General features: G+C 32.2%; 1 protein-coding gene across 1 annotated transcript; it reads right to left on the reverse strand.

Moving 5' to 3' along the window:
• Positions 1-24,815: 24,815 nt before the first annotated feature.
• On the reverse strand, positions 24,816-120,456 carry LOC135950271 (uncharacterized). The gene is made up of 4 exons (XM_065499813.1): positions 120,285-120,456; positions 85,023-85,493; positions 39,590-39,785; positions 24,816-25,054 (listed from the first exon to the last, which is right to left on the reverse strand). Exons 1-4 carry the CDS (start codon positions 120,376-120,378, stop codon positions 24,844-24,846), a joined length of 972 nt encoding a protein of 323 aa, XP_065355885.1. The 5' UTR covers positions 120,379-120,456; the 3' UTR covers positions 24,816-24,843.
• Between the last annotated feature and the right edge of the window lie 1,440 nt (positions 120,457-121,896).

The raw sequence follows: 121,896 nt of genomic DNA on the forward strand, positions 1-121,896 counted from the left end.
AAATATAAAAGACAGGGCTCGAATTCTCACGATTTTGTTTTATAATGCACTCACTGTAGATATTAGGTATTAGTTATCTACTTGGCGTCCCTCCCACATATTGCTATCAAGCAACGTTCGTCCATTTGGTGTACACGTTTGCCTTCTACCGGTATCACCCCTAATCCGACATTTCACTCCCAAATACCTGCCTTTGTTTTCTCACTCTCTATCTCTTCATTACAAAACAATATATTTCTTTAGTTCCAGTTATATATTCAAATTCATTCTTAAGATTATTCTTAAATAAGGCTTATATAGCAGTATATAAAACTAAATCAAGATAAATATGGCTATTAGGGTATATGATCATAAAATCTTTTCTTTTATTTCCTGATTTGAACCTGCCGACCTTCCAGTTGATTATATCCCTACTTTTGGGTCCACTATACTTAATTCAACTAAAAAATAGCGCTATTTTTGTTGTTGTTCATCGAGTGGCTAGTTAATCAACTAAAAACTTAGGGTCTTTGACAACCATTATGTCTATTAGGTCAAATCAAAAATTAAAAAAACAGTGTACTATTATATAAAAGAAATTAAATGGTATGTCAGGTTTACTAGCTATGAAATATTGTACTGAGATATTCCCTTTCAAAAAGTTACAAACATTTAAATGATTAATATACCTATTTAAAGTTCTCAACGTAGTAAATGATAATAAACATTCGAACTTTATTATTATTTGCGACTACTAGTAGTCATTCGGGAATTTATAAAATGGCCGGTTATTGCTTATAACCTATTGATTAAAGAGTGTAAAAAAAATGTAAATCTAAATGCTACTTTTCTATTTCTTGGTACTTATCTATTTTTGTTGTTTGTTTTGAATCGGTGAAACTGATGACTAGGATGTTGATATAGACAGATGTAAACTTGATGTGCTGTTGAAAAAATTATAGATGAAGCCGTTAAATTTGTTGATGATACCAAAAAATGTTGCTGGTGAATGTTGGTATAGCTGGTAAAAAGTCATGGCTGGTGAATGTTGTCATAGCTGGTAAAATGTTGTTGTTTTTGCTGGAAACTTGTTGTGGTTGATAAATTGTTCAGTCTGGTAAATCGTTCTGGCAGGTAAATTGTTGTTGTTAATGGAAACTTGTTCTGGCAGATAAATTGTTGTTGTTAATGGAAACTTGTCGTGGCATGTAAAAAGTTATTGTTGTTGGAAACTTGTTCTGGCAGATAACTTATTTTTGTTAAAATTTCGTTGTTACTGGGAACTTGTTCTGGCAGATAAAAATTCTGTTCCCTAGTAACATTATCTTGGCTACTGCTTCCACAATTGATAGCTGCTGCTACCACGTGAGTGTTTTTGCTAACTCAGCACAACATAACGTGGTGGTTAATGCTGTCACGAAAATGTTTTTGTTTTTTTTTTTCTTTTTAACCCAGCACTTCAAACAAACAAACAGCCCTGGTGGTTGTTGCTGCCACGAGTGTTTTCGTTAACACCGCACAACAGAACGTGGCGGTTAATGCTGCCACGAATGTTTTTGTTAACACAGCACTCCGCTCAACACAACGTGATGGTTCCTGCTGCCACGAATGTTTTTGTTAACACAACACTCCAGTGAACGCGGTAGTTGATGTTGCCACGAGGTGGTAGTTTGGTGCAGCTAATCCAGCCAACAAACAGACGTGGTTGTAGACGCTGACACGAGATGGTTGTTTGTGTCACAGCACCTGTCTTTTTATTTATCGTCTCTATTGTTAATTTATAAAAACCTCCCCAAGCTGTACTGGGTTTTTTTTTATGGTCGATGCCACGTTTGCACGCCACCACGTTGTGTTTAAAAAGGAACGGAAATCCTCCATTTTAATGTTATAAAAAAACTTCGCAGTGCCGCCAACATAGCGTCTGTCAAAAATTGCACAGTTGTAAATTGCATTCATTTTTGCATGGTTGCATTCGTTAAAATGCACTAATATTTCGCGTTGCCAAACTTTTATTACACCGTGAGAAAAATTTTCTCATCACATCAATTTTTATTAGTTTTTGTTTATATGTTTAACCATTACACACACCCTTTCGTCGGTGGTTTTGATTTTATCATATTCGCAAACGCTTTTGCGAATATGATAAAAGGAATTTTGACTATGTCTCTATTACGCCTTTAGGTCTTTTGCGTGAAAAACTCCTAGTGACTTTCCTTGTAGTGTTTCTAATTCGTATAGGCTATTTCCGACAACTCTGGCTATTCGACACTTTAAAAATTTTCGACATAACTTGGAAGCAATCTGTTTTGCGAAATCTGATTGTTGAAAATTCCGTCTGAACACCTCTTGTCCTACTACAAACTTGGTAGTCCTTACTCTCTGATTATATCGTTTCGCGTTACTTTCATAACTGCTGTGTAGGTTGTTTCTGATGTTTGCTCGTACTAATTCCAAAAACTCGTGTTTATTTTCGAACCTATTCTCAGGATCTTCCACTAAATTTAATTGTCGTGCCAATTTATACGTTGAAGCATGAGTGATCATGTTCGTGCCAAACAATGCAAAATACGGTGTCATGCCTATAGTCGAATGAACAGATGATCGTAGCGCACACTCTATCTCACATAAATGTGCATCCCATTCTTGGTGATTGTTTTCCAAATATGACCGAATTGCATTCAAGATGGATTGATTGACTCGCTCCGAAGCATTTGCTTGTGGCGCATAAACTCCTGTTTTTATATGATGAATTCCAAAGTTTTTCATTAGTGTGGCGAAGTCTCTCCCAATGAACTGCCTTCCATTATCTGAAATAAGTGTTTCTGGACAACCAAACTTACAAAATACTTCCTGCATGAGAAATTCAATGACCTTCTGAGATGTAGCTTTTGTCATAGCTTTAAGTAAAACAAATTTTGTGTAGTAATCAAGCACTATAAAGATGAATGTATTCCCCCTCTTTGATCTGGGATACGGTCCAAGAAAATCAATATATACACGTTGGAAAGGCCTAGTCGCATCGGTTTCCTTTCCCATCGGTGGTTTTAAAATTTGGTTTAATGGCTTAGTCTCCTTGCACGTGTCACATCTCTGAATGTATTCCCGAACTTGTATATTTAAATGAGGCCAATAAAAGTATTCTCTTATACGTCGAATTGTTTTATATATTCCTCCATGAGCCGTATTTGGTGGTTTGTGCGCATTATCTATGACACTTTCCGTAAGAGCAGCAGGAATCCACAATTTCCAAGCGTGATCTTCTTGTAACACATCTCCTTGATAAAAGTTCGTACGTTTGTACACAAAACCCTCCAGAACACGTATATCTGGTAAACAAGACTTCTCTGCTTCTACAGTTTTGATCAGTTCTAAATAATCGGGTGATTGAAATTCTTTTGACGACATATCCACTAAAGACCTAACATCCACGTCCAACACTTCAATAGCATATCTTGATAATGCGTCGGGTACTATGTTTTGTGCTCCCTTACGATGCTGAATCTCAAATGTATACGCTTGTAGTAGCAGACTCCACCTTGCTAATCTCCCGCTTAGGTCTTTTTGCGTCATCAGCCACTTGAGGCTGGAGTGATCCGTAATAACAATAAACTTCATCATCTCAATATAAGGTCGAAAACGTTTTATTGCAGACACCACCGCTAGGCATTCCCTTTCTGTGACTGAATAATTTTTCTGAGCAGACGAGAGTTTTTTTGAGAAATAAGCAATAGGATGCTCTCCGCTATCGTCGTCCTCTTGAAATAACACTGCGCCAATCCCTACGTCGGATGCGTCACACTGCACATAAAAAGTTTTTGAAAACTGAGGGTGAGTTAACACAGGGCTAGAGCTCAAGCACGATTTTAACGTATCAAATGCTACCTTTGCCTCTTCTGTAAATTCAAATTTATTCCCCTTTTTTAAGGTATCACAAATTGGTGCTGTAATGGTTGCATATTCTCCGATAAATCTTCGGTACCAACCAGTAGTACCCATGAAGCTTCTAACTTCCTTTTTAGTTGTTGGATATTTGAACCTTGAAATTGCTTTCACTTTTTCCGGATCTGGTCTTACTACGCCCTCACCTACGATATATCCTAGATATCTCAGCTCTCGACAACAGAATTTGGACTTGGCAACATTTATTGTTAAACCTGCCTTATTCAAGCATTCGGCAACTTTAATTAGAATATTCATGTGTTCGGCCAAGTTTGGAGATACCACTAGCAAGTCATCCAAGTAGATAAAAACACGCTCCCGCAGGCGCGCTGGAACAACTTTGTCCATTAACCTACATAACCTTTGGGCCGCGTTGCACAACCCAAAAGGCATGACAGTAAAATGGTACAAAGGCCTTCCAGGTACCGTAAAAGCTGTCTTTTCCCTACTGGTAACTGCTAACGGTATCTGCCAAAACGCGTCCTTAAGATCTATACTGGAAATGTAGTGGGTGTCCCCCAGACGGCTGAGAAGTCCCTCTATATGCGGAAGAGGATAGGCATCTTTCACTGTGACGTCATTAAGCCGACGTGCGTCCAAACAAATCCTAACTTTATCCCCTTTCTGCACCAAGGTAACTCTACTATTCCAAGGACTTTCACTCGGCTCAATGACGCCAAGTGATATCATTCTATCCAATTCCGCATACATGAGCTTCTGCACCGCTGGCGAAACTGGATAATGACGTTCCTTGAATGGCACTGCATCTCCTGTATCTATCACATGAACTTCTAAAGATGTTTTACCTAAACCTTTTTCTGTAAAACACGGAAATAATGCTATGACTTGATCCAATTTAGCCTTTTGAACTTCATTTAAGTCATGCATACGTGGATAAACACTTTCTTCTTCTTCATCTAAAACTATATTGTTTGTTGTTAAACCACAGATATCTAATCGTAACAGGTTAAAATCCTTCATAAACTGTACCCCAAGGTAAAGGTTATCCTTCAGCGTTGGCACCAAATAAAAATCAACATATTTCGAAATTCCATTAAAGGTAATTAAAACTCGTACGCGTCCAATTATAGCATTACGACGGCCGTCAGCAGTCCTAATTTCAGACAACATTGGGTGAACTATCAGTTTTCCTTTTTCGACCAGATCTAGGCAATTCTTTCCTAAGCATGATACTGTTGCTCCGCTATCTAGCATTCCCTGCACAGGTAGTCCATTGATATTGATGGTGGTATAAATTCTTGCATCAGAGCCTTCCCAAATTTTCGCTGCCGCTATCTCCAACCGAGTACGTTTTCTTCTCCTATACCGTTCTCTCGTCTTCAAAATTCTTTTGGATGGTTGCCCGAAAATTCTTCTTCTCACTTCTTGGTATTCTCTCATTCTAACATGCCATGGCTTCCTAATCAAAATCTCATTCGTTTCTTTCTCCACTGTTTTTGGTACATGTCTCTCCAGAATGGTAACCTTCCCTGGAACTAGGTTGTCTTCACAAGGTAACTTTCTCCTGGGCGAAATATCATTATGTGTTATTGTTACTAAATTTGTAGGTGTCGTGCATCTTGAATTTTCGAAATTTATTGGTTCATTGTCAGGTGTTGAGTCATCGTGTTCTTCGAACGAGCTTCTAACCCAACCCGAAGTTCGTTCGCGTTCCGGTTTCCCTGGCATGTCGGACATTTAGGTGTAACCGTGTTGTCGTGACCACATTTATAGCAAAATAACCTTCTCCTTTCGGACGGACAATCCATAAACATGTGACCATCATCTTTGCAATTCCAACATACTAGCTTTCGTTCTCTTGTAATTGCATTAATCTCCTCAGTCTCGTTTTCTGGTTCAAATGCTAATCCATTAACTTGTCTTTTTGTATACCGAGCCTGAAATAATTTGTGGTTGTTCAGTATATTTTCGGCCCTTCTCGCTTCTGTTCTGAAATGATCTAATCCAATCGGTCTTACTGCGAATAATAATTGTACCATCGATTGTTTTAAATTTCCTTTCATAATCTCCACTAGGTCCTGTTCCTTGATAGGGTTGGTCTGTTGATTCCTCAAATGTAAAACCACATTACAAAATTCATCAAATGTTTCATTGTCTAGCTGACGTCGATCTAAAATCTTCCGTTGTATGTCGAAATCACTCTCGAAGCGATGAAAATAAGCGACTAAAGATTTCTTAAACATTGACCAATCATTTACATTTGGATTCATCCTCCTGAAATCCCACAGCCAGTCATGAGCGGTTTTCTTCAAAAAATGGTGCATGTTTCTAATAACATCTGTCCACGGAACTCTAAAATATGCCTGTAGGGTCTCTACTCTAAACACAAAATCTTCGACGCTAGGTGTTCTTGAAGTACCATCGAATTCTAGTCCCCATTTTTCTATACCCCTTGAAGAGTCAACTGAATGATTCTGATATCGATTCTGAAAATTGTTAGGCTGGTAAGGCTGTTGATTCCATTGTGGCGTTTGATTATTGAACACTGGTGCTTGTTGTGGACCAAAAGAATGAGTAGCTTGAGGGTGTATGTGTGGATGTGTATACGGTGGCGGAATATTAAAATTGCTAGGCTGAATGCTTCGATCTGTAGCTGGAGTATTACTGTACGAGGGCATTTGTCGATCTGGAATTGTAAACGAAGTGTTGTTTTGTAAATTTGTCCGAGTTCTTGGGTCTGCAGAAGATAAAACTTGATGATTCAACGGAGGCGGAGGTACTGTGTAATTTCGGTATTGCTGGGATTCTGTTGCTTGGTGACTGGTGACATTAGTTGGAGGTTGTGTTGTATAGTTCTGCCCTTGTTGTGAAATGGTGTTAACCGTTTCCCAAATGATACCTGGAACTATTGCTTTTAACTTCTCTTCCAATGTTCGCATTAACTCCACATGTTTAAGTCCTTCTAGGGCTGTTACTTGTTCACGTTGAATGACACTTCTAGGTTGATGTTGAAACTCCTCCCTAACTTTTCTTGCGGTCTGACTAATATATTCCGGTGAGTTTATCGTAGTGTTTCCAGAAGACTCCCCGCTACTTCGCAATGTGTCCTCAAAACCAAGGAAATCTGTAGCTGTCGACGCATCTAGTGAAACAGTTGTAGTTCGAGTTTGTTCTAAAGCTGAAGTTCTTATTCCCGGAGTAGCTGGCACTAATGTTTGAGCTAAAGTGTTCGCTGTAGTCGTAGAAGCAGTATCAACTGTCGTTGTATCTGAACTTGTTGTAGGATTAATCGGAGGTGACATGACTATTCGGATATCTATTACCTACTACCTAATGTTTGAAAATCTACCCGTGGCAATGACTATCTGACTCGCGCAACTCCTCAAAAATTTTATCAAAATATAACCAGTTTCCTTTTTTTTTCGTCGCGTTACCCGTTGATACTCCAATAAGCTAAAGTAGTTACCTAATAGTCTATATTAGATCTCTACTAGAATATTGGAGTTCAATATTTTTCTTTCAACAATTCCAAGAAAATCAACTCGTATCGCCTACCCGAAAGTTTATAAAAAATATAAATTGAAATAATCAAAATTGGACTTACGTGTGAAACTTTAATGAAAAATATAATATAAAAATGAAAACAGCAAATGTTTACCAAAAATCAATACAATACATGTAGCCTGAATACAAAATCAACACTCTCAGATGTTTGTAAAATTTCAAACAGTAGAAAATTTTGATCAAGTATCCTAGCAATTAACTTCAGAAATATTAAAAAATAAAAAATATAAGAAAAATCTACTAAATCAAATCAACAATAAAATAAAATATAAATTTATGAAAAATGAAAAATGTTATTTCAACTCAACTTTAAAATAATCCACATATGAAACTGTGAATCAAATTGGCAAATCTAATGTATGTTAGTTGTGGTTGTAAACCAAAATGAAAATCTATAATACTGAAATGAATATGAAATTGAAACAAAAAATCAAATGTAAGAATACTTATCGTGTTATTACAGGCTTCTCACCCAATATGAACGATTATAATTATGATCCATTATAAAAGGTGGTATTTGGTAGTGAAATGTGGAAAATAAAAGTGCTAAGTTTACAAAATCAGTCGTATATCTATAATATATATATGTCTCGAATTTTTTTTTTTTCTTTAGAACCGTCAGTATGATAATTCTTATGTCGCATATGAAGTGAATCACAGTCATAGACCTACATAAAATTCCCATTATAAGCAAGTCAATCTTTTCTGTCGCGATAATGTTTTCAATTTCTAAAAAAAAACACCAGACTTACAGAAAGATATACTTAGGCGATTTAATCGTGACTAGTCGCTAACTTGTCAATAAATGATATCAACAGTGACTTACAAGCTGATTAAACCCGAGTTTACCGATCAAAATTTTATTTAAGTTCTCAAAAAAAATTTAAATATTCAAAAAAAATAATTATCTAGAGATTCAAAATTCGGGCCCCACGTTGGGCGCCATTAACTGTCCCGGTCCAACCTTAGGGTTGTCACCATATGACATATGCTACACTGGCAACTTGTCGTTTTGTGCGGCTATGACTCAGCGGGCTTGGGCGGGTGTTCGTTGCACATATACATATGGGTTATGGGCACTGTTAAGTTGTGCCAGTGCTACCGACAATACAAAAATATAAAAGACAGGGCTCGAATTCTCACGATTTTGTTTTATAATGCACTCACTGTAGATATTAGGTATTAGTTATCTACTTGGCGTCCCTCCCACATATTGCTATCAAGCAACGTTCGTCCATTTGGTGTACACGTTTGCCTTCTACCGGTATCACCCCTAATCCGACATTTCACTCCCAAATACCTGCCTTTGTTTTCTCACTCTCTATCTCTTCATTACAAAACAATATATTTCTTTAGTTCCAGTTATATATTCAAATTCATTCTTAAGATTATTCTTAAATAAGGCTTATATAGCAGTATATAAAACTAAATCAAGATAAATATGGCTATTAGGGTATATGATCATAAAATCTTTTCTTTTATTTCCTGATTTGAACCTGCCGACCTTCCAGTTGATTATATCCCTACTTTTGGGTCCACTATACTTAATTCAACTAAAAAATAGCGCTATTTTTGTTGTTGTTCATCGAGTGGCTAGTTAATCAACTAAAAACTTAGGGTCTTTGACAACCATTATGTCTATTAGGTCAAATCAAAAATTAAAAAAACAGTGTACTATTATATAAAAGAAATTAAATGGTATGTCAGGTTTACTAGCTATGAAATATTGTACTGAGATATTCCCTTTCAAAAAGTTACAAACATTTAAATGATTAATATACCTATTTAAAGTTCTCAACGTAGTAAATGATAATAAACATTCGAACTTTATTATTATTTGCGACTACTAGTAGTCATTCGGGAATTTATAAAATGGCCGGTTATTGCTTATAACCTATTGATTAAAGAGTGTAAAAAAAATGTAAATCTAAATGCTACTTTTCTATTTCTTGGTACTTATCTATTTTTGTTGTTTGTTTTGAATCGGTGAAACTGATGACTAGGATGTTGATATAGACAGATGTAAACTTGATGTGCTGTTGAAAAAATTATAGATGAAGCCGTTAAATTTGTTGATGATACCAAAAAATGTTGCTGGTGAATGTTGGTATAGCTGGTAAAAAGTCATGGCTGGTGAATGTTGTCATAGCTGGTAAAATGTTGTTGTTTTTGCTGGAAACTTGTTGTGGTTGATAAATTGTTCAGTCTGGTAAATCGTTCTGGCAGGTAAATTGTTGTTGTTAATGGAAACTTGTTCTGGCAGATAAATTGTTGTTGTTAATGGAAACTTGTCGTGGCATGTAAAAAGTTATTGTTGTTGGAAACTTGTTCTGGCAGATAACTTATTTTTGTTAAAATTTCGTTGTTACTGGGAACTTGTTCTGGCAGATAAAAATTCTGTTCCCTAGTAACATTATCTTGGCTACTGCTTCCACAATTGATAGCTGCTGCTACCACGTGAGTGTTTTTGCTAACTCAGCACAACATAACGTGGTGGTTAATGCTGTCACGAAAATGTTTTTGTTTTTTTTTTTCTTTTTAACCCAGCACTTCAAACAAACAAACAGCCCTGGTGGTTGTTGCTGCCACGAGTGTTTTCGTTAACACCGCACAACAGAACGTGGCGGTTAATGCTGCCACGAATGTTTTTGTTAACACAGCACTCCGCTCAACACAACGTGATGGTTCCTGCTGCCACGAATGTTTTTGTTAACACAACACTCCAGTGAACGCGGTAGTTGATGTTGCCACGAGGTGGTAGTTTGGTGCAGCTAATCCAGCCAACAAACAGACGTGGTTGTAGACGCTGACACGAGATGGTTGTTTGTGTCACAGCACCTGTCTTTTTATTTATCGTCTCTATTGTTAATTTATAAAAACCTCCCCAAGCTGTACTGGGTTTTTTTTTATGGTCGATGCCACGTTTGCACGCCACCACGTTGTGTTTAAAAAGGAACGGAAATCCTCCATTTTAATGTTATAAAAAAACTTCGCAGTGCCGCCAACATAGCGTCTGTCAAAAATTGCACAGTTGTAAATTGCATTCATTTTTGCATGGTTGCATTCGTTAAAATGCACTAATATTTCGCGTTGCCAAACTTTTATTACACCGTGAGAAAAATTTTCTCATCACATCAATTTTTATTAGTTTTTGTTTATATGTTTAACCATTACAAGAAGTTGATGTTTATGATGTTGCTGGATGTAATAAACTTCGAAATGTAAATGCTACCGTAATTGATGTTATATGATTGATTCTTAGTCAGTGTTTACAATTGCTACTATATTAGCGGTCAATTGCAGTAAATATACATTTTTATCAATCTGCATACTAAAAATATAGTTACTATTATAATTTTGTATAACTCTGCTAATATAAATTGCTGTTACTATTCATATATTACTATACAAATTGCAATGTTAGTTTGCAATTTCTAGTAGCAGATACAAACAGTTGTCAACTCGTTATTGTAGCACAACAACCAAAATATATTTTCGTGCTATATTGCGCGTCAGCATTCGTTTTTGTTTTGTTGTGCTAGCAATTTTCTCTGGCAGCAATTTACATTTCTTTGGTTGCTGTGCTATGGTTGAATTGATATTTCTTGTTTTTTGGCTATTTGGATGCTGCTAGTTATTTTATTGTCAAGTATGTAATACGAAATAACGATTATTCATTAGTGTAAATATTTTTGAATCTAACTGATATATTAACTTGCATTTTTTTTGTAAGACCAAAAATTAAAATATCTAAACAAGAAAAAAAAATGTTCGGAATAAATGTGGATCAAATTGTTCCTAATATGTATTTGCAATCCTATTAAAATTTTGATAAAAATTTTAGTTTTAGAAACTCAATAAATATGTAATAAAATCTTTATTTATTAGCAAAACACAATGAAATTTTCAACGTTTTTTAAATTTGTCAAATTATAAAGTGTAAAAAAACTTTTCAAAAGGTCAAAAGGAATCCCACAATTCCTAAAAATTTAAGCGAAAATTCCGAAAATGGTATTTTTTACAATTTTAACCATACATTTCCTTTGGGGCTGGGAAAATACTTTGGGGATAAATAGGAAACACATCAAGGTTTCTAAAGCTGCTTTCCGTTTTTTGATCCCAACTTTGGGATTTTAGAACATGTGGTCCAAAGTTGAAAAATAGTCAAAAAATAGGTCAAATTCCGAAGGACGAAAGGGCAACATGTTCAAAAAATAGGACATGTTTTTATACCAAAATGTTCTCTGTAGAGCTACCTTACAGAAAAACATAAAATTGTTATATGTTCTTAAAGAAATTTTTTTTTTAATAAAAAAGAGTTCAGTCACATTTTCATCCAAAAAACAGCAAAAATCTACTATTTTTTGAATTCTTAAATTGAAAATCGTTTATTTTTGGATATATAATCGATATTACTCTGAAATATTTTGTATATTACTGATAATTTAGTTGTCTAACTAACAAAAAAAATCGAGCCCGTTCGGCACAAAAGTACGACCTATATTTTTAAAAAAGCGGACCAAGGTATGGCAAAATTTTAAAATTTCAATTTTGAAATGCCTATAACTCGAAAAGTATAAGAGATAAATAGCACACGCAAGCATATTTTTCAAGACATAGGCGAGCGCTTTATAAACATATAAAACTCTTTGAAATCGAATGGGAAACAAAAAAATGGGACGTGTTTAAAAATTTTGCATGTCGAAGGTACCCTATTCTGAGCCCCCATAGCGCCGCCCCTGGGGCATTTGTAGGGCCCATTTCAATAATTTAAACTCGAATACTCCTTGGCTACGCCCGCGTCAAATTTTATCCTGATCAGATCAGCCATTTAGAAATGCCAGATTTATTTCAAAAAAATTTTGATTCTGCCCAACTGTACATTGGGTGTGTTTACTGATATGTTGTTCTGCACTTATCAAGAACAGCAACTGATAGCATCAATTGCAGAAATGTCAATTGTGCTATAGCACAACTACAGAAGTGTGTATTTTTGCTAGAAAAGTTTGCCAGCACAACAAAATAAAACGAATGGAGTGCAATATTAGCACGACAAAAAAACTGTGTGTGCTACTAAAGCACGAACATATATTTTGGTGGATATGCAATGGATTGTGTTTGCTACTAAAAATTGCAGAATAGCATTGCAATTTTAATAGTAATACGAACGAACAGCTTGGAAGACTGCGAGAGTAGTACCCATTCCCAAATCCGGTACGGTAAGATGTTTAGATGACCTTAGACCTATATCCATTCTTCCAGCTATGTCGAAAGTGGTGGAGCATTTAATTAAAAATCAGATTATGTCTTTTGTCGAGAGAAAAATTTTTGATTCGCAATATGCGTTTCGTCGGGGCTATAGCACCACATCGTTGTTGCTGAACTTGACGGATGATATTTGAACCTGTGAGAATGATAGAAAATTGTCACTTCTTGTCTCCCTTGACTTAACTAAAGCTTTTAATTCTATTTGCTATTCTACTTTAATAGTTAAGTTGAAAAATAAGTTTGAATTCTCTAAATCGGCCTGTAAGTTAGTTATGTCTTTTTTGGGTGGAAGACAACAATTTGTAGAGTTAAATGGAATTGGCTCTGAAAGTCTAATGCTTAGGTCTGGTGTCCCACAGGGATCAGTATTAGGTCCGTTGTTATTTGTGTTATATATTAATGATCTCCCTGATGTTTTGGACAGTAGTATGTGTAAGCCATTTTTCTTTGCTGATGACATTTTGCTATTATTTAGTACAGATCGAGAATTTGTAGATGTTTTGGAAAGTAATGTTAACTTCTGTCTTGGGAATGTTGCTAACTGGACTTCGGTTAATTCTCTTGCTATTAAACCCTCAAAGACAAAGGCTATGCTTTTTGGATCATCTAATCATTTTGTTTCTGATTTGAATATTCATATTTCTGATTATCGGATTGAGCTTGTATGCCAACATAAATGATTAGGTGTAATTGTTGATAGTCATCTTAATTTTGAGTCCCACATTGGGTCCATATATCGGAAAGTTAATTATATTCTACGTAGGTTGTATTCGATGAATATTTACTTGCCGTTGTGGGTAAAGATTAGGGTGGCTAAGGCATTATTGATGCCTCAAATTTTATATGGATTGGAGGTTGTATCGGGCACTATTTGTGTTAACCTACGGAAACTTGGTCGTGTTGTGAATTCAATTACAAGATTTGTGTATAATGTTCGTAGACGTGATCATATCTCCGAGTTTGTTACGAGATTTCTGGGTTGCCCATTTATTGAGTTTGTTAGGTATCGAAACATTTTTTTCTATTACAGGTTAATGAAGGATGGCATAATCCGACAGTTTTGTGATCGGTTTTGTTTTTCTCGTTCGACTAGGAATAAACAGATTCTGATCCCTAGAGTAAGATGTTCAACATTTGGCAGGTCGTTTGTCGTTAGGATTGCTCGTTGGTGGAACTGCCTACCGTATGAATTGAGAATTTTCTCCCAGTCCAATAACGCCTTAAACTCTTGAGACGCTTCTCTGTTACTTATATATGACTTGTTTCTAGATAAGAATACTTTTGCGTTAAATTTTAAATTTTTTAAACTTTGGAGTTGTTCTAATGATAACCGGATACTAAAATTATATTTCATTCGTGTATTTTTGTCATTTCTTAAATTTTTTTATTAAGGCTGGGGAGCCAAAAATTTATAATTTATAAAAGCAAACAAATAAAAATAGTTTTAAGCTTAATGTATAATTATATTAACTATACTCAGGATTGTAATATTATGTAATATGTTTTTTTGGCCTGGATGGCTTTTGTATTACAATATGGATTAATTAATAAATAATAGCATAATAAAAATAAAACAAAAGTTTAGTTGTGTGTATATATGTATGTAGATGTGTGTAATACACATAGAGTATATTCACCAATTCTATTTTGTTTCTTTGTAAATCTTATTCTCTAACAAAATAGAGAGAGTTGTTTATAATGAGTTCTCATATGAGCAACTCTATCATACGTAAACAGCACAAACACCCAACAACAACATTCTACATTGTAGAATGTTGTTGTTGGGTAGAATCTACAATGTGGAATGAAATGAGAATTACAAATCAAACACACGCGTGCATAATTTGTATGTATTTGAGTGCGTGTGGTTTTTTTGTTTTTGTTATTTTTTTTCAACATACAATTATGGTATACTTTGGTGAAGGGTATATTAGGGTGTCACAAAAAAATTTTTTTGTTGGGGCTCAAGCATAATTTGAAAGCTTATAGGGTATAGTATTTTTGAGATTTTTTTCGGAAGAGGTTTAGAGGTCGCTCAAGTCGAGTTTTTGCCAAAAATCGTGTTTGTCGGCCTTTTTTTGAGTTTTATTCATAACTTTGTCAAGACCCACGAATTTCATTACTTTTGAGGACACAGTTTAAAAGAAAAATGTCCATGCTTTATTTTTGTGTGCAAACATTTTTAGTTTTTGCAATGAATGAAACTTTTAAAATTTTTATGAAAATTAAAAAACTAACGTTGCAGTTTGAAAGATCAATTAATTCTTAATAATTTAGGGACAACAATTTTCTTTTAACAGTTTTCTTTTAAAATGTACCAACATTTTTAAGAGATTTGTGCTCGTTAAAATGATTTTCGGAATTGGGCTTTGTATGGGAGCTATGCCTAATTATGGACCGATCGTTATACAATTTGGTGACATGACTTTTGTATATATATATGAATAAAACACAAAAAAAGGCGGACAAACCCGATTTTTGGCAAAAACACGACTTGAGCGACCTCTAAACCACTTCCGAAAAATTAAAAGAAAAAATCTCAAAAATACTCTACCCTATAAGCTTTCAAATTATGCTTGAGCACCCATGAAAATAAGAAAAAAAACTTTTTTTGGGACACACTAGCTCTGATGCTTGTTTTATTTCATTAGTTTTGTTGTACTATTGTGTAGAGGCTTTTAATGCAGTTTTAATAGGAGGGTTTATTTTCTTTTAATTAGTCTACATTAGGGTAAACAATTTTAATTATAGGGAAGATTAATTTTTGTGTGACTTGTAAATTAGCAAGATGATTTTTTTCAAGAATTTGTGAGAGAAAATTTAGTTTTGAGTGTCATATTTTTTTTGTAAATTGTGTTGTTTGGTTTGTTTTCCTATCTTTGTGTGTGATGTTTTTTAATGTATTAATGTAAAACACCTCCTTGAGTGTTTTTTCAAATTAAATATGTTAATAGAGAAACAGTTTCTTCCCTCAGCTGATATAAAAAGCCATTCTTTAGAATATTTCTATCATTAATCTTGGTAATATAATAGAGAATACCTAATATCATCGTAAGTAGCTCCTTGTTTAAAAATTAATAAGTATAGTATACTAAATAATAAACAATTTTCAGATGTTTAAACAAATGATTAACATCGCATTATTTATTAAGCCAGAGTATACAAGAATTGATGACATTCCAATAGAACAGCCTTATAAAATCTTGAGTTTTGAATGGAAAGAAACTCAATATGGATCAAAAGTAGTTGCATACTTAGAAAACAATAATTGGTTCCCACGAAGAATTACCAAATATTTAAATAAAAAAGATCCATATTTAAACAAAATGGGCGATAAAAAGTGGACAATTATTTACAAAGGTCGTCAATCACCAAATGGTCCTGCAATATTTGAATTATACTATATATATAACTTTTTTACTAACTTTTTTAAAAAATTGTCAACTGATAGATTGACTGATTAAATAATTGTCAATACGCTTTTAGTTTAATTAAAAGGAAACATTTATTATTTAAACAAAACTTAAATTAATTATTCAATTCATTAAAATACTTCGCGTTTTACAATAGCTTGTTTCTACGTTGTCGACAAGCTTGCTACATGCCCCAATTATATATATCCGTTTCTTTTAAAAATTCAGAGACGCCAAACGACAGAGTTGTATATTTCATATTTGTCAGGGTTGTCTACCGGGGTAGTGGTTTCAGGGTTGACAGCTCGGCCAATCCTGATTATAAGTCGTCCTCGACTTCCTCCTCATCAATATCATCAAGCTCGGGAGATCCATCACACCATTTTCGCATCTTATCTGAGCTAAACACGGAACAAAATTTACGTGAACTTATTTGCAAACCAGGAATATCTTCAATAAGGTAGCGATCGTTCCCAAGGACTCGCGCCACCTGGTACGGACCCTTATATTTAGGTTCGAGTTTCCTTGATTCACCTGTTGCTGGAGGCTCATGTCGTATAAGAATTAAATCACCTTCGTCATAAATAGTAGGGCGGCTGTGTTTGCTATCAAATCTCCTTTTCCACCTTTCACGTTCACGCTCGATATTCTGTACAGCTAAATTTCGTTTTTCATGGATCGATGATGTCGATTCATTAGTTGTATCGTCCTGTATGGCAGCTAGTATCCGATTCTGTACTAAATCGATGGGCTTGTAATCGAAGATTAGTTCATTATCCAGAAGTTGCGTTCCTTTGCGAATTAATTGACCACTGCAATATGTGTAACGATTCATCCCATACCTTCGGATCTTCGATGGTGGTACGCAGAAATGATAAAACGGTTTGGTTGACTCGCTCAACCTGACCGTTGGCACGTGGAGTGCTGTTCTTATGTGCTGTATATTATTGCTTTCACAATAATCTTCAAAAGCCTTCGCCGTAAATGCAGTACCACGGTCGGATACAATACGGCGAGGTAAACCAAAATAACTGGAGAGTTCGTTCAATACAGTTATGACGGGTGTCGTCTTAGTGCTCCTAACTGCCTTCACAATAACAAACTTCGTAAACGCATCCGCTATTACCAAAATATGTGTGTAGCCTTTTTTACTCCTAATGAAAGGTCCCAAATGATCCACATGTATCTGGCGGAACGGAAGTGGATCCAATACACCGTAATGCATACTTCCCTCGGTCTTACCTCCCTTCACCTTGTTGTAGCAACACTCAGTGCATGCGGCTACATACTCTTGTAGATATTTCCTCATACGAGGAAACCAAAACGCTTGTTTAACCCTATCTAGAGTCTTGTCGAGACCATAATGTCCGATGTCATCATGTGAATGTTTGGCTATACGCCAACGCACGGCCTTGGGTACAACGAATCTGAGTCCGTCATCAGTCTTCCGATAAAGACGATTGTTCCGTAGGACAAAATCGGTTCTCAATTGTTTGTGTTGGTCGAATTTTATCTTACCCCTTAGGACGCCTATTATATGATTCAGTTTGTCATCCTTTAGCTGCAGTCTTCACTGTCGGCTTCCACGTTCATGACAAAGCCTGCTGGTTCAGGTTCGACTGCAGGTAAATCCGGTGATCTGCTTAAAGCATCAACATGTGTCATCCTAGAGCCCTCACGGTGTATAAATTCGCAATCGAATTCTAACAATTTCATTAGCCATCGGGACACTTTTGGCTGGAGTTCCTTGGTGGTTTTTACCCTTGTAATTGCAGCACAGTCAGTCACTACACGAAATGGTTTACCTAGTAGGTAAATGCGGAAACGCTCCAGGGTCTCTACCACGGCCAATACCTCTAGTTCATAACTGTGGTACTTCGCCTCGGTTTCGAAACAATGTCTGCTGAAATAAAATACTGGGTGCCACTTATCATTTCCACTCGACTGAAGGAGAACTCCTGCCAACCCTAAACTGCTAGCGTCCGTATGGACTTCATGCTTGGCCGTTATATCGTAAATGGCCAGTACAGGTTGTCCACAAAGTATTTCCACCAATACATTAAACGCTTGTTGTTGAGGTTCATCCCATATAAAATTCTTCCCTTCATTCTTTAATAGAACGGTAAGTGGTAGTTTTCAACAAATTTCCTGAAGAATCCTGTTAACCCCAGGAATCGGCGAACATCTGTAACGTTCGTTGGTATTCTAAAATTCCTAATGGCGCTTACTTTTTCGTTTCCAGGCGTAATACCCGATATGTTCACCTTGTGACCCAAATATGAGATCTCCTTGGCCAAAAACTTACACTTATCCCAGCGCAAGGTCAGTCCGCTGTCCTTCAGGATTCTCAAAAATCGATTAAGGCGTTCTAAGCCTTCATCCATTGTCTTACTGGGTATTATTACATCGTCCAGATATGCGAGTACCTCTCCTGGTTCCATTAATTCAACAATACGATTCATTACCGCTTGGAACACCGCAGTGGCATTTACAAGACCAAATGGCATACGGTTGTACTCATAATGGCCATCAGATGTGACAAAAGCCGTATATTCCCGAGACGTTTCCTCTATTTCAATTTGATGGTAGCCCATCCGCAAGTCAAGAGTTGTAAAAAACGGTTTCCAGCGAGTTGGGCGAAATGTTCCTCAATTATCGGCATAGGGTAAGGTATCTTAATGGTGACTTTGTTCAGTTGGCGGTAGTCAATACACAACCGGTGCTCCCCATTCTTCTTCTCCACCAGCACTACACCAGATGCATAGGGTGAATCGGACTTACGTATAATCTCGTTATCCAGAAGCTCTTTTATGATGGCTGACACAATGGGACGTTTTGCAAATGGGATTCTATACGGTTTCGAACATATCGGATCGACCTTATTTACCTCAATGTTCATTTTCACCAAATTGCATTTACCTAATTCGCCTATGTTCTCAGAAAAACAAGTTCCATTATTCTCCAGTATCGTCTGGAGTCGTTCACATTCATTAACCGTCAAATCTTCCGCAAAATCAATTTTCCTTATATTCTGCACCCAACACACATCACCTTCTATAATTGTACGTTTACCCTCTTGACACAAGAGATTACGACCAAAAAGCACATCCGTTGGTATCATTTCGTCCTCAACAATAAACAGCTCGTCCTCTGTATTCGTGTCATCAATTAATACGAGTGCGATCACCTTACCCACACAAATATATTCACCACCTGCAAACCCTTTCAATATAATTTCGCATTCAATGGTCTTACCGATTTTCTCTGAAAACGATTTTCTAATTAAACTGCGTTCACTGCCTGAATCAATAAACGCCAGGGTGTCAACACCGTTTATCTTGACGGCTTTACAAAGTTCAAGCGGCTTTGAAGTACTATCATCAATTTTGTTCACATCTGCTGTTCTTCGTTCCTTCGGCAAATTACATTCAGCTGTTCTATGAGAAGTGCGATTACAATTTCCACAACGATCCTTCTTCTGCGGCTCGGGACACTTTACCGAATAATGTCCATAGTTATGGCAATTGTAACATTTTATCTTACTCACCGGATTGTTGTTCTCGTTCCTGACCGATGTTGCACTGGGTGATACGGTGTTGTCGTTCCTTTTCGGTTTGTGTGCAACTACTGGTTGAGTTCTTATCTCGTTGTAATTACAATAACAAATAATGTCACCTAACAAATAATGAGCTGGTTACATGTTGCATATTCGTTGGAAATTTTCGCCTTTAAACCGTGGTCGTTAATTCCATTAACAATGTGTCGGATAATTGCCGTCTCGGGTAGACGACCCTTCTTTCCACAGGCTAACATTCTATAGAAATACTCCTGTGGTGTTTCCTGTGGATCACGCACCATTGTAGACATTTTGATATGTACGTCGGCTTCATTTTCCGTGTCGGGAAAATCTGAAAGAAATTTATTCACAAAATGTGACCAGGACACGAACACTTCCTGTAATGAGTCGACCCAATATCTCGCTGGTCCTTTCATTTTCTGCTGTACAGCAAATATTACTGACTGGTCATCCCAGCAATAAGCGGTTTTCAACATTTCAACACGTTTCACGAATTGTGACGAATTCACAGATTCATCTGTGATAGGGTTGAAATCGGGCAATAAGGAAATAATTTCCTTTACGTGGCCATAGGGATTGCCCGTATTAAAACCGGACTGCAAAACCGGTTGAGTAGGCGGAGGAATTTGTGGCATTACGTACGAGCCACTTGACGATGAATACGGTTGATAAACGAATGACATAGGTTGCGACGCTTGTGTGACGAATGCATTCACTACGGGTACTTGTTGGCCAAACGTGTCGGAGGGTGTGTCTTGATAAGTCGTAGGTGGCGATACCTGTTGTCCCAAATTCAATGGTGGCAAAATATTCTGAACGTAGGGAAAAGCGTTAGTATTCGACGAAACATTATTCGTTGTCATTACTGGACGGCGTCCTCCGGCAGTTGAGTATTGATGGCTATACACAGATCGAGGTGCTGCATAAATCGAGACGAATGGATACGAGTACGATGTGGTAGACGGAATCACTTGCACCCGAGAACAATCAGACGAAGATGTTGTCGGTACACCATGAAACGAAATATTATTCGACGTTGGTTGCGATGAGCTATACGGAATCGTGTGTACTTGAGGACAATCAGGCGAAGATGTCGTTGGTACCCCACGAAACAAATTAACAGATGACGTCTGCGACGAAGTATACGGAATCATGTGTACTTGAGGGCCATCAGACGAAGATGTCGTTGGTACACTATGAAACAAATTAGTTGTCGATTGAGGTGGAGATTCCTCAGGCGTCATAAACGTTTGTTGGGGCGAGGAAGCTTCTGTTGGATCAAAATCCGATGTTTTGTAACGATCAGTTTGCGTTCGCATACTCGAGATTAGTGCCTCTAGAACATGAAACTCCAATTTCACGGCACTTTGCCTGAAGTTGCTTCACAGTAAATGTGCGCAAGTTCTCCATCGTGTTTCCTTGGAATTCAGATCCCACTTCTAAATAATTGTCAACTGATAGATTGACTGATTAAATAATTGTCAATACGCTTTTAGTTTAATTAAAAGGAAACATTTATTATTTAAACAAAACTTAAATTAATTATTCAATTCATTAAAATACTTCGCGTTTTACAATAGCTTGTTTCTACGTTGTCGACAAGCTTGCTACATGCCCCAATTATATATATCCGTTTCTTTTAAAAATTCAGAGACGCCAAACGACAGAGTTGTATATTTCTTATTTGTCAGGGTTGTCTATCGGCGTAGTGGTTTCAGGGTTGACAAAATTAAATAAACACATTTTTTATATCCATTTAATTACTATAGTTTTATTTAAAATATATCTCTTAATATATAAAATCAAAATTCTATATCAAGAAGGAATTCATCCTCCTCCTCCATAAACTCCTTTTTTCCATATTATTTAAACTATTAACATTTACATATGTTTATGTATATTTTTTTTGTCGCGTGCATTATTAAAGTGTAATTTAAAACACCTTAATATTAAAAAATAAATAAATAATTTAACCTTGAACATATCTGAAAGCGATTCTTCAATGCATTTTCATAGAGTTGTGTTGTTGACCCTCATTGCGTTGTTTCTTCACTTATTCAATTCAATTTTCATTTCATATCTTTTGTTTGTTTAGCAATTCCAAATTATTTGAAAATAAAAAATTAAATGGATTTATAAAGAATTTTAAATTGTGGTGTAGCAAAATTTATTTTTCCCATATTATTTTTGAGTATTATTATTTAAATATATCGAGCCCTAACAGCGAAAATAACGTAAGCGCCAAAAATAAAATTTTATAGGAGATAGTTTTTTTTTTTTTTTTTGAGTTGTTCTTTGAAAATTGAAATGTAGTCGATTAATGGTATCATGCATGCGATAAATACATTTTTAAGTTAATTTTGTCAGCAACAAATTTGTTTTGGACCTTACGTTATTTTTACCGTCTCTATTACAGGCAGCTGAGACTAGATTGTGTCGCATACGATAAATGCTTTACAAAGAAAAAATATTGTCTTACTAATCATAGTAAAGATAGTAGGTGCTTAGGAAATAAGGCACATCTTCTTCATATGTTTCGTTTAAGGCGTCTTTAATATTTTGGGAATGTTTTAGGCCAATATATTCGTTATGCAAATATTCAGGAATACTATTATTATTGCAAAGAGCTTTTAGATCATTGAATTTATGTGACGAAATTTTTAATTCTGTGTTGTATAGATCAATGTTAATAGTCTTTTCCTCGCTATTGTCTAAATAGCCGTATTTAATTGTAATCACGGTTGTATCAAAAATTGCAGACCGCATCGGACTTAATTTTATTTTCTTTGAAAGAAGCAGATCAGAAAACATTTTCCAGTTTAAAAAATCAGAGTGCTTTAACGATAAACACTCATTACCGTAAGGGTTTGTTCTTGCACTTCAAATAACTGTGGGCCACTAACTAGGAGCTATCGCAATACAAACTTAAATCGCTCACAGTTTTCCGTTCATCTAAAATAAGGAGATATTTGTACATTGCAGTGCAAATTTCATTACAACATCGTTTGCCGTCTTTAAATTGTAATACTAGTATTTTCTTGAATAAAACAATGTAATATTTAAACCCTACACCACCATAGTGGGAGGGTATTATGCGTTTGTGCAGATGTTTGTAACGCCAAAAATCTAGCCTATATAAAATCTAAAGTATACCGATCGACTCAGTATCACGTTCTTAGGCGATTAAAAAAATTTGGTACATATAACTTTTTCGGAGCAAGGACGGAACCTATTGAAACTGGCTGTAATCGGTCCATTATTTCACCTAGCCCTTCCGAAATTGGACTTTATTGGTCACAAATGTTTAATTTATATGGATATGATCGGCCCATAATTAGTTATAGCTCCCATATAAGACCCGCTTCCAAAAATCACTTTAACGTGCATAAATCTCTTAAAAATGTTGGTATACACATAAAATTCAACATAAATAACTTTCATGTAAACATAAATTACACGACCTAATTTCATGGTGATCGGTCCATAATTGCTCATAGCTCCCATATAAGGCCCATTTCGAAAATCACTCAAAAATATAAATTATTGAAATTTTAAAAGAAAAATGATTTTGCTCTTTTTCTTGGTGTAGGGTATTATATGGTCGGGCTTGACCAACCATACTTTCTTACTTGTTTTACTATGAGGCATATTCAAAACTTTTTGAAGGTCGAAACTAGCACATAACAACAGTCGCTTACGATATAATTGAAATTGCGTTATCTCTGTATATATAAACACTTAATTTTCATTATTTCGGGTGTTGATGCGCACGACAATTTTCTATCGATTTTCATTAAAAGGTCAATTTTGAAAAAAATGTCGCTTACGTTATTTTTGCGGTTAGGGCTCGATATATGTGTATGTTTAGTTCTATTAATGGTTAATTTCCATTTTTGTACTGTTACTGTAAATACTAGATTTAATTTTTTCTTAAGTTTCATCAAAATCGGCCCAAAAATATATATAATATTTCGCTATCTTTCCATTAGAAATTCCAAATATTGAAAAATTTGACCTTCACGATTTAAGGGTTAGCGTTTTCCGATTTTAGGAAAACTTTTAGACTATATTTAAAATTACCTGGACTATAATATTCTGAACAGATTATACTTAAAATTAATAACAGTAAGGAAATTGAGCTCATTCGCCAAAATATGGCCAAAAAATTAGTTTTTCTCGAAAATTGCAAAATTTATATCGCAGGTACGGAAAACTATATGACATACTTTTTCACATTTTTATTCCCTATTATATTGTCAATAAATCCCCATGTGATGATCAAAAAATTCTGAAATTCGTTTAACAAAAATTTAAAAAATTTTTAATTGGAGTTTTGAAACTGCCGTTAAAAACAATATTTTTTTTAAATGTATCCTATGAAAATAAAAACTTATATACAAGTAAATATGGATATATTTTAAGTAAGAATAAACTTTTGTTTTAATATTTCTCAAAATATGTTAATTATGTTCCTACGTTTCTTGTTCTAGTGACCTGAGACACGTTAATGGCCTGGCGATTTTTTAATAACTAACATTTTTTAACCAATTTTTGTCTTTTATATCTTATTAGAACGACAATTACGTGCACATTTCTATTCTGTTAAATTAAATTGCAAAAGTAATTATTTAATGGCAAAAAATTAAAAAAAAACTGAACAAATTTATTTTTTCGGCACGGGTTGCCCTTCTTAGAACAAGCTAAACATATTTTTGGTGGTATTTTAGGTCATTACATTTCAAAAAATTTAATTCAAAGGGACACTCTAATATAAATGTATATATATTAGGGTTGATCGATTTTTTTTGGCGAAAAATCGTATAGCAGAAACGCATTCTATGGAAAATTCTAAGAAATTTTCCCCAAGAAACCATAGGTCTAAAATCAAATCCTATCTTGCGCATTTCGTTTTACGACAAAGTGTAAAATCAAGGCGATGTTCCGAATCTACAGAAGAACAAATTTATTTGGTCTTCCGGTTTTATCTATAGTTTTCAATCTCGTAAAAAGTTTACGAGTGTTGTCATTAAATTAATGTAATTTATTAAGTATTTTTTACTAATTGGTGAATTTGTTTTGGTAACAAATTCATCTGATATAATAATAAAACAATATTTATTTAATAAAATGCATATAATATATTTATTTATTTTTAGATTTTAATAGACCCTTGCTTCGCAAATATCGCACAATAAATGGTGTTGCTCCTAGAGTTATACTTATTCGAACTGGTGCAAATACTTTATGTACGGCATAAGCTATCACAAAGTTACTTGCACCTAAGGCGATGCTATTTTTTAATGCCGTTGGTGCGAAATCCAGATGTTCGAGTATTGAAATTAGATCTATTCCGCTGAAAAGAAAATAAATATAATATTAGAAAAATTAAAAGGACGGCGATTATAACGAAAACTATGTATATAAATTAGATTATTTTGTTCCAACACTTGTTCAAAAATAACTAGTTTTAGAACGAATCTAATACCATGTTCAGACATACGTGTTGAATGCCTGGTTTTCAAAAAAGTTAAAGAGTTTAAACACTACCGTTTAAATATTTAGTTCATAGCTGTAACTTGTGAATAAAATAAAAAATATAAAATTTTTTCTATTATTATAGTTTTTGTTTTCAATTATAAATATTTATTTTTCAAATTATTTATTAGTTAAATAAACTATTTGTCTAATTTATTAATAAACAAATGAAAAAAATTTTTCATTTAAATCAGTAAAATTATTAAATTTTTCATTTAAATCAGTAAAATTAACATTTCAAGTAAGGATATTTTTCGTAATCATCAGAAGAAAAATCTTCATCGTTCGAGCTCATTCACGAAATCACACACAAAAATACTTTTTTATAAAATGTTTACAATAATTAGTTGTTAAATATTTACGCCCTCATTCATAATCAATTTTTAAAATGTTTATATTACATATATCAGATGAATTTGTTACCAGTAATAAATGTTTACAGTATACTGTAAACATTTTTTGATATATGTATAATTGAATGAGTTTTTTCAGAACTCATAGAAGTTAATGCACTAAGTATATTGTTAAATAGTGATATTCAGTTTTGAGAAAATACTATATTTCAGAAAATAAAGCATCCTTGTCTATAGGTATTTCCAATTTTTATTTATTTTTTGTGGTAATTAATGAAAAAGTTATGTTTTTTTCAAAACTGGACAAATGACGTCCCGTTCAGAGTATCTCCGGGACACGGGACATTCGACTCTAAATCTGGTATGTCCCGACGAAAACTGGACGGTTGGCAAGTCTATCACATAATAAATAAAATAAAACTTATTCTTACTAAAATACAAATGCTATTAGTTCAATTTTATAAATGTTCATTCAAAACTTTTAAGAATAATTTATTTAATATCTTATTCAATTGAAATCAAATAATATTTAATATGATTTCAATATAAATTTATTTTTTTATAATATAACTAGAATTAAAAACTAATTATGTTTTGGCAAATATTTGTAATAAAAATATTCACAATACACAGCTATGATTTAGTTATTGCATTTTTTCTTTGAGAAGTTTTTCTTTCAAATTAAAATTATTATACAAAATCATCCCTGTTGCAAAAAAAAAAAATTAAATTTTAACGTGTTTTTCATTCTCTTTTCATGTATGCTTTTCAGCATACCAGGTAAAAGTTTTCTAAAGGCTGGGTTAGCCGACCGTAATGTATCCTTAACGAAACGCAATAGCTGATCGTTTTTGTTGTGTGTGAAGTAGTTACGTAACTGTAACGTCTGAACCTGTTAAAAACAGAATTTCATTACGGTTCTTCTTGACATCTACTAACACGGTTGATTTTCAAATATTGGTTTTATATTTTATATAATTTTTATGTCAAATTCGTGTTACATATTTTTAATGTTCTATGTATAATCGCACTAAAGTGTTACGTTATGTCAACATTACGGTTGCATTCCATCAACGGGCTTCTAAGCTAGCCTTAAGGGTACCACAATGAGCCACAAGGCCTTCGAGTGAACTCGTTCAATTGCGAGCAATGTTTTATTCACCCCTATCGTGAAAAACATGTGACATTTATGTTCCCATGAAATATCCATTTCCCTCGAAGGGAAAATTGCTATCGTGATATTCCCTACACTTTTCATTCACAATAGTTAATTTTGTTCGTAACAGCGTTTATTGTTTACGGAATTCCATCTAAAAATTTCACGACATGGGAAATTTTTTCACTTGAAGAAAGTTTATGAACGAAAAATGAGAAAAGGGAATTTCATCTGAAATATTGACACCTAAAAATTTCATATTTATCAAATATTGGAAATGTATAAAAAAACAAGTCAGAATTAAGGTGTCTAATGAAAAAACATTATGTGTTTAAAAAAACACGTGTATCTGAACATAGTATAATCAGAACTACATGTTCAAAATGAGAACTTTACATTTCATATTTGGAAAAAAACAAATGAAAATGAGATTTTTCATATAGAATTCAGAAAAGATCACTTTAAAATGAGATTTAGCTGATTTAGAAAAGAACAATTTTATTTCAGAAAAAACCAAATGAGATTTTTCGATTAGAATTCAGAAAATAAAAAAAATAAATAGTGCAACGGCCGCTGTATGCACTATATTTAAACTTACAGGTCAGTGAATAAAGGATTCAACTTTGGAATGAAGAATGGGATGAAATTTCGAAAAAAAACCTTTATTTATCTATAAACATGATGAATGTTGCTAGCAGATGTTTACTCTTGATTGAGAAAACATCAAATGAATTAACAATTTAAGGCCCGTTTTCTCAATGTATCGACAAACTGCATGTTACTAACAGAGATGTTCATGCACATACCATTCAAATGACATATTTATTATTTTGCAAAAATGAATACTGAGTTAAACGAATACTGTCATTGCATGATTCATTACAGCAAGTGTTTTGTTACAAATTGCATGTAATTGCTTGCATATTCTGTAAACTCTTACCATTCAAACAAGTAAGAGTGCTATATTCGGCTGTGCCGAATCTTATATACCCTTCACCAAATTATACTTCAAACTTTTAAATATTTTTAGGTAAACAAAATTTATTTTTTTTTCCATTTTTTAAATTTTTTGGAAAAAATGTTTTTTTCGATTGTTATTTTAATTTTTTTTTTTAAATATTAAATTTTTTTTTTTTTAAATTTAAATTTTTTTTTTTAAATTTTAAAATTTTTTTTTTTTTAAATTTAAAATTTTTTTTTTTTTAAATTTTAAAAATTTTTTTTTTTTAAATTTAATTTTTTTTTTTTTTTAAATTTTAAAAATTTTTTTTTTTAAATTTTAAAAAAATATTTTTTGTTTTTTCAATTTTTTTTTTTTTTAAAAAAAATTCGGGTTAAAAATTTTTTTCCCGACTTTGACCCATTGTAGGTCCAACTTACTATGGTCTTATATACGTAGTTGCAAATGTCTTTGAAATATCTATCATTAGATATCCATATTGTCTATATTAATGTCTTAGTAATCCAGATATAGGTAAAAAATAGGTCAAAAATCGAGGTTGTCTTGGTTTTTTCCTCATATCTCAGCCATTTGTGGACCGATTTTGCTGATTTTAAATAGCAAAATTCTCGAAAGCATGTCTGACAGAATTATTGAAGATTTGGATCCCGAAGATATCTGGGGTCTTCAGAAAACTGATTTCAACAGACAGACAGACAGACAGACGGACAGACAGACAGACAGACAGACAGACAGACAGACAGACAGACAGACAGACAGACAGACAGACAGACAGACAGACAGACAGACAGACAGACAGACAGACAGACAGACAGACAGACAGACAGACAGACAGACAGACAGACAGACAGACGGACATGGCTTAATCGACTCCGCTATCTATAAGGATCCAGAATATATATACTTTATAGGGTCGGAAATGAAAAATGTAGAAATTACAAACGGAATGACAAACTTATATATACCCTTCTCACGAAGGTGAAGGGTATAAAAAGCAGCGAATCAATATGAGTGTTTTGAATATACACAGAGTTTTTTGAGTAAATATTAGGGTATTCGAATTATTCGATTTTTCTCTTGTTCGAATAAAACGAATAATTCGAATAATAGGTTTTAACTTGTTCGAATAATTCGATCACACGTTTAAAATTAATCGAATTATTCGAATAATTTAATTTTTTTTTAAAAAGTAAAAAATGAAGTTTTGATGTCGGCTTTTTAATATTTTATTGTTAAAGAAAAACAAAAAATAAAGTTAAAGTTAACAATTCAAGTATTGATAATGTTAAAAAACATTCAAAAACAAAGTCCGTCATTAAATTTTCAACAGAAATATTCTGATCAGATTAACTCCCGAACAATCTACAAAACAATTGACTAGCAAACCCTTTAGTTTCCGTTTTGGAGCTACGCTTTAAAAAATTTGAGCTAGTTTGACATGATCCCGAATTCAAATACAATATAAACGTATTAAGAACATTTTAATGTCGTTCATTAATTCGGGTTTTAAATTGAGTAACTAATTCCTTATTAAGTTAATTATTCACTATTTCTAAATTATTTATAACAAATTGTATTATACATCAAGCTCTATGAATGTTGCCGAATCTTTGCTTAATAATGTGGTCTTGGGGAATTACCCAATAAAGGGAATCTGTCCAAAGTTTGATATCATTGTCAGTGAACGTGGCTAATTTGAAGTCAGGCAGTGCATGATGACGCATTTACAAATACGATACAAATTTATTACCATATTAAACAAAGATTTTCATGATTTTCTTAGTTTAGTAAGTTAGTTTGTAATATTTGTATTTATCATTCGATTTATTAAATATTTTGAAACACTTACGTACGCGGTTAACAACATCACTTATATACATATTGTTACGAAATTGTACTTGAATTCAAATATAACGATTTTAAGGGCTGATTTTAAAGTAGCATAATGCTTTCAAATAACAGTGCTGTAATGGCAGACTGTAATATATCTGTGGGCATTGTTAAATAAAAGCTTTCAGTTGATTTTATTGTAAGTTGGCAACGCTGTATTCGAATATTCAGTTAAAGAACATTGTAGAAAGTACACCACAGATTGCGTATGATCTAGAATATTCGAACTTTGACAGTTAAAGAGCTTTCTAGATGGTAATGCAGTGTTATAAATAGTGGCAGAGGTTGCAGTCGTGAGAGAGTTTATCAGAGACGCTTTTCGAATAAACATCATCTAAGTGCCTTAAAGTGTGTTGTGTTTTTCAAGCAAATTCGTGTGTATTATAAATTGTGTCTGTAATTCTGAGAATTTATAAACGTGTATAAAAAACATTGAGTGGCTATTTAATTCTGTTGTTGTACATTTTAAAGAAATAAAGAGTTGTTACAATTTTCAAACTACTAAACGGATTTTATTTGCAATCAAAAGTATCCGGTTTATTTAAAGGAAATAAACCAGCGTTTTGAAAAGGTTAAAACGTAACAATATATTTTAAGATCATGGCCTTCATCTATTTCAATGTAATCATTATAAATGTCATCCTTAATATCACTTTCGACGACCGTTTAAAAATCACATTATCCATCACATTCAATTCCACTTTAATCTAAGTTAATATTTTGATTATTAATTGCGATTCTTCTAATATTTCGCCAGCTAAATAACAAATATTTTATTCCGTACCTTTTATTATCATTGGTTCAAGTCCTAAGTTAAACATTTTGAAAGATTTGTTTTTAGAATTGTAACTTTTTGCAGTAATATTTATATATTTATAGAAGGAGCTATCGGAACACTCATCTACAGTGATCGAAAGTTCCTTTGTCTTTAGTTATTTGTCGAATTTCAGAAACAATACAATTTTTGTGAGTCATTATTACTTATTTAAATTTGAAATTATGAAAAATTTTAAGCAATTTTATATATGAACATTTATTCGTTTTATTCGATTATTCTACATAAAATTGTTCGAATTATTCGTTATTCGAAAATGGTAATTTTTAAATTCTTCGAATAATTATTCGTGAGAAATTATTCGATTAATCGAACGATCATTAGTCGAATGAATACCCTAGTAAATATACACTTTCCTATATGAGTATGTTTGAATTAATTTAAGACTGTATATGGAGGATTTTTCTTGCATATTTATATTTTTTTAATATTTTTTATTCGCAGTTCATTGTATCAAAATAAGACGAAATTTAGTTCGCACGAATATTTATTTAAAACAAATTAATGTACTGATTTTGTCTTATGCATTCAACTTATCATCAAGCTTTTATGAATCATTTGAATGCTTTGCATACAAATCAAAACACATTAATCATTTTTGAGTTGTTATTGTTAAGGCATTTAAAAAAAATATTGTGTAAATGGCAATCAATTGTGAGAGTGCAAGAACTGCAAGCAATATAATTTGCATATGTTGATGATTGAAAACACAACAAATGCAGTGATTTCATTCATATAGAAAAAAAAGCGAATCAACTCATGTACATCTATGGTTACTAAATGTCGACATAAATTTATTAGGCCGATAAACTGTCTGTTAAAAATTTTGGTTTTCTGAATATACCGACAAAAAACATTATTTTCAGATGGCAATACCTCCCACTCAAAATAGATGTGAAAGTTGGGAACCCTGCCTTCAAGTGACATCATGTTTACATAAATCAGCTGTTTAATGTGGCCATCGACAGCCGGAATCTTTTGATAAATTCATTATCCTGCATTTCTGCCAGGTAGTTAGGCCTGACATGATAAACTCTTTCAGGATTCACTTGGAACTCATGTTCTTGGAGTTGATCTTCCATTAAATTAATGTTAATTCCTCTATTAAACTTTTTTTATAAAATCTATTTTATTTCGTTTACAAAAACTCAAACACATAAAAACAGCAGTCAGCTGATTGAATTTATCTGTACAATAAATAATTGGCAGATGAGGTCGGGTTAGCTTTGCTACAGAATAGAAGCAAATGAGACATTCAGCCCAATTATAAATAAAAATTCACGGGGAGTTTTTCCCTTTTTCCTATTCAAATTCAACGGGAAAAAACTCCCGGGGAACAAACTCCCGCGGAATTTTTTATTCATAATTGGGCTGATTGAGAAAACCAAATTTCTTTAATCTGCAGTTTTTCGTTGGGAAAAAAAACACAATCACCTAATGAGAAAACGGCCCTAAGTATGTTCTAAACCCGTAATTTAAGTGTATGTTTTCATGTAATTATAAAAGTGTAGATTTGTAGATTTTAATAAATAAAGAGTTTTACCAATTTTTAAACTACTGTTCGCTTTTATTTGCAATTTAAAAGAATCCGGTTTATTTAAAGGAAATAAACCACAGTTTTAAAAAAGTAAATGCGTAACAATATTTTTTTTATAATACGTAATTTTGACTTACCTGCACAACCAACTTTGCACGATATTTTGTGCAGGTAAGTTAGAAATGCAGATAACCGTAATGCACTTACCTACTCATTGATGCTGGTAAGTGCATTTAAGTTTACTGCCCAAGCAAATAATTTACGGCACGATTACGATTTTTCAACATAATTTTTTATTCAAAATCGTATTTGTCTGTCTTTTTTTGATTTAATTTTATATTAATCAGCTAAATGAAATTTTTTCATGAAAACCAGTTATAGCTTCCAAAAGTATTATGCACTTATCTTACATGTGCAGATATGAACAATGCACTTAAATCAACGAATTTATATGGAGTTTGGTAAATAAATATACAAGTTTTGTGCACTTATATGCAGAATGGTATTAAGTGAAAAGCAGGTAAAAACGAACTGTGGCACCTCCCATACAAACTAAATACTAAATTCATATCTATCTGTATAATTGCGATATTTAAAGCCTTGAATATTTGTATATATACTTATTAAGGTCAAAAATGGTGGGCGTGGCACCTCCACTAGATATGACAAATTATATATAGGGGAAGATATATGTCGATGATGGCAATCATGTTTGATATGTTGCTTGTAATAAGGTGGCATCTTTGTTTGTTCGAAATGTTTCTGCTATTTATGTTTATGAACAAAGGGAAAATACTTACGGTCATTGTATATTAAAGTTAAGATTTTATATAAAATTGAATTAATATATTGGAATTAACCATTTTTAAAGAAGTTAGTTGTTACAAAGCAACCATTTCTAAAGTCAGTTTTGTCACGTAATTGTTAAACTTTATACTTTGCCTAGAGATCGACAGAGTAAGTTTTATGTATAACCTTAAGATATATTAAAACAGAGACCGAAAATAACGGCTTCACTTTCATTTCAATGGTAAATTCTCATTCGCAGCCATTTAAAAATTATTTTTTGTGATATATCACTGAGAGTGATTTATTCGAGAACATTTAGGTTTGGGGTTAAGAGAAACAGAAAAGAAACAAACACAAATAATCTGAATGAGTGATTTATAATTTATTGTTTTCGTAAAGGTCAGGGGGGTTACTCTCTATTGTGATGCGCAAGCAAGTTCGATGCGAAAGGTAAATGCGATATAAATACATTTTATTATTCTGTGTCGTATATGCAAACGCTTTCGCAAAATAAGTTGAAAAATAAGCAACACTGGTACCACAAAATAAACAATAGCGAAAACGCAGTAAAGGGTACCAATTGTTCAGTTTTTCTTTCGCATCGCAATAGAGAGTAACCCCCCAGCTTGTGACTTTTATTTGCGAACATGAAAAATAAATCGCAAAAATGCATTTGATATAAATCAACGCTTAAATATATAAAATCTATCAAAAGAAATCTATCTATTAATAACAAATTAAAAAAAATTCTCATTTCTGTTACTTAGACTTCATTACTTCATATTTATCATATTCTTTCCATAATTTGTTAAAAATTACTAACAATATGTTATTGTATGTAAATAAAAGAGAAAGTAACAGTTATTAAGAACAAGAACAGTTATTAAGAAGAAGAACCCAGCAGTTCTAGGAGACAGTACCGAACTAGTGATTTTACCCATCATTTAGGGTGGGAGCTAGTTACTTCAATAGCCACGTGACTAGTCATTTTAACACGGGCATGTCCTAGGCAGAGGGTCAATTGACTCTTTTTGATTACAATGGGACTGTCTAATAGCTGGACCAAAGTAGGCAACGCATTGGATTCACATACTGGTTACATAGCGTCAGTAACCTTGCTAGTTTTGTAACTGGTTACATGATCAGCTACTTGACTAGTTATTTTAACATGTGCATGTCCCTTTTGATTACAATATGACTATCAGATAGCTGATCGAAAGTAGTCAAAGCTTCTGGTGGGTAAAATAAAGTACAGTACAAAAAAAAAGTTTGAAGTGACTTCACCATAGGTTACTAAGAGGCAGTAAAGTGACTATTGAGTTCATGCTATATTACATGGGATATTAGTATACTTAAGCAAAAATAAAAATAAACTGTATGAGAATTATATTAACACAATTTGTAACAAAACCAGTTTGTACGAATTACTCACAAAACATTTAAAGTGAATACACTCTAGATTACTTAGAGACACTTAAGTGACAATTGTCTTCACGCTAGATTACTTGGGATGCATAAAGTAACCAATTGTCTTCTATCTGCACTACAAAGTGCACACACGTGTCAAATGACCAAAATATATAAATTGGAGTCAGCCAAGTGATAAGACATTTGTGGCAATTACTATCTTTAAGGGATACATTGACTACTTGCTTAACTGCTGGGATGAATTGTTTATCTCACACCAAACCATTAAAAAAACAACAAAAACGATGCAGTGATTTACTTTTATCACAAAAATATAAATCACAATTTGGGTTTTTTGGTATATGAACGAGTTATTTTCGATCTCTGATTATAAATAATAATTTATTAATTTTAGAGAATGAACTGAGCCTTTGCCAACGTCATATTGTTTGTTTATTCTTGTCGAACTTTGTTTTAAACGAGTGACAGCTTTATTCTTCGTCAAAATAATTTGCCTTTTGCCTTATGTCAGATTCTGTCCCAATTAGAAAAAGTAATAGAGAAATAAAAGGACTGCCACCATCCCGTTTCATAATGGAATCGCAAAATGAAGCCAACAATTTGCATACTCCAAAGAGTGTAGCTGCCCCAAATACACAAACTGGTACACCTAGACAGCTTGATAGTGTTAGACAAACACATGAAGTTGTACAAAATGAAGCCAACAATTCACAGACGCCAAAAATACTACATCTAACGTCCAAATAGGATCGTGTAGATAACTGCCAGATGCTTCAAAGCAAATCGCTGAAATGCAGAGAGAGTTTCAACGCCAAATGACATCTCTCCAAAATCTTATTATCGCCAACAATAATCAGACAAAAGCTACAGTTGGAGAATTAACACAAGAAATTCAAACCATCGCCAAAGCAATACCGCCGACACCGACCCCAGTAACTGAATGATATTAGTTATTGTGAAAAGTTTTTAAGCATGGAAGTTGACGATCGCTGGAAAATTGTTGAAGAATTACATTTGTGTTTTTGTTGCTTAAAACCAAATCATCAATTAAAATTGTGGGTAATATTATTTTATATTAAATAATAATTATAATTAATATTTCTATTTTTTATAAATAATATTTTTAATGTTATACAGTGGTGGCCACCAATTTAAGACAAATACTTGAATTTTTTTCATCAACTGAATTTTAAGTGCGATAGAGCCAAAATAAAAGGACTTCTAAGGGAATGAAATTTATTATTAATGTTTCTAGTTTCTGAAAAATGTTTGGAAAAATCGGTAAAACATATATGGACAAAGATATGTGGAAATACGTTGACCCACCTCAGCGAACATCCGCTGTTAATAACACGATATGACCGAAACTAATGGAACTAAAAATACGAAATTTGGTCCGAATATTTTATAATAATAAAAATATAATGATATAAATGTGAGAAAATATGTTTATTTAAAAAAAAAAATTTGTTGGTCATGTTGTAGAAAAATTTTATATGTTCGTGGTGAATATGTATGAATTGACACAGTCGAATAAAACACACTTGTGTGTTAAAACAGTCCTCATGCATACATATTTGTGGAAATATTTGAAAAAATAATAGACAATCACGTGGAATTTAGCAAACAATTTTTGTCTTAAATTCCTACCACCACTGTATGTTTGAGAAATAGTTTCGAATGAAAATTTTTACATATTTATATGACAAAAAAATAATTAACAAAATTCATAATCTCAATGAGTATTAAATTAAAAGTAACAAAGTTTATAATAGTAATATGAAATATATATAAAGATCTACTACAAAAATCCTGTTACGCCAAACATGTATGTGGTATAAATAATTGTCCTCAAAAACATTATAACCTGCTACATAATATAAACCGTGAACTGCCATCGTGTTCATCTACTATTTCATCCGGCGCACAGTGGTTTGAGAAAAAAAAGAGGGAAATAAATCTGTAACTTCTAAACCCTTAGTCCGATTTTAATGAAATTTCACATGCGCAAAGGAGAAGTGTTGTTGAGTTTTAGTTTTGACTCTGGACCTCATGAGCCAACCAGGAGCTGAGCAAGGGGTCCCCAAAGTAGGACACCTCGGGTATGGTCAATTTTAAAAATTATCCTATTTCTTCGTTTGTGTTCCGATTTCAAAAAAATTACATATAAAGAATCTTCTCATCGAGTACTACATAAAAACTCGTCGTAGCTATCAATTATATTTTATAGCTTAAGAGATATCCGCATTTTAAAATTAAATTTTCAACTTTTTTACCTACCCTACACCAGTTCTTTTATGACCGCGGTTCCAAATATTTCCCGATTTTCTGCATTTTTCTTTTATAGAATTAACAACAGATGTATATATCAAATAAAGGAATTGTTTCAAATATATCAAATAAAAGAATTGTTTAAAAATCATGACTGAGGCCGATGTTACATGCATTTGAATTTAAAAATTTTTCGATATTTTTTGGGGAAAAAAGTACTTTTATTCTTTTTAAGTTATCTAAAAAATTTCTAAGAGGATGTATAACGAATTTGCACTTTTTGAAAAGCTAACTTCACATCAAATATTTTAAATGAAAAAAAAGTTATAATTTTTGATGCCGAGGTGACCAGGTTCATTCAAAAAACGCCTATTTTTTATGTAAAATTCAACTTTAGGGCAAAAAATCTCAAATCTATGGATATCAAAATATAGTAACCCATTTTAGATGGCCTAATATGTTCTTAATTATTTTGTAAAGGGTTCCGACAACCCCGCACCTGGTATGGATATTATAGCCAAAAAACGAAAATATCCCATTTTTGGAATTTTTCAATACTTTTTTGGGAATTGCGGGATTCCTGATTACAAATTTCAAAATTAATTTTTTATTTTTCCATTTTCAATAAAAAAGTCTATATAAATGTCAAATTCCATTAAAAAATATTCATAAATAACAATTTTATTTCAATAAAAAGCATTTTTTTGTCATATTTTTCAAAAAAGTATTCCATGAATTTTTTAATTGTCAAAAGTTATATACATTATTGAAAAGTAGACAAAATCCTTTGTCCATTGATATATAACGTGTCAACCTTGTTTTTTACGTGGCAAATTAATTAGGGAAAACTTAACTCGTAGATAATTTACCTTATGACTTATAGTAAAATTTCACGGACAAAAAACCCATGCCTTGAGGAGTTAACATATTATACAAAAATGTTCTCCGTAATTTTGCATAAATTTGCTGAATACATTTTATACCTAAAATGTTCTTTTTTTTCATCATTTATTTATTGTATCTTCATTATTTAATGAACTAACAATAAGTGGTTCAAATCTTATATCTAATAATTATTATTTAATTAGTCCAGCCAGTGCCGGACGAAAAAATTGGCATTCTTCCTTCTAGATTAGGTCTGCTGTGTCCCTCCTTCTGAATCGAATGTGGCCACGGTTATCTAATATGTTGCGGGCCAGGAGGGTTCGGGTGAACTTCAAGTTTTTTTTAAAATATTTTTGTACATTTTTCGAGATTACAGTTTTTACAATGGGATCGTTAAGATCTTTCACGTTTTCGATATACCAGGGGGCAACTGTGATCATTCTTAGAAACTTGTTTTGGCGTCTTTGGATCTTTTCTACATTTGACGCTGAGGCCGTGCCCCATAACTGTATGCCATAACACCATATCGGTTTTATGATCATGTTATAAAGTAGAAGTTTACAATCTAAACTAAGCGAAATCGGACAACCTCAAAAAAAATTTATAATTTTCACATATTTTTGGTCATTTTTGTAAATATATTGCAGCTAATATCATACAATTTTGCCGTTTGTCCGCAAGGGGGGACTCCAGCTTCAATGGGTTGTGCAATACTTAAAAAGTTTCCCTCTTTAACCTTAAATGTTCGACCAGTTAAATAGCTTTCCAACAGCTTATGTGTGTTTGCGGGTAAATTTTGACTCAGTTTGTATATTAATCCAGCATGCCATACCTTATCAAACGCTTGAGAGATGTCGATGAAGAGTGCAGAACAGTATTTATTTTCTTCAAACGCTTTTCTCACCAAATTGATGATTCGGAATACAATTGTTTTCAGTTAACATCGGGTACAACTTGTTCATAAGTATCTTCTCAAATAGCTTTGATACTTTTGTGTGATCTTTTCCCGGCTTGGGTATCGTGGTAACCAGTGAAACCTTCCATTCTGGAGGATAATATTCAAGTCGTAATATATCATTAAAAATAAAAAGAATTATTTTTATTGCTATCCGGGGTAGCTCCATAAGCATCTTGTTGCTGATCTTGTCCATACCAGGCGCTTTCTTGGGATTTAAATCAACAATAGCATTTTCGATCTCTCGAATCTCAAAACGTAGGGGTACGGCTGCTCCAAAATAGGGTGCAACAGGTGGCAACTCAATTGCTTCGTTTGATGTGTTCGGTGTAAATACTTTTTTTAAATGATTAACAAACAGATTCCCTTTTTCAGTATCATTTCTTGCCCAACCACCACTTGAATTTCGCAAGGGGGACTTACATATAACGGGTCTTTTAAGATTTTTTGTTGCTCGCCATAATGAGTAATCCGATTGCGGAGTTGCGTCCAGGCTTTCTAAATATTTAGTCAATGATTCCATTTTTCGAAATTCCAAGAGCTTTATAAGTCTTTTTATACAATCTTTAAGCTTCGATTTTAGTTGGGGGGATCTGTGCAATTGCCACTCTCTTCGAAATCTTTTTTCATTTAAGAGCCGTTCGACATCTGCAGAATTAATTCTATTATATCTGAATTGTCGGGGGGTTTGGGTAGCATGTTGAGCAGCCAGTTTGAGATTTTTATCGAAATTGATAAGAGAGTGATCGATGTTTTCTGGTGTTCTTAGCGGTATGTTTTCCGAGCAATGTGTACTGATGTATTTTTTATATTGGAGCCAATTTATTCTTGTGCCTGCCATCGCTAAATTACCAGTCGGGGAAACAATTTCTAGGGGGCTCAATAAAGTAATAATAGTGGGTGAGTGATCTGAAGATAGTTCCAGCGAGGATTCAATTTGAATCATTTCTCTAGGGATATTTTTCATCACGCTAAAATCAATAACATCCGGTATTTTTCGTGGGTCAGTAGGCCAGTAGTATTACTTCTTATTTTTTAATATTTTTTTACTCCTACTTGCGAATAATTGATTCTGCGAATATCAATAAATTATAATAAAATCGATTTGGAATTTCCGAATAATTGATACTGTGAATATCAATAAATTATAATAAAATCGATTTGGAATTTCCGTTAAGGCCTTTTGCTTTTAATGTGACAATATGTACTATTTATTTTATATATGTACTATTTATTTTATATTATATTAGTATATTATTCATATGAAGGAGAATGAGGGTAAAATATACGTACCTAGAAACTAAAATGTAAAAACCGCCTAAAGATACAAGTGATATTGCAACATGAAATATTACTATTGTTGAGCCATAATCTTTAAAAGCTTTTTTTAATTGATCTTTTTTGCTTTGAAATTTGGTATTTTCTTCGGGCTTATCAGCCTTATAGCAATAGCTGCGCTTAGTTTGAAAATTCCATGCAATTGTTGAATCTGTTTATGTAGAAATATTAATAATATAGTTAGTTTATTAGCATTGATAATGAATATTAGTTTATAATGAGTGGTTATTATTAGCTAGGTGATATAGAATATAGAAATATGTACATAAATCTACGGTCAATGTAATATTCCACATATAAATATAGTTTTAACCAAATATTATACAAAAACTGTTAAATTTACGTTGATTTTTTTGGCATAAATATGTATGTATATACAAATAGTAAAATATAATTCTCAATTGTTTTATCGGACAGACAAAATAACATTTATTTCCATTATAATTCCTGTAATATCAAATGAATTTTTAAATAAGATAGATTATTCATTACTAGATGAGCGCCCGGCTTCGCCCGGTAGCTATTTACTAATGTTAGTTCTTTAAGTTTCTCCGAAAAATGTCTCTTATTAAGGAGAAGTGAAATTAAAAATTAAAATTTCCGAATTTTTTAATTTTTTTCTTTACAAACCATCTCCTGAAAATTTCGAATCGAATAAAATCAGCTAAATCGCTCCAGCCGTTCTCACGTGATGTCATTACATACATGGACCATTTAATTTTTATATATATAGATTTATTTAATATCAATACAAAGAAGTCTTCGTGGCCACAGAATTAGAAAATTTTCTGTGGCTAAAGGAATAGGGTAAAAAAGGTTTCTTGTGTGGCTAAGTGTGCACAGTGGGGCAGAATCGAAATTTTTTGGAAATAAATCTGGCATTTCTAAACGGCTTATCCGATCAGGATGAAATTTGACATGGGGGTAGACAAGGAGTATTCGAGCTTATGTTATTAAAATGGACCCTACAAATGATCCAGCGGCGGCGCATGGGGCTCAAAGTAGGGTACCTTCGAGATGTAAAATATTGAAACACGTGCCATTTTTTTGTTTCCCATCCGATTTCAATAATTTTTACATTTTTGGCGCTCGGCTAGTTCTTGAAAAAACATGCTTATGTGTGCTATTTACCTCTTAAAATTTCCAAGTTATAGGCATTTGAAAACGGAAATTTAAAAATTTTGCCATACCTTGGTCCCCTCGGCTCGGTCTTGAAAAAACATACTTGTGTGTGCTATTTATCTCATTTGGACCGAATGGACTCGAATTTTTTTGTTAGTTAGTCAACTAAATTACCAATAAAATGATTTCAGAGCAATAATTAAAAAAATTACGGATCCAAAAATAGACGATTTTCAATTAAAAAAATATTAAAAAAAAACTTTCATATACAAATTTTATGGTTTTCTGTGTCTATACGGAGAACATTTTGATTTCCTATAGGTCAAATTCCGCTCTTCGGAATTTGACCTATTTTTTATCAAAATTTCAAATCTGGACCACATGTTCTAAAATCCCGAAACCCTTGCGTGTTCCCTATTTATCCCCAAAGTATTTTCCCAGCCCCGAATGAAATGTGGACTCTATGGGCAAAAATTTAAAAAATAAAATATTTGGGATTTTCGCTCCAATTTTTAGGAATTGCGGGATTCCCTTTGACCTTTTGACAAGTGTATGAAAAAGTGCAATATTTTTGAAGAACGGAGTTTTAATTAAAGTGCCAAAGTGAATATAATTAAGATATTGACTTGAAATTTTCTTTATTAAGCCAAAAATTAACTTATCTAAACAAAAAAAAAATGTTGATGCAAATTTTTTTAACAAACCTCAATGAAATTTTTAACGATTTTTACATTTGGCATTCTTAATAACAAAATGTAAAAACACTTGTCAAAAGGTCAAAGGGAATCCCGCAATTCCATAGACCATCAATAATTGGCCCACTTTTTTATGATTTATGGGCATCTGACAATGGAGTTTGGATTCGATACTGGCAGCATGAATTAATGTTGCGCCTGTTGAATTTGTTAATAAAATGTGATGTCTAGGTCTTCTTATAGATAACTTATTGAATTTTTATTAAAATTTATTAATGAATTATAAAAGTAGTAAAACAAGTATCGAATATTATTTTTAAAGTCAGGACAAATTTTCGTTTCCAAAAAACAATTTCAAAACATACTACATATAAAATTAAGTTACAAGTATTATTTAAAAATTGAGCAAGTAAAAAAACAAAGAGTATATGTTTTGATCTGTTGTTAAGTTTTTCTTCCTTAATAAGATTTAGGCAGCTTTTATTGTCCTCAAAAATAACTGTAGGATTTGTTTGTTTACAATTTAAATCATTTAAAATATTTCTTATCTACACAGCTTCTGTTGTCGATAATGAAACCACTGTTGCCAGACAAAGTTGACCTCATCTCCCCAATCTGAAAGTCGATGTCCCCAAAAAATCCCCATTTCAAAATTGAAATCTGCAATTTTGTCCCCATAAGTCTATATTTATTGTTAATAAAAAAAAATTACTATGTTAAGTTTAACAAAGTAAGTATTTCAAAGGGTAGGTCGTAGGTAGGTTTGGGTAGGCTCACTCACACATTTTTAGTTCGATTTCAAAATTTTAAACAAAGAATTAGGCTTTCATAAGATGTATGCATAAAATGTATGTTCAAAAAAATTGTGTAAGTTTTTATAAAAAGTTTCGCTTTATTTTTAATTTTTTCATAATTTTTCAAATTCAACAATAGTTATTTTAATTTTTTTTTCTATGAAAACCTATTTTTTTGAACAGTGTTTTAAGGACAACAATGAGACATTACTTGTTAAAATCGGCTTATATTTGCAAAAGTTATTAAACTTTTTCGAAAAAAGTTCGAAAAAATTTACCATGTTTTTGATTTTTTTTTATTTACATGCGCTGGAGGAGAAAATACTAAAAGGTGTTAATGAAAAGTTGAATAACTTTTAAAATTTGCATCCGATTTTTTTTTATCTTTTATTTTAAAGCGTAATCAGTTTTCGTTCCAATCCGGTTAAAAAATTTAAAGTTGGACAAAAACTGATTGAGTTACAGGTCGATATGTTGACGAATAGTTGACAAAAACAGTTTTTTTAGAATAACTTCTGACATTTTTAGAAACAAATTGTAGTGTACTGAGCAAGACCTATAACCAACGCTGCACAGTGGGGGATCTGAAAAAAAAGTGGAAATAAATCTGTAACTTCTAAACGAATAGCCCGATTTTAATAAAATTTCCCATGGCTATAGAGGAGGTGTCGATAAGTTTAAGTTTTGAATTTGGGCTTAAACAACCAAGGGGGGGCCGAGCCACAATGCCCCAAAGTGGGGCACCTCGGGTATATCAAAAATTAAAAATGATGCCAAATTTTTGTTTGCGATCCGATTTGAAAGATTTTTATATACTCAAAATCGTACAACATATTTTTTTAAATATTATGAAATTATACAGGCAATAATAGGTGATTATATAAAAAATTAAAAGTCATTTTATTAATTGGAACAAAAAATATGTATTTCAACAAAAAAGTTAACAAAACCTCAATTCGTTAAAAAAATATTAATGAAAATTAAAGAACATCACAAAATTCATATTTCACTTAAATTCGTACAATTATATTAAATTATAATTAAAACTTTAAAAATTAAAAAAAATTTTAATATTAAATAATCCTAATACTTTGTAGGGTATCATTTGCTATTTTTAGTGCCTTTACGATTTTAAATGAAGCGTTGATATTCTGGGCACTGACAGTCTTACCCAAATTTTTTAGTTGTGGATAAAACATCAACTTTCTAAAACTAATGAATAAAATTTGAATACGATGGTGTACGATTTTAAGTGACATTCACTGTATATGGAATGTACTAGACGAGATCTACAAAAAACATTGCTTTAGCCATATATTATCTCTTATAGTTTACGAGTTATTCGCATTTGAAAAGTAAAATTTTATTTTTTTTGCCTACGGATCCAATTCATTCCCGATTTTCTTTTTTGAATTAACAACAAATTTATTAATAATCTTAAGAATTCAAACTTAAAAAAAATAAAAAAGTGGTTTTTTCGCCATTTTTTTCGAAAAAAGTACCTACATTAATTTAAAATTATACAGAAAATGAGAAAAAAATAAATAATGTGTTTATATTTTTCTGAAAGATAACATTTCGGGAAATATTATAAAAGTAAAATAATATCAAAATTCGTATTATTGCGTGGTCCAGAGTAGACCTATTTTTATGTAAATTTCAACTTTAGACAACATATTCTAAAATCGCATAGCTGCTTTCAAAAAATTAAGACCAGTTTTGTATGTCCCAATCTGTTCTTCAATATCATGCAAAGGGATTTCATAGCCCCGAGCTTGGTACCTTCAATAGATCCAAAAATCCAAAAAAAATCCTAATTTTGGGATTTTTGGAAAGTTTTTTGGGAATTGTGGGATTGTCATTAACAATTCACAAATATCTTTTTCACTTTTGGATTTGCATCGAACGTTTCTATATAAGTGTAAAATTTCATTAAAAACGATTCATAAACAAAACTTTTATTGCATTTTAAAATTTTAAATTTTCCAAAAAAATCAGCTATAATTTTTTATTCGCATATTTTTAAAAAAAGTCTTCAATAATTTTTTTAATTCTTAAAAATTTTGTACATTTTTGGAAAGAGGACATAATTTCCTACACGCTGATATATAATATGTATATCTTTTCAAAATCGGGAAAGAATTGGATCCGTTATAAGCAAAATGGCAGACCAAGGTAGGCAAAAAAAATAAAATTTTACTTTTCAAATGCGAATAACACGTAAACTATAAGAGATGGCTAAAGCAATGTTTTTTGTAGATCTCGTCTAGTACATTCCATATATATAAAAATCTTTCAAATCGGATCGCAAACAAAAATTTGGCATCATTTTTAATTTTTGATATACCCGAGGTGCCCCACTTTGGGGCATTGTGGCTCGGCCCCCTTGGTTGTTTAAGCCCAAATTCAAAACTTAAACTTATCGACACCTCCTCTATAGCCATGGGAAATTTTATTAAAATCGGGCTATTCGTTTAGAAGTTACAGATTTATTTCCACTTTTTTTTTCAGATCCCCCACTGTGCGCTGTACAGTCCAAGCAAAAAATTTGTTTTTTATAAAAAAGGGAAATTTCAGTTCACCTTTTAGTACATAATTAAGATTCGAATTTAGAACTCTAACTTAATTTGAAACGAAATTGATAAATAAGATGAATACTATATCAATAATTTATGTTTGATTCCTGATTTGGTATATTTATGACCAGTTTTTGACTTCGTATTTAAATACTTATTTAGTTATTATACCCTTCAGCTTCGTGAGAAGGGTATATATAAGTTTGTCATTCCGTTTGTAATTTTTTTTTACTTAATAAGTGTTATTTAAATACAGTTTGAGTTATTCAGTGCTATATTCAGTGCTATATTATTTTTCTTATTTAAATATGAAATGGTATCACTACTAAATGTATGTTTAATTTTTAGATTACACAGAGGAACAAAATTGACATTTTGGTTTGGTGCCGCGGAAAATGTTTTTGATAAAACATGTATGGGATATTTCGTAGTCAAAACTATCTTTAGTTTTTTCTTAGGAGCTCTTGTTTTTAAGATATCGCGGTTTTTTTTGGTTATTCCGTATTTTTTCTCTTTTTGTTTGATTATTTCATAAATGGAGACTAAAAAAAAAAACGCATTTTTGTACTGGTATTCTACACAAAATTATCTTTTCTTTGACATCAATTTTGTTTATCTAAGTTTCATGATATATTGGTGATATCGCAAGGATGTTGAAAATTAACTTTTTTCAGTTTCATCCTTATAAGTTTGACCTATGGTAAAAGGGTTCAACATTTTTTCACTATATACAATAAAAATATATCAATAAACTAATTTATATAAAAATATTGAAAATTCTCTGAAAATATACTAAACTATTTGGCGAATAACTCAAAGTTATACAGTATTTTTCATATGTATTTCGTATTAAAAAAATTATACAAATGTTCGTAACTTGAATGTTTTACACCTGTTTTTTTTGATAAATATAGTTTCTCTTGTTATATTATTCATGCTGGTCAGTAAGATGAGATGCTGTGTTAAAGATCCTAATATGTTTTGTTACATTTGTGGCGAATATATGTTAAAAGATCAGCGAAAATCAATTACATACACTGTTCTCCAAATGTAATTTGCATACTTTGGTATTCAAATTCGCAACTTAGACAATTCCTGGATATATAATGTAGAAATAAATCTATATGTTTGTAAAAATTTATTTTTGTCTATAAAATACTAGTGTTTAAAAAAAATGTTAAGATATTTTCACCAAAAACACTGTAAATCACGTAAATACAAAATTCGCAATATTTTAAAAACGTCAAATGAAGAATTTATATTGCTGTAGTTAGATTTAAATGTGTATTAAGAAATAAGACTAATGACTACCTAAAAATTTATTTATAAAAAAAATAGTTTTTTAGGATGTAAAATTTTGGGATATTATCTAAATATTTCATTAAATTTTTAACTAATTTTTCATTTTAAATAAAAACCATGTTCGAATGTGCAGTAATAAATTTTTATTTAAAATTTTCCTAATGCACAATTTTATTAAGGATAAAGCTAAAAGAGTCAAATTTCAACTTTCCTGAAAGATCAGACAAATATGCCAAAACATCCATTAGAATTATTATACTCAAAAGAAGTATCCCAGCAAAAACTTCGCTTACAAAGCCACAATTGCTACTTAAGTAATGTCTTTTTTAATAACTTACTTTTAAGGTATAATGTTTTTGTTTTTTAGACTTTACTATAAAATAAACAAACAAAACAAAAAAACTGTTACTTTTTTCAATTTGCCCATTTTTTTATTGCATGTTTATTTTTAGAAAAACAGAAAAGAATATTGCATTACTGTGTGAAAACCATTATTTGATGCACAATAAAATAACTAAGCAGTGGTGTAGTGAGTATAACAACAGACTAGCAAACGGATGGTTGATGGTTCAACTCGTGGCTGCGATTTATTTTTTTTTTTATTTTTTGTTTGCAAATACAAAATTCTATAAATAACTATACTAAAAAAACAACTTATTTCCGGCTAAAATATAAAGGATTACTTTTGGGACATCGCGAACAAAAATAATGACTTCTTTCAGTAGAAAAATAAGTAGTCGAATCGTCAAATTCCCCTTATTTTTCGGCTTATTTGTAAGTAATTATTTGTAAGTAAAGTTTTTGCTGGGATATGTTTACGTAGACCAAATATTACATAGTAATGAGGGTTCATCAACTTGTACAAAACATAGTTCAAATCTCGGGCACCAAAATCTCTGTTCCGCAGTGTTATCAAAGTAAATAGTGTCCTGGGAACATAAAAAGTCTCGAAATGTATATCTAAAATTTTGGTGTTTTTCATCACATTCTGACGAAATGTAATTAACATTTTTAATTACAGATAAAAATGGTTAAGAAATAAAATATGATTATTCAAAATGAGAATAAGCTCTATAAAATTAAAATAAAGAATATCTAAAAATGTAAAATCCCTAAAAATGGATGTAAATCCCCAAATTTTGTTAAAATCCCTGTTAAAATCCCTTTTTGTCCCCAAAAAAATCTTGAAATCCCCAATTTGGGGACAAATCCACACATCTGGCTACACTGAATGAAACAGTAGTTTGTTTGTTAATCAAGAAAAAGTATCCTGAATTCGATTTTCTATCGATTCTTCATTCCGCCCAGTTGGCATCGCCGTATCCAATTAGTAAATTACGATCTGTACCATTATCACTAAATATAATTTTAAATATTTTGCAAAACGTTTGAGTTCATTCCAATCTTCTTGGTTTGGATTACACGTCTTTCTTGCAAGGATAACTTTTTAACGGGTTAGGCCCGAAATCGTGGCTTATTTTTCGTCGGATGTCTATGTCAATCACATCCATATGCGAAAATATGAAAAAACCCCCGGCCACAATATTTTGTTAATTTAATCTACAATTTGATGTATAAGATGTTGTGGGCAGATGCGGACCAAATAACTAAAAGTCTACGTGAAAAAGTAGTTTTTTAAAAATGTGTGTTTTGAAAGGTCAAAAAAGTATTCTTCGGGGATTTTTTAATGGGCTTATATTTTCCCAGCTTTTATTATTTAATTTGGTAGACAATAAGTTAAAATTTAATGTTTGTAGGGTTTTTGGATACTTCTGCCACAATATCGCGAATAACTTTTTAGATAAATATGAGTTTTCTTTTCTGACTATGTAAACTCAATATATGAAATATAAACATATCTCCACTTTCAACGGACATAAATATTAAATCTCGCAGAAAACACAAAAAATTTGTTAGATTCATAAAATTTAGAGTGTTGTCAATAAATTTAGTGCAATAAAGCTTAGAAAAAAAGCATTATTGTCTTTGATTTTGGGCCTATGGGGAAAACCACTGTGCATCGCCAGCCCAAACCGCTTCTACATAATTTAGATCCGCTAAGAAGTGATTTTTGGAAATTCGAACGCTAAGGGGGATAAATCGGAAAAAAACCGGGTAAAACCTGTACATCTATATCTCCAAAACTAATAAGCATAGAAATAAAATTTTAAATGTGTCCACCGACCAACTTTTAATTTTTTTTCGAAATTCCTTCATGAACATCGATTTTCTTCTTAATCTACTCTAAAAACCAAGAATTTTGGTGTATAACACTTAAATATGGATGAAAGGGAAGTGGTCTCTCAAATCGCTTTTTCTTTTTTTTAGGCAAAATGCATTTTTTCCAAAAAATTAAAAAATCCTGATTTAGTAATTTGCTTCTAATTCAAGCAATTCTTAACGGATTTGAACGTAATTAAATGCGTTAGAAAGATAATTAAATTTCCTAAATGTTTCTTAAAGCAACATAGCCATTTTGTTCGATGGTTTTTTATTCATAGCATTACAAAATCAGGTTTTCAAATACAAATTTATAATTTTTTTTTAAATTTTGCTTACCTTTTCTTTTATAAAAATTGAACGAGGAACAATTTTTATATTCTGTGAATACAGTATGGTAGGAAATTTAAAAATGAAGATTTAGATGTAAATAACAGTAGCATTATGTTAAGAAAAACTGCAGTTTTAGTTGAAATGATGAAATGACTAAAGTTGTTTATTTGTAAATTTGCTTCAATTTCATAATAAAGTAAGAAGAGATTGATGTTGGTTTTTTATTTTTTCAAATTTGATAAAATTTTATTTTTGAAGGACGGTTAAAGGAAAGCCCACAATTCCTAAAAATTGGAGCGAAAATCCCAAAAGTGGTATTTTTTACAATTTTGCCAATAGGGCCCACATTTCCATCGGGGCTGGGAAAATACTTTATGGTTAAATAGAGAACACATCGAGATTTCCAAGGCTGCTTTCCGTGTTCTGATCCCAGCTTTGGGATTATAGAACATGTGGTCCAAATTTGAAATTTTGATAAAAAATAGGTCAAATTCCGAATGGCGTAAGGACAGCATAGTCGAAAAATAGGACATGTTTTTTATATAAAAATTTTCTCCGTAAACATACTTTACAGAAACACACAAAAATTTTTATATGTTCTTAAAGAAAGTTTTTTTTAACAAAGAAAGAGTTAAGTCACCTTTTCGCCCAAAAAACAGCAAAAATGTACTATTTTTTGAATTTTTAAATTGAAAATCGTTTATTTTTGGATCCATAATTGATATTGCTCTAACATCTTCTGTATAGTATTGGCGATTTTGTTGTCTAACTAACAAAAAAAAATCGAGTCCATTCGGTCCAAAAGTACGACCTATATTTTTAAAAAAGCGGACCAAGGTATGGCAAAATTTTAAAATTTCAATTTTGAAATGCCTATAACTCGGAAATTATAAGAGATAAATAGCACACGTAAACACGTTTTTCAAGACCTAGCCAATCGCTTTCCAAAAACCAGATGGGAAACAAAAAATGGAACGTGTTTAAAAATTTTACAAGTCGATGGTAACCTACTTTGAGCCCCATAGCGCTAGAGCATTTGTAGGGCGCATTTTAAAACATTAAACTCGAATACTCCTTGGCTACCCTCATGTCAAATTTTTTATCCCGATCGGACAGAGAGCTAAATGATTTGATTCAAGTCTTTTTTTAGCATTTTCCCAAAATGCATCCAAACTGCAACCAAAGTACAATTTTAACAAATTTGAAAAAATAAGAAACCAACATTAATCTCTTCTTACTTTATATTAATGTATTTATGAAATTGATGCAAATTTACAAATAGTCAACTTTAGTAATTTCATCATTTTAACTAAAACTGCAGTTTTTCTTAACCGAATGCTACTGTTATTTACATCATCTTCATTTTAAAATTTCCTACCATATTGCATTTACAGAATATAAAAATTTTACTTCGTTCAATTTTTATATAAGAAAAAGTAAGCAAAAATTAAAAAAAAATGTTAAGTTCTTATTTGAAAATCTGAATTTGTAATGCTATGAATAAAAAACCATAGAACAAAATGGCTATGTTGCTTTAAGAAACATTTAGGAAATTTAATTAGCTTTCTAATGCATTTAATTACGTTCAAATCCGTTAAGAATTGCTTGAGTCAGAAGCAAATTACTAAATCAGGATTTTTTAATTTTTTGGAAAAAATGCATTTTGCCTAAAAAAAACGAAAAAACGATTTGAGAGACCACTTCCCGTTCATCCATATTTAAGTGTTATACACCAAAATTCTTGGTTTTTAGAGTAGATTAAGAAAATCGATGTTCATGAAGGAATTTCGAAAAAGTATAAAAACTGAGACGGTCTAGTGTCCACCTTTAATCAAAAAAAAGAGCCGACATGTGTCTGGTACTTTTAGGAAATTCGAAGGAAATCCAAAACGTGTTAAAATAGTACCAGTAGGACCCTTTGTTAGCCTTTATATCTCTTAAATTGATAAACATAGAAATAAAATTTGTAATTAATCGGACCCAGAACAATAATGAGTTGAAACCGTTTTGGTACTTTTTTGAAATTCGAATTTTCAAGGGGGAAAAATGGTATCCGTTTTTAGTACTTTTTTATTAAAATTTATTTTTTCAATAAAATGATCAAGAATTATTATTTTCTAATTGCAATTTTAACTTATAATTAATATGAAAATTTTCGAAAATTATTTCCACAAGGACATTTGATATTATTTATTCAAATTAAAAAAAGATAAAATACTAATTTTATTTTCAAACATAGTCCTTTACCCAATTCACCATTTGTGGAATTAAAATGGTGTTTAAAATATCAATCTAACTATAAAACAGACACAAACTTTTAGCTTTATATGGAGAATTTCATACATATAAATAAAATTTTTAATATGTCAATCTTTAATCAAAAAAGGACCTACAGGTGTCTGGTACTTTTTGGAAATTCGATATTCTAGGTGGCCAAAACGGGTAAAAATAGTACCAGTAGTACTGTTAATCTTTATATCTCCTAAATTGATATAATATAGAAATGAAATTTTTAATTCATCGGTCCCGGAACATATTGGATTTTGCCTCTGACTTCTTAGGAAACGGATTCTTTGTTAATTTGCATTTAGCACAAACATTGCATGTAGTTCGAATACCACAATCTATAATTTTAAAATCTTCGTTTAGCTTACCAGATTGCATGGCCTTTACAGCATTGAAATCTCTGTGTCCAAAAAGTTTATGGTAATAATGCTAACATTGATTCAAGTTACATAAAACTTTATAAACTTCTTGACATGGTTGAGTTTTTAATTGTTTGACGCACTCAGCAACACCGACCTCAGTGTTATTCAAATCTAGAATTTTACAGTTTGTACCAAAAAATAAAACATTGTATGTTACATTTGAATGTTGGAATATAAAGTACATCTTCGACAGTAATAACATTTTCAACACCTTGCTGATTTATCATTTTTATTTTACAGTCACATTTTCTAGTAATAACATTTTCAACACCTTGCTGATTTATCATTTTTTTTTTATTTTACAGTCACCATTTGAATAAACTCCATCACCATTAACTTTTCATCACCATTAACTTTTCACGCCATGATTTATAAAAATTTGTAAATTCATTTCACTGCTACAAATATGACAAATAGCACCAGAGTCGACTACCCACACACCTTCTTCTCCATTAAGAACAAAACACCAATTATTTTCTTCATACAATGTTTTTATTGTTATGGTCTTTAAATTTTTTGTGGTTTTTAATGCGGAATGTTCAACAGATTCTCTCTTCTCACGTTTTTCAAATTTATCAAGCAATTTGTTTTCAACATTACAAGCATCTCTAGCATATTTACAGTTGGCAATACGAAAAACTTCTGTTTCATCAACAACCAACCCATTCAAACTACAAGTTGCTTCATTATCAAGCTCTTTCCACTTCTGGGATTTCATTTTCTATTACTTCCCATACCTTCTCCTTCTTGGGCAATAACATCATACGATACTTCCATATTTCATAATTATCAGGATTGAGTTTCGTTATTAAGTGTTTTGGATTGAAAAACTAATTACACAGTGGGAATTCAGGCAATAAAATTCTGTCGCGGATCTCACACAATATTAATTATAAAATGCCCATAACCTATTAAAATTGTGAACTCATAAGTTTATTAAAATGTATTAATGGATTATAAAAGTTGTAATACAAGTATCGAATATTATTTTTAAAGTCTGGAAAAATGTTCATTTCCAAAAAACAATTTCAAAGCATACTATAAAAATGAGTATATTTTCAAAACTTTTTTTCCACATCTCAAGATTATATCCATTGAATATTCATTTACCTTGCTCAATAAGAAGACGGGTTGCATCGGCTGTCTTATAGCCCTGACAGACATGTGGTTTCTATACCACGATATGTATACTACGTACATATTCATAGTATATGCACCAGCTTTACACCATAGTGTTTGATAGTTAAAATATAGTGTAGGTTGACACACATGTAGTATACTACGCTAGTATAGTATACAAATCCTATGTCTGTCAGGGCCAGCGTTGCCACTCATAAAATATTTTTCCTACCAGATTTCTGATTAAAAACTACCAAAACCTACCAAATTTTAAATATTTGAGAAATGCTATTTGGATTCGTTTCAAAATTAATAGTTACCTTAAAATTAGGAATATTTAAATATATGGTGAACTATAATTGTGGAAGTATTGAAATTTAGTCCGAATAGAACCCTTATCATTTTACAAGGTTTGGCTGAAAATGGGCGGTATTAAATTAGTGGGCGTGGCACATACCAAACAAAGTAAATAGTTATTTTAGAATATCTGGAGAACTGTAAATGTGAAAGGCTTCAAACTTCATAAAAAAATGTGAAGGATCGGATCTCGGGGTGAGTCACCTCCCATACAAAGTAATTAGTTATTTCTAAATATCTTGAGATCTATAATTACTTGATTTTTCCAACTTTGTCCGAATAGCTCCCTTATAATTTTACATAGAATGAAAATTGGCGGCAGTGGATAAGTGGTCGTGGAACTTCCCATGCAAAGTATATAGTATTTTCGAATATCTGCAAAACTATTATTGCGACAGACTTCAAACTTTATACGAATCAATTTCTTATCAGTATATGAAGTTTATCCAAAAATGGGACGGATGGGAACAAGGGGTGTGGCACCCCTTCTTAATTTGTGGCATAACAGGACACTGGCATCAACGTAATTTACACAAAGCTTAAAGACTTACAATTAGATTCACTTGATATTCGAATATTTATATATTTTATCTACAATGGTAACAATAACTCATTTGAAGCATTGCTTTAACTATTATAATAAATAGCTTTCATGTCATTATAAGGAGTCTGACTAAAAATAGGCGAATGTCTTAAAAAAAACTTCAAGATTTTTTAAAATCACTGGATATTTTTTATACCTTCAACGGCATAGTATGCAATTAATCACAAACAAGAAATTCCGGTATTAATTATATTCATTTATTTGCTTATAAAATCTTTTCACATTTTTTTATTTTACTTCAACAGGGGTAGCGAAGCGCACCGGGTCAAGCTAGTATGTGTTATAATTTTGAATGATTTAGAATATGTAAATCAAATGTATAATACGTTAAAAGCTTCAGATGAAACTAAAATTTTGAAACAGCAGAACAAAATATTGTTAGAAAATAAAAGTATTGCGAGCCCTTTGTCATTTTCTGAACTGAACTCTACTAACTACGTACAAATTTACCTGACTAAACTAAAAATTTAAGATAATTCTGTCTTCATATGTTATAAACAATTTTAATATTTTGGAGTAACATAGTGTTTTTTTATGATTTTTATTATTTTGTTCTTAAAAATACCTATTTAAAAAAACCTACCAAAATGCGACAAAAATCGGAACAAACCAACCAAACTACCAAAAGTCAATTTGTTAACTTAAAACTACCAATTTTGGTCCAATTGGACCAAAGCGGCAACGCTGGTCAGGGCTATTAATGACACATATATAATATGTACTTTTACATGTACAATGGTTGAAATATGGCAACCCTTTATATTGCAACATGTACGTTCTCTATTATATTTTTACATGTTCATTAGGGTGGAGCGATTTTTATTTTTTTTTCGTAGTCGCTTTGGAATACCTGTTAAAAGTTGCTTTTTTAACTCCTAAATATACACAAAAAATTTCATTTCGTGGATCGTATATATACAGGTGCCCCCACATCATTATAATAATACAAAAATAAATGGCTCTAGAAAACGGGGGGAGTGGAAGTCCCCAATGTCCTCCTTATGTCTAATAGCCTTGGATGTCCTCTATCAGTAAAAAGAAAAATAACCAAATGATTAGGCCCACTTTGTAGCTCAGGAAAGTGGGCTTGGATTGGGTATAAAAATACCCACATCGGCATGTGTGGGTTGTAAAACATATGAATTATGAATTTAGTTTTCAAGTAAAAATGTGTTTTTTTTTAATTATTGGATATAATTATATTGACCTAACAATACATAAACATATTTATATTCAACATAAACTAAAGTTTATAAAGTATAAGGTTGTTTAATGACCATATGAAAAATAGGCAATTTTTTGATTTTCAATTGTGTTGGGGCACCTCAAAACATCAAAATAGGTAAGTAATCTTTCGTACGTTTAACTTACTCATTAAAAGGCAACTTTTTATACCTATTCCATTGAAAACAAGAAATCAAAAAAAATTTCATACATTATCGCTCCACCTTAATGTTCATTCTTATAATGTAGTAACATTAGTATTACTTTCAACTTTGTATTTTAGTCTTAATGTAAAACTCTTATAATAAACTTCAACAGGTTATGGGCCGCAGTGTTCGCGGAAAATTTAAAAACCTTTTTTATAAATAATAAGTTAAGACTAGTTGAGAAGGAACAAATAGGATGAGTTCATCGTTATATCAAATTGAGAAGCTGGACGGCAACAACTTCGAATACTGATCTATCCAAATGCGTAATGTGCTGCTGCAAAGCGGCTATTGGAAAGGCTGGTATGGAATTGGAGGAGGCTGGTATGGAATCTGCCGTGCTTGAGAAGATTAAGTGTGATGATGAAAAGGCGTTGGCCACTATTTGTCTCAGCATAAAGCCGACACAGTTGAACTATGTCAAGAATTGTACGACGTCGTGTGAAGAGTGGCAGCAGTTACAGTAGGTGTACAGACACGGGGACCTATACAAAAGGTGACGCTCTACAAGAAATTGCTAAATTTATCTATGGTTGCAGACGGGGACATGGTGACATGCAGGAAGAACTATTGTGGATAATTTTATTGTCCAGTTTACCGCAGCAGTATGAAAACTGTGTCATAGCAATGGAGACCAGAGACAATTTGACCAGTTTGATTTCTCTGAAGCACAAACTTCTAGAAGAACGAGAAAATAGACGTTACAAATCAACAGGCGTTTGGTATTCGTACGAAAAATGAACGAAAACTTCTAGATGAACGAGAAATGTTTTTTGTGTGGTAAAGTCGGTCACTATGCAAAAAGTGTGAGATGAAGAAACAACAATAACCGTTTTCTATTTTAGCAGTAGCTGATACGTTGCAGAAAGAACGGTGGTATGTTGACAGCGGCGCAACGGCGCATATGTGTAATAATCGCAACATGTTTATGAACTTTGAGCAACATGATGAGATGATATCGTTAGCTGCCAACGAAGATGTTATGGCAACAGCAAGGGTGATGTCAAAATAAGATCATGTAACACTAGGGCAGTGATGCCAAGTGTAGGGAATTTTCCCTTTTTGTAGGGATTTTTTCCCAAAATTTCACATGTAGGGAAAAAAGGAAAGATTTTTTACTTTTGTCGAATTGTAGGGATTTTTTGCAATTTAAAACTACACATTATGTATTTTCCAAATATAAAATTAAAAAAACATAAAATTTGTTTAAGCATATCATTAGAAATTCGTAAATCTGGTATAATATGAAGTAAGTAATAATGTGGCATCTTTAATATCATCATTAATGCCGCCATGCGCATTATCGACCGGCTTGGATCCAAGTCTGCCGATGCGCTTAACATCGACGAATTGTCGAAACTAAGTTGGGCTAAGGCCCAACTAGCTGAGCTGGACAGCTCAAACCCTCCTCCAAGCGCAGATGTAGCGAACCAAGGCGCATCTGCTGGGCCCAAGCGGCAACGCTCGGAGGAGGAGCTGCTCCAGCAGCAAAACCCACAGCCGAAGACTAAACGTCCGAAGCAAGAGGCTCGTGTGATAAGAAGGCCTTACAGTGAAGTTGCTCGCAATCCACTTGTAAGGGCTATTATCGACAGGAGTGTTGATGACGGAGCTATCCCAGGAGAAATGGCTGAAAATCCGTCAGGGTATGCTGGGGGTATACTGGAAGATTCTCAAGGAGAATCCCGGTCCATCCCCGCAAAACGACGATGCTGGCTGGTATCAAGGTCATGTAAAACTGCTAGCGTGTACCAATGACCGCTCAGCTCTACTGCTAAAATTAGCAATTGCGTCCCTAGGGGAATTGTGGCCTGGCGCGAAACTGGACGTGATCCCGGTAAACGAGATACCTCGTAGACCGAGATCAGTCACAGTTATTCCGGCGGAACCACATGAACCTGAGGAGATTCTGGCATACATTCAGAGCGGTAATCCCGATCTACCAACCCATAACTGGAAGGTGGTTAAGGTTTCCGCTCCTGAAGGTGCGCATAGAAAGGTGGTCGTAGTCCTTAACAAGGAATCCTTGGCGCCACTACGTGAGAGGCAAAGCAAGATTTACTATGGTTTCGATAGTATCAAGCTGCGCATCTACCGTGGTGACGACAAGCTCGACCCCGAAACTTCTGGTGTTAAACTGGAAGCTCCGCAGGATATGGACTGCAAAATTAAACTGGATGACCCCGCAAGCTCTGAGGACAAAATGGAGACCCAATCACACTCCAGTATGGTTGGGGACCTATTCTGCGCTCTGGGTGATGTGGAGGATGAAGATGTTCTTCTGGAATCAGACCCAGAAGACATCGACGTTACGGTCATATATGATCCAGACCATGGTGAAGGCGATCCAAGTGAACCTTCACCACTCTAAGGCAGCTTCGGCTGCCCTGCTCCTCCACATTGCTAGATATGGGGAGGACATTGCGTTGGTCCAGGAGCCGTGGATACACAATGGCGAAATTCGTGGACTCAACGCCAAAAAGTACAAACTTTTGTACATAAGACGCACAGGTAAAATAAGATCTTGCATTTTGGTTAAGAACCATCTTAATATCTTCATTCTTCCTGATTACAGCGATGAAGATACAGTAGCTGCTGCTTGGGAGACAGGTGCAGGTAAGGTGTGGCTGCTTTCGAGCTATATGGCGCACGACCAGGTTGAACCACCACCGAATAACCTGGTATCTAATATGATGCGTGCCGCAAACAGGGCCAGAACTCCGGTAATTATCGGAGCTGATGCAAATGCTCACCACACAATCTGGGGTAGCTCAGATATAAACGAACGAGGTGAGTACATTCTAGACTTCATATTAGACTTTAATCTGGTAGTTGTCAATCGAGGTTCAGAACCTACTTTTGTGGTAGCAAATAGTCAAGAAGTTCTGGACATTACGCTTGTCAGTGCAAGCCATTCGAAACTCATAAGGAATTGGAAGGTTTCAGATGATTGCTCTCTGTCTGATCACAGGTATCTGACATTCTTAATAGAATTGGAAGTTGAGAAGGAAAAGCCTTTTCTAAATAGGAGGAAAACCAATTGGGATGATCACAGGCGGATCCTTGATGGTTTACTTCCCTCACCCCCTCTTATAGGTGACACTAGGGACATTGAAAGCGCTGTGGAAAAGCTCACACTTTCTCTCAGTGAGGCCACAAGACGTACATGCACTCCCTCTGCTCGCAGAGGAAAGGTAAGACCTCCATGGTGGTCTTTAGACATAGCGAACACTAGGCGTAATTGTCGTAAACTATTCAACGAGGCGAAAAGATCAGGCAACTGGTCAATGTATAAGTCTATGTTGAACAAATTTAAGAATATGGTCAGGAGCGCGAAACGTAAGTCCTGGAGGAATTTCTGCAGCGGCGTCGAAAGTTCCTCTGAGACAAATCGTCTGCGCAAGATCTTATCGAAAACACCAACTGTTCAAGGTTATATTCAGAAACAGGATGGGAGGTGGACTACTGATGGACGTGAGACACTAGAAGTACTCATGGACACTCATTTTCTGGGGAACTTGCCTCCAGATATTGCTAGTGCATCCCAACCGAACAATCGGACAACTTCGTCAATTATACTTGACGAACATTTGATAAAATGGGCCATACGGAGTTTTGACTCTTACAAGTCTCCGGGCCCAGATGGTATAATACCCGCTGATCTACAGAATAATATAGATCTATTCACTCCTTGGCTGATAACTATCTATCATGCCTGTCTTGCATGGTCCTACATACCAAAACGGTGGACCGAATGCACTGTGACATTCATTCCGAAAGGGGGGAAAGCGTCACACACCAAAGCAAAAGATTTCAGACCGATAAGTCTATCATCATTCTTGCTGAAAACCCTTGAAAGAATCATCGACATCCACATACGAGTGTCTTTGAAACAAGGATCAGTATCTCCCTCTCAACACGCCTACATGAAAGGCAAATCCGTTGAGACAGCACTTCACTCCTTAGTGGGATATATTGAGAAATCCCTTGAATTTGGTAATTTCTCGTTAGTGGCCTTTCTGGATATAGAAGGAGCCTTCAATAACGTAGAATCTGCAACTATCGTTTCAGCTCTACAGGATCTTGGTTTAGACCAATCAACTGTAAGGTTCATCACAAACCTTCTACGATACAGGATCATTCGCTCCGAAAAGGGAACGGCAGTGATCACGAGAATGGCCACTAGGGGTACACCTCAGGGAGGTGTCTTATCACCACTTCTGTGGAATTTGGCCATAAATTGTCTGCTCAGGAAATTGGATCTCTCAGGTTATAAAACTGTCGCCTACGCGGATGACGTCGCGGTGGCAGTCTCTGGGATCCACTTGGACACGATATCACAACGCCTGGAACATGCACTCAGTATACTGAGTCGGTGGAGTACGGACAGTGGATTGAGTGTAAACCCAGGCAAAACTGAACTTGTACTGTTCACAAGGAGGTACAAGATTCCTCATTTCTCGCTTCCCCGATTAAATGGTGTTGAACTAACACTATCGGACAGTGCAAAATACTTAGGAGTTATTCTGGATAGTAAACTATCCTGGAAACCCAATACCCTTTCAAGGACGTCAAAAGCCTTGACGGCTATGTATGTCTGTAAGAGGGCGATAGGTACGCAATGGGGTATTAGACCCCAGTTTGTCAACTGGCTATGTGATGCGGTCATTAAGCCGACACTATTTTATGGAGTTTCTGTCTGGTGGAAGGCACTAGACAGTGGCTCGACGTGTATGCTATTCGAGAGAGTGTTAAGGAGAATGGCAATCCTGATAACAGGAGCTTTAAGAACGACCGCAACAAAGTCGCTCTTTACTATATTGAACTGGATCCCTGTGGATCTTATGGCAAGAAAAATGGCATTTACTTCTGCCTTTAGGCTAAACGCGATTGGTGCGTGGAAACACGCTCCATATGTCACGCCAGCATAATAGGTAGTATTCAGACTCTTCCGGAGAATATCGATTACTGCATTTCTAGGCCCTTCATAGCGAGGAATTTCGATTTCTCAATTCCGTGCGGTACGGAAGCAATGAACGGGCCCTTACATGACACAACGGGTCTCTCAGTCTATACGGACGGTTCTGTGAAGGGAGATCGAGTTGGCGTAGGTGTCTATATTCGGGAACTCGATATTAGGTTATCTTTCAGACTTCCGAATGAATGTAGCATTATTCAGGCTGAATTATCGGCCATCAAAAGGGCGGCTAACTGGCTTAGTTATAACAAGATATCTGACAGGGATATTTGTATATATACTGACAGTCAGGCAGCTATAAAATCCCTGACAGGTGTATACACAACATCTAACTTAGTCCAGGAATGCCGGGCATCCTTAAACAGGATGGCGAGACATTCAATAGTCGTACTCAAGTGGGTACGGGGACACGGGGATATTACTATTACGGGCAACTGTGTTGCCGATGATCTGGCGAAAAAAGGCGCCATGTTACCTGACGGAGACATAGATTTCCTATGTGGGATTCCGTTATCCAAATGCAAGCTACAAATTAGTAACTTCTACTATGAGCTCGCTCAGGCAAGATGGGACTGTGAACCCACATGCACTATGACCAGGACGATATGGCCCCGACTAAATCGGGGACGGACAATTCATCTTCTTGGCTTTACACGCTCACAATTGAGTGGTGTAGTGGCGGTCATAACTGGACACTGCACCTTTGGTAACCACGCTAGGAGACTTGGTTTGCCGTACCACGACTTCTGCAGAAGTTGTCAAAATGAGGAGGAGGATGAAACTATTTTTCATCTTCTTTGTCATTGTCCGGCATTAGGAGATCTACGCCTAAGGTTTCTGGGGCATCGTTCCCTTGATAGTCTCTCTGAGCTCTCGAATATGAGGCTTGAGGGTATTAGTGCCTTTATAGGTAGAAGTAATTGGTTGAAAAGACCAGACACGGGGATCACTTTAGAGTGACCCAATGATCGCCGACTCATTGGCACGTAAATTCTCCAAGATCTCCTCCCTCTCTTTTTCTTCTTACATCTCCTCCTTAACTTCTTCAATCTTCTTCTTCTCCCTTTTTCACTTATATCTGTCCCTCTTTCTTCTTCTTTCTTCTACTTTCAGGTAACACAAAAGGACCATTGCTGGACCCATGTGAGCTGCTCTTTCTCTCTTCCTTACTTCGTGGCTGCCTGGAAAACCTAACCTAACCTAATATCATCACCGCTTTCAAACTACATACATATATAGTGATTATCTCAAGGCGTATTAACTCACTCACGCACTCACCTTGTTAATACGCCTTGTATTCTCGTTTTTACGGTATTTGACATTTCCTTAAAGAACTAGCTACAAGAGTAGATTCTACAATAAATTTTCTTTTGAAGTAAACACATGTTTGGTTTTGTACATTTTTTACATACATACGTACTCCATCTTCGCAGGTCTCATCGATTTTAATAAGTAAGTTTTTAAGAAATAAATGTCATTATAAATTAAAACAACAAATTTTAGAAAAAAATTCCGATTCGTCTTCTTATAATGATGGAAACAAAGTAAAGAAATACTGCTCAAGTTGGTTGAGAAACGAGAAGCTAATGGGATGGCTGAAGCCGGTCAAAGATGACGACTTTAAATGCAGATACAAGGCTTGTGTGCTAATACCAAAATGCACCAAAAAATCTTTCAAAAACAAAAACCCGAACAATGGATTCTCTTTTTGGCAAGCAAGTCCTGGAAAAACCAATTCCAAAAACCGATTAAGCCTTTTTTTTGATTGAACACAACTTTGCTGTTCAAAAAAGAAAAAAGTAGTGTAGGGAAAAATGTAGGGAAAATCAAAAGTGAGTGTAAGGAAAAAAAGGGATTTTTTTTCATAAGCGTAGGGATTCCTGAAAAAATCTCCTGGCATCACTGCACTAGGGATACCAGATTCAGATTCGAAAAAAGCTGGACATTGGGCTCTAAAAAGCTGGACAAATCAAAAAAAACTGGACATTAAAAATATGACCGAGAAAATGTTAATTTTGGTTTTGTGTAATTTTTTTTTAAATATATTTAATACACGATGCTACAGTAAACAAGTAAGAGAGCTATATTCGGCTGTGCCGTATTTTATATACCCTTCACCAAATTATACTTTAAAATAATTTTTTTAAATATTTTTAGGTAAACAAAATTTAATTTTTTTTTTTAATTGTTTTTTTGAAATTGTTTTTTAATTTTTTTAAAAAAAGATTTTTCCAAATTTTTTTTTTAGTTTTTAAATTATTTTTATTTTGGAAAAAAATTTATGACAAAAAAAATGTTTGATGAAAAAAAAATTCGGGTTAAAAAATATTTTTCCCGATTTTGACCCATTGTAGGTCCAACTTACTATAGCCTTATCTACATCGTTGCAATGGACTTTGAAATATCTATCATTAGATATCCATATTGTCTATATTAATGACTTAGTAATCCAGATATAGATCAAAAATAGGTCAAAAATCGAGGTTATCCCGGTTTTTTGCTCATATCTCCGTTATTTATGGACCGATTTTGCTGATTTTAAATAGCAAACTTCTCGAAAGCATGTCTGACAGAATTATTGAAGATTTGGATCCCGAAGATATCTGGGGTCTTCAGAAAATTGATTTCAACAGACAGACGGACATGGCTTAATCGACATGGCTTAACAGCTATCTATAAGGATCCAGAATATATATACTTTATAGGGTCGGAAATGAAAAATGTAGAAATTACAAACGGAATGACAAACTTAGGGAATAAAATAATAAAAACAAACTTGGAAAACGACCTAGCGTGGGTATAGGTCTTGTTGAGTACATACAAATTGTGTAAAAAAATTTCAGAAATTCAGAAGTTATTCTAAAAAACCGTTTTTGGTGATGTTCGACAACTTAACGACCGGTAATTCAGTCAGTTTTAATCCAACTTTAATTTTTTAACGGGTTTAGAAAGAAAACTTGTTACGCTTTAAAATGAAGTGCGTTTTTTAATACATTTGTAAGTTATAAATTTTATGCATATATTTTATGAAAGGTTAATTCTTTGCTGTTTAAAATTTTGAAATCGGTCCAAAAATGTGTGAGTTGTTTCAAAATAACTCAAAATTTTGAGGGTGTTTCAAAATTTTTGAAAACGTTATTTGTATGTCTTCATCTAGGCTTACAATCCCCACTTGGTCGCTTTTCAAGTTTAAGTTTTTTTGTTGTGGGTAATAGAAAATATCGGCTGATTTAATTTTTTTTTAATATTTAAGGTAATATTTAAATAAAAATTAAATCAGTCGATTTAAAAACCTTAAAAAATAAAAGTTCAGAAGTAAATTTTTTTAGTTTTTCTGAAATTTGGCGCGAAAATTATTTTTTTGATAAGTCGTAGTGGAAACTTTATTTCTTCATGCCAAAAGCTATCGAAAAATCGATGACACAATATCGATTATAAAAGATTCCTCTAAATTTGTTCGTATTAATATTTTAGCTATAATCAGGTGCAATGACAATCGGTTTTTTCACCTTTGGTAAACAAAACATTTGACAAATCTCCTGGTATTTGTTTATAAGCTTCACGAAGGCAACAGTAATCGATACATAGTTCATCGTTATCTATTTATTCAGATATTTCAAGCTTTTGTAAATCTTCTATGAAAATAGGACATTTTATAAATTTAAAAAAAAAAGAGGAGTTATCACCAAAGTCGTAACGATTTTCTAAAAAGCTAACCACTGTTTTTCTAATTCTGTCTTAAAAGTTTAATGTTCATCAGGCGAAATTTTTTTTTCAAAATGGTGTTAACTTTGTGTAATGTAATCTACATTTAAGGCTATAAGTACGGTCATTATATCGTGCAACTCTAAAACTGTACAAGAGTCATTCTCAAGAGCTGTAAATTCCTGCGTTATGTTTTGCATACAATATATAATAAATATGCTTCTGATAATCCTTCACGTTTACATTCTTCTTCTTCATTGACATCATAATTAGAAATTCCATATGACACGTGTTCCCATAAAACTTTTTGTCATTTATTTTCTTCCTTTCTTCAAAAAATACAAACACTTTTTTCCATAAGTTATTACTGTGTACTACATAATTAGAGTAAGTAAATTCTAATTTATGGATATTATTGTCGAAAATTTATATTTAGCTCGACAAATTCAATTTTAGCTTGAAACTTTGTGTTCATGGTTGTTTTGGTTAAATTGGCATTCTTCCTTCTAGATTAGGTCTGCTGTGTCCCTCCTTCTTAATCGAGTGTGACCACGGTTATCTAATATGTTGCGGACCAGCGGGTTTGGGTGAACTTCAAGTTTTTTTTAAATATTTTTGTACATTTTTCGAGATTTCAGTTTTTACAATGGGCACGTTTAGATCTTTGTGATCATTCTTAGAAACTTGTTTTGGCGTCTTTGGATCTTTTCTACATTTGACGCTGAGGCCGTGCCTCATAACTGTATGCCATAACACCATAACGGTTTTATGATCATGTTATAAAGTAGAAGTTTACAATCTAAACTAAGCGTAGAGTTTCTGCCAATAAGCCAATTAATTTGAATTGATTTCAATTTCATTTGAGTCAACTTTGCATCTATATGACTTTTCCATGTAAGGCGACGATCGAGATGTATTCCGAGGTATTTCACTTCCGATTGTTGAATTATTGTTTGGTTATTGATATGAATAGGGGGCATGATTCTCTACGCAATGTAAATGTAATGTGTGTACATTTTTGCTCGTTGACTTTAATTTTCCATTGTTTTAACCATTTTTCTAATTCAAATATGTGGTTTTGTAAGTAACGAGACGCTTCTTGAAGGATTTCATGAATGCTTAGAATAGCAGTATCATCAGCAAATGTTGATGTATGAGTGCGATTGTTAGTTGGCATATCAGACGAATACATCAAATATAAAAAAGGTCCCAGGATACTGCCTTGCTTGACTCCAGCTTCAATGGGTTGTGCAGTACTTAAAAAGTTTCCCTCTTTACCTTAAATGTTCGACCAGTTAAAGAGCTTTCCAACAGCTTATGTGTGTTTGCCGGTAAATTTTGACTCAATTTGTATATTAATCCAGCATGCCATACCTTATCAAACGCTTGAGAGATGTCGATGAAGAGTGCAGAACAGTATTTCTTTTCTTCAAACGCTTTTCTCACCATATTTACAAGTCTATGGGTTTGTTCGATAGTACTGTGTTTTCTTCTAAATCCAAATTGATGATTCGGAATACAATTGTTTTCAGTTAACATCGGGTACAACTTGTTCATAAGTATCTTCTCAAATAGCTTTGATATATTAGACAATATGCTGATGGGTCTGTATGATTCTACTTTTGTGTGATCTTTTCCAGGCTTGGGTATCATGGTAACCAGTGAAACCTTCCATTCTGGAGGATAATATTCAAGTCGTAATATAGCATTAAAAATAAAAAGAATTATTTTTATTGCTATCCGGGGTAGCTCCATAAGCATCTTGTTGCTGATCTTGTCCATACCAGGCGCTTTCTTGGGATTTAAATCAACAATAGCATTTTCGATCTCTCGAATCTCAAAACGTAGGGGTACGGCTGCTCCAAAATGGGGTGCAACAGGTGGCAACTCAATTGCTTCGTTTGATGTGTTCGGTGTAAATACTTTTTTTAAATGATTAACAAACTGATTCCCTTGTTCAGTATCATTTCTTGCCCAACCGCCACTTGAATTTCGCAAGGGGGACTTACATACAACGGGTCTTTTAAGACTTTTTGTTGCTCGCCATAATGAGTGTGATGTAGGTGAACAATTGTGCGCTGCGAATTTTAAATGGCATGATCGATATGGTCATTTGAATGATAAAAGTTTGGACTTAGTATCGAAAAATGAGATGGTCATTGGCATGGAGTCTAAGGGGAATGATACAACAGGGAAGTGTAAAACATGTATGTTGAACAAAGTTCATGTTAGCCCTTTTCCTCAACAATCAACGTCAACATCGAACGTGTTATTAAAACTGGTGCACACGGATGTCTGTGGACCGATGAAGGTTCAATCTATTGGCAGATCGAGATATTTCTTTATCGATGTTAAATCCAGACGGATATTTGTGTATTTTCTGAAGCGGAAATCAGAGGTATTGGAGAAATTTAAGATTTTTAAGGAACACGTCGAACGACAATCTGGCTGAAAAATAAAATCTATTCGCATCGACAATGGGGGTGAGTACACTAGTAAGAATTTTGACGATTATTTGAAATAGTGTGGCATAACTCGACAGTTAACTGTACCCTACACGCCCCAGCAAAATTGCGTTTCGGAACGGATGAACCGAACGATAGTTGAGATGGCACGATCGATGCTGATCCACGCGGGTATTTCAATTGATTTGTGGGCGGAGGCTGTTTGTACAGCAGTATATTTGAGAAACCGATGCCCCAGTCGTAGTTTGAATAATAAAACTCCATATGAAGTATGGCACGGCAAACGACCTAATGTAATCCATTTGAGAACATTTGGATGCTTGGCAGTGGTACATTGGTGTCGAAAGCATATCGATTGTATGATATGACAACGCATAGCATTGTTGAACGTCGTGATGTCGAATTTGATGAGGCAAAATTTCCACGGAATATTGAGAATGGTTATGTTACTAATGGAAATGATTTTGTATTTTTTGATTTTCAACATGGAAATGAACACGAAGTTATCGGTGTCCATGGGACCCGACATGATAGCTGCAGTGAGAAGATGACAATTCTGAAGGTAACGATGATAATGCAGACACATTCGAGACAGCTGATGAAAACTCGTACAATGATTTTCTTGGGTTTAAGGCGGGGGCTGGTAGACCTCGAATTTTGAGAAGTGGTAGACCACGAAAGGTGCGGAATTTGGTTAGTCATTTATGTAATGATTTTATTCCACAAAGCTTTGACGAGGTAGTATCATGCGACGATAGTCCAAGTTGGAGGATTCTATGAAGGCTGAACTTAATGCAATTGGATGCGAGTGAGTTTTCGCCATTAAACGTAATGGCGCGTCTAGTTACCAAGGGATGCAGCCAGAAATTTGTAATCAACTATAATGGGACATTTTCTCCAGCGCACTATAGGTGCGAATTTTTCAAATTCAAAATGGCGTATCCAATATGGCGTCGTAAATTTTAAAATGTCTTCTGATTTGCATGAAAATCCATATACGGGAGTATTCAAGATTGCTGATTTCGAATCTGAGGTAGAATTTTCCAAATTCAAAATGGCGTCTTAAATTTTAAAATGTCTTCTGATTTACATGAAAATTGGTATACAGGAGTATTCATGATTGCTGATTTCGAATCTGAGGTAAAATTTTTCAAATTCAAAATGGCGGATCCAATATGGCGGCGTAAATTTTATAATGTCTTCGGATTTACATGAAAATTGGTATACAGAAGTATTTAAGATTGCTAATTTCGGATCTGAGGTAAAATTTTTCAAATTAAAAATGGCGAATCCAATATGGCGGCGTAAATTTTAAAATGTCTTCTGATTTACATGAAAATCGGTATACGGGGGTATTCACGATTGCTGATTTCGAATCTGAGGTAAAATTTTCCAAATTCAAAATGGTGGATCCATTTTTATTTCCAAAACATAAAAAAAAATATTGCCGCATTTAACTTTACCAACAACAAAAATGTAAACAGCAGCATTCTTCTCCTCTTTCTTTTGTTTATTCAACCAAAGTTCGTTATTTTGCAAGCGGAGGCTGCCCACGAAAAAAGATATTTATCAAAAAGTGCAAAAAATGCAACATAAAATTGACAAATTAAACTCAAAATTCTACATTTAACACGTTTCTGATTGTTTAAACCCGGACAAATTCGGCAAACTTTTTAAAAGTTTATCCAAAGTTAATTTTTCAGAAAATATAAAATTAAAGGTTATGCCAGAAGTATGAGTTTTTTCGCCAAAAACAATTTTTTTTTACAAAATATTTTTCTTAAACGATTAAGCACTTACTATCACTTTTGTTTTCCATATTTAATTTAAATTTATGTTTGTTTCTTAGCTATCTAAATCGAACAAATTGCACTGTATATACAGATTTCAACATTTTGCTCATAAACAATGACTTTGACCACTTGCTAAGAAGTCGCCGTTATTTTTTTACAAAAACAAAACTTGCAGTTGTTTGCTTTAATGGTTTCTTTATCAAATACCAACAACAAAAAATTCATTCAGGAAAGTTCAAAAAATTACTTTTTACATCAAAAATGGGTAAAATTACCTATAGTGCAGTGGTGAGATACGCTACAATACGCATGTTGTTGGCTGGCGGTGGAGGAAAAAATGCATTTGCATCATTTCGACATATACTGGTCTGAATGACAAAATATACATGACCCAACCAGAAGGCTTTGTTAATAGGACCGATTCGTCCAAGGATATCTATATGGATTAAAACAAGACGGAAGGAACTGGAATGAGAAACTTGATGGTGTTTTAAGGGAAATGGGTTTTATGGCATGTGAGAATGAGCCATGCCTATATAAAACCACAATTAACGGTGACATGATGCTAGTGGCAGTATACGTTGATGACCTAATAATTGCTAGCAAGAACAAGAAGGAGATTTTAAGGTATAAATATAATTTGGCAAAGGTATTTGAAGTATCCGATAAGGCAATTCTACGCCATTTCCTTGGAATGCAGATAGAACGTGACGGTGAAGTGAGTGTCATAAAATTATGTCAAGGACGATATGTGAATGATATTTTGATGTAGTATGCGATGGGAAATTGTAAAACCGTGTCTTTAACTCTCGACCCTGGTTTACAAACCCATTGTGCTAATGATTGTAAGAGGTCTGGTGCTTTAACTTATCTCGCGATAACTTCTAGACCTGATATACAACATTCTGTATCGAGGCTTGCACAACACAATCAGGATCTACATATCGAACATATGACTTCAGTGAAGCATATACTGCGATTAGAGATGCCAAACGGGGAATCCCGTTCCCGAAGCCTTGGATTTTTTAGTTTTAAATCCCGGGATTTTCGGGATTTTCTAAATTCCGTTTTTCATAAATAAATAAATAGGGGACATTGTAATTTTTGTGTGCTTTTTTCATGTATTTTGAAATTCTACATGCAAAGTGATGTTCTGCAAAGTTGTTAAGCTCAACGCCTGCGAAAACATAAGCGGTATTTTTGGTTTTCCTTGAGTGGGGCTCTGGAAAATCAATTCTTCACCTTTTTTTGTAAGTTATATAAAAAACTCAATTTAAATCCTCTTCAAACGAAATGGATTTTATTTCAGATGAAAATATTTCGATTGCTCAAACGCTAAAAGATATTAATAAATGTAAAAAATCCAAATAACTATATCGAAACCAAATTATAATGTAGATTTGAACTTCGTTCCTGAATGGCAGATGATACCATAGATGCAATAGTATTCTTAAGAAGCTATTAAAAAAAAAAAAATTACTAAGGTACTGTGTAAATTATTTATGAATTCTCTGTTTATTTTCTCTACAAACAGACGTGTATTTTATTCGCTCCGCGATTTTATTAAAATTTTATTGTTTTTTAGTGCAAATAAAAACTGGCTTAAAAAAAATAAAAAAACAAAAATTATTTAACCGCCAAACCAGCTGAGAGAGCACGCTCTTGTTCCCCCGTGATACAATTACACGAACAAAATAATACACAAGCAATATCACCAACCAATTTATGTTTAGAACAAAGCATAAAAGAAAATATTAAAAATTTAAATACAACAACAACTATACCAGTTTTAAAAACACAGACAAATACTGTTAATAAACAAGCGTGTGATCCACTAACATAAAGATAAAATTCCTCAGCCTATGTTTAGAGACGAGTTGGAGCCAGAAAACAAATAAATTGATGGGAAATGAAACTCACCCAATTTACTCAACACGATATCTGTTGAATCGTAGAATAACCATTGAGGAGCCTTTTAAAAGAAATCGTCCTGTTCAATGTGGCAATTGTCAAGAGTTTGGATATACTAAAAATTACTGTACCTTGCGAACAGTGTGTGTGGCATGCGGAGACCTTCATTCTTCATCACAATGTGATATCCTAAAGAATGGTCTCAGAAGAAAATGTGGTAACTGTGGTGGCGATCATTCAGCCAACTACCGCGGGTGCCCAGTTTATAAGGAGTTATTGAACAGATTAAGAGAGAGGCAAAAGCTAATAAGAGGGAAAACATCTGAAGTACCAGCCTACAAATTTGAAAACACCTATCCACCAGACAATTCTGAAGTTCCGCTATTGAATAAACAAGCAGCCTCAACTCAAATAAATTCACAATCCACTCAAATTGATCAGCCTAAGAATGTATGTCTATGTTCTCAAAACATAGGCATAAGAAATGTTTTGAGAACGGGTTGCCAGCAACCTGGTGTTCCCCAAAATACGGGAGGGTTGAAAGCACTTATGCACGCGCTTACCCAGAATATTACCTCTCTTAATCAAAATATGACAAACTTTATGTCATCCATGCAAAACACAATACAAGAGCTTTTAAAATACAAATCCTCTTAACAAAGAAATGAGTTATTTGAGACTATGGCCGACTTTATAAACGCAGTAATGCAAAGCAATTACAAGGCAAAGCAATACTTTCTGACTTTCATGAACGCATAAATGTTTTGTAAAGAATCATAAATAAAAACAGTTCACAAATTTGACAGATGCTGCGCATGGACAAGCATTGTCATACAATAATGAACTTGCGACATTGCCAAAACAAAATCTATTGCGTTTATGAACACTATACATTGCAGTGTTGTTTTGCAAAATGCGTTTATGAAGTCAGCCAATGTTTCTGGAATGCAAATGGTTTAAACCAATACAAATCAGAGGTATCCCACTTCATGCAGAATAAAAACATCGACGTGCTATTGGTTTCGGAAACTCATCTTACCAATAGGTATAACTTTTATATTTCAGGTTATACATTCTACTTTACAAATCATCCTGATGGTAAGGCACATGGTGGCACTGGTATTTTAATTAGAAATCGTTTAAAGGAGAAGTTTGAAAAATTCTTTAGCACGCTAGGAGGTCGCTTTCTGGCATGTGGCGACTATAATGCCAAACACACTTACTTGGGCTCTCGACTAATGAATCCCAGAGGTAGACAGCTTTATAAAGCATTAGTTGATCGCAAAAATGGGCTAGATATTGTGACCCCTGGACAACCAACATACTGGAATGCTGCTCCTAAAAAATTCCTGATCTCATAGACTTTGCCATAACAAAACATATTAATCGAAATTCTGATCATTCCCCAATTATAGTATCTTATTACGGGAGGACTAACATTTCAAAATTTCATACTGAAACATATTACTTTAAAACAAATTGGCTTAAATATAAAAAATATATAAGCAGTCATATCCACAAAGATCTTTGTATTCAGTGTGTGGAAGATGTAGATAAAAGTGTCAATGACTCTACGTCATTAATTGTATCGGCTCTAAATCACTCAAAGAGTCAAATATTTCCTAAAACTGATATGCACATTTCCAACTCAGAAATTGAACGACTTCTTTTAGAAAAGAGAAAACTCAGAAGAGAATGGCAACAAAATAGATCACCTGCTGCAAAGCAGAGGCTGTCTGCTGCTAGTAAAAATCTGAAAAAAGCCCTTCAACTAGAGGAGGATCGCAGAAATAGAAATTACATTCAAAGTTTGACAAATACCAAACACACAAATTTTTCCCTTTGGAAGGCAAAGAAAAATATCAAGCCACCGGTAGAGGGGCAAAGCCCTTTAAGGAAAGCTGACGGCACCTGGGCTCGCAGCACGGAGGAAAAGGCTAAAATATTTGCCGATCACTTAAGTACAGTCTTTCAACCAAACTCGCCAACAACTGTTTTTGAACTTGAAGAGCCACCTGTGTCAACATTATCTAATGATGACATATTAGCTACAGCTGCGGTCAAAATAATATTACCACGTCATTCATATTGTTACATAATAATATTACGTAAAAACTGTTAAATTGGTTTTTGTTGTTTTTGTATAAATTTATATTTAATTCAATAAATTTTCATACACAAAATATAATTTTGAAAATTAGATGAAAATTTTAAAGAAAAACCACATAATATATACATAAATACCTAAAAAATTCATCAGTCAAAAAAATAGCACCAAGATAAAAATCGATTAAAATAAACAAAAATTTACCAGGACAAAATTTAATTTAATTATTATGGTTTGTAACGTTCTTAACACGTTATTATTAAAAGTAAAATATTGTTGTCTTTTGTTTTCGTATTTTTTGGCAAAAAAGAGACCGACCACTTCCTACCCATAAAGATTCTAAAATTTTGAAAATTTTGTATCGAACTTGTATGCTAAATATATTTTTTCATTCACGAAAATAAATTTTTCGGGTTTCCTTTTCCCTTTTTGTGACTCTTGGCCATCTATTTTTAATAAAATTTAGTTTAGAGATATCGCATCCTGTGCCACGACATTGACCTTTTAGCTTGAAACCCAAATTTATATCAATTTATCATTCCATAGATCATTCCTAAGGTCATAATTTCTTTGATTTATATCTGAGTATGATTTTATCAAGCATTTGATCATATAAGATTGAATTTATTCCACATATTCAATATATTCTTCGAATGTTATAATAGAAAACCATGATCAAATTATAATTTTAAAATCTGTGTGTTTGTAAGAAAAGATGAATATATTATCTTAAATTTTGGTTGAAATTGGATTCGGAGGACATTCTATAGAAGTCTGATATCAAACAATATAATTTGTTTAATTATTTGACCAAAACGTGTTTGGTACTTGAATGTTGAAAAATGGTAATGCTACTTTGGAAATTTTACCTTTAATAGAGGATGTTATATTGTTATTGGTGAAACTTTTCTAGGATTTAAATAATTTAAATTGTGTTCTTGTAACAGTCAGCGAATAACTGCAGCACTAATCGTCATTTTTGACTACCGTGCAGAACATAAATGCCAGATTTTCGAAGCTGTGGGCCGAGAGTGTTATGATTAAAAGCGATAAGCGGTTTCGCAACCTAAAATTTATATTTTTATATTAACTCAATGTTTTTAAAACCATTTCTATAAATAGTTTTATTCTGAATTAATCTAATTTGTATGTTCAGAAATCAAAATTTTTTAAGCTAGAGCTTTTTTTGTTACTAAAAAAATTAGAAAAGTAAAATTAAAATTTTTTGTTTTTAATTTTATTCATTTCGATATAAATATATTCAAATTATAATTTTACGGCGATTTTTAAAAACGAAAACATAAATATTCTATATTTTTTCGACAATTTCTTACGATGGTGCTATTATATTGACTGCACAAAATCTGGGTATTTTTCAAAAATACCATATAACTGATTGAAAGGTTAATATTTCTTAAATAAAACTTTACTCATAAAAGAAATAGAGATTAATTAACGATCTTATATTATATTTAATTAAAATTACTATGAAAATAAAAATATTTCCCATGTTAATTGCTTTAAGGTTCTGTGGTACTATTATTTTGACCGGCACTGTATACCAGAAGACATTAACGAAGTAATCAAGAATAATATAATATTAAGAAAATCACCTGGAAATAATTCTGTTACACCTACTATGATTAAAAACCTACCGAGTTTGGCAATAATTGTGCGGTCTACAATATTTAATGCGATCTTTAAACATGGAGTTTTTCCGACAAATTGGAAAACTTCTCAGATAATAATGATACCAAAGCCAGGTAAAGACTTAACCGTACCATTCTCCTATAGACCAATAGGATTGCTTATCGAAACTGTTCGAAAGTGTTCCAAAAGAAAATCATCCCATTTTTAAATGAGAAAAATAGAATCCCAGTTCATCAATTTGGTTTCCGGGAACGACACGGAACAATCGAACAAGTTAATCGTATAACCGGAGAGATAAGAAAATCCTTTGAATTAAAGAGATATTGTTCAGCAATACTTTTGGATGTCGATCAAGCCTTCGACAAAGTATGGCACAAATGCCATCTACTCATAAACTATTGGAATCTTATCTATCGGACCGTATATTTACAGTTAAGTACAATGATTACGTGACAAGAGAATATAGGATTGGAGCAGGAGTACCACAAGGAAGTGTTCTTGGACCTACCCTCTATTTGATTTGCACCTCTGATTTGCCTACGAGCGATGAATTGACTCGCATGAAAACCCATATATAGCATCTAGTATACTAGATGGCTACTTAAGATGTGTGGAATCATGGTTAAACAAATGGAGAATACGTGTAAATAAGTTAAAAAGCAAACATGTTACGTTCACACTGAGGAGGGGATGCTGTCCACCTGTCACACTTAACAATGTTAATATGCCTCAGTCCGATTATGTTACATACCTTGGTATTCACATAGATAGAAGACTTACTTGGCGCCGTCATATAGAAACCAAGAGACTTCACATGGAGTTATAAGCATCTAGCCTTCACTGGTTAATAAGTGACCAATCAAAGTTAAGCCTGGACTATAAAGTCACCTGTATAAAATCATTTTAAAACCAATTTTGACATATGGAATCCAATTGTGGGGAACGGCCAGTAATTCCAGTATTAAGCTTATACAGAGGGCCCAGTCGAAAATTCTTAGGACCATGACGGGTGCACCATGGTACATAAGAAATGAAAACATCCACAGGGACTTGGAAGTGCCACTAGTGTAGGATGAGTTTAAGAAAGTCCGCGATAAATATATACTGAAACTGCAATCCCACCCAAATCCGCTTGCTCGGCTTCTCGCACAGAGCCAAACCAGATCAAGGCTTTGTAGAGGAGATCTACCACCCCGCTAAGATGAGGTCCATGCATTAAGCAATGCTCTCTTTAGAGAGCAATTAGTTTTAATTTTAGTTATAAGATTAAATCACTTATTGCTAGGCCTAATGATATAGGCAGATTCAATAAATAAATAAAAAGTTTAAAAAAAAATTACATTTATTTTTTTTTTTTGCTTATTTGTAATACAAATTAATTGCTAAATAAAAAATTTACTTTTAATTGTAAAGACATAACTATGCACTTTTTCTTTCTTATAATTTTCGGGATTTAGATTTCCCAAAAATCGCGAAACCCCGAGTCGGGATTCATTACCAAATCCCGAACACTGGGATTTTCAAAAAACAGTCTCTAACTGCGATACGTAAAGGGTACTACGAATCTTGGTTTGATTTATGAAGCTGGTGATGCCTGTGTTAGAGGTTACGCTGACGCTGATTGGAGTAGCAACGCTATGGATCGTAAATCGTATACGGGATATATATTCTACCTTGGAAAATGCGTTATCTCATGGGATTCACGGAAGCAGCCTACAGTGGCTCTTTGCTCTACTGAGGCAGAATACATGGCTATGTCAAGCGCGTGTAAGGAGGCAATATATCTGAAACGTTTGTTGGCTGAAATTGGTTTTGATAGTAATAAATCTATTTTGATAAACAGTGAATCCGATTTTCACAACCGTACGAAACACATTGAATGTTCAACGCATGAAATGGTAGCCGACATCCTGACGAAGAATCTTTCTAAGGTGAAACATGTGTATTTTGTAAATTTAATGAATTTGTCATGAATTTATTACATTTTGTATAATTTGTATAAAGGATATACATGTTGAGGAGTGTTGAAATATGGCAACCCTTTATATTGCAACATGTACGTTCTCTATTTTCTTTTTACATGTTCATTCTTATAATGTAGTAACATTAGTATTACTTTCAACTTTGTATTTTAGTCTTAATGTAAAACTCTTATAATAAACTTCCACACTTTTAACAGGATTCGTTAACATATATAAGTTCCTTGGATCATCTTTAGATGTGTTACGGATTTTTTTTTTGTTTGCTAAATCTATTTATTTTCTTTTTTATTAACATGAGTGGAATACCCCTACAAGAACCCATAAAGGTTGAACATACCCCACCAACGATAACGCTACTGTAGAATGGAATTCAAACTACAGTTATCGTACTTCTTCTTTTGCGTTTTATTTACAAAAAAATGATAGCGCCCACCAACGATAACGCATCTGTAGATTGGAATGTACAATTAGTTATCGCACTTCTTCTTTCTACTTTGCATTCTCAGTGGTATGATCTTTTACCGTTATAAAATTTCAACCAATCAGAAAAGGATAAGGTACAGCATGAGAATGAAAATTCAGTTGATAGTTAGTTGAACAACAAGGAAATGTCATTAAGTATTCTGATGTTGAAGCATCAACACAAAGTATACAGAGGCGTCAAATTTGACAGTTCAAAAACACTAAAATCAGCTTTTTTTGAAATTGTTTCGATAGAAAGAGAAAACAAATTTGCGGTTTAATACAGACAGTGCGTTAAAACAAACAACTATATAAATAAGCACAAAACCAAACCAGTTGAAATAGTTTCGAGCGAAAGAGACAAATATATTTTTTTTGCCGTGTCGCCTCTGTATACTTTGTGGCATCAACATGTTCTTATTTAAATGGTAAAATTTGTTCGGTGTCTTTAAAATAATTATAAAAAGAAAATAATTTAAGAATTATTTTGGAACTCAAAATATAACTTTTACCACCGTGTTCTATGTGAAATTGTGATTTTGTGAAAATTATAAGTGTTACTTTGTGGTCTAATAAGACAGACATATAATAATCGGGATTTTAATTTTATAAATCTGTTTAATTAAAAAAAATTAAAATTAATAAATAATCAGTATAAAACATTCATGCTATTCATGGTTATTATAAAGTCAACAAACACAACATGTATTATTTGTACATTAAAGTGACAATAGAACGAAAACATAATTAATTTAATATAATGTAAAACATTTAATTACAAACAATTCCTGAAAGTTATCCAATAAATCACATACACCAAAAATCAAAAGAAAAAGAATATTTGCTAAAACCATCATAATTAAAATAAAACTCGAAATTATCCCACTGATTAAAATTATAAATAAAAGTCCTTAAATTTTACTAAATTAAACTTTTAAATATTATAAAAAAAAAAAACAGAAAACTTGAACATGGATTTAAACATAAAAGCACCTACAATTGCAATCTATAGTGTTTCGTTTACGAAATAAATTACAAAAAAAAAACTAAAAAACTTAAAAGCAATATCAAATAAAAACCTGAAATACAAACTTAAAAACAAGAAATAGAAAATCAATGCAGCCGAATTAAAAACAACAATAACTGTTGTTAGTATTATAAATAAAGCATACAAAACCTAAAGAACAATAAAACAAAAAAGAAAAACCACTGACAGCCAACAAAAGAACATTTAAAACAATAGATCAAAAACAAACCAGAAAAGGCAATAAAATGAACCAAAACATCGTAACCAGTGTCACCAACTTTCGACAAGCAGTTTCCGGCGTATCCAACTCCAGCAACTTTTATTAAATATAAGTATAAAATATTGTATATAGAATTATAATAATTTTTCTTATTTTTTTTTAAAAAATGTTCGATATTATATTATCCTTTCTTGTCCATAGTTATTTTATACCCAATTTTATTACATTATAATTACAATTGTACATCTTTTTCCGTCTAGATTATTAGAAACAATGTCACATTATTTTTTTCACTAGATTTATTACTTGAATTTTCAATTTCAATAAAATATGAAATCCAAAATTAATTAACTCTTTCAAATGGGGATGCTGGGAAAGAAACAGGCAATGGTAAGTTTCGGTTAAAGCGATTGTGTTATTAGGGACAGAGGAAAATATTAGGGTAGCATTTCTGTCATGGAGTCTGACGAAGAGTCAGTAGGGTGGGATAAATATACCCTGATGTCATAACACCTTGACATCAATAGTTTCATTCCTTACTAATGTTAGTATTTTATTGATGATTTCTTTTTGTAACAATATATTAAATATGCACTATGGTATTTCAATTAGGCAAGAGTGTATATCATATGTTATGCGTTTAGGAAAACGGGTTAAGAACCAAAATACCTTTTACTGAGCTAGCTGGATAATCTATCTTGCCTCTTAACTGCTGTACCAATTTTTTTTAAAACAATTTGTTCCTAATATTTCAAGTAAATAAATGACGCGTAACAGATGATTTTATTAATACCCAGCAAAAACAAATTGAAGTTGTTCAAGAAGAATGGATATTTTCAAGAGTTTTTAGTACGTATTTACTCATTTTAAATACATTTCTAAATTATAATAAATTTAAATTTTAGTTAATAAATTTATTTATTACTTTAAAGTAAAAAAAGTTGACAATTTAGCGGATTTTAAAAAGCGCATTCGCTTGTTTGTAAACTCTATGAAAGAATTTTGATGAAACTTAATTTTTTTTATTTGTTTTTTTACCTCTAATTTTTATATCAATTTCACATTTAACAAGTAAGAGAGCTACATTCGGCTGTACCGAATCATATATACCCTTCACCAAATTATGCTTTCAAATACAAAATTAAAAAAAAAAAATTAGTTTTTGAAAATTTAAAAAAAATTCAAAATTTATAACCTTATATCGTTGCAATGGACTTTGATATATCTATCTTTAGATATCCATATTGCCTATATTAATGACTTAGTAATCTAGATATATGTAGATCAAAAATAGGCCTTCGGGGTTGTCTCGGTTTTTTCCTTATATCTCAGCCATTTGTGGGCCGATTTTCTCGATTTTAAATAGCAACCGAGTCGGAAGAATTCCCGATATATTGATGTATCAATCATGTTTGCAAGTTATTTGGAGGATACGGAAAGTTGATTTCAACATACAGACGGACCTGGCTATATCGACTTCGCTATCTATAACTATCCAGAATATATATACTTTGTGGGGGTCGAAAATGAAAAATGTAGAAATTACAAAAGGAATAACAAACTCACTCATGGTGAAGGGTATAAAAATTAATTTCAATATTAATAGAATGTTTGAAGTTTTTTCTTTAAGAAAAACCATCCTTTAAAATTTTCGGACGCGCAACTTAAAAGTTTTTTAAAAAAGTAATACACAAGGTAAAGCTATTAATACACGGTTTTGAGATCTTACAACGTTGTCAGAAAAATGTTCAGTAAATGGTTAACAACCATATGTTTCAACATAAGTTCACATGGTTGGTTAACCATTTACTGAACATTTTTCTGACAACGTAAAAGTAAGCATCAGTAAGGGCATTAAAAAAGGCTTGAGATAGCTCATAACCTGGGTTTAAAATTTAGTTAAACGTTTTTTACAATTGACTGCCGACAAAAATACTGAAAATATACGAACTATTTGAATGTTCACTAAAAAAAATAATAAACAAAATTTATCAATCAAAATCATTATTATAAATTATTAACTTTTATCAAAACAATACATTAAAAACATTACCTGGAAAAGATAACTTCTATTTTATTACACTTATATTATTTTTAAATAATACACAATTCTATACAAATTATTATTTTGTACATCCAAATCAACGTACACATGATCTTGTTCTTGTTCGCAGTTTTTTCCCATTTTGCTACTCATTGCATATATGGTCAGAAATATTTCAAATATGTGGCGTAAATATGTTGTATATGAACTTCGCACAATTTCGTATTTAACATATTCCATCTTCATATGGTTTGGCAGTTTACATTTAGCATCTTCCATATTTCCATCGTTTATATTTTCTACTGCGCATATTGTTTTTGCAGTTTATGGTTTTCATACTGCAATTTGTTTGCATGCATGATGGTTTTTGTAGTAAAATTATGTAATATTAAACAAGCAATATCAACGACTTTGGCTGACCAAAAATAATGAATATATTCCGGCAGAAAATGTTTTAGAAATGGAAAATTTTCATTTTGTCTTCTAGCTGCAACTAGAGATGCTAATCGGGACTGATTTTTGAAAATCCCGGGGATCGGGATTTGGTAAAGAATCCCGAAATCCCGACCCGGGGTTTGGGTATTTTCTAAAATCCCGAAAATATAAATAAGAAACGTACATAATTATGTCTTTACAATTGAAAGTACATTTTTTATTTAGCAATTCATTTTTATTAGACACTAAAAAGCATACTATTGCATCTATGGTTTCGTCTGCCATTCTGGAACGAATTTTGTTTCCGACATATGCTGCTGCCGAAAAGCATCTTTCACATTAAATCTTTCACATTGGTAAACCGTTTGCAAATACTTATAACAAATCTGCAAATCCTCGTATTCCTTCAGAAATTAAAATAGTGCTTTTTAACTGCATTAACGGTTTTTCCCTATTGTATTTGCGAAAAATTATATTCAAACTAAAAAAAAGGGAAATAGTTCAAAATTCTCATATATGAGTTCTGTGAGGGAATGTGGACACTGTGACCAAATCCTACTTCCTCAAGGAATAAAACCTAGTGGGGAATGAAGGTAATGAATAGTGCTTTTAAACTGCATTAACGGTTTTTCCTAATTGTATTTGCGAAAAATTATATTCAAACTAAAAAAAAGAAAATAGTTCAAAATCAATAGGGTACTCATTTAAACGCTTAAGTTTCCCATTTTATACAAATGTGTAAATTTCGCGACGTTTTGTGCAATTTTATAAAGAAAATTTATATTTGATAAAAATACCAAATATAAAAAAGTGTATCAAATTGTATACATTTAAATCCTAAATATTTCGAATGAAAGTTAAATCTTTGGAACAAACGATGGTAGCCATAATTTGGAAGATTTTGTTTATGTTCTAGCTGTTGGTTAATATTTCCATAAACAATGCCATTCAATCCAATCATTCTGTTTTAAAGTCACACAATTTTCACATGAAATATTTATACATATGTATTTTATTTGAATATTAATTCTTATAAAAGTAAACAAAAGCAGTTGATTCATCATATGCACAATAAATTCAACTTTGTGAGTCTAAATTGTCGCGCAAACTTATCAGAGTTGCGCAAACAAATTGCCAGGAATTTAAGAGTTTACATGAGGACCCTTAATATGTTTGTTTTGAATAACATACCATTGAATTTAATCGCTTTTTTAATCGATATTTGTTGCGACTATTGGGAGCTATAAGCTTTATTTTAGCATTTGCCAGAATTGAATTCGAAAATGTAAAAAAACTTTCTAATGGGCACACAAGACCATCAAAATAATTATTATGCAAATAATATAAATTTGCTAAGAATCCAAAGATTTCTTTTTTTAACATTTTTTATTTCTTTTAAAACAGAACTTACTTCAAGAATTTCACTTTAAAAACTACAACTTCTTATTTTCTATTATTGCACTGTTGCATATTAAAGTTCGAAAAAATTGTAACCGATTTGCGATCCAACTTGTTTGACCATTTTTTCCTATTTTTTTTTCAGAAAAGCTTTTTGAATGTTCTTTATTTCTTATGCGAATTATTAAATAACACAAACTAGATACAACTCCAAGCAACATCGCAGTAATGACATGTTTAGCAACACTAGCTAGAAACATTTTAAATAGCATGTTTACTTTTAACTAACTTCGTTTTCACAGATTTTATCACATAACAATCTTTTGTATTTAGCAAAATTTTCAATATATTTTCTTATTATGTATGCATGTATGTATATTAGGGTATTCGAATTATTCGATTTTTCTCTTGTTCGAATAAAACGAATAATTCCAATAAGAGATTTTAACTTGTTCGAATAATTCGATCACACGTTTAAAATTAATCGAATTATTCGAATAATTTAAATTTGTTTAAAAAAGTAAAGAATGAAGTTTTGATGTCGGTTTTTTAATATTTTATTGTTAAAGAAAAACAAAAAAAAACGTTAAAGTTAACAATTCAAGTATTGATAATGTTAAAGAGCATTTGAAAACAAAGTCCATCATTAAATTTTCAACAGATATATTCTGATCAGTTTAACTCCCGAACAATCTACAAAAAAATTGACTAGTTTCAGTTTTGGAGCTATGCTTTAAAAAATTTGAGCTAGTTGGACATGATCCTGAATTCAAATACAATATAAACGTTTTTATGTCGTTCATTAATTCGGGTTTTAAATTGAGTAGAGTAACTAATTCTTTAGTAAATTAATTATTCACTATTTCTAAATAATTTATAACAAATTGTATTATACATCAAGCTCTATCAATGCCGAATGTTTGCTTAATAAAGTGGTCTTGGGGAATTACACAATAAAGGGAATCTGTCCAAAGTTTGATATCATGTTAGTGAATGTGGCTAATTTGAAGTCAGGCAGTTCATGATTGACGCCCTTACAAATACGCAAAAAGTTTATTACCATGTTAGACAAAGATGTTCAACGATGTTCAAAATCATGTATAAGACGAACTCCATGATTTTCTTGCAACAAAATCTATAGTTTGCAATATTTGTGTTTATCATTCGATTTATTAAATATTTTGCAACACTTACGTACGCGGTTAATAACATCACTTATATACATATATTTTAAGATCACGGTCTTCATCTATTTCAATGTAATACCCTAATGTATATTAAGGTGGAGCGATAATGTATGAAATTTTTTTTTTGTTTTTTTTATGGAATATCGATATAAAGTTGCGTTTTAATGAGTAAGTTAAACGTACGAAATATTACTGACCTATTTTGATGTTTTGAGGTGCCCCAACACAATTGAAAATCCAAAAATTGCCTACTTTTCATATAGACATTAAACAACCTTATACTTTATAAACTTTAGTTTTTATTAAATATAAATATTTTTATGTATTGTTAGGCCAATATAATTATATCCAATAATGAAAAAAAAAAACAAATTTTTACCTGAAAAACTAAATTCACATTTCATACGTTTTACAGCCTACATATTAGGGTATTCGAATTATTCGATTTTTCTCTTGTTCGAATAAAACGAATAATTCGAATAAGAGACTTTAACTTGTTCGAATAATTCGACCACACGTTTAAAATTAATCGAATTATTCGAATAATTTAAATTTTTTTAAAAAAGTAAAGAATGAAGTTTTGATGTCGGTTTTTTAATATTTATTAAATTTTCGACATAAATATTCTGATCAGATTAACTCCCGAACAATCTACAAAACAATTGACTAGCAAACCCTTTAGTTTCCGTTTTGGATCTATGCTTTAAAAAATTTGAGCTAGTTGGACATGATCCTGAATTTAAATACAATATAAACGTATTAAGAACTTTTTTATGTCGTTTATTAATTCCGGTTTTAAATTGAGTAACTAATTCTTTAGTAAATTAATTATTCACAATTTCTAAATTATTTATAACAAATTGTATTATACATCAAGCTCTATCAACGTTGCCGAATCTTTGCTTAATAAAGTGGTCTTGGGGAATTACACAATAAAGAGAATCTGTCCAAAGTTTGATATCATTGTCAGTGAACGTGGCTAATTTGCAATATTTGTGTTTATCATTCGATTTATTAAATATTTTGCAACACTTACGTACGCGCTTAATAACATCACTTATATACATATATTTTATGATCATGGCCTTCATCTATTTCAATGTAATCATTATAAATGTCATCCTCAATATCACTTTTGATGATCATTTCAAAATCACATTCTCCATCACATTCAACTCCATTTTAAGCTAAGTTAAAATTTTGATTATTAATTTCGATTCTTCTATTATTTCGCCAGATAAATAACAAATATTTTATTCCGTACCTAAGTTAAAAATGTTGAAAAATTTGTTTTTAGAATTGTAACTTCTTGCAGTAACATTTATATATTTATAGAAGGAGATATCGGAACACTCATCTACAGTGATCGAAAGTCCTTTTGTCTTTAGTTATTTGTCGAATTTCAGAAACAATAAAATTTTTGTGAGTCATTATTACTTATTTAAATTCGAAATTATGAAAAATTTTAAGCAATTTAATAAATTTAAATATATATGAACATTTATTCGTTTTATTCGATTATTCTACATAAAATTATTCGAATTATTCGTTATTCGAAAATGGCCATTTTTAAATTGTTCGAATAATTATTCGTAAGAAATTATTCGATTAATCGAACGATCATTAGTCGAATGAATACCCTACTACATATGCATGCCGAATTGGGTATTTTTATACCCAATCCACAAAATCGTACTTGTAGGTTAGGAAAGTGGGCCTAATCACTTGGTTATTTTTTTTACTGATAGAGGACATCCAAGGCTACTAGACATAAGGAGGGCATTGGGGACTTCCACTCCCCCCGTTTTCTAGAGACATTTATTTCTGTATTATTATAATGATGTGGGGGCACCTCTATATATACGATCCACCAAATGAAATTTTTTGTGTATATTTAGGAGTTAAAAAGGCAACTTTTAACAGGTATTCCTAAGCGATTACGAAAAAAATCAAAATCGCTCCACCCTAATGTATATGTTTTACAAATATTATTATATATTTGTAAAGTTCGTTGGAAATATTATTTGGTCACAGTGTCCACATCCCTTAAAGAACTCATATACATATGTATGATAATTTTGTACTATTTCACATTTTTTACCATAAATATAATTTTTCACAAATACAATTAAGAAAAACCGTTAATACAGTTTGATAGCCCTATTCATTACCTTCATCCCCCACTAGGTTTTATTCCTTGAGGAAGTAGGATTTGGTCACAGTGGCCACATCCCTCACAGAACTCATATATGAGAATTTTGAACTATTTCCCTTTTTTCGATTTTTTATATAGAAACTCAAAATATCTAAATTCGATAATAACTTGATTTCTAAAATTTTTAAAAGTGTTCTTGATATATTTAGGATGTTGTACGCTGAAAGTGGGCAATATACATACATACATATATAGTAATTATTATAAAAAATAATAATGCATCCACAACAAAGGTGAAGGGTATATAAAATTCGGCATAGCCGAATATAGCACTCTTACTTGTTCTTGTATGTAGACTTTATTGGGCTACTGTACCCCAGACAAAAATCGCTTTCAAAAGATATGCAATCTGTTGTGAATCCCGCACATTTAAGTTATACAACCAATAGTTTCTTCATTAAGAATTGGAATATTAAACAATGTCTTAAGTTGGTTGCTAACCAATATATGTACGTGAATTGTCGTAGGTTTTACCTAAATTTGTCCATGTCGTCTTTTTATCTAAATTTTCGGTTAAATGTGATTATTGTAAGTAATTTGTTTGTTTACCTTTATTTTGAATAGTTGCATCTTTATCATAAGTTGACCAGTTGGAGCGGGCATTTTTTCGTAATGTTGTATAATGTGAGCTTTGTAAGTTTTGCGACATAAACTTACAATCTTGAGCCCATTGACCACCTGGCATATTTAAGTGGGTGAACTTATGCGTGCCACCGAATGGACTAGGAACATTACTTTGCATTGCCGAGTTAAGGCTAATGGCTCCAAAACAATCGTATGATTGTACATGAGGATCTTGTTTATCCAAAACTGCATTATTAAACGAATTATCCGTTGTTATGTCAATTTTTGGTGAAGATATTCCCTGATAATTTTGAGATAACAAGACAGTCGAAGATATTTCACGACTACGATGTGGCGAAAATCGTGTAGTTTCTGCAACATCAATGTTGTTTGGTATTGGTAGAACATCGGTAGCTGCTAAATTTAAACATTTTGTGGTAGTGTACACATCTCGCCCTTTAAATATATTATAAAAGAATACAAACTAAATTTAATAATGTTTACAAATAAATATATGGAGGTAAATCTACATATCGTCATCTAAAATGCAAAATAACGTAACATCACTTTTCATAAATTTATAGAAGAAGCAAAAAACGGTATAAAATGAAAACTACTTGAGATATTGTTACGTTTTTACCTTTTAAAAGCGGAGGTTTATTTCCTTTAAATAAACCGGATACTTTTGATTGCAAATAAAAGCCGTTTAGTAGTTTATAATAAAATCAATTTCAAATTTTTTGATGATACATTGTTTTGCATTTTAGGTGACGATATATGTATATAAATAAAAAAATCAGTCTATGTCAAGCAATCTCCGCGTGAACATCGAATTATCTCGTGAAGGTTAACTAACATTTATCTATAGTTTACATACCGAGTGTTTTATAGAATTTCTTTTATAAGGATTATTTTCATTTCTTTTCTGTCTTATTGAATTATTTTGGATACGTTTAGCATTTCGGTTTCGGTTTCGTGAGCTTGCCAAGACCGGAAGGAACAAAAGCAATAAAAGCAAACGAACATGCTCTGAGGATTTCATATCTTTACCGCAGACTATTCAACATGAACAACACCTTTTCCGCTACTTAGTTGCATCAGCAAATTGTAATAAGGACGGTATGGAAGCCCTCCTCTCTCCTCATATAGTATTTTTCAAGTTATATAAAACTTCACAAAGGGAGTCGCGACTTTAAAGAAGTGTATTAACTAAAGGTTACACATCTTGTCAAGATATTGAAGCGATAGTGTACGCCATAGCTGTTGCGTCCAATATTATGACATATATCTTCTCGTGATATCCACACTTGTGTTCGCCACTTGTATAGTAGAGACTTTACCGGGGACACCACGAAAAAGATACACTTTTAAGGTCAAGGTGAGTGGTAGCAGTGCCGAGGACCTGGATGGTTAGTTAGTGTAGAAATAAACTAGCCGTTAACAGCTCCCCTCAGCGTCAGGGTAATACACTGTTGTAAGTAGTTGCCTAGTCCACGCACGCCGTCACTGCGTGGATAGAAAAGTTTAATAAACATATAGCAATTTATAACGTTTTTTTTGAAAAGAAAGTAAAAAAAGTGTTTTATTTACTTACCCGCTAAACTTAAAACTATTATTGCTATCCCCCTCTAACACCTAAATAAACATTGGTCCTTCGAACCGTCAAAGAAATCAGTGATAAATAAATAAAACAATAAATACAGTCCACTAATAATACACAAGAAATAAATTAGATCTATAAAAAACATATTAATAACAAATATACACACAATTTCGTACACACTGTATTTGAAAAATAATAATATTACAAAAATTACAAATTAATATTTACTCATTAAATATACCCAAAATAACAAATAATTTGTTATTTAACTATCTACTAACATAAATAACAACAATAACACAGTACTTGTCCATCAACTCAAAGCGGGAAGATCAGCACAAAGAGGAACCGACAAGGAAAAAAGTCACACACAGCCATATATATTAGAGTGACAGCCGATTTTTTTTTTAGATTTCAATGAGTGCCGGGCGGAATATTGTGACACTAGGCCTAAGTTAAGTGCTGAAAATTTGAGCCAAATCGGGCAACGATTTCTGGACGCGCATCGAGGTCAAAGTTCAGATATATGCATAATGTTACTGTTAATATGGAATAAATAGGTGAAACTCGTTAACTTTCTGCATTGTTTTCTAGGAATATGTAGACTTATTTATATTAATGAACATTACATTAAAAATTTTTTTTTGGAAATTAACCCTGTATCTCCTTTGGTTCAAAATGACCCAAAAACTGTATTATAGCCAAAATTAGAGAAAAATGCAAATTTTTCAGTTTTTGAAAAAATTTTGCTACTAAATAAATACTTTTGCAATTGAATGCAAAAGAATCGAAATATGTACGTAATTATCGTTGTAATGAGATATAAATGACAAAATTTGATTAAAAAATTTTAAAGTTATTACAAATTCGCCAGACCATTAACGTGTTTCAGGCCACTTGAACAAAAAATTTAGGAAAAAAATTCAGATATTTCGAGAAAAAATAATTTTTTTAACGGCTGTTTCAAAACTCCATTTTCAAATTTTTAAAAATTTTGTTAAACAATTTTCATCACATTGGGGTTTATTGAGATCAAAATAAGGAATAAAAATATGAAAAAATTATGTCAATACCTCTTACAGTTTTTCCGTACATGCGATTTAAATTTTGCGATTTTCAAGAAAAACTAATTATTTGTCCATATTTAGGCGAATGAGCCCAATTTCCTTACTGTTATAAATTTTAAGTAAAACCTATACATAATATTATAGTCCTTGTAATTTTAAATATGTTCTGAAAGTTTTACTAAAATCGGAAAACGATAACCTTTGAATCGTGAAGGTCAAAGGTCAAATTTTTCAATATTTGGAATTTCTAATGAAAAGATAGCGAAATGTTATATATTTTTGTGCCGATTTTAATGCAACTTAAGGAAAATATAACATAAAGTCCAGAATTTAAAATAACAGCACAAAAATGGAAATTAACCCTTAGCAGCACTTGGGGTCCAAATTACCCTCAACTTTCAAAATCACGAAAAACACAACCATTTTGACCCCAAGTCCTCTTAAAGGTTAAAATCCATTTTTTCACTGTTGTTGTAAATGCTAGACCCCAATATATATTTTCCTCAAGTTTCATGAAAATCGGCACAAAAATATATAACATTTCGCTATCTTTTCATTAGAAATTCCAAATATTGAAAAATTTGACCTTTGACCTTCACGATTCAAAGGTTATCGTTTTCCGATTTTAGTAAAACTTTCAGAACATATTTAAAATTACAAGGACTATAATATTATGTATAGGTTTTACTTAAAATTTATAACAGTAAGGAAATTGGGCTCATTCGCCTAAATATGGACAAATAATTAGATTTTCTTGAAAATCGCAAAATTTAAATCGCAGGTACGGAAAAACTGTAAGAGGTATTGACATAATTTTTTCATATTTTTATTCCTTATTTCGATCTCAATAAACCCCATGTGATGATCGAAAAAATCTGAAATTTGTTTAACAAAATTTTTAAAAATTTGAAAATGGAGTTTTGAAACAGCCGTTAAAAAAAATTATTTTTTTTGGCCATACCTGCGAATAGGTTAACGGTATCCTACGAAGACAAAAACTCATATACAAGTAAATATGGACATATTTTAAGTAAAAATGAGCTTTCATTTAAATTTTTCTCGAAATATCTGAATTTTTTTCCTAAATTTTTTGTTCAAGTGGCCTGAAACACGTTAATGGTCTGGCGAATTTGTAATAACTTTAAAATTTTTTAATCAAATTTTGTCATTTATATCTCATTACAACGATAATTACGTACATATTTCTATTCTTTTGCATTCAATTGCAAAAGTATTTATTTAGTAGCAAAATTTTTTAAAAAACTGAAAAATTTGCATTTTTCTCTAATTTTGGCGATAATACAGTTTTTGGGTCATTTTGAACCAAAGGAGATACAGGGTTAATTTCCAAAATTTTTTTTTTTAATGTAATATTCATTAATATAATTAAATCTACATATTTCTAGAAAACAATGCAGAAAGTTAACGAGTTTCACCTATTTATTCCATATTAACAGTAAAATTTTGCATATATCTGAACTTTGACCTCGATGCGCGTCCAGAAATCGTTGCCCGATTTGGCTCAAATTTTCAGCACTTAACATTTAGGCCTAGTGTCACAATATTCCACCCGGCACTCTTCAAAATTTTAACAAAAAATTTTTTCCATACAACTGATTGTCACTCTAACAACATAACGTTAGTACTCTACACCCCAGCAGAGTCGGTAAGTTGAATTGTTTGCAACTTACATAAATTTCCTTATATATAATTTTTATTTAAAATTATTAATTTTTACACCATTTTTCAACACATTTAAGTAGAAAAACCTGTTATAGTAAACCCACCTCTTTCATAGAATTTTACTAGGTATTTTTCTAAAGTGTTGAAAAACCCAATATTGACGTTTTCTGTAACGCAATATAAAATATTGTGTAAAAATCACCCACCCAATAGGAAATTTAGTTGCTGGTACACATTACCCATATCAACTATTTCTCTAAAATTTCACCCTTGTACCCTAATTATTTGAGTTGAAAACATTTTATATTAAAATGCCCTCATTAAAATCAATGGCCGCTGGTTTCATGCGCTATATCCAATTGGATTTAGCTTCATTCGAAGACGAATATAAGAAAACTTTCGACGAATATCTCACCCTATCTGCAATCCAATACCAAAAACGCGAATTAGAAGAAGTATGTAATAAAATTAGCACCCGGTACGAATGGATTCGAGAATCTGAACTGATGGATGACCCTGAGAAAGCTGCTACCATCAACATAGATGAACTCACCCGAACTCAAAAATTCTCCTCCTACTCTTATAAATAGTAGCAGAGGTTGCAGTCGTTAGTGAGTTTATCAGAGACGCTTTTCGAATAAACATCAACTAAGTGCCTTAAAGTGTGTTGTGTTTTTCAAGTAAATTCGTGTACATTATAAATTGTATTTCTGAGAATTTATAAACGTGTATAAAAAACATTGAGTGGCTATTTACTTCTGTTGTTGTTGTACATTTTAAAGAAATAAAGAGTTGTTACAATTTTCAAACTACTAAACGGCTTTTATTTGCAATCAAAAGTATCCGGTTTATTTAAAGGAAATAAAAAAGCGTTTTGAAAAGGTTAAAACGTAACAATATATTTTTAGTAGTTCTTTAACGTGTGAATCGCCCATAAAATCAATTTCTTCTATATTTATTTTTACAAAGTTTTTAAATATTTCTAATACAATATATTTTGTTCTAGAAACGAGATATGTATATTATTTGCGATAATTCGCTTTGAAAATTTAATTTGTTCATAGTTTTTAAGTATATATACTAAAAAATTTTTGTAATTGTGGACAATCCAAAAAGGGGCAAAAAGGGTAAAAAATCTGGAAAAGTGGCAGATTTAGTTCATTTTAGGAAAGGTTCACAAAAAGTTTCACGTTAGTTGAAAAAGGGTCAAAATGCGACTTTAGTCAGCAATGTACATATATCAAAACAAAAAGCAAATGCAGCATTATTTTAACAACATCATAACACACACACACTAAAAAAAATTAACAGATGACATGGAAAATAATTTCAAGTCATTTAAATCAAGTATGAGGCATTTGTTGTATGAGATGATTTCAATTCATTTGCAATAAGAAAAAATAGACTATAAAAATACAACTGAAATTTATATTTATATTACAGTAGGTCAAAATAAAAATACTAAAGTCATAAATGGGTTTTTCAATGTTGTTTTGGAAAATTTTACAATATTTAGTAATATTACCTGTTTATTATTACTTAAAAAGGAATACTTGGAATATAAGCCATAAAATGCCAATAATTTTCATGGAATTAAAAATGTAAGGTTTTTAACATATTTTAAATATTACCCGACTTAGGTACAACCGCTGGTATATTATTAAGTCCCCTTTTACAGTGCAGAAATTGAAAGGCAATTTTATAGTTTTTTTATGTTATTCAAAAATGTTTAAAATTTTTCTTGGAAAATATTTATGTATGTACATAATTTTTTATTAATTTCAGCTAGACATTGAGAAAATATGGGCGAAATTTACTGCATTTTGAAGAATATAATATATTTTTTAAAACAAAAGTTCTATTTTAAAATAGTCGACTTTAACTAAAATTAACTTTAAAATTTCTTTCATAGTTAGGGCCATATATTTTTTAAAAAATCCTTATATTATTTGTTCTAAATATTTAAAAAAAAATAATGCTAAATAATAATATTTCTCAGATTTTCACTGTTCAGCAGTTGTGTACAATATCATTCTGCTTTGCAATTTTATTCTGCCTAACAATGCGACATTTGTTAACATCAATTCAACTCAAGCTACCACACATAATAACAGCAACATCAATAGTTATAGGCATAACATGGTACAACACGGCTTTCGTGGCGCGATGACATGGTACAACATGGTTTTCGCGGCGCGATGACATTGAACAACATGATGTGCGCGTCAACACAACAAAACACAGCATCAAATTTTGAAGTAAGACATTTTTCTACAAAATGTTGTCTTGTGCAGGCCTTTATCACCTATTAATGCTTGTTTAGAACAAAGCATAAAAGAAAATAAAAAGTGTTCTGGTACAACAACAACAAAAACTGCAGTAAAAACAACAGAGTCAACAATGATAAATACACAAGCTTATGATAATCCACTAACAACACCTAGTGAGAGTTTTAATGTATTTAACACAATACCATGATGGAAGATAATGGTACATCAAGAGGTGCTATACCTAAGGTTAGAAATAAGATAAGTAAGATATATAAGAATTAATAAGCGAAATTTAAGTCCCCAGAAAAGCAAAAACTTACTGATAACCCCTTGAAAAGTAACCGTTTTGCTCTCTTGAGTGAGAACGATTCTAATCATCAAAAAAATTTTGATAAATCCATCCGTAAACCGTTAAAACCACCACCAATATTCCTTCGTGAAACACCTAAATGACAGAAAGAAAAACTTTTATACATATCAACTCAAAAGTAGCAAAGGCTTGATAGTAGTCATAAAAGGTATAGAGTCCAGTGTAGATACAAACGAAATCAAGGAGGCCCTGGAAGAATTGGGCTATCAGACCAAAAAATGTAGTCAATATATTTAATAGAGACAAGGTTCCTCAGCCAATGTTTAGGGTTGAGTTAGAGCCTGTTGATAGGAAATTAAAGAAAAATTAAGCTCATCCTATATACTCTCTATGATATTTGTTGAATCGTAGAGTAAATATATAGGAACCTCTTAAGCGTAATCGTCCAGTTCAGTGTAGTAATTGTCAGGAATTTGGACATACACAAAATTATAGTACCCTACGCACAGTATATGTTGCATGCGGAGGTCTGCACTCTTCGTCACAATGTGATATAGTTAAGAATGGTCTCAGTAGGAAATTAAGAGATAACCAAAAGCTGTTGAGAGGTGAAATAGTTGAATCAACACCTACAAATTCGTTATCCACATCTACACCATTTTTCATTGAAATTGAGAACATTATACATGATATTGAGAAAATTCCAAATGAAATTGAGAATTTCCATTTCAAATTGAGAAAATTCCAATTGAAATTGAGAATTTCCATTTTAAATTGAGAAAATTCCAAATGAAATTGAGAAATTCCATTTCAAATTGAGAAAATTCCAAATTAAATTGAGAATTTCCATTTCAAATTGAGAAAATTCCAAGTGAAATTGAAAATTTCCATTTGAAATTGAAAATTTCCATTTGAAATTAAAATATTAGGATGATAGGATAACGTTAACTGGTGGCGCAACGACGCTGAAGTTTTGAGGTGCATTTACAAGGCGAAAATATGCAATTTTTTCAGTTTTTGTAAAAATTTTGCCATTAAATAATGACTTTCAAAATTTAATTTAAAAGAATCGAAATGTGTACGTAATTGTCGTTATAATAAGATATAAAAGACAAAAATTGGTGAAAAAATGTTAAAGTTATTAAAAAATCGCCAGGCCATTAACGTGTCTCAGGCCACTAGAACAAGAAATTTATGAACAAAATTAACATATTTTGAGAAATATTAAAATAAAAGCTTATTTTTACTTAAAATATATCCATATTTACTTGTATATGAGTTTTTGTCCTCGTAGGATACCGTTAACCTATTCGCAGGTATGACCAAAAAAATTAAATTTTTTTAACGGCAGTTTCAAAACTCCAATTTCAAATTTTTAAAAATTTTGTTAAACAAATTTCAGAATTTTTTGATCATCACATGGGGATTTGTTGACAATATAATAGGGAATAAAAATGTGAAAAATGTATGTCAATACCTCCTATAGTTTTTCCGTACCTGCGATATAAATTTTGCGATTTTCGAGAAAAACTAATTTTTTGGCCATATTTTGGGGAATGACCAGAATTTCCTTACTGTAATGATTTTTAAGTAAAAGCTATTCATAATAATGTAGTCCAGGTAATTTTAAATATAGTCTGAAAGTTTTACTAAAATCGGAAAACATTAACCCTTAAATCGTGAAGGTCAAAGGTCAATTTTTTCAATATTTGGAATTTCTCATGGAAAGATGGACTATATTATTCTGAATAGCTTTTAATAAAAATCATTACAGTAAGGAAATTCTGGTCATTCCCCAAAATATGGCCAAAAAATTAGTTTTTCTCGAAAATCGCAAAATTTATATCGCAGGTACGGAAAAACTATAGGAGGTATGACATACTTTTTTCACATTTTTATTCCCTATTATATTGTCAACAAATCCCCATGTGATGATCAAAAAATTCTGAAATTTGTTTAACAAAATTTTTAAAAATTTGAAACTGGAGTTTTGAAACTGCCGTTAAAAAAATTTAATTTTTTTGGTCATACCTGCGAATAGGTTAACGGTATCCTACGAGGACAAAAACTCATATACAAGTAAATATGGATATATTTTAAGTAAAAATAAGCTTTTATTTTAATATTTCTCAAAATATGTTAATTTTGTTCATAAATTTCTTGTTCTAGTGGCCTGAGACACGTTAATGGCCTGGCGATTTTTTAATAACTTTAACATTTTTTCACCAATTTTTGTCTTTTATATCTTATTATAACGACAATTACGTACACATTTCGATTCTTTTAAATTAAATTGTAAAAGTCATTACTTAATGGCAAAATGTTTACAAAAACTGAAAAAATTGCATATTTACCCCTTGTAAATGCACCTCAAAACTTCAGCGTCGTTGCTCCACCAGTTAACGTTATCCTATCATCCTAATATTTTACACAACGTGTTTCTACAATACATAGAACAATTCTAGAGGGGGGGACGGCCTGTACCTAGAAAGTTTTTTTCGTCCATACAATCTTGGAGCACTCTAGTACACAGTCTTATTGACCAACAGGCATATCTTGCAATTCCAAAGCGCTTTGGTGGAATGATGTTGTATGTTGTATAGCTTTACTTCAATCTCCAGTACATAGTTATATAGGACTTGGAATCGTTAATTAATTCTTGAAGATATAAAATCCTCTGCTCTCCTACATTTGAAGGATTTACGGTTGGTATATTCATCTTTGACTTCACAATATTTTTGATTTTGGACCAAATTATTTCAATAGGGTTAAGCATTGGTGAATAGGGACTCAATGGTAAAAGTGTTGCTGGAGAGTTGTCGAAAATTTCACATAAACGATTGTGGCAATGGGCATTGTTACATACCAAAACGAGTTCAGATAACTGATTACCCACCTCTTGCTATCAACACTTTTGACCCATTTGAATAATGCCTGCGGTACCAATTGCACCTATCAGGTGGATGTCGGGGCCACGGGAAGTAGGTATCAAAAGAACTGTTCGGGATCCAACACAAGACCAACCATGTTTTCTACGACAAAATAAAGTGAAATTGGTCGCTTTACCCAGACCACCACATCTTTCCACATCTGATATAATCGTTAATTTTGTTCTTTTTAGTTTAAAATAATTTATATAATATTTCTCAATTTTATTTAGAATTTTCCCAATTTCATTTGGAATTTTCTCTATTTCTATTGGAATTTTCCCAATTTCATTTGTAATTTTCTAAATTTCAATTTGAATTTCTCAATTTCATTTGGAATTTTCTCAATTTAAAACTGAATATCTCAATTTCATTTGGAATTTTCTCAATTTCAAATAGAAATTCTCAATTTCAAATGGAAATTTTCCCAATTTAAAATGGAAATTCTCAATTTCATTTAGAATTTTCTTAATCTGAAATGGAAATTCTCAATTTCATTTGGAATTTTCTCAATTTAAAATGGAAATTCTCAATTTCATTTGGAATTTTCTCAAGAGTGGATTTTTCAAATGAAAAAATAAATACGGCTCATCCAATAACACAGGAAAATAACCAAGGAGCTAAAATTAATGCTGGAGCAGCTCATACGCCAGTATTTTAAAAACGAGTTATCAAAAGCCAAAAGTCCCCCAAAATATGGGACAGTTGGAAAACCTTATGCAAGCACTTACTGAGAATATTTCCTCTCTTAATCAAAATATGACTAACTTCATGTCATTTTCTTCAATTCAAATAAGCTTTAGAAAATTTGTTCAATTCATTTGGAAATGTTTAAAAACGAAGCAAAAATAAATGTAATGATGAAAATATATTTTCGTTAAACTAGGATTAGATTTGATTTAACAAGAATTTAACCATTTAAAGGATTTTTTATGAAATCATTCAACAATGAGTGACAGAATTATATTCAAATAAAAGCCCATAAATGAAGGTAAGGTTCAAACTAAGGTATTAATCGATTAACCGATTAATTTTGGACTGTTCGAATAATTTAAAATTTCCGATTTTCAAATAACAAATAAACCGATTAATTTGTGTCGATTAACCGAAATTCCTTTTTTTTTGAACTTAAAAAATGTTTTTGTATTTATTTTTCCCTTTCAATGCAAATACAAATTTCAAATTAAAATTAGATATTTTTTGAACATCCAATAAACATGATTAGTGAGTATGGGTGATCGATTCTTCGACATTTTTTAGAAACCGGTTTTCGGTTTCCTCGAAAAATTGCAATTTAATATAAACCGGTTTCGGTTTCGGCTTTTTTATAATAACCGGTTAGCCGATTTTTTGGAAAAATATTAAAAGGCCTAGAAAAAGTTTTATTTATTAAAATAATAGTGATTAAAACCATTTTGTTTATTTCTTTTATCCTTCACAAATTTGAACCGAAGACAAATTTGACCCATTTTGAAATTAATATTAAATTTTTCTAAAAGTGGTTGATATTTTTGATATTTTATTTCATTTCAAATGTCAACAACTATGTTAGGTTTTTAGAAAAACAAATTGGCAAAAAAATATCTATAAACTTGTTTGGAAGTTAGGTCTTTTGTTACGTACAATTAAGTTACATATTTTCAGAGCTTTGGTAGCACTACAATATAGCTTTGGTAGCTCTAATATATATCTGTCTCTTTTCATCATACTTGCTGAACTACTGTTTTTCTTATACTAAGGTCTTCGGGTAAAATTTTACCCATTTTGAAATTAAAATTGCATTTTTTCTAAAAATTAGTGGTTGACTTTAATTTAATTTCAAATGTCAACAACTATGTTAGGTTTTTTTTAAAAAAAATCTATTTTCTATTTGGGTCAAATTTGACCAGAGGATCGTTGACATCGGTAAATTTGAAGACCTTATTCCTATATGGTAAAATAATCTCATATGAATAAGTAAAACACAGTATTTATAAAACTAGACATTGAAAATTATCTTTTACTTGGTGTATTTGTAGGACATATAGAAAACAAAGCATTGAGTAAGTTTTCAGGCTTTCCAGATCACTTGTGAGATTTTCTAATTATAAAAAGTCTTCTAAAATAGTTGAAGTATTTGTTTTAATTTTTTTGGATTTTGTTTTTAATACACTAATGGTGTTTTCTTTTCTGACACAAAATGTTGCCTATATATTTTGTACCATTTATTAAAGGTTACCCATACCCTCATAATGTGTTGCATTTTTAACGATCACAATAGAACAAAAATCATTACCATTTAAGCACTTTTCTTTTATGTAGCTTCTAAATATTATAAAACTATAATTATTGCTTACATAAAAAGTGGTGCATTTCTAACCCTTTGATAAAATTAAAGGTGAAACATGTTGCATATATTCAGGGTTTTATGGTAACATTATTAGAAAAGAACACGACCAAACTACATTTGTTTCAGAAAAGAACACAAAGAAGGGTAAAAGGCAGAATAAATGCATCATTTATGCCAGAAAAGAAAACACCATAAAACTCATAAAAACTCACTTTTAGAAAAAACCGGCTATTCGAGGAGAAAAACCCGATTTCTTCGATATTCGAAATGTGAGCTTTTCAAAAAAACCGAAACCGACCTTAGCAAAAAAACCGGTTATAACCGGTTATTAAAAACCGGGCCGATCACTGACATATTTAATTTACATGTCTTTGAAACTTTGTATTTACATGTATAGACGAAACTTTTTTTGAAATGAGTCTTTTATCATAACTAAACGAAACTATTTGTGGGTGCTGTGGCTTAATTGGTTAGCGCGTTTGATCATTAAGCATGATATGGTATTTGTATTTGTGGCCTGCGTTCGATTATCAGCCGCTGCCAATCAACAACATCAGTTTATAATAATTATTAGTTTACTAATAACTAATATTTATCACAGCGCCCTCCTTCGGTGGTATAACACTAAAACGCCACCGAAGTAAAATAATTAAATAAAGGTTGTTGGCTTGACTAAGGCGCCATCTCACCACCAGAGGCGCTGCAACCTGCACTAATAACAAACATAACGCGCAATTGCAGTTGTTAAAAAAAAAACTTTTCTCCTCCTTTCACCACCTTTTCCTCTACACTCAATTCCCTTTCCAAAGAAAGTAACATATTTATATATATAAATGTTCAACAAATCATGCGATTTCAGATATAAATAGTAGATGTTAGACGCCTTTCACACTAGGCAATTTAGTTGCGCAAGTTTGTAGATGCCAGAGGTAATGTCGGGTTAAGGAGAAGAAAATTTTACATGCTGTTTTGTTGTTGGGCAAGAGACTTGCGCAACTAAATTGCCTAGGGTGAAAGGGGTCTTAATATCTTTCTAATCTGTATTTAACCCAAATTTTTACTTATCAAATATACGATAAACACTCTCACACAAAAAATAATTGACTTTTTTGAAAACTGATAAAACTATATGAAAGATTGTAGAACGGTGCATATTTTGTATTACTCAGTTCAAAAAACACGGATTTTGAGTTATGACGTTGTTGCAGCAAATAGGCGATATTCTTACAAAAATGATCTCAAATACCTTATTTGCTGTTTTTATGTTTTTGTACACAAAATTCGTTGGTGTATTTTCAATTTAAAATTAAAATAGAAATTATTCGGTTAATCGAATAATTTTAAATTAACCGAATAAATCTAAACCTCGATTAACCGATTAAACCAGAAACCCGATTAATTGAATACCCTAATTCAAACCCTACTCTTTTGAAATTCTAAGTTTCAAAAAAATATGACTGAAATGAATATTCAGAGGAACGCCTTTTTGGGAATCTGAGTAGAGTGCTACTCAAACGATGAAATGGGTCTTAAAAATTAAATAGTTTTGAGTTTATTATGCAAATAAAAACTTCGGGTCGTTAGGAGTAAATTAAAACTGACTAACAAATTTAAAATATTTTCTCATAGTGAGTTAAAAATTACGCCACTAACTTGTCAAACTTTAATAATGCTCTCTAAAGTTATTCTACCCTAAACATTTTTTTTAAACAAACACAAACTGCGAAGCGTTTTGCTTGTCTGCAGTTACACCCAGAGTCTCTGGCGGGAATCGAGCCCTCAACCCTCAGATTAATAGTTCAGCACACTATCGACTTGTCTATCGGGGCACCCAAATTGTTCTCTTTATAGAAAAATGACTGAGATATCTAACTTTAGAAGGCTATACAAAATTAATTATATGGATTTGGAGTTATTCGTCAGAAAATTAGTAGAAAATATACTTTAAATTTCAAAGAAATGGGAGTTTGTGATAATCCACACTGAGTCAAATTAAAATGGAATTACCCAATAATGAATTCCCATTAGCGAAGACCTTTTATGGAGTTATTATTTTATACAATTTCTCATAATAAGCAAAAAAAATAGCAAAACGTTTTTTTATAAACCATCTTTGTTGGGAAACTGAAGACCTAATTAATATCTAGTACGAATCGTTAGAGAATTATTACTATAAAATAATGTTATTCGGCATTCAAATTTGCACTGTAAAAATAAGCAATTGATAACTTTTGTAATTTTATATATTTTTTAATAATAAATACTTTGAAAGTAATCATTATATATTTGTAGTCATGTTACTATTACTTTTTTCTTAATTTCGTAATTGTTATTGATATTAAAATTATTTGTAATTGTCCCATTATACATTACAAGTAATTATACCAGTAATATATTACACAATGTAATCATTACCCCCTAAGCCTGCTATGTTCTCGAAAAGAGAAGACTCAGAAGAGAATGGCGACATAATAGATCACCTGCTGCAAAACAGAGTCTGTCCACAACAGTACGAAAACTGAAAAGTGCCCTTCATTTAGAAGAGGATCGCATAAACGAAAAATTTTCAAATTTCTATCTTTGGAAGGCAACGATGAACATTAAGGTAGAGGCACAAAGCGATTTAAGAAAAGCTAACGGAACCTGGGCACGAAGTGCTATAGAAAAAGCCTCAATATTTGCTGAATATTTAAGTGAAGTATTTCAACCCAATTCCACGGCAAATGAGTTTGAGCTAGAAGAATTGCCAACTTCAACAATGGCAGCCCAATTCGATATTGGCCCTGAGGATGTTAATAGAGTAATTAAAAATAAATTGAACTTGAAAAAATCACCGGGATATGATTTAATAACGCCATCAATGATTAAAACCTACCAAATGTTGCAATAATTGTGGTTTCTATATTCACCCCTATCTCGAATCAACATTTCACATGAAATATGTTCCCTTTTCCCATTTCTCGTTCATCAACTTTGTTCACGTGAAAAAATTCCCCATGTTGTGAAATTTTTACATAGAATTTTGTAAACAATAAACAGCTGTTACGAACAAAATCAACTATTGTGAATTAAAAGTTTAGGGGAATATCACGATAGCAATTTTCCCTTCGAGGGAAATGGATATTTCATGGGAACATAAATTTCACATGTTTTTCACGATAGGAATTTATCCAAACCATTGGAAAATTTCTCAAATAATAATGATACCTAAATAATAATACGTTTGCAACCCTTCTGATAAAACGTACACTTTATTTGTGATAAATTAGCTCCCAATAAATTGTATAATTATATATTAAAAACTGCATAACAATTGTTGCAAGTTTGTAAACAAACAAATTGTATCATACGATATTTAAATAAAGTGAAATATGTCTAAAAAAAACAGCTCGTCGCAGTATGGCAAATAAAATATGTATGTTATTTGCGAATATGAAATTAAAGAAGAATCCGACAACTTTATTGAGTGTGATAAATGTGGAAAAAACGTTCACTCTCAATGTACAAAATTGAGTAAAAGAGATTTTGAGAGACTTCTAAAAAATGAAAATGAATTGTTTATCTGTCACTTGTGTAAAGAAGGAGGTGGAGAAATAAGAAAAGAACTTAACACAATAAACAGAACTAAAAAAAATAGAAAAACTAGAAAAATTGGATCAGCTGACTGAATCGATAAATTTTATGTCAGCAAAGTTTGATGATGTTTTTAAAGACGTTGCAGAGAATAAGAAGAAGATTACAGAAATACAAAAAGAAAACAAAAATTAAAATCTGAAATACAAACCCTTAAAACTTCAATGAAAATACTAAATGATTACAGAGTAAAAAATTATTGTGTTATAAGTAATTTAAAAGTTGATGATAAAGTTAATGCTATGGATGATGTTGTAAATTTATCTAAAGATGTGGGTGTTAATTTCCAACCAAACGCATTTGATGATGCTTATTTCCTTAAAACGAAAAAACAATCTGAGGATGGTAAAAAAACGGTGGTGGTAAAATTTTCTTCTAAAAATCATAAGGATCAATTGATGTCAATCAAATCTAAATTAAAAGAGAATGAGAATACGAAAGAGGTGTATGTACATGATTTTCACAGCAAGGAGACTTTAAAGCTATTTTATTATGCAAAATCGTTAAAGTCAATTGGTTTTCAACATATTTATGCCCGTAATGGAAGAGTTTATTGCAAAAAGACTGATCTGGGAAAACAACAACTGATCTGATGTGAAGACGATGTGGATAGAATGTTATTGGAAGCAACAACTAATAAACATTTTAAAAGGAGATCTATGATAAACAACAGAGAAGTAGATGGTGTAAATTCAAGTGTCGATGATGGTACTGTTTATGTTTCCCCTTAATAAGGATATGTATTTGTATTAATTGTGTTATATATTTTTATTTTTATTTAACTTTCTATGATTAAAAATCAATATTTTCAAAAATTTTCCAATTTTAAAAATTAAATTTGAAAACTGAATTTAAAATTTTTTAATATAATAAGTTTAAACATTAGAAGCATTTCATCTATTGGAAAATTTGATCAATTCAAAGAGTTGATAGCTAGATTACCAAAATTGCCAGATATAATTGCATTTCAGGAAACATGGTTTTATAATGACATTACACAAAATTTATGAAATTCCCGGTTTTACTAATGTTCACTGTTGTAGAGAAGATGGTTATGGTGGTACATCGTTATATATAAATAAAAATATTCATTATGAAATAGATATTTGCAAAAGTGAGAAATTTGTTGAACGCATAATTGTTACTTTTTGCAATTTTAAAGTAGATCGTAAACCTATGAAACTTATTTCATTTTATCGTTCACGAAAATGCAATGTAGATGATTTTATAAATATTGTTGACTCTATTTTAAGTGTTCATGCTCGTAATCCAATTATTACAGTTGGTGACTCGAATGTAGATTTGTTTCAAAATAATCATTATATTGATTTGCTTACGATGTTTCAAAATTATGATTGTGACAGTGCGCATAGTTTGATAACGAGGCCCCAAAGTAAAACAAGTATTGATCAGGTGTTCAGCAACTTTACAAACAAAATTTATGTTGATTCGGTTGAATGCAATTTGTCAGATCATAATATTGTGTGCTGCAAATTTTAAAGTAATGTGATGAATAACGAAAGTAAGGAGATAACAAAAACACACTATGATTATTTAAAAGCAAGAGAAATTCTGCAAAATAGTTTACCTGAGAATTATTCCTCAATTAATGCATCAGAATTGACAAATACTCTAGTTTCCTGTATGAAATGATTCAACCATAGTGAGTAAATGCAAAAAACAGTTAAGGTTTGAGCTTACCCCGTGGATTAATAAAAATCTTCAAGAATTAATTTTATTAAAAGAGAAACTATTAAGGAAAAGAAGGAAATCTAAAAGCAAACATAGGTTAGAAGATATTTTGAAGAGAATAAGTAAAGTAATTAAAATTGCTACAAAGAAGTGTAGAGATAATTATTATTCTGACAGTTTATCTAAAAATGGAAGTGACCTTAGGAAATCTTGGAAATTTATTAATACTACTCTCGATCGTAAAAAAATAATGAGGTTCATCTAAATAATGCTCAAGGTCAGAGAATTACATGCGATCAAACTAAGGTTGATTGTTTAAACAATTATTTTTTAAAGGCCATAAAGAACCCCAAGAGGGGAATTGAAATCACCCTATCGATGATGGTAATTGGGGTAATATTAGGTATGGATATTTATAAAAGTCCAGACTTTGACAATATTTCACTAAAATTTGTCAAGGAATGCAGAGTAGAAATTGCTCCAATTTTATGTGATATTTTCAATAAAATGATAAACAATTCTGTATATCCTGATAGTTTAAAAGTCCATAAATTAGTACCAATACCAAAGGAAATAAATGCGAATACTGTAGATAAATATCGACCGATTGCCGTTCTATCTTCAATTGATAAAATTTTTGAGAAAATTGTATGATAAACTGCTATTTTACCTGAAAGAGAATCATTTTTTGTATGATTTTCAATATGGATTTAGACAAGGATGTGGTACCGAAGATGCTGTGCTTAACGTTGTTAAAAATGTTTGAAAAGGTCTTGATGATGGTTTTTCTGGAGTTGCTGGAATATTTTTTGATTTCACTAAGGCTTTTGACCTAGTAGATCATCAAATATTGCTACAAAAGTTAAACTATTATGGTGTTAAAGATCGTGAACTTTTGTTGTTTGAAAGTTATTTTACAAACAGAAAACAATATGTAAATATAAATAATGCAAAGAGTTTTGTTGGTTCTGTTGAATATGGTGTGCCGCAAGGAAGTGGGCTAGGGCCGCTTTATGCTCAATTTATTTAAATGATATAAAAAACCTTGATTTAAGTGGTCAGCTTTGTATGTTTGCAGATGATGTGTGTGTATTGTATCCATATAAGTGTGATTTGGTACTCAAAACTCAAATTGAAAGAGATGCTTCACTGATTTTTGAATTTGCGAGGTTGAATCGATTATTGCTCAATCATAATAAAACCAATCTAATTCGCTTTAGACCACATTCTTTGAGTATTATAAACAATTTTAATGCATATGTAGACGGACAAATTGTGCATGAAACCCATTCGGTAAAGTATTTAGGAATAACGCTTCAAAACAACTTATCTTGGGATCTGCATATCAATGATGTGAAAAGGAAGATAGCTCCAGCTATAGGAATTTTATATAAATTAAAGAACAAACTAGAAAAGAATCTAAAGTGTTGATATATCAATCCTTGATTCAATCTCACTTAAATTACTTGGCCATTGTATATGCTCACAATAAAACTAACACTCTACTTAAATCTCTTCAATGTATGCAAAACAAAGCATTAAAAATTGTATTCAATTTACCGTTGTTGTATTCAACTATTTCTTTATATTCAACTATTTCTTTTAAATGCATTAATAATATTGGTTACCATACTATACAGTTCACGCAAAATCAAATAAATTTCAATACACGAAACAACAAATTTTAGAATTCCTAGATGCAGGTTAGAAACAACCAAACAGCGAATTGATTATATTGGTGGAATTAAATTTAATAATTTACCACTGGCTCTAAAAACAATTGATCGAATTTCCATTTTTAAGTCCTCTTGTAAGGAATACTTACTTAATACAATTGAAATTTTATAACAATTACATTAAAAGGTAATTGTTATAAAATTTATATAAAATTTGTAATATATATTTTAAGCTACTATTTTTTTTCTTACTTATATTTTATTTGTACATTTATCTTTTGAATTATTTTGCCAACTTGCCTCAATAATGCCTTTTTGGCGCAAAGGCCAAATTGAAATTAGTATAAATGAATTTTGTTCAAATAAAATAAGCAGCTATATGTATATGTAGTTGCGAAAAAAAAAACTTTAAAGAAAACCGGGTAAAGATTTAACCCTGCCTTCTTCTTATAGACCTATTAGCCTACTCCCTTGTTTGTCAAAGCTATTCGAGAAAATATTCCTTTTTGAATGATGGAAACATTATCCCAGTACACCAATTTGGTTTCAGTGAACATCTTGGCACAATTGAACAGGTCAATCGTGTAACTGGAGAGATTAGAAAAACTTTTGAATTAAAGAAATATTGTTCTGCCGTCTTTTTAGACGTTGCTCAGGCTTTTGGCAAGCTTTGGCATAAAAGTCTAGTACATAAAATTTAATGTTTACTACCACTATGTACTCATAAATTGCTGGAGTCTTATCTATGGAATAGACTTTTCAGAGTTAAGTACAATGATTATGTGACGAGAGAATACAAAATTAGTGCTGGCATTCCACGGGGAAGTATACTAGGACCTACGTTATATTTGATTTACACCTCTGACTTGCCTACGTGCGATAAATTAACAATTTCAACATTTGCTGATGGTACCGCCACTATTAGCTCACTCATGGCATATATTCAACTACAAAATTATCCCGTACGTGTGGAGTCATGGCTGAAAAACTGGCGAATAAAGGTGAATGAGCTGAAAAGTAAGCATGTTACGTTCGCTCTAAGGAGAGGAAATTGCACACCTGTCACACTCAACAACGTTAATATACCGCAGTCTGATTATGTCACATACCTTGGTATTCATCTAACTAAATAAAGCGTTAAAAAAATGCATATAACTTTGCAGTCGTCACAGATTTTTTCTACCTATTTTTTTGTCTATACCAATCTGCAGTGTTAGGTAAATTCTCTGCGATATGTTAAGTTTTCCCTAATTAATTTGCCGCGTAAAAAGCATAAGGTAGAGATGTTATATATCAACGGATAGGAGATTTTGATTTTTTAGAAAAATATGACTATAAATTATTTTTATTGAGTCTAATTTTTATTAATGAAATTTGAACATGAAATTTTACAGTTATATAGATTTTTCTATTAAAAATGCAAAAATAAAAACTAATTTTGAAATTTGTTATCAGGAATCCCGCAAAAGTTTTTAAATATCCCAAAGATAGGATATTTAAAAAGTCCCTATATTTTTTCTTTTCATTTTCATTTATTGTAATATTTGAATATTTGTAGAAAAAAATTTTCTTCGGGTCTGTAAAAATTTGTATATGATCCGAAAAGAAAACCTAAATGCAATTAAGCGGACCTAGTTACCTCCAGACCTATCCAAACTTTCCCAATTTAAAACAAAATTAGGTTTGAGTAAAAAATTCTAAAAAGGCATAGCACTGATCCTCGAAAAAGCTCCAGGTTTGTATAGCCCTATATCATGTTTAAATACGTACAAAGTTTGTTTACTATCACACGGTAAATAACGTCACAGTAGGGTCTTTTCTAAAAGAACTGAGTTCTTGGAACACATTTTCTCTGTATTAAAATTTTTTACTTTCTAGGGTAATTTTTTTTTTCATTTGTTTATTGTATCTTCATTATTTAATGAACTAACAATAAGTGGTTTAAATCTTATATCTAATAATTATTATTTAATTAGTCCAGCCAGTGCCGGACTAACAAATTTTTTATTCATGGTTGTTTTGGTTAAATTGGCATTCTTCCTTCTAGATTAGGTCTGATGTGTCCCTCCTTCTTAATCGAGTGTGGCCACGGTTAACTAATATGTTGCGGGCCAATGGGTTTGGGTGAATTTCAAGTTTTTTTTAAATATTTTTCTGCTTTCTTAGTGATCTCAGTTTTTACAAGATCGTTTAGATCTTTGTGTATATTAGCATTTTTTATATATGATCATTCTTAGAAACTTGTTTTGGCGTCTTTGGATCTACAAATTTGAAAACACCTATCCACCAGTCAATTCTGAAGTTCCGCTATTGAACAAACAAGCAGCCTCAACACAATTAAATTCACTCAAATTGATCAGCCTAAGAATGTAGCAGGTTCTTATGCCAATGTTTTGAGAACGGGTTGCCAGCAACCTGATGTTCCCCAAAATACGGGAGGCTTGAAAGCACTTATGCACGCGCTTACCCAGAATATTACCTCTCTTAATCAAAATATGACAAACTTTATGTCATCCATGCAAAACACAATACAAGAGCTTTTAAAATACAAATCCTCTTAACAAAGAAATGAGTTATTTGAGACTATGGCCGACTTCATAAACGCAGTAATGCAAAGCAATTACAAGGCAAAGCAATACTTTCTGACTTTCATGAACGCATAAATGTTTTGTAAAACATTATCCCCTAGATGAATTCTCAAAAGACTATATGCAGGCAACATCCATTCATCTGGAAAGCTTTGCTGGATATTTAAATATAAGCGCGATCTATTGCCCACCACGCTTTTCAATGACCAAGGAGAAGTTTGAAAAATTCTTTAGCACGCTAGGAGGTCGCTTTCTGGCATGTGGCGACTATAATGCCAAACACACTTACTTGGGCTCTCGACTAATGAATCCCAGAGGTAGACAGCTTTATAAAGCATTAGTTGATCGCAAAAATGGGCTAGATATTGTGCACCCTGGACAACCAACATACTGGAATGCTGATCCTAAAAAATTCCTGATCTCATAGACTTTGCCATAACAAAAAATATTAATCGAAATTCAATATCTACAGAAATGTCATATGATTTATCTTCTGATCATTCCCTAATTATAGTATCTTATTACGGGAGGACTAACATTTCAAAATTTCATACTGAAACATATTACTTTAAAACAAATTGGCTTAAATATAAAAAATATATAAGCAGTCATATCCAAACAGATCTTTGTATTCAGTGTGAGGAAGATGTAGATAAAAGTGTCAATGACTCTACGTCATTAATTGTATCGGCTCTAAATCACTCAAAGAGTCAAATATTTCCTAAAACTGATATGCACATTTCCAACTCAGATATTGAACGACTTCTTTTAGAAAAGAGAAAACTCAGAAGAGAATGGCAACAAAATAGATCACCTGCTGCAAAGCAGAGGCTGTCTGCTGCTAGTAAAAATTTGAAAAAAGCCCTTCAATTAGAGGAGGATCTCAGAAATAGAAATTATATTCAAAGTTTGACAAATACCAAACACACAAATTTTTCCCTTTAAAAAGCAACGAAAAATATCAAGCCACCGGTAGAGGGGCAAAGCCCTTTAAGGAAAGCTGATGCTACCTGGGCTCGCAGCACGGAGGAAAAGGCTAAAATATTTGCAGATCACTTAAGTACAGTCTTTCAACCAAACTCGCCAATAACTGTTTTTGAACTTGAAGAGCCACCTGTGTCAACATTATCTAATGATGACATATTGGATATAAGCCCAGAAGACATTAACGAAGTAATCAAGAATAATACAATATTAAAAAAATCGCCTGGAAATGATTCTGTTACACCTACTATGATTAAAAACCTACCTAGTGTGGCAATAATTGTGCTGTCTACAATATTTAATGCGATCTTTAAACATGGAGTTTTTCCGACAAATTGGAAAACTTCTCAGATAATAATGATACCAAAGCCAGGTAAGGACTTGACCGTACCATCCTCTTATAGACCAATAAGCTTGCTTCCTTGCTTATCGAAACTATTCGAAAAAGTCATACCATTTTTAAATGAGAAAAATATAATCCCAGTTCATCAATTTTGTTTCCGGGAACGCCACGGAACAATCGAACAAGTTAATCGTATAACCGGAGATATAAGAAAATCCTTTGAATTAAAGAAATATTGTTCAGCTATATTTTTGGATGTCGCTCAAGCCTTCGACAAAGTATGGCACAAAGGCCTGGTATATAAAATAAAATGTTTGCTGCCACTCATAAACTATTGGAGTCTTATAGCATGTTGAGCAGCCAGTTTGAGATTTTTATCGAAATTGATAAGAGAGTGATCTATGTTTTCTGGTGTTCTTAGCGGTATGCTTTCCGAGCAATGTGTACTGAGGTATTTTTTTATATTTGAGCCAATTTATTCTTCTGCCTGCCATCGCTAAATTACCAGTCGGGGATACAATTTCTAGGAGGTTCAATAAAGTAACAAAAGTGGGTGAGTAATCTGAAGATAGTTCCAGAGAGGATTCAATTTTAATCATTTCTCTAGGGATATTTTTCATCACGCTAAAATCAATAACAGCCGGTATTTTTCGTGGGTCAGTAGGCCAGTAAGTAGGTTGGCCGCTCGAAAGGACATTCAAATCAATTTTAGAAATTGTTTCGAACAAAACACGACCTTTAGGGGTAATCAGTCGTGATCCCCAGAATGTGTGGTTAGCATTATAATCGCCAGACGCCAGGAAACGGGGGCCTAGTGATTTAAAAAATCTATTATATTGACTTTCTGTAACTGAGAATATAGGGGGTGAGTATATCGATGAAATCACTAAGTTTCGATGAAAATCTTCAAGACAGATTGTAATAGCTTGAAGATAATCTTCGCAAAAATCAGACATTAAGTAGTGTTTGATTCGAGCTTTTATTAAAATTGCCGAGGCTCCGCATGTTCTACCTCTGGGATCTTTGGTGTCATATATTACGTATCGATTTATTTGAAATGAACTTCTGGACGTCAAATGAGTTTCAGAAACCAGCATTACATCAATTTGTTGATTTCTTAAAAAATATTCGAGTTCGTTTTTGTGTTGGCGTATGCCGTTTGCATTCCAAAAACATATTCTTAGGCAGTTCATGGTCTGTTAAGCACAGCTTGCAATAACATTGATTGCATGTTAAGCATTTCTTGCATCATGTTACTCATTGAGTTTGTAAAGTTATTTACCGATTGCACAAGAGTTTCTATTGTAGATTCTAGTCGGGTAAAATTGAAAATTGGCGTTTGCTCTCTTACCTCTGGGTTCATATTTTCGTTTTGGAGTTGACGGACTTGCGTCTGAGTTTGGTTGTTTCTAAGTACATTTGCATATGTTACTTTGTTGTCATATGTCTGTTGCAACGGGGAGTAGTTCAAATTGATGTTATTTAATGGCTGAGCGTGGAAAATCTTTGGTTTCTGGCTTTGTGATTTTTTAACAATTGAGTAGACAGGACAACCTCTGTAGTTTGCTGTGTGGTTACTTCCGCAAGTGCTGCATTTTTTTATTTTAGCATCATCTTTGGATTTGTTACATTGGGATGTGTTATGCAACTCCCCACAAATAACACATACTGGTGGCAATTTTCAATATGCCTTGGTGTGTCCATATTCTTGGCAATTCATACATTGGACGGGGCCAAATCGTTTGTGTGGTTCTTCTACCGTAATTTTACGATGCAATAAGTACTTCAGGTTATATATGGGATGTGTTTCATTTTTTTCAGGTTTATGTCACCGGGTTCAAGTTCAACACGGAAGAGTGGTTGGGGTTTTTTTTCGCGATTTCTAATATTTATTACATTTTTTGTCTTAAAGCCTTTATCTTCTAAGCTTTGCTTTATTTCGAGTGGTTCAACATTACAGTCAATACCCTTTATTACAACTTGCAGACCCTTGCTTCCTTTCAGCTGATAAGTGTAAAAACTTTTCTTTTGAGTTTCAAAATATATTACAATATACAATATACCGGTCCATTCCAACCTGTATTTGGGATTTATTATCTTTATTTAGTGGTTGACTAATCTTGGGTATAGCGCCGCTTAATGGGTTAATTTTATTTGTAGTTAGTGTGGTGGATTTCAGGCATAGATAAAATATTTTTATTTTCTGGTAACTCTCCTATAACAGCTGTTGAATTTTCTTTCGTTTGACAATCATTAAGGCCTAGTTAGTTTGTACGTTCCGTTCCGTTCCGAATCAGCTGTTTTGTTTTTAGCATAGGGAAAGTTGTGTATGTCGTTAGTTTTTCTGTAACGTTGCCGTTCTGTTGCGGATGAATCTGTTGAAAACAGAATTTTGTCCGCAACGTTAAGTGACAGCTAAAACAGCTGATATCATATATACACAAAAATGCCAACAATATGAGAGCAGTGGTGCCAACATTTTTGAAAGGAAAATATTTATTATTAACAAAAGAATAAAAAATATAATATTTTCAAAAAAACATTGAAATTTAATAAAATGAATATAAATTTCTTTTAATGTATGTACTATGTATGTAAAAAAATTAGTTTAAATTAAATCATTAACAAAAAATATATGTATGTATTTATAAAAATGTTCACAATAATATGTTGAAGGTCTAAATACAAAAAACACTAAAAATAGTAACAAAATCACCAAGATGGTTTTTTGGTTATTATTTTAAAAACAGCTGATATGATCTTACGGAAAAACTAACTACAATATAACAGCATTCAGAACGGCACAGAACAGAAACGTTACAGAACGCAAAGACTAATGGAGCCTTTAGTTGTTGTCAATGCGGGGGAAAAAGAACGAGCACGGTTAACAGGCTTGGCGGTTAAAACATGTTGTCATCTATTCTTCTGTTTGTTTTGTTTATATTTTTTTCATCTACATTAACTGTAACGTATGCATTTCTGCCGTTTACACTTAACCTTCGCTCACTGTTTTCAATGTGAGCTTAAATTTCTAGGGTAAATGAAGCCCGAAAGTTTTCACCAATACCAACTACTTATACATTCGTTCGTAGAGTTTAGAGAGAAATGCTCAAAACCCCGTAGAGTTAAACAAGGAGTCCCTCAGGGCGGGGTCCTTTGGCCGCTCCTGTTTAACTTCTACCCCTCTAAAGTCTCTGGCGGGAATCGAGCCCTCAACCCTCAGATTAATAGTTCAGCACACTATCGACTTGTCTATCGGGGCACCCAAATTGTTCTCTTTATAGAAAAATGTCTGAGATATCTAACTTTAGAAGGCTATACAAAGGCTATACGTCAGAAAATTAGTAGAAAATATACTTTAAATTTCAAAGAAATGGGAGTTTGTGATAATCCACACTGAGTCAAATTAAAATGGAATTACCCAATAATGAATTCCCATTAGCGAAGACCTTTTATGGAGTTATTATTTTATACAATTTCTCATAATAAGCTTAAAATTGCGAAATTATTGATTTATATTTCGAAAAAATAGCAAAACGTTTTTTTATAAACTATACTTGTATATAAATTTTCCATCTTTGTTGGGAAACTGAAGACCTAATTAATATTTAAAACGAATCGTTAGAGAATTATTACTATAAAATAATGTTATTCGGCATTCAAATTTGCACTGTAAAAATAATTAATTGATAACTTTTGTAATTTTATATATTTTTTAATAACAAATACTTTGAAAGTAATCATTATATATTTGTAGTCATATTACTATTACTTTTTTCTTAATTTTGTAATTGTTATTATAATTACTTGTAATTGTAATTGAAAAATTCAATTAAAATTATTTGTAATTGTAATGTCCTATTGTCCAATTATACATTACAAATAATTATACCAGTAATATATTACACAATGTAATCATTACCCCCCAAGCCTGCTATCTTCTGACCACTCTCCTGTAATTATTAATTATTGTGAGAGACCCAACATCCCAAGATTTCCTAAGAACTCTTTGTATTTTAAGACAAATTGGCTAAAATATAGGAAATATATCAGCAGTCATATCCACACAAATCCTAATTTACAGTGTGAGGAAGACATAAATAGGACCGTCAATGACTTCACGTCATTGATTGTTTCGGCTCTGTAACACTCTAGGTGCCAAATCCCTCCAAAAACGAATACGCCTATTTCAAATTCGGATACTGAAAGACTTCTTCTCGAAAAGAGAAGACTCAGAAGAGAATGGCAACATAATAGATCACCTGCTGCAAAACAGAGGCTGTCCACAACAGTACGAAAACTGAAAAGAGCCCTTCATTTAGAAGAGGATCGCATAAACGAAAATTATATTAAAAGTTTGACGAGTACAAAATACACAAATTTCTATCTTTGGAAGGCAACGATGAATATTAAGGTAGAGACACAAAGCGCTTTAAGAAAAGCTGACGGAACCTGGGCACGAAGTGCTATAGAAAAAGCCTCAATATTTGCTGAACATTTAAGTGAATTATTTCAACCCAATTCCACGGCAAATGAGTTTGAGCTAGAAGAATTTCCAACTTCAACAATGGCAGCCCAATTCGATATTGGTCCTGAGGATGTTATAGAGTAATTAAAAATAAATTGAACTTGAAAAAATCACCGGGATATGATTTAATATCGCCATCAATGATTAAAACCTACCAAATGTTGCAATAATTGTGCTTTCTATATTGTTGAAACTAGGAATTTATCCAAAACATTGGAAAATTTCTCAAATAATAATGATACTTAAACCGGGTAAAGATTTAACCCTGCCTTCTTCTTATAGACCTATTAGCCTACTCCCTTGTTTGTCAAAGCTATTCGAGAAAATATTCCAGGAAAATATCATACCCTTTTTGAATGATGGACACATTATCCCAGTACACCAATTTGGTTTCCGTGAACATCATGGCACCATTGAATTAATGAAATATTGTTCTGCCGTCTTTTTAGACGTTGCTCAGGCTTTTGACAAGCTTTGGCATAAAGTGCTGGAGTCTTATCTATGGAATAGACTTTTCAGAGTTAAGTACAATGATTATGTGACGAGAGAATACAAAATTAGAGCTGGCATTCCACGGGGAAGTATACTAGGACCTACGTTATATTTGATTTACACCTCTACTTGCCTACGTGCAATAAATTAACAATTTCAACATTTGCTGATGGTACCGCCATTATTAGCTCACTCATGGCATATATTCAACTACAAAATTATCTCGTACGTGTGGAGTCATGGTTGAAAAACTGGCGAATAAAGGTGAATGAGCTGAAAAGTAAGCATGTTACGTTCGCTCTAAGGAGAGGAAATTGCATATCAACGGAGAGGAGATTTTGATTTTTTAAAAAAATATGACTATAAATTATTTTTATTGAGTCTATTTTATTAATGAAATTTGAACATGAAATTTTACAGTTATATAGATTTTTCTATTAAAAATGCAAAAATAAAAACAAATTTTGAAATTTGTTATCAGGAATCCCGCAAAAGTGTTTAAATATCAAAAAGATAGGATATTTAAAAACTTCCTATATTTGTAGAAACAAATTTTCTTCGGGTCTGTAAAAATTTGTATATGATCCGAAAATAAAACCTAAATGCAATTAAGCGGACCTAGTTACCTCCAGACCTATCCAAACTTTCCCAATTAAAAAAAAATAGGTTTGAGTAAAAAATTCTAAAAAGGCATAGCACTGATCCTCGAAAAATCTCCATGTTTGTATAGCCCTATATCATGTTTAAATACGTACAAAGTTTGTTTTCTATCACACGGTAAATAACGTCACAGTAGGGTCTTTTCTAAAAAACTGAGTTCTTGGAACACATTTTCTCTGTATTATAATTTTTAGTTTCTAGGGTAAATGAAGCCCGAACAATTCATAAAATTATTTAATTTCACAAAACTATTAAGCTTCAAGTCCCAAAGTTTTCACCAATACCAACTACTTATACATTCGTTCGTAGAGTTTAGAGACAAATGCTCAAAACCCCGTAGAGTTAAACAAGGAATCCCTCAGGGCGGTGTCCTTACGCCGCTCCTGTTTAACTTCTACCTCTCTAAACTCCCTGTACCCCCACACGGTGTGGGGGTTATCACCTATGCGGACGACTGCACCATCTTGGCGACAGGTCACAACGTTGATGAGCTTTGCGGTTTAGTAAATGGTTATCTAAACAAAATCCACAATTTCTTCACTGCATGTAACCTGCAGATATCACCAACGAAGTCATCGGCAACACTCTTCACCACCTGGACGAAGGAGGTAAAACTCAACTTAGGCATCATGGTCGACGGCGTACAAATTCCGACAGTGGACGACTGCACCATCTTGGCGACAGGTCACAACGTTGATGAGCTTTGCGGTTTGGTAAATGGTTATCTAAACAAAATCCACAATTTCTTCACTGCATGTAACCTGCAGATATCACCAACGAAGTCATCGGCAACACTCTTCACCACCTGAACGAAGGAGATAAAACTCAACTTAGGCATCATGGTCGACGGCGTACAAATTCCGACAGTGAACCACCCGAAAATCTTGGGTGTCACTTTTGATAGCCTTTTTTATCTCCTCAGCACACGCCACTGCAATCACGCATAAACTGCGAAATAGGAACAAGGTCCTCAAGGCACTAGCCGACAGCACTTGGGGTATGGACAAAGAAACCTTGCTAGCAACCTACAAGACGATTGGTCAGTCAGTGGTCAACTATGCTGCTCCAGTGTGGTCGCCTTCGTTGAGTGATACCCAGTGGAGAAATATTCAAAGCTGTCAAAATGCAGCCTTAAGGACCGTCACAGGCTGCCTTCAAATAACCTCAGAACACCTACACGAGGAAACCAAGGTTCTGCCGGTCAAGGAACACAACGTCATGTTGACGCAACAGTTCCTTCTGGGATGTCACCAGAGGAGTCAGGACCTACGGAAATACGAGGAGAGCTTAAAGATGTATGTGCATTTGATCGCCGCTCGTATATGACATCTTTGAACGAAACACAGTGGTATGAGAAAAAAAAAAGATGGAAATAAATCTGAAACTTCTAAACCCTTAGTCCAATTTGAATGAAATTTCACATGTGCAAAGAGGAAGTGTTGTCGAGTTTAAGTAGGACACCTCGGGTATGTTCAATTTTAAAAATGATACTATTTCTTCGTTTGTGTTAAATTCTCAGCGAGTTGTTAGGTTTTCCCTAATTAATTTACCACATAAAAAACATAATGTAGACATGTTATATATCAATGGATAGAGGATTTTGTCTACTTTCCAATAATGTATACAACTTTTGATAATTAACAAATTCATGGAATACTTTTTTGAAAAATATGACAAAAAATGCTTTTTAATGAGTTTTGGCATAGATACAAATTTTTCAAATTGAAATAAAATTTTTATTTATGAATATTTTGTAATAAAATTTTACACTTATATAGATTTTTTGATTGAAAATGTAAAAATGAAAACAAATTTTGAAATTTATAATCAGGAATCCCGCAATTCTCAAAAAAGTATTGCAAAATTCCAAAAATGGGATTTTTCGTTTTTGGCTATAATATCCATACTTATCGGAACCCTTTTCAAAATAATTAAGAACATATTGGGCCATCTAAAATAGATTATTATAATTTGATATCGACTATGCGATTTGAGAATTTTTGCTCTAAAGTCGAATTTTACATAAAAAAATAGGCATTTTTTGAATGGACCTGGTCCCCTCGGTATCAAAAATTATATTTTTTTTCATTTAAAATATTTGATGTAAAGTTAGCTTTTCAAAAAGTAGAAATTCATTATACATCCTCTTAGAAATTTTTTAGATAACTTAAAAAGAATAATAGTACTTTTTTCCCCAAAAAATAGCGAAAAATCGCCTTTTTATTTTTTTTAATTCAAATGCATGTATTTACATTTTTAACCAATTCTTTCTTTATTTAATATATACATCTGTTGTTAATCCTATAAAAAAGTGGAGAAAATCGGGAAATATTTGGAACCGCGGTCATCAGAAAACTGGAGTAGGGTGGGTAAAAATGTTGAAAATTAAATTTTCAAATGCCAATATCTCATAAGCTATATAAGATAATTGATAGCTACGACGAGGTTTTATGTAGTGCTCGATGAGAAGATTCTATATATGTAAGTTTTTTGAAATCGGAACACAAACGAAGAAATATGATAATTTTTAGAATTGATCATACCCGATGTGTCCTACTTTAGGGAATGTCGCGCAGTGGTATAAGAAAAAAAAGAGGGAAATAAATCTGTAACTTCTAAACCCTTAGTCCAATTTAAACGAAATTTCACATGCGCAAAGAGGAAGTGTTGTCGAGTTTAAGTTTTGAACTCGACAACACTTCCTCTTTGCGCATGTGAAATTTCGTTTAAATTGGACTAAGGGTTTAGAAGTTACAGATTTATTTCCCTCTTTTTTTTCTTATACCACTGCGCGACATTCACAGAGACGCAATCAATTCCGCGGTAGCAGTATACCGTATGAATGTCGTACTTGAAGGTCGCCCACCACCGATAGCAGACGCTGAGAAGATTCTGCCGCGTAAAACAAGAGTCGTTCTGGCACATGACATATACCCTCCACATATTTAACTGTTCAGCCAACCCTACTTCACTACGTCCTATGGATTTATAGACTTATCCTGTTGAAGTAGCATAATTTCTTGGACTTGAACCCAGATTGATTATTGTAATATTGTTTATGCTGCTACAACAACACCAACAACAACTTATACAAAAAGCTTATATTTATTCATCAGAAGCTCCACAATCATTGCTCCCTTTTGAAAAATTTTAAAATTTTGTATACATTCCATGCAAAATGTGTTTCGGAAAAAACGTAAAAAATACGGCCATTTTTTTATGTTCCAACTTTGAATGCGTGTAAGTTTTTATAGGGGCGTGATAACTGTTAGCAAGTTACTTTTATGGTATTTGAAATTTAATCGCAAATATAGATGATATTTTAAAAAACAAATCTAAAAAACCAAAAAAAGATCGAGCAGAATTAAAAAACATAAATTATTAAACCTAAATATCTCTTGAACTAAAAGAGATAACTTACATAATATGCATACATATTATATATGCATGTTTTTTGTGATCTCCTTAAGGACTATTTATATTTTATATTTATATTTCATCTCATTCGGATCATACTTGGATTTTTGGAGATATTTTTAAAAAATGTGAGACTCGAGATGGCGTGTAATTTTGGTAATCAAAAGTAAAGGGCTTTATTTAGAACTTTTGTATCTTTGGTGACCCCAACTGAAATTTTCCGGAAAAAATTTTCGTAGAATATTTTAATCCTTCAATGTTTTTTTGAAAGGACTTTTTTTGATATTCTCAAAAATAAATGGACCCCTAAAGAGAGGAGATAGACGGTTAAGATCTACCACAAAAATGATCCCCATAAAATTCAACAATATAAGTCTGACAATAAGAATTCTCTCAGATATTAAATTACATTTTTTTCAGTTAGTATAATGTTACCTTCGTAGTGTTTATAAACCGGTTAACTGAAAAACCGGTTTTTCTTCGAAATCTCGGTTTTTTGTGAACCGATTAATTTTTGTTGATTTCGGTTAACCGGTTTATCCTGTTTTTATCACTCAGTTAACCGGTTTTTAAAATTTGGGGCTAAAATTAATAAATCTCATGTTTTTGTGCATTTTTTATATTCATTGTATACACATTATTGGTCTGATTTGAAACCTAAACTGCCGATTTACAATACAAACCTCTTCAGATTAATATTTTTAAGAATTACAATGATTCTAAATAGTAGAGTACGATGAGTTTACTTAAAAACTTTTTCAAAATAAATTGCACATAATGAAACTATTAAAAATTAAATTCCGCATAATTCTAGAAGTTAAGCTAAATTTTAATAATGACTGATATACCTTCTTTCAATAAATTTGACTTCATTAGTGTGTTTTGTTCTTAATTTTTTTTTTAATTGTCATTTCTTTAGCTTAGTGTACAAAGTCCTTTTCAGAAATATAACAGGATGTGTCTCTCCTGTAATATTTCTGAAAAGGACTTTGTACACGTTCTAAAATCCATGATTTGAAATATGTATTTTTGAAATCTGATAATGGAGTTTTATTATTTACATATTTGGTATGATTTATAATGGCAAATAATCACAGCAAAGAAGAAGTGCATTTGCATCTTATAGGTCCTTCTTTGGGACTCGGGACATTTTCTGTTTCAGATCAGAAAGTTTAATTAAAAAAATTATTTAAATTTTTTAGTTGAAATTTAATGAATAAACCAATAATTAAAACAAGTATTATATATTTAGTAACATATTTATACTCAATTCCATTTGACAATTTTTACAAAATAAGTAGAAATTTATAACCGATTATGGCCAATAAGGCTAGGTTGTTGAAAATAAATAAAAATAAATAAAATGGACTTAGCACTTTTGTATACTTATAGTTATTTAATATCAACCATTCCTGACTACTAAAAACTACAAATTTTAAAGCTGTACCGGTTTAACCGGTTTTTTCGATGTTGGTTAACCGAAAAACCGGGTTTCTAAAAAAGGCCAATTTTCGGTTAACCGGCCAACCGGTTTTTTAAAAAGTGGGGTTTTTATAAACACTATACCTTCGATCAAAAAATTTAAACATTGACCCACTGTAAAAAAAAAATCAGACCAGCTGGACTATAAGTTTATTCTACAAACTCAACATGCCCTTTCAGAATTATAGGATCGCTATTCTCTTCCAAAAATGCTGTTGGACAGTGTTATTAGAAGGTATGTTCTCAATTATAATTTCCCTAAAATGTCAAATACCAACTAAAGAAAACGGAAAACTGAGTGATGCAAGTGGTGTAAATCTAAAGAAACAATTGGTCAATTCACAAGGTCTCTTATCATGTCATATTGTCATAATATCCTTAAACAATACTACTCTTTATGCTATTGGTCAATTCACAAGGTCTCTTATCATATCATATTGTCATATCATATTTACAATGGTTTTTATTGATTTTCAGGCAAAAAAATATCTTAAAATAATACTACTCTGTATGCTATGTTTAATGAGTTATCGTAACCAACCAGCAGAAACCTGCGCCGAATGCCTAAGAGTCGGTTAAGCCGAACTGCGGAGTCGTGATATATTAGGACATTATGACAATATGACTGATAAGATACCTTGTGAATTGACCATATGTTTATTATGTTATCGTAACCAACCAGCAGAGACCTGCGCCGAATGCCTAAAGGTAGGGTGACACATGACAAATATTTGACGAAAAATACGTAACCACTAAATAAAATACAGTTGAATTCTTTTATTTATTTCAAAAACTTATTTTACATAGGATGATTCAAAACAAAAAAAAATGTTTTATTTTATTTGATGCTGTTTGATCTTACAAAACACTAATATGTAAGAGTAATCACGTCAAACAAATGTGTGCTAAAAAAAGTGGTTACGCTTTTTTGAAATAATATATTTGGATCGCGATTCGCGATACATTGTAATGGATCACACGATATTGATAAATATCGCGATACTGGATCGCGGTCAATATATATTGAACGTGTAGCAGTGCCCTAATAAGTGCCGGTTTAGCCGATCCGCCGACTCGTGATAGATTAGGACTGATAAGAGACCTTGTGAATTGACCAAATATAATCTTTTAATTTCTGTAATTTTACAATAATTCTACCTGGCTAATTGTATATATTCGAGATAAAAAAAAATATCAATAGACAAAAAACTAAACACTAATATACTTTTTGCTGCTTATTGCTTCTATCTGACAAAATTAGGATATTGAAATATATTTCATAGACGATTTTCATCCAAATTATAAAAATATGTTGTCTTATTTGCATCTAAGGGTAATATTTTCCTATTGTTTGCAGGGGCATTTTATTTGTAGAAATTGCGTTTAATTATTTAAATTGTTTTTATTAAAATGACCTTTGAGACGTCCCATCACACAACCCACATTATAAATATAAACATATATATATGTACATATAAACTTACATTTATATATACAAATATAGATGTGTTTGTACATAAACATTTATCTACTATAAGTATATAGGCATTTTCCTTATCTTACCACAAATTCTGGTATTATTTTGTAGATGTTGACCCTTATTATGAAATTTTAATATATTTTTGGAAATTGATGCATTTCGAAATGAGCAAAACATTTTACTTGTCGAATAATTAAAATATCAGATATTCTTAATAAAATAACACAACTTTACAATAAAACGATCGAAGCACTAAAAAATACAATAATATTATTATTAGTATTAAAAATCGCCAAAAAAAAAAAACATATGTCTCTGGTTCTGTCAATATACATACTTCGGTCAGAGTTGCATTTTCTTAAATATTAGATGAGTTCGTGTACGTTCGTGTAACTTTAATTTATAGTGTAAAAATAAAGGAACAAATCAAGATCCCAGTAACAGTTTATATTTTCATAAATTTTTTCTGGGAACTAAAATTGTGTGGTGTATCGAAAATTTTCTGAAAACTATAGTATAAATTTAAAAAATTAATTTTTGCTTCACAATATTAATAAACAGTACGACATTATATATCATATAAAAGGTATTTTGAATCACTATTCAATGATACCCATAATTATCAGATCATTTATGTGAAATTTACTATTATATATATTGACTTTAAACGTTACGAAAAACGATAACCTGATACCTATTCCACAATACAACTTATCAACTTTTCATTTATCAAATTTTTCGTCAATTTGCAAAACTTTATGTTCCTCAGAACTATAAAATTTGATAAGTGATAAGTTGAAGTTGATAAGTGTAACAAAGTATTTGCAATTTTTATATTCTGTTTGCATATTCTGTTCCACATATGTACGTTCTCTTGTTCAAAGTGCAAAGTTTATATTGTAAAGTGTAAATTGCAAAAACTTTGCAAATAATTATGCTGTTTCGTTCCACAAAAACTGTAAATTCTATTTTTGCAAAGCAAATTTTGATAAGTTTGTCAAAAATTTGCAAGGCAAACGATCGCTTTACAATTCATATTGTTATAACTAGTGAAACTTTAAAAACGTTAAGACGTGAATTTTTGTTCGACGATAGTGAAGACACGATGATAACAAGAACTTATAGAGTCCGAATTAATTTTTCATGACTATAAAACTATAATTTGGTGAAGGGTATATAAGATTCGGCACATCCGAATATAGCTCTCTTACTTGATCTTTAATCACTGCATGTTTTTTTCAATTTTTATTTTGCGGCTAATTTTAACACGTTCTATTTAGCAAAGTGAAAAGTGATAATACAGAAATGCAAAGAACTAAATGCTTTGTGGAACACTTCGCACACTCACTTTGCAGGAGAGTGCAAATACTTTGCAAAGAGAGCAACGACTTTGCAAAGAGAGCAAATAGAACAATGACTTTGGAAAAATTTGCTTATTGCAAAGAATATTGTGGAACAGAAACACTTTGCCGAAAAATTAAATTTGATAAGTGCAAAGTGAAAAGTTGATAAGTTGTTTGTGAAATAGAGCTCTGATATTGAGAAAATGGTGGTTAAATTAATCCCCTGTCTATACTTGACAAATAGCAAAAAGAGCAAAAGCACTAACAATTTTGTCATAACGAATCAATAATACTAATAGGGGGTCAGGCGGCATGTATTGCTTGTGTATTGGGACATGTATTCGATACATAT

Source organism: Calliphora vicina, chromosome 2 (genome assembly GCF_958450345.1).
Source record: "Calliphora vicina chromosome 2, idCalVici1.1, whole genome shotgun sequence".
NCBI classification, from domain to species: Eukaryota; Metazoa; Arthropoda; class Insecta; order Diptera; family Calliphoridae; genus Calliphora; species Calliphora vicina.

Excerpts from the sequence above, each read along its gene's own strand:
- LOC135950271 (XM_065499813.1), bottom strand. The coding sequence starts at position 120,378 with ATGTTTTGCTCATTTCGAAATGCATCAATTTCCAAAAATATATTAAAA. Across the intron at positions 85,494-120,284 it reads AAATAATACCAGAATTTGTG|GGCGAGATGTGTACACTACC; the intron begins GTAAGATAAGGA and ends ATATATTTAAAG. Across the intron at positions 25,055-39,589 it reads TTTTACATTTTAGTTTCTAG|CGGAATAGATCTAATTTCAA; the intron begins GTACGTATATTT and ends TTTTCTTTTCAG.